This window comes from Podarcis vaucheri (genome assembly GCF_965113315.1).
Source record: "Podarcis vaucheri genome assembly, chromosome: 7".
NCBI classification, from domain to species: Eukaryota; Metazoa; Chordata; class Lepidosauria; order Squamata; family Lacertidae; genus Podarcis; species Podarcis vaucheri.
In genome coordinates this window covers 34,420,724-34,526,368 of record NC_138765.1, presented here as the reverse complement: position 1 = coordinate 34,526,368, position 105,645 = coordinate 34,420,724, and the positions used below count along the sequence as shown (strand labels likewise).

The 105,645-nt window shown below is 45.8% G+C and overlaps 1 protein-coding gene and 1 long non-coding RNA gene across 4 annotated transcripts; one reads left to right on the top strand and one right to left on the bottom strand.

Moving 5' to 3' along the window:
- Positions 1-359: 359 nt before the first annotated feature.
- On the bottom strand, positions 360-103,866 carry KCNQ4 (potassium voltage-gated channel subfamily Q member 4). Of its 3 annotated transcripts, XM_082233366.1 has the most exons (16): positions 102,986-103,866; positions 42,121-42,211; positions 37,096-37,222; positions 33,574-33,749; positions 31,521-31,646; positions 28,808-28,918; positions 28,511-28,606; positions 24,082-24,170; positions 21,112-21,267; positions 19,249-19,293; positions 18,028-18,084; positions 11,617-11,834; positions 10,900-11,002; positions 9,985-10,116; positions 4,899-5,025; positions 360-3,941 (listed from the first exon to the last, which is right to left on the bottom strand). In XM_082233366.1, exons 1-16 carry the CDS (start codon positions 103,282-103,284, stop codon positions 3,723-3,725), a joined length of 2,172 nt encoding a protein of 723 aa, XP_082089492.1. In that variant the 5' UTR covers positions 103,285-103,866; the 3' UTR covers positions 360-3,722. The 3 variants fall into 3 exon arrangements, with proteins under 3 accessions (XP_082089492.1, XP_082089493.1, XP_082089494.1); XM_082233367.1 differs by lacking the exon at positions 18,028-18,084; XM_082233368.1 differs by lacking the exons at positions 18,028-18,084; positions 19,249-19,293.
- LOC309538120 lies at positions 11,826-13,521 on the top strand. Its single transcript, XR_014222120.1, has 2 exons — positions 11,826-12,856; positions 13,146-13,521. It is a non-coding gene; the product is annotated as an uncharacterized lncRNA (long non-coding RNA).
- Positions 103,867-105,645: the final 1,779 nt, after the last annotated feature.

Sequence of the window (105,645 nt, the reverse complement as noted above, 5' to 3'; positions counted from 1 at the left end):
TGGCATTCCTCTTCCCTCCCCCTCCCTGTTTCCTTTGTGTCGTCTGTTTTTAGATGGTAAGCATAAGCTCTCTGCTACTTTGCTATTCTTACTGATTTGTAGGCCATCCTGGGAGCTAAACATCAGCGTGTAAATGCTTTGAATGAATTAATGTACAACTTTCCCTCAACAGTAGGCTTCAATAGCCTTGAAAGGCCAGGGGGTTCCTAGTGATCACCATATCTCACTTCAACTTTCACCCCACCCCATGCAGATTGACGGACAATCATTTCCAAGATGGAGCCCAAGTTAACTCTGGCCCCCATCCACACAGCCCGCAGGTTTCTCCCACAAACAGATAATTAACGAGACACACAGGCAACCGTCTACTGAAAACTTTAATGAAACAAATAAGTTAATAAGTTAATAAAGTGAGGTAACTATTCATTGTCTCAGAAACAAGGTTTATTTGGAAATCCATCGGAGGGTCCACCTCATTTACCTTGGTTGGTCAAAGCCATGCCCCTCCTCTCTTCCTCCCCCAACCGCCCAAGCCCCTTCTCCCTCCCACTTTTGGAGACGTCCGTCTTGGATGGAAGACTTGGGGTGTGTTCTCCAAAGACGCCGTGTTCAGTGCATTGAGAGGTGGGGAGAGGTGGGCTTCGGTGGGCTGAGAAGTCAGGAAGAGCTCTAGCCATTTCTTCAAGACACATGCATGAGCATGCAAAGGAGAAAGGTGCACGGGAGGCCAGAGGGGCTTTTGTGGCATGCACCCTAAGGAGGCGTGAAATGGAAGCAGGGCCCTCCCCCTAATCTGATACCTCCTGGGGCAACTGGATCACCCTGGTGATGTTGCCTGTGAGGTGAAAACAAAGGGATAACCTTCCAGTTTTAAACCCTCCTCCAACTTCATGTATGGCAATGGTGGTGGTGGCACTAAGAAAGAGAAGACAAAATCAGTGGGGAAGTTAAGACAAAAACCATGAAGAAGAGGAAGACAGAAACAATGAGGAAGAGGAAGACAGAAAAATTGAGGAAGAGGAAGACAGAAAAATTGAGGAAGAGGAAGGACTTTGATCTGATCTCCTGCTTAAAAATAATTATCCAATCAGGGTGGGAGTACACTGTGAAATCCAGGTGGCCAGGGAGAGGCCAGAGAAAGGGGAGGAAAGGCAGGAAGGAACAAGCCATTCAAGCTTGTAAATTATTGTGGGATGGCTCTGTACCAACAAGAATGTGCAATGGAAATGGAGAGTGAGGAAGTATATGGTCCCCTCAAACTACTAGATCTAAGGGCCACTGTTTACACAGCAGCAAGCTCAGGTTTGCGGCAGAGTGTCAACTCGGCAGAGCTGCAGTCAATTGTGGACCTCTGACATGCATGCTGGTATGATGCATGTGCCTTTAGACACATCTGGTTTGTACATTATTTTTGAAGATGAATTTCTAAAGCAGAGTGGGGAAATCTCAGGCCCATTGGCCTCTCTCTCTCTCTCTGGCTCTTGGGGCTTTTCACAGGCCACGACTCTTCCTAGTCCATGCCCCTTTCCCCAGGCCATGCCTTTCACAAGTGTTTTGCCTGTGTCCTTGGAACACAGGACACAAAGTTTGCCTGTATGGAGAGGGGTGTGCTGTGTGTGGGTGTAGGTAGAAACCTCTGGCTCTTGCTTAGTTGGAATGTTGCCTACTAGACAAAAGTCACCCCTGTTGCTCCACCCACTTTACCCTCTGGACCCGCCCACCAGGACATGTGGCCACTGGAAGCTTGCCCATCAGGAAATGAGGCCCTCAAGCTAAAGAAAGATTATCCACCCCTACCGAAGTGTTGTTGTCGCTGTTGTTTTTTGTAATAGCACACACCTGGAATGGTAACGTGTTGAGAAGGTCTTAGCCACTGATCTTCCCCAAGAAAGCACACTCAAGACTGAAGTCTACAGTGATGCTTATTGCAATTAAGATTAAGAAAACAGCAAAACAAGCTAACTGGGAAAGGTTTTTAGGAAGGCAAGTCTGAGAGCCAGAGAGATGTCATGGTTAGAGTTCTGGACCTTGGGGACCAAGGTTCAAAGCTCTAGTCAGCCATGAAGCCCACTGGGTGACTTTGAGCCAGTCGTAGCCTCTCAGCCTGACCTACCTCACTGCACTGGGTTGTTGTGAGGGTAAAACAGGGATGGGGAGAGCTATGTGCACCACCCTTGAGCTTCTTGGAGGAGAAAGTGGGATAGAAATATAGTAATAACATAAAAAAATAAATAAAAATACCGTATCATATCTGGAGGCACAGCCTCATAATGGGAACAGCTCCCAAAGATGCAGAGGTTGGGGCTTGAAATGATGTTGGAAACAAGCTTTTGGTGAGAATCGTAGGAAGGCAGTTTAGTGGGCTGCCTGCAGGAGACTGAGGGGTAGAAATCGTGGGTCAACCAGGGCCTGTCTGCTAGCAAAGGGGCTGGATTCGTTAGGTGGTCTGAGGGGAGGGAGGATCTAAAGCTACGCCAGAGCACCCTCCATCAAGGTAACCACCACAAAACCAGAGCCTCTAATCATGAAAGCCTAATGCTATTGGATGCAAGGGAGCCACAATCCCTTGGGACAGGCTGGCTGCTGCCCTAAAAACAGGAATCAGATGCAAACCACCCTGCAGGTCACCAGGAACTTCTCTGCTGCTGGCCAACTGGATTTGGCCTTCTTAGGTGAGCATATAAAGGCATCAGGATTGCCTCCGTGTCCTAGTCAGGGGAGGCTCAAAGTCCACTGATTGACTGTAAAGATTGATTTCAGGTTGCATATTTAAGATTGTTGCATATCGTGTTTGCTCTGCACCTGGGAAGCACTTCCCCTGCGAGGAAGGTCCCGCTGTGCTTATGATATCGGGGCCACAGAGCAATGTCCACTACCTGGTGGGGGTGAGTAGGGGAAGAGCCAAGGTGCTTAAACGCTGCCAAGAGCAGGAATAGACATTGCCAGTTATTATTCTCTTCTAGATGCAAAGGTAAGAAACCACATTCACTTGAGTCACAATGCCCCTTGCTTTTGACCGGGGAAGAAAGGGTTACCTAGCATTTGCATAGCTGTTAGTAAGCATCTCCGACCTGGTAGAAGTCCGGAGCCAGAGGCAGTCAGATACAAGCCGATAAAGTAAAGTGTCTGGAACCACTGGTGTTATTTGCTGGGCTGGGGGAGGGGGCTGTTGTTGGCTCTTCAGCCCTGGTATCTCTGTGACAAAGGAGGGTCCAGCCCCTATGAAGTTGGATGCACCTGGAGATGCTTTTGATAGCAGAGAACCTTCAAAGATGCTCATCAAAGGCTGAAGGGCAAAGGATGGAGCCCTCTGCGTCATGTTTCAGGCTAGTGTGGCTTTCTCTCCATGGAGAAGGCCACCTGCCCCATGCAGTTCAGACTGCCAGGCGCTGCTATTTAGCACTTTTTGTTTAAAAAGCCACAGACGTGCCACAATGGCTCTACAGAGGGCATGAAAACTGCATCCTTCTTAGAATGCCCAGTAATAGCGGCTTTGTTCTGCAGCTGGAAGACTTCAAGTAAAGTTGAGGTGCATTGAGAGGAGTCAGTTGGCGCCCCACCAGGATGGCGAGGGTGACGAAGGGCTCTCGCTCTCGGAGCGTTGTCTGTCAGAGCAGCCGGCAACGTTTGTCTATCCCTCCTTCTGCCCTGGAAGCGGAGAGATGCTGCCCTCCCTAATATGGCTGGTGTGTAACGACCACATGGCTAGGCTGGATGCCATCTTAGTCCATGTTGGTGCTAGCCGACCGGGAGATGTTCAAGGTCTGAGCGGAGACAGAGATGTCCTCGTGGTCCACGGGGCTGTGGTAGTCGGAGGTGATGTCAGGCTCCCCGGTGGGGATTGGCATTGCCGTCAGGCTGATGGAGTTCACGGACCCTTTCCGCAAGCATTGAGAATAGACACCCAACAGCAAATCCAACTTGTGCTCAATGGACTGCACCTGCACAAAGCAAGAGAGGTCTGTCAAAGGCCAGGAGTTGGGTTGCTTTCCATCAAGTGATGGAGGCGAGGACTCTGAACCTGAAGGGGAGGCACTGCTCCTGAAGGAGTCAGTGCCTCCCCACCAACCACCAGGCCAAGAATGTGGCATTGTCTTCCTCTCACATCTCCACTGTAAAAAGACCCAGGGAGACCTGAACCTCCCCTGTTCCACTGCTGGAGGAGATTATTAGAGAAGGCCGAGCCCTTTAAGCAGAGGAAGTTTCAGCAATTAGGCTGCATCTGTTGCTACTACTCTATCAGGGCTCTGTTTCAACTGCAGTAACTCCAGAGCACAGTCCGAGCCCTGCTTTGTCTTGTGTGTAGCTTAAATCTCACTGTATCCTACGCCTTGGTTGAGCCTTGCCACACTGCAGAGCAGGATAAGGAGAGAGGGGGAGGGAGGGAGAAAAAGGCCCTCTGGTGCCCCGGATCAGAGTGGAAAGGGAAACCCAAAGGGGAGAAACTCAACTTTCACATCTCTAGCTTCTAGATTTGATTGAGTCCTTAGCTGAAAAAGTAGCCTCAGAAAGTCTGCCACCATTGCAGCCAAGTTCTCTCTAATGAGTGTTCAGTTCAATTCTTTGATCTTATGGCCACTATGTGTTCCAGCTGGCAACGAGGCCTTAGTTTAGCTAATTAAATAAATAAATACATTATTTCATATCCCACCTTTCCTGCCAAAGGATCTCAGTGTGACAGATGTGATAAAACACTAAAAACATCTTTAAACATTTTTAAAAATTGACCACATATAAAGCTATTCCTAGCTGGGGGTTGCAAGAGGCCTCTCAAGTGTGTGCATTACAGACCCTTCCTTCCTTCCTTCCTTCCTTCCTTCCTTCCTTCCTTCCTTCCTTCCCTCCCTCCCTCCCTCCCTCCCTCCCTCCCTCCCTCCGTCCTCCACTTCCAGCCATACCTGCTTCTCCACCTTGACCACTCGGCCCAACATACTGAAGTCGTCTGCCAGCTCCACCTCCAGTGGTGTCTTCTCCCCTTTTTTCTTATCGATAGCGATAGACCCCCGGCCCACAATCTGATCCACACTGCCAGGCAAGGAAGAGAGAAGAGAAAGGCAGGAAAATGAAATCACAGATGCAACAATGCATGGAGGGCTAAGGATGCAAGGACGAGCAACTGGCATTCAGAAACACTTCTGCCTCCCTCCATAGAGGCAGAGCATGGCCATCATGTCTAATAGCCATTGATAGCCTTCTCCTCCTCCATGAATTTGTCTAATCTTCTTTTAAAGAATTAGAGAGCTGGAGCTCTTCTTGGAAGCAACAGAGCACACCGTCCCCACCATAGAGGAGACAGGGGACTCCCCTGAGAAGGAGGCTTGTTCACCAACACAGGAGCCAGATATATGGAGAAACGTGACTCAAAGAAGTAGGAGGCCCAGGGTCCACTCTGATTGTCTAGAAATACACAATCGCTTTGAGGTCCTCTCCCCTAGCATGGAAGACGAAGAGCAGACTCCATTTGAGGATCTCTCCCTCATTACAGTCGATCAGGTATATGAAGACGAGCAGCAAAGTCAGTCCTCAGGGAATGTGCAGGTGACCTTGGAACGGACAGCTCACGGAAGAACCCCGACCAAACCCAAGAGGAGGCGTGTAGTGGTGATAGGGGATTCCCTACTGAGGGGAACAGAAGCAGTGATCTGTGGGCCTGACAAGATGTCTCGGGAAGTGTGCTGTCTCCCCGGGGCTAAGATCCAAGATGTAACTGAACGACTGCAAGGAATCATAAAACCCACTGACGAATACCCCTTCCTCTTGGTTCATGTGGGAACCAATGACACTGCAAGCAATAGCCTCCAGAAGATCAAAAGAGACTACGAGGCTCTCGGCAGGAAATTGAAGCAACTAAATGCACAAATTGTCATCTCGTCTGTCCTCCCAGTTGAACGACGTGGCCCAGGGAGAGAGGGGAAAATAGTGGAAGTGAACAGCTGGCTTCGCAAATGGTGTAAACAGGAACGGTTTGGATTCTTAGATCACGGACTGCAGTTTCTTGAAGATGGACTTCTGGCAAGCGATGGGCTGCACCTCACAACGGTTGGGAGAAATGTTTTTGCCAAAAATCTCAGAAACCTCATCAGGAGGGCTTTAAACTGACTAATGTGGGGGAGGGAGACAATGCTCCTGAAGGTAGGAGTCTATCAATTAATGAAGATGATCATCCAAATGTCATAGACCAAATGGAGCAAACAGCACACGGACCTAGTGGTGGGAGGAAAAAATCCTTAAACAAGAGACACGGGGGAATGATTAATGGACTTCAATGTCTGTACACTAATGCGCAAAGCATGGGAAATAAACAAGATGAGCTTGAGCTCTTGGTACAGCAAACTAAATATGACATAATAGGCATCACTGAAACCTGGTGGGATAAGTCCCACGATTGGAATGTAATAATGGGGGGATACAATCTATTTCAGAGAAACAGACCAGACAAGAAAGGAGGAGGAGTGGCGTTATATGTCAGGGATGTGTATACCTGTGAAGAGATCCAAGATTTAGAACCTCAAAGCCAAAGTGAGAGCATTTGGGTCAAAATTAAGGGAGAGAAGAATAACAGAGACCTCATTGTGGGAGTTTACTATAGATCCCCAAGCCAAACGGAGGACATAGATGATGCCTTCCTGGAACAGATGGCCAAGCATGCAAAAGGAAGGGAGATAGTAGTAATGGGGGACTTCAATTACCCGGATATTTGTTGGACGTCAAACTCAGCCAAGAGCATAAGGTCAAACAGATTCCTCACTGGCCTTGCAGACAACTTCATTGTCCAGAAAGTGGGAGAAGCAACAAGAGGAACAGCCATTTTAGATCTGGTCCTAACCAATGTTGATGACCTGGTTAGTGGGGTAGATGTGGAAGGATCATTAGGCGCGAGTGATCATGCTCTTCTGAAGTTTACTATACAGCGGAAAGGAGCAGCCAAGCATACTAGGACTCAATTTCTTGACTTTAAGAAAGCCGACTTCATAAAACTTAGGGAAGTGCTGGGTGAGATCCCATGGACAGCAATACTTAAAGGAAAGGGAGTTCATGATGGCTGGGAGTTTGTTAAGAGGGAGATAATAAAAGCACAACGACAGGCAATACCAATGAGACGGAAACATGGAAGGTGCCTAAAGAAGCCAGGGTGGCTATCTAAAGAACTTTTAACTGAATTAAGATTTAAAAAGGATGTGTACAAAAAATGGAAAAGGGGGGAAACCACCAAAGAGGAATTCAAACAAATAGCCAGCACGTGTAGACACAAAGTCAGAAAAGCTAAAGCACAGAATGAACTCAGGCTTGCTAGAGAGGTTAAAAGCAACAAAAAAGGCTTTTATGGGTATGTTCGTAGCAAAAGGAAGAACAAAGAAACTGTGGGGTCACTCAGAGGAGAAGATGGTGAAATGCAAACAGGGGACACAGAAAGGGCTGAACTACTCAATGCCTTCTTTGCCTCAGTCTTCTCCGATAAAGAAAACAATGCCCGACCTGAAGAATTTGGAGCAAATGATTCAGCAAAGGAAACACAGCCCAGAATAACTAAGGAGATAGTACAAGAATATTTGGCTAGTTTAGATGTATTCAAGTCTCCAGGGCCAGATGAACTGCATCCAAGAGTATTAAAAGAACTGGCAGATGTGATCTCAGAACCACTGGCAGTCATCTTTGAGAATTCCTGGAGAACAGGCGAAGTCCCGGCAGACTGGAGGAGGGCAAATGTTGTCCCTATTTTCAAAAAGGGGAAAAGAGAGGACCCAAATAATTACCGCCCAGTCAGTCTGACATCAATACCAGGGAAGATTCTGGAGCAGATCATTAAGCAAACAGTCTGTGAGCACCTAGAAAGGAATGCTGTGATCACCAATAGTCAGCATGGATTTCTGAAAAATAAGTCATGTCAGACTAACCTGATCTCGTTTTTTGACAGAATTACAAGCCTGGTAGATGAAGGGAACGCAGTGGATGTAGCCTACCTTGATTTCAGCAAGGCATTTGACAAGGTGCCCCATGATATTCTTGTAAAGAAGCTGGTAAAATGCGGTCTTGACTATGCTACCACTCAGTGGATTTGTAACTGGCTGACTGACCGAACCCAAAGGGTGCTCATCAATGGTTCCTCTTCATCCTGGAGAAGAGTGACTAGTGGGGTGCCACAGGGTTCTGTCTTGGGCCCGGTCTTATTCAACATCTTTATCAACGACTTGGATGATGGACTCAAGGGCATCCTGATCAAATTTGCAGATGACACCAAACTGGGAGGGGTGGCTAACACCCCAGAGGACAGGATCACACTTCAAAACGACCTTGACAGATTAGAGAACTGGGCAAAAACAAACAAGATGAATTTTAACAGGGAGAAATGTAAAGTATTGCACTTGGGCAAAAAAAATGAGAGGCACAAATACAAGATGGGTGACACCTGGCTTGAGAGCAGTACATGTGAAAAGGATCTAGGAGTCTTGGTTGACCACAAACTTGACATGAGCCAACAGTGTGACGCGGCAGCTAAAAAAGCCAATGCAATTCTGGGCTGCATCAATAGGAGTATAGCATCTAGATCAAGGGAAGTAATAGTGCCACTGTATTCTGCTCTGGTCAGACCACACCTGGAGTACTGTGTCCAGTTCTGGGCACCACAATTCAAGAGGGACACTGACAAACTGGAACGTGTCCAGAGGAGGGCAACCAAAATGGTCAAAGGCCTGGAAACGATGCCTTATGAGGAACGGCTAAGGGAGCTGGGCATGTTTAGCCTGCAGAAGAGGAGGTTAAGGGGTGATATGATAGCCATGTTCAAATATATAAAAGGATGTCACATAGAGGAGGGAGAAAGGTTGTTTTCTGCTGCTCCAGAGAAGCGGACACGGAGCAATGGATCCAAACTACAAGAAAGAAGATTCCACCTAAACATTAGGAAGAACTTCCTGACAGTAAGAGCTGTTCGACAGTGGAATTTGCTGCCAAGGAGTGTGGTGGAGTCTCCTTCTTTAGAGGTCTTTAAGCAGAGGCTTGACAACCATATGTCAGGAGTGCTCTGATGGTGTTTCCTGCTTGGCAGGGGGTTGGACTCGATGGCCCTTGTGGTCTCTTCCAACTCTATGATTCTATGATTCTATGATTCTATAAAGCCATCCAAGTTGGTGGCAATTGCTGCCTCCTGTGGGAGTGAGCTCTGTAGTTTAACTGTTCTGTGCCTGCAGAAATACTTTATTTCATATTTCCCAAATCTTTCAACATTCAGCTTCAATAGATGCCCATGAGTTCATGGAAGACAATCTTACTCAGCTATGAGTGATCACAGAAGGAGGAGGAGGAGGAGGAGGAGGAGGAGGGGAGGAGGAGGGGGGGAGGAATGAGTTTTTTCCCCTCCCTCTATCCACTTCCTCCTTACCACTTATAACGTCATAAACTCCAACCATATCACCTCTTGCCTTCACAGAGCTATAATTCCATGCAGCCTTAAAAAAGAGTTCCCAGGATTCTTTGGGGGAAGTAATGTGCTTTAAATGAAGATACCTTGCCTGATGCCAAGAGGCAGCAAGTGCCAAAGAATGGCTACATATTTCTTATAAATGCTGAGCAAGTATTACATGGCACCTGCAACCATACCAGTGCTATAAATTGAAGCAGCCAAGTGGGCGTATATTGGGCAAAGTGATTCCGAAAGTAAACCAGACCCAGGCCATTAAAGGCTTTCTCAATTAATAATAACACCTTGAATTTGGCCTGGCAGCAAACTGGTAGCCAACGCAGACACCTGAGCACAGGTATTATATGTTGGAGGGTCTCACTCCTGTCAGCAATCATGCTGCAACATTCTGCACTGGCTGTAGGGATCAAGCACAAGGGAAGAAGCCCCATGAGCAATGATGGCAGTTGTAGTTCAACAACACTGGGAGGGAGGGAGGGAGGGAAGGAGGGAAGCGAGTTCTGGGTGAAAGTGGGTTTCCTGCAAGAGAAACTATAGTCCAAGCAGGCACTAGCAGCTCCACTTACCGGGTCTGGAGACTTTTGATCCTGCCAAGCATGTCCAGGTGACCAGCTGAGTACTGCTCAATAACATCCTTGACGTCATAAGGACGCAACGTCTCCTTGAACTTCCTCTTGGCTACCAGGAACTTGAGAATTCTGCAAAAATGTAAAAATCCAGAAGGCTTGAGGGAAAAGCAGCCTGATAATTTGATGAAAACTGCCCTACAGAGAGACAGACCACTGGCCTATCTAGCATAGTCTGCTCTGTCTAGTAGCACCTTTCTAAGGTTGCAGACAGAAGACTCGTCTATCTCTGCTAACTGGAGATACCAGGTGGTGGGACCTCATCAATGCAAAGTAGATGTTCTAACCCATTCCCATTCCCACTGGTCCATGTAGCCCAGTAAGAACTTTTGAAAAGGTGCATGGGATCAAGCCAAAGGATTAGCTAGCCAGAGCATCCTGTTCTTACCGTGGCCAACCAGGTGTGCTGAACCAAAGGCAAAGTGTCCCGGAGGTTTTGCTAACACCACCTTGGTAGTCAAGATAACCCCACAATTAATTGGTAGATGTTGTCATACATGTTTATATTGGTTTGCTTTGATATAAGCTAATTGGCTTGCTTTGATGTTATCTTTATCTGTATGCTTGTGGTACTGGGCTCTGAGCCCAGAAAGGGGAACAATCTGTAAAACTTGGGTATTTGCCACCTATGCCCTCATTTGGACAGGTGTAGCAATGGGGAGTCAACAACCTAAAGTCAATTACCCAGCCACCCCCATATCAAAGTTCAAGTTGTCTCATCAAAAGCAAGGCATCAATCCATCAGAGAGGATGGATGGAAGGAGGAAAGGGGTACCCAGAGCCACACTTGCCAAATAACACAAGACAAAGGCCCCCAGGGGCCTGAACCAAGAGCACTTGCCCCACAAGGCTCACCTCACTGCCCTGATGAGCATCTTCACAGCAGGCATGATATCCTCAAAAGTCAAGTCACACTGGTAGGCCTTCTCCTCATTGCTTTCCTCTGCAGGTCCATCAACTGTGAGCAGAAACAGGGCTTCATGGGAGGAGAATGACTTGCCGGGCATTCCTGCCTTCTTAGTCAGTTTAAGGAAGGCACAGCCCACCATTTGCACAAATTGCCCTCCACTTTCCTCTTGATTTCTCTCCACCCTTCATCAGTTCATTTGCACAATAATTGCTTCTCCCTATCATCAACACCCCCCCTCTCTCTCTGTGTGTGTATGTTTACCCCTTTTTGCTCTGATTTTGTTTATCCTGGTGTGTGCAAACACACAGGCACACAATTGCTCAATAGTATAAGCTTGCCTCCCAATAAAAGTTGTGAAGATTGAAGGGCAGGAACAGGGCAGTTGGAGGTAGCTTTTGCATACTATCAGTATCATATTTAGAACAGGAATGAAATTTCCCTAGCAGATTCAGATTGATTAATGACCCCGTGACGTCTGTATTTCTTCCTTCCTTCCTTTTGTAGTAGCATGTAGCTTGGCTCAATTCCTCAAGCTGTCTAGAACTCCTTCTTCTGCAGGCATCTTGAAGAGCAGCCCCTAAAGAGAAGCACCCTCTGCAACCTTCTCTCCCCACCCCAGAACCCCTTCACAACCCCAAACTGCAGGTGCTCCCAAGACCTACCCTCCACAGGTGTCCGGGGCTTCAGCCACAATGAGGCCCGGAATCTTGTCCTGTCATTGAAGCTCCAGCTCTTCTGCACCTTGGTGGGGCTGGTGGCCTCGTTGACATTCTCGGTGCTGGGAGAGCGGCGGAGAGGTGGGACCAGATGCTGCTTCCCCCGGCTGCCCTGCCTCTGGGAATTGTTCAGGCGGATGCGATCCTTGATGCCCATTTTATTGCTGCAAAGGATTCAGGGGAGGAATGGAGAAATTAGGGGGGAGGTGAGGGGCTCTTGAGCTGGGGAGGATGCAAGCAGCAACCTAAAGGGGGCGCTAGAGAGAAAGAGATAGAGAGATGTGGCGCATTGCACTCTGGTCCCTGGTAGACCTGCTGACTGCTTCCAAGAGGGAGCTGACTGGAGCTGACTCAATGGTTCTGACATCCTACACCAACTCTAGATGTATGTCAGAATCAGAAAGGAAATATTGGTACAAAGAATAGCCTGATCACAGCAGGCTAAAGACAGGGCATTTCCCAAGGTCTTGAACTCAGAACCTGAATAAATGGCTACTCTACCCACACTGAGACTCAAAGAGGTTCTTATTTAGCCTGTGGTATCTCCCCCCAACTCAAGTGAATTTCTGCTTGCTCACAAGCCAATTCTAGAAGTCAGGCATCAGCGAAGACCAATGACTGGTCAAAATATGCTGTGTGTCCACCAGCCCCTCATACAACACAATCCTGTAATATTTTCCTTGGAATAAGCCCCACTGAACTCAGTGTCACTCACTTCTGAGAGGTATGATAGGATTGTAATATGACTAATCCAAAACAGGACTGGATATCTTGTGGCCCTCCAGGTGTTGCCGGACTACAACTCCCATCATCCCTGACTTTGGGCTATTTTGGCTAGGGCTGGAGTTCAACATCTGGAGGGCCACAGATTTCCTACCCAATCAGGAATGGAAGCGTGACACGGTGGTTCAAAGGCATGCATGTTGTGCCCCAATTGATGCATTTTAGCCTGGATTAGTTAATCCAGAATAAGAAGGTGGTCCTAGCTAGCGTACAAATGGCAGTATAAACTGTGGTAGTGATTTTATTTTTATTTTTGTCATTTTGTTTCGCAATTAATGGGTGTCTTTTATTTTTTAACACTTTTACAAATGATTTTGACTGCTTCCCTTCCACAAGGATGGCTTTATTTTCTGCTGCTTGTGGAAGTGAAAAGAAAAGGTTAAATGACTGGTTCTTAAGTACAGTGGTGCCTCGCAAGACGAAATTAATCCGTTCCGCGAGTCTCTTCGTCTTGCAGTTTTTTCGTCTTGCGAAACACGGCTATTAGCGGCTTAGCGGCTATTAGCGGCTTAGTGGCTATTAACGGCTTAGCGGCTTTAAGAAAATGGAAACAAACTCACAAGAAATTTCGTCTTGCGAAGCAAGCCCATAGGGAAATTTGTCTTGCGAAGCGACTCAAAAAACACAAAACCCTTTCGTCTAGTGAGTTTTTCGTCTTGCGAGGCATTCGTCTTGCGGGGCACCACTGTAAGGCAGCGACAACTCTTTCAACTGCTTCAACCAGTAGTATCAAAGCTAAATCCACTCCTTAGCTCAACCTTCCCCTGGTGTCCTTCAAAGGTTTTTGGGTACAACTCTCCTCCATTGCCCCACCAGTGTCTGGGGCTGATTTTGTAGTGCAAAATCTCTGGAGGGCATCAGGGCATGGAAGGACATCCTAGCTATGCAGGAGTAGGGGGGGGAATCTACAGGAAAAGGGAGAGGGACCAGTTTCCCCTCTGTGCTTAGTAAGGACACTCTCTAGGACACAGGCATATCATAAATCAGAGCTGCAATTCCACACAACCTCCCCTAAAAATACAAAAGTGACTTAAGGATTAACACTCTCTGAGAATGTCAACTTTTTTTTTTAAGGATTCTAGTCTTTATCATTGCTAACAACAACATGACAGTGTGTGGGCAAGTTTTGTTGAATTCTGGTTAAGATTTGCAAGGATTAGGGGTGGAGTTTCAGTACCCTGAACAGCTCCTGACCCCTCCTTCCAACTAGGAGAACCAGAATAAATAATGCAAAGTAAGAGAGTTCATGCATATATATTTAACAGACATAAGATTGCAGAATCCAGCTTGTTGTAGAATTTGAGTTACCTTAGTGCAGACACACACACACACACACCAATATATATATATATTTGTGCACTATATAGTGCACCCAATCCTGACCACTGACAGTTGTTTTGTTGTTGTTAACAAAGAAATAGGTGAGGGGAGAGAAGGAAAAGGACAAAATCAAGTCATGCCACAAAATTCTATTCATGGTCCAGATGCTACTGAGGTACTTACGGTAAGGGCTGAAAAAGAAAGAAACAAAAATATAAAGCATTAAAATGACCAGCCGATAAAGAGAAATTGAAAGACACCGCCAGAAAAAGGAGGCCTGGAAAGGAGATGTTTGGATACTCCAGAGGTTTTGGGGGAGTACATGGGAGCTAGCTAAAATAAATAAGTCTTTCGGCTGATGTTCTGGCTAAATGGCCAAGAACATCTCCCTTGGTAGGAAGTTGAGGCCTCCAACCCAAGCAAAGCTGACAGTGTGAGGAAGAGGGCAGCAAATCTGTCCCAGAGCCAAATTCAAAGTGCTGGTTCTGACCTATAAAACAGCAACAACCTCAGGGGTTATAATGCTTACCCCATATTTGAGTTGAGCATTATGAACTCCTGAAGTATTTCCAAGTCCCAGAAATACAAATTTTGGTGACATCACTAGAACTGAGCCACAGGATTTTTATGAAGATCCAGCATTGAAAGAATTGCTACCACTGAGTAATCCAGAGATGGAACAAACAATGTGTCGCACAGACCACATCACATAACCCTTTCCAAGATGTCTGGAGGCTACGCAAGAGCAGCCCCACACCCAAGGTGCAAGGACCAGAAGTCACCATTTGGCATAAGATCCACACAAAGGCAAATTTAACAGTAGAGGATTTTACATTTGGGTCTTATCAACTTTCCTTAAAACAAACAAATGAACAAAAGTCAAGAGAAATGTTAAGTTTCTTGATCTCACTTGTAAGCTACTATGGAAGGCATTCTGCCACCCAGGTACAACAAAACATTGTTAGCCTTCAACATTAAAATAAGAGTGAATGGGCAAAATGTGTCTGTCAGAAGCACAGAACATAACACGAGCCCGCTGAATCGTCTAGCCCTGCGTCCTGTACTCACAGTGGCCAGCCAGATGCCTGTGGGGAACCTGCAAGCAGCACTTGAGTGCAAGAGCAACTCTCCCCTCCTGCAGTTTCCAAAAAATATATATTCAGAAGTATTGCTGCCTCTGACCATGGAGACAGAGAACAGCCATCATGGTTAGCAGCCACCCAAAGTCTTCTCCTCCCTGAATTTTTCTGGAAATTGCGGCACAAACAAAAGGGAGGATGAGCCCTGAGACTAACCATCTCTTGGCCACCTTCAAGCACCAGGGTGCCTTCTGAATTGGGGTGGGATGTGGGGAGAACGTTGCATCTGCTCTGGGAAACTTCTTCCACCAATCCTTCCATCCAGCGGTTTTCAGTCTTTTAACTGGAGACACCCCTTTCCACATTGGCTGGATTTCAGCAGAACCCACTGATGCACTGCAGGGGAGTCTACTGAAGTGCACCCTCAGTTCATGCAAAACACAGATCGCAGGCCTCCTCCTAGTCCTCAGCATCATCTGAGAGCAGCTTTCTGCAACCAGGTACCCTCTAGGCGCTTTTGGACTGCACCTCCCATCAGCTCCAGCCATCACAACCCATGCTGGCTGGGACCAATGGGAGTTGCCATCACCTAAATCTTTTGTAGCGCACCTGGCTGGCAAAGCCTGCCCTCCAAGAACTGAGAGTTCACCCTCTCTGCGCCCCCAGCATTCCATGCAGCTCTACACTGCTGGGCTGAGGGTAGGGCCATAGCCACAGGTGTCCATTTTGGGGGAGGGCATTTGCCCCCCTGAATCCTAAATGCATTTATTTGTTTTACTGTACACAGACTCATGCAAGTGTCACAGACTTCCCCCAACAAAAATTATTTCTGCACATATCCATGGCCATAGCTCAGTGGCAGAGCACATGCTGTGCATGCAGGTCCCAGGTGCAAACCCCAGCAGCATCTCTAATTAGGGCTAGGAAGGACCTGGCCTGAAACCCTAGAGAACTGCTGTCACTCACTGTAGACAATACTGACCTAGATGGACCGGTGGTCTGACTGAATATAAGGCAGCTTCCTATGATCAGTAATTGTGATCAAGCTGTTGTTCTGGAAACGCTTGTCCAGGGTTCTTGCCGAGGGATAATGCCAATTGACTTTCAAGCCAGGGTTCCTTGGCACACAATAACTGCCACCAGGGCAGAAATTATTTGTCAGCCTTGTTCCTTGGGTTGCACTGATGGGGCAGTTGTCAACCTCCTTGGCCCCCTCGACTGCTCCACCTTTCCCCCATGCATCTCAACTAAAAACACGATAGGAATAACTTCAGGGCCAGCCCTTGTGTAGCATATTCTGCCAGACTAAATTCTTCCTGTGGGTGAAAACTGATTGAGCCCATCCATGACAACCACCAACTTATAATTCCATGGATGCACACCTAGGAAAATCTCGGGGTGTGGGGGTCAGTAGGTGAGCTTTGAATGCAATCCTTTTGAGGTTTAATGCAGCAGAAGTCCTACAGGATGAGCTGTGGACTCTGAAGACTCTCTGCGTCCCTGCAGATGTGGGCGTGGCACCCAGACGCAGAAGCAAGTGCTCCTATTGGAATCCAGACGCCCATGAAAAGTGGTGACATCACCGTGCTAATGGAACCACTTCCCCTGGAATGACGTGGTGTTGTGGGTGAGAGAGAGAATCCACAAAGACACTACTGGCCCCAAGAGTTATTCCAAACCCACTTTGTCATCAAGCACCTACAGGCAAGCAGATCTCCAGCACAGCTTTCTCAGGGTTTCTATTAGAAAAAAATGGGAAAATCCTACTTTCCTCCTATTAATTTTTGGCACTGCTCAGATTATGAAATGAGGGAGGCAGGGCAGGGGGCTTAATGAAACCTACAAGCTCCACCACCAAACTGGGCTTCATATAACTGAGCTTTTTCTTCTTCTTCCCCTGCCTTCTAAAAAGAGACAATAAATGAGCTGTTGCAAAAGGGAAGGGGCAGAGATTCTTCTGCCCCAGCTGAGCACTGATGGAAGCAGAAGTCTATCTTCCTTACTGCTTTATGGGGGCCATCTGATAGCAGTGGAAGCAGGACTCCCTGCTCACAACACAATCGCCTTTGAGAACAGGAACTTCCTGACTTGAAGCCACATGGACCAACTCTGTCTAGTGGCCACATTTAGTCACTAAAGGAATCTCTAAAGTACAGCATCCATCATCTTCAGCCAACAGCCATTCTGACTGAGGCTGATTGGAGGTGCAGCCCAGAAGCATCTTGAGGGCTGCAGGCTCCCCTTCCTTGGAATGGAGAATTTGAGGAGGAGAAAGTTATTGTCCTGGCAATACAGCTTGTCCAACAGTGATGTCTCTCATGTGAGCCCATTGCATTATCTACAGGTGGGAGGGACCTTGGTGACATCAGCACTCTATAAAACTGAATTCTAGCACAGGGTTGGTGGCTCTCATGATGTGCGCTGGTCCGGGGTTTAACCCCCTCCTCACTGTCCTTGCTGCGAAGAGGAGTAAAGTATCAAGCTGTTTGGCCAGAAAGAAAGAGGGTAAGCTTGATGAGTTTAGCTTGATGAGAGGTTCTGCTATTAGCTCCAGGCCCTGTTTGAGAAGCCCCAGCCTGAGCCATCACTACCATCTTCTGCCCCAAACACACTCCATCCCCTTGGCTTCTGAGTCTCCACCCCTTGAGCCTCTGGGGGACTTGGTAGTGGTACCTTTTTGAACCATGGATGATTCCCTCTGTGACACTGTCCTGATAAATTCCACGTCACATAAACATTCGATCAATTTTTGGTCCATCAACGGCCTTCTGTTCAGACAGGTCAAATCCCAACCCAACAGGAAAGGAAGTAGAAAAGTTTAGAAGACTAGAGAAAGGAACCATTTTAAAAGGAGTTTGGGGGACATTGAATAGTTCTCTCTCCTTTTTCTATGGTTCCAGCTGAAACACATTAATGGAATCTCCTTTTAAGCTGCACTGGAGACCGACTATCTGGTTGCAGGAGAGCAAACATATCTCCCACCAAGAAAGGACTTCATAGCAAGATTCAGAGGGTTACCCCCATGCACATCTCCATTGCACATTGGAGCAGCATGCCATCCTTTTTTTTCTAAAGGAAAGGAAAAAACCAACACAGGGCGAAACAATGCAACAACAATTAAAATCCAATTCAACCCCAAAACATCTCTTGGGTAGCAGATCCAAAGCCTCGGTACCTCTGTTTCCAGCCGGTGTGAATCCGAAAGAAATTCCTTTTACTACTAAAGATCTGGCTAGAGAAATGGAAAGAAAGAAAGAAAACAACAGAAGGGGAAAGGTGGGAGGAGGAGGAGGAGGCGAAAAGTTAGTAAGGGGGGCAGCAGAAGGGAAGTTAGAAGGATGATCCCAGAGGGAAAAAGCCTTGCTGAGGCTGGCAATAATGGATGCTTGTGTGCATACAGCACCCCCTGCAGAACGAATCGTTCAATGACAAATGTGACTGAATATTTAACTCTTATCCATAAGTTTTTGGTCCTAATTCAAATGAGCAGGCATGGGGCAATTTATTGGACCCCTTCAGGAAGCAATCCATTATTATATTAAAATAAAAAAAAACCTGTTGGAAAAACTTCTGGTTTAAAAAGGATAAGCACATTTCAGAGAAAGAACTGGGGGGCAGCAAATAACCAGTTTTTGTGCAGGAAGTTTTGGTACACACATTCTCTCTCACTTTTCGCTCTCTGCCTCCATATGGCAAGGTGCATACTTGAAACTTTGCACGAAAGAAGCAACTGACAGAGGCATTCCTGGGGAAACCGGAAGATGTCTCTATGCGATCGTGATTCTGAGACATGCATTCATTGGAACACTGGAACAGGCAGCTGTGCAGTAGCATCAAAAGAATGCAATTGTGTCAGCAACCAACTTTTTGGAAGACTGCTTGGGAGAAATAAGTGAGGGCAATGGGCTGAGTCCCCATGACCCTAATGTGGCCTGCTATCAAATCCCATTTTTTTGAGGTGTTGCTTATCCATTTCTCTGTTTCTGGGTCTGGCAAATGGCTCCCCTCTTAGGCCTGGATATGATCCAGGGGTCATTGATCATTTGCAGTGCCCTCCAGATGTTGATGGATTCTCAGTTCCCATCAGCCCTAATCAGCATGGCCAAAGGTCAGTGATGGTGGTTGCTAGGAGACCAGCAGGAGGACACCACCTGCTTTGGAGCCTAAAAAGCATGCGGGCAATGTCTCTGTGGTAACAATGTACTGGCTTCTTTCCCAATACTCTCTCTCTCACACACACATTCACAAACACACACTCAAGGTTTATTTGGCTTTGATGACCTCTCCCCAAGCAGCAGCTGCAGATCGTCCATACTTCTGGAAGAAAACCTACCGTCCTGTGGTCTCTCTTTTGAGGGGGAATAAAAGCACACAGCAGCTTTGAGGGAAAGGTTACCTTAGGCGTAAACACTTGTGGGGCGGAGCTTCCTCTTCTTTCCAGCTTCCAGGAATAAATGGGGAATGGTGAAGATGGGAAGGTGGAGGAAGGATGAGGAGGAGGAGTGGAGGGAGGTAAAGGGGAGGAGGAGAGAGAAAAAGATGATGAAATGAGGTAGGGACTGCAAAGGAGACTTGAGGGGGGAAACTATCTGGCCCAGCAACACAGGCCTTCATATAGTCAAGACAATCCAGTTGGTTGTATCCAGCGACAGATCTGCCCTGCTGAGGGCTAGCAGATTTTATTTTTTTAGCCTCAAGAAATATTTGCTGCCTGTCTGTTATGAAGGAACAAACACACAATGGATTTCCAGCACCGTGAAGTCTCGGCTTCCTACCTTCCATCCCCACAAGTTGCCAAACCCTTGTCAGTGTTTATAGGTTCTATAAACAGCTTTCTGCTCCTAAAGCAGATGTCCCTTGTCCCTCCTCTTACAAATAAGGACCCAAGTGCCATATCTAACACAACACAGAAGAGCTGTCAGAGGCCAAACTAAACATGATCCGTATAACAAGTTCTGGTTCCCGTACAACAGCCATGTAAATAGAAATGATGTCAATGTCAGACGTCCAGCCACTCATGCTTGCTTTGGGAGAGGCTATGTCTCAGATAATTCAGTTATTTTGCAGTGTCTCTGCCTCATTCTCCTTCTTATATGTGCATGATGTAGGCATTAAAAACCTACAGGTTTTATTATAGCTGTTAAAAACCAATAAAATGTATGTCTTTTTTAAAGTCTCTATCTCTGATCTGGTCACCATGTGCATAGATCACCATACCTTCTGCCTTGCAGATCTTCCCCCTCTTGTCACTCTCTGCCACCCAGTGGCATAGCATGGGCAGGGCCACGGGGTGGTTGCCCTGGGCACAAAGTTCTTAGGGGTGCAAAATTTCAAAAGAAAAAGAAAGTAGTAATGAAAAATGAAAAATATTGCGTCCTCCCCCTCACACAAAAAATATCCCAATGTTCACATGGGTGGACTGGGGAGTGGATTTGGGCAGCATCTGGTTGCTAGGGTGCCCTCTGCCCAGGCTTTAGAAAGTCACCCACTCCCGACCAATGCCCGTCCCACTCTCAGCTGTGCTTGACACTCATGGGGCACTGCAGCTGCAGGTTGCCAAGCTATTGCCCCTTCATTTCAGCCTATTGGCAGGCAGTGCCGAGGATACTTTCCTTAACCTGGACACAGGTAATCCACGCTATGCCACTGCTGCCACCCCTTTGATTCAGAGCAGATTTCCTGATCATATGGATGAGAGAGAGAGGAAGTAGCTTGTGTTGCTTATTCTCTAAACCTCTTTGTAACTACTGGAGAGCAGAATAAAGAAGCCCAATCCTAACCTCCAAGTCTTCAGAAACAAATTCTTCAGTGTCCATTGTCCATTGATTCTGCCCTACAATCACAGCAGCAAGAAACATATCCTAAAACCTTTGATTGTCAGGGTTCTGAGGTGGGCGCTAAAATCTGTGATAGAAAACTAGATTCCTACTGTTAGCAAACTCTTACAATCCACACCAAAACGCCAGGATGGTGACAGCTATAATTCACAAACGCCGAAGTTCTCTGTAGAAAATGCACTTGTTAAAAATGATTAATTAGAATAGGCAAGATGTAGCGGCAGACTCCAGTCGGAAGGGGAGGCCAAAAACAAGGACTGGTGGTGCATTCAAGTCAAAGGGCCATTGCAGACTGGAAGTAAGCCAGTTCAACGTCTGTCAGATGTTAAACCAGAAGGCAGCAGCAGAAGAGTGAGAAAGAGCCAACACACCAGACAGACAGAGAGGACACACGACAGGCATGGAAGAGGCTTTGACCCTACCTTTCCCCCGAGCAAAATGGAGGATGGATGGTTTTCAGGCCAGAGGTGAAGGAGTGATATGGTGGTGGAGCTCCATCAGGGAATTTCTTCACCTCAGAGTTCCTGAGCCCCCCATTGCGAGCTCGGTGCAAGTGGTCAAACATAAGGACCAGTTCTCTAGGGGTGGGTCCAAATAAAAACATGGAGAAATTAAAATGCTTTGAAAAGGGGGAGAAAGAAAATTAATAATAATAATAATAATAATAATAATAATAATAATAATAATAATATCAATATAACATGCAGAAATTGAAGGGGAGGAATAAAGATGGGGGGTATCCCATAATTCTTTCAGTTGTTTGAGTTGGTCTTTCCAAGGTGTGAATTGGCCAAGGTGGGTTGCTGAACAGATGTTCGGCTTTGGTATTTTGCCTTTGAATGACTGGTCAAAACCTTGTAGTGGTGAGGCTTCATAGTTGGACCTGAACCTTATAAACTGCTTGGTTCTGCACACAGCTTGAAAACACATTGAAATTACTGGACACAACAAAATATGCCATCTCCAACCTTCCAATGGCAGCAGAGTGAACTGCATACAAAGCTACTGTATTGTCAAAGCAAGTTATGCCTCAGCTGCGGGGTGCTTTTGCTGCTGATGGAAGACATGCCTGTTCATCCAGGCCAAGGGTAGCAACATGGTGACCTGAGGATGCTATGGTCCAGAGCTGTGTTTCCCAACCTTGGGTCTCCAGCTGATTTTGGACTTTAACTCCCATCATCCCTAGCTAGCAAGACTAGTGGTCTAGGGTGGTGAGAACTGTACTCCAAAAACAGCTGGGGACCCAAAGTTGGGAAACAATGGTCTAGAGTTCCCATCACTCTCAGTCAGCCTGGCCAATGGGACGAGATGCTGAGAGTTATATGACAAAACAACTGACTGGCCCCAAGCTGGCTACCCCAACACTTCATATTATTAGTAGACTTTGGTGACTGTGACAATTTTACTGCTTACTAATTTTTATTGGACACTGTTATGCCTTATTATTGTGCAAACCACTGTGGTATTCTTTTTGGTAAATGAAAAGCAGTGTAGAAATCTTTTGATTGATAAATTAATAAATAATATGAACAAAATAGCAGGCAAACAAAACAGGAACTTGCAGCACCTTGCTCTTTAGAGTGCTCTACTTTCATCTTGCTACAGCAGAGATTGTCTGAGTTGTAGACACCGGCACTAATGTAATTGCTTCTTATGGTGCCCACAACAGCTCTCAGAAAATATCCCCTCAAAAATCGACAATGCATGAACGACTGACAGCTTTTCCCGGTTGGTTCCTGCTTTCACAGATTCAGGCCCTCTTACGCTGGACCTGCCCCCTTGAAACACGCCTGCAATCCACGGGACACCAGGGCAGGACATCCATCTTCCCATCTGTTCTGAGAAATGCAAAGAGCTTCTTTCTGTGAATAAACGTGGAGGCACTTGATACACATGCCACTTCTCCCACTGACTTGAGGGGGTTCTGGGAGGGGGGGCTGCTTTGTAGCCCTGTTTTTTCCCTGCTGTTGTAGATGCGGCAGCAATTTTGTGTTCTGCCACACCCCGGCAGCAGCCATTGGGAGGCAGGCACCCATGGCACTTTCTCAAAATTCCAGATGTGCTTACTGGCCCCAAAGGTTTGGCTGCCTCTGCAACAGGGTGTGCAGCACTGAAGATGTTTTCTGAAACCAGCCGTGGAATCAGCCCATATAAAGGTAAGTATGGAAGTCATTCCCTGTACTTTGCAGAATCAATCATCTTACAACTGCATTGCAGGGGTTTGGACTGGACGACCCTTTGTCTCACTTCCAACTCTTCCATTCTCTGATTCTGTGGTGCAAACTTGCTGGGCTGGGTTGTCATATGACTTCTACTATGGGTTGCTATAACTCCCTACTTGAGACCCTGAAGAGCCTGTCAAATGAGGCAGAACTTAACGAGATAGATTAACAAGTCTGGTTCAGTAAAGGCCAGCGTCGTATGTCCACACCCACCAGTGCATATTCATGTATATATGTATGTGAGGGAGTACAGTATATATATCAGCATGTAAAGACTAAGGGTCTCCTCCAACATCCACACCGCACCTCCCAGTCTCCACAGAAGTCCTTGCAAACAAAGTCCCGACACTGACTGAGATGGGAAGGTCATGTGTCAAGGGAGAGGGGGATGGAACTGTGATGGAAGTGTGATGCCTTGTGATGAGGGTGTGAGATCTGCACACAATCCCCAGCTAGCAGATGTTCTGTTTCACTCCTCCACTGGCTCCAGGGAAAACAGCAGCACGAGAGGCATAAGCCACTGCCTCACCTTTAAAAGTCATACCATCACACTCCTGAGGACACCTGTTTTTCCCCTCTCTTGTGCAACAGAAAGGCTGTCATTCACTACTATGGAAGCAAAAGAGTGTTGCACAGGGAGAGAGGGAGAGACATTGTCCTTTCAACCCGAGTGCCTGCAATGTTCAGGCCCTCTGTGCTCTCCCTTCCCATCCTAAAGACAGACATCTGACTAGCGCATAGACTGAACAAAAAAAGAACAGTGGATTATTGCTGCATGGCAACATTTCCCCAAATTAATTCGCCATATTAACTTAAGTTAACATAAGAACCCCCCTGATTTGGATCTATCAAACACCAGCTACCCAACACTGGATGAATGACAGAAAGTCAGTGACACAAATGTCCCCACCATTCTTATTTGCTGGGGAACGGATACGTCCATTATATTGAAAACTGTTACATGAAATGGCAACAATCCACAAAGAAAACAGGAAAAAATGTAACTTTAGTCCAACCACTGCCATCCTGAACCTGATGTTAATTATCAGCCCCACTGGCTTAGCCATTCCAGCCAACCCTGGCTCTCCACCTCTTGGCTTGCAGAGAGTCTGTGAATTTTAGGGGCCCACCACCAAGTAGGCTCCTCCATCAAGGCAACTTCACACCTACCTAAATGATGGAAGGATGCTGTCGTAATAGCACCAGGTGGCTGTCAGGTAGGCCCGGCTGACATCCGTTGAGTAGAGGCGCCATGCAGCCTGCACCAACCGGGACGAGGGGGATGGGGGTAGGGAAAGAGAAGGGCATGTTCTTTATGCATTGCTTGTTTTCCCCAGTGCCCATCTCATTATTGTTACTGACTGACACTCTCTCATTTTGAAATCAAGGTGGCTCACGAAGATATCACAGTATAACAAGATAAACAAGATATATATCTCCCTCCTTCCCTTTCTTTCTGTGAAATCAGCAATTAACAGCATTAATAACAAATACAACTTAACATCTAGTGAAGGATGATGACTGGACATTAAACAAGAGAGGATGCGGCTTCGGGAGGAAATGACCAGCATATGTTTGCAACAGGAGCTGGAAACCTGATTTTAAGAAATTGTATTAAATTTAAGTACCGGTAATCTGGTCTGATTTGTAACAATTTGGGGAAAACAATTTTTTTTATAGAAAAAATGAATAGCAAATACAATGAATACAACTAAAAAACACAGACTTGTGTTTGTTTGTTTGTTTGTTTTTTAAAAAAACCAAACAGTGTCCCTATATTTATAAGACAATCAGAAATGGTCTAATAAGGATGGCCATTTTCAAAAATGTGCTGTGGGTGATTTACTGGAGCCCTGAAGCTAAGTGATCATGTGAGACTCAGAAAAGAAGCCAGGAAGGGACTGTATAATGGGATATATTAGGGCTTTCCTAGTCCCTTGGGAGAAACTACAGTTAAAAAAGACATGCAAGATAGACTCCACCTCAGTATTGTTACAGGAGATAAACAAGATAAGAGTAAAACCACGAAACTGCAACAAAAACACAGCAATTTAAAACTGCAACGGGACCATCTTTTGCTGCACACACACCATACATTCAAAGCACACCCAAATCCTGGGAACTGTAGTTTGTTGAGGGTACTGGGAATTGTAGATCCCTGAAGGGTAAACTACAAATCCCAGGATTCTGGAGGGGTGTGTGTGGATGTGCTTTGAATGTATGGTCTGTACACTTCTTTTTCTAATACAGAAGACCAGGTATATTCTCACCCACCAACCCAACCTGCATTTGGCCAGACGTTGTTGGAAAAAGGATACTGGATTTTAAAGGTAAATCATGAAAAAGCTTCACAGGGAAGGAACTGCACTATTGCTTTGGCAGAAATGGAGCCAAAATCTGCTGCCTTTTACCCCACAGATGTCCCAGGCAGCAATCTTTGCAAATCAAGACAAAAGATTCCCTCTCCATTTATTCATTTATTCTTGCATACTGTAATGTAACAGAATCTCTAAGTGGTCCACACACAATGCAAGCGCCATTTTCCTCCTTTACTTTCCAGAGCAACTTGCCCCCTCCCTTCACAGTGGCAGTTGTGGTTCTATTGCAAAACTGAAATGGTACCTGTGGTTTGAAGCTATGGTTAGGAGGGAATCTGATTTCTGTAAATCACAGAGGGCATCGCTGTGCATTTAACACAAAGCCATGTTTAATGCTGGGAAATGAAGTGAGTGGTGGTGCTAGCCTGCATCCACAAAGCCGGCTTCTGATTTGCAAACCATAGCGAAAGGGGTTCTGCTGCATGGGGCAATGGGCAAAGGAGCTCCCCTTTGTGTCCCATTCCACATACAGATACGGACCGTATCTCTCCACACCTTCAGGTAGCTGGCCATGTAGAAACATTGGAAGCTGTCTTGAGATGTGTCAGATTATTGGCCCATCTAGCTCAGAACTGTCTCAGAATTGACAGCAAGCTCTCCAGGCTTTTAGGCAAGGAACTTATCCTAGCCCTACCTGGAAAAGCCGGGGATTGAACCTGGGACTTTTTGGATACCTTAGGCAGGTGTGGGGGCATGTCACACAGTGTATTCAGCTCTGTGCTCCACAACAATGGTAGGGATGGCCCAGCTGGAAAGTCACATCTCCCTGTACCATGACATTGTTGTGAACTGGCTTTAGACACTGTACTCCTCAGTCTAACACAGAGGCCCTCTGTAACGTATGCTTTGTCTCATCACATATTCCAGTATTAATTTGTTTCATTTGATCAGATGCCTTGAGTATGAGGCGCTCAACCCCATAGAGAGGATTTGGGGCAGAGGCAGGGGGACAGGGCTGGGGCCTAAACCAGAGGATGATGAGCCCATAATCTTCTCCCAGGAGTCCTCAAATTACAGCAGCTCAATATTCTGAGATGTTTCTCCCAAATCGTTTCCCATTTATTTCTGGGGGTGGGAAAATGCTCTATAAGAAATTATTGTGGGTGGGGTGGAAGAAAGTGGACGCCCATATCACCATTTTCCATCTGCTCCAGAAAGCAAGGCCTTCTGAATTGGCCGGCGTTATCAGGTGGGGAAGCACAGAGGAGCCCTTCTTGGGAGCAAAGGGGGCAGAGAGCTGTGTCCTTGCGATTGCTTTGTGTGCTGAAACAATGAGTGTGTTCCCCTTTTGTCTCGCTCACTGTCCATTTCCAGCTGTTCCTCGTCGGCCTTTCAGCGAATGAAAGGCAACTTGGAGTTGCATTTAGCAGTGGGGCAGCAGGAAAGCTGACAGGAGGAGATGGGAGGGGCAGGAGGGGTCCCCTTTGTCACAAGAGTCCTCTGAACCAGAGAGATAACGCAGGAGTCAGAAGCATCTTTCCAGCAACAATGGGAAGGGAACAATCTAGGCACAAGGCTAACACACCAGGATTTTTGTTCTTTGCCCTGATGGCAGGTTCTATATTATAAAATGCAGGGCAGATGGAGGGACAGCCAAAGAAAAACTGAATCGGAATTGGGTTGAGCATGCAACATGGGGAGGGGAAAGGGGGCTAAGAAGGAGGTCACAGATAGAACAAGGATGAACAGGCAAAGGACCAGACTGCAACACTGGGCTTCTTGGGGAGGCAGGGCAGGATATAAATTTAATAAATGAGATTATTGTGCAGGGGAACCAGCCAGGGGCACGCCAGATCTTGTTGGACTCCAACTCCCATCAACCCCCTGACCACAGGCTGTGCTGGCTGCAAGGGCTGTTGGGAGTGGGGCAGTTGCTGTCAGTCAGTGTAGACAATATTAAGCTAGATGGGCCAATAGGCTAAAGCCTCCAGTGTTTCAAGTAAAAAGCTGCTTCTTATGTGAAAAATAATAATATACGTAACCATGGGAGATAGGCCATCTACACCCAAACCTCTAGGACTTGGAGGAGGTTTCCTGGCTAGCTTTAGCAGTTTCCCCTTTGGATCCAGCTTTGATGGGGTTAACATGCTGAGCTCATAGGAAAACCAGAGTCCTGGGGAAAGCTGATGGGATTCCCACCCACCACCTTTTCCTATGACATGCTCAGCTATTGTATTTAAGCAAGAGAAGGGGGCTGGGGTTGCATTTTCCTTAAATAGGGCTTGCATTGTTCTTCCAACTGGCAGTGGCTCTCTGAGATCTCAGGAAGAGAGTCTTTCTTTCTGAGCCCTGATGAGATATTTTTATCCAGAGAGAGTGGTGACTAAACCTGGGACCTTAGGCACAATCTTGTACTGTGAACTGGGACCCCTCCCACTTGAGCATTACTCTACTAGCAATGATACTTAGGGCTTGCTCCATGCTTTCTAGGCATGGGGCGGAGTGGTTTTTCATTTGCCGTTCTGCTTTCCCCAGGGAAACCTGCTGTTTACCACTGAATCTGGCAATCTGCAAAAAACCCAATTGCTGTTTGTTCCGATCAGTGCTAAACCATGGGTTTTCCCAGTGGAAAGCAATGGGACAAGTGGAAATCTGCATGAGCCCTTGTTCCCACTGTCATCAATTTTCTAAGGCAGGCAGAGTGTCGTTTTCCCCAACTCAAGATCCATTGCCAGGGATGCTTTGCCACTAAGCTGTGCCCCCCTTTTGTGCCAAGAAAAGCTGCACACTGTGATCCATACAAATTTGATTACTTTCTCTTATTTTGCATAATGCATTGTCATATTGTTTGTCCTGGGGAGGAGCTATATTACTTTAAGAAACTGCTGCTCAGCCTTGCTTTTTCCCCCTCCCTCCTCCCCACCCATCCCTCCTTCCTTGTGTGCCATAAGCAACTGCAAGAGCCTAAAGAGCAGGGTAAAAATGTTTTGAGGGGATTTTTTATTTGAGATCCCTGCATTGCAGGGACTAGATGAATCTTGGGGATCCCTGCAACTCTACCATTCTGTGATTCTAAATAAGTAACACCTGGTTTCTTTGGGGGGATTATTCCAGCCATTCCATGAGGTGTTGTCCACACCCTTCTAAGCATACCTCCACAATTACAAGGGCAAGGATTTGGCTATCACAAATAAAGAAGTGGGGGGAAATCCCAGGATCTCAGCCCACCCACAGAGCTGGAGAAGGGCCTTGCAGCAAACTCTTCTCTCCTTTCTATCCACCTGGATCAAGTTGGCCGCCGGTGTCCGTCTCTTCTCAAAATGCTTCTGCCGATGCTGCTCTTGGACTTTGAGAGCAAACCCCGAGCCCAGGATCCCCTGTGTGGAAAAGAGAAATGGAGCAAGAAAACAGAGGTCAAGGCCTAATTTTGGAGGAGGAGCCCCATCAACTGCTTGGAAAAGCCCACCAGCCCACCTGCTTGTGCCAGACAAGGGCATTGGTGTCTCCTCACTTCCCCCTACCCACCAGTCTGCCATCCCTGTCAGCCTCTCCCCCAGGTCTCATTGGCACGTACTTACAGCAGGTAGAGCAAAGAACGATATGCCCAGGAGGGCGAAACAGGCTGCCAACACCCGGCCCAGCCACGTCTGGGGGGTCTTGTCCCCGTAGCCAATGGTGGTGAGTGTGATCTGAAAGCAGAAGAGGAGATGTCAATACAAATCCTTTGCCATCACCCTGCCGTCAACCTGGCAACTTCCAAAGGTTGTTGGACAGCAGCCCTCGCAAGCCCTGACCATTGGGCATGCTGGCTGATGAGAGATGTAGCCCAACAACATCTGAGAATAGAATAGAATAGAATAGAATAGAATAGAATAGAATAGAATAGAATAGAATAGAATAGAATAGAATTAAAGAGTTGGAAGAGACCATGAGGGTCATCTAGTCCAACCCCCTGCAATGCAGGAATCTTTTGCCCAACATGGTACTCGAACCCACAACCCTGAGATTAAGAGTCTCACTCTCTACCGACTGAGCTATCTCAGTGAGGAGGACTGGCTAGGACTAGGCTGGCATCTGCTAGATTCACGTCAACTTCTGGTTCCTTTACACGCTCAGAGGGTGAAGCTGAGAGATACACAACACTTTTCATTTCTTAAGTTCAGTTCACCACAAAACATACTGAAAATAAAACTGTTGGCACCATAATGCCGTTACAAACATCTACGGTGTCACCAAACTTGGAATCCGGTGTCCTTTCTGGTTGCCTCACCCCCAGTTGGATCTGGGCAAGGTTCAGAAAAAGGCAACCAAAATGATCATGGGGGTGGAGCAATTCCCCTATAAGGAAAGGTTACAAACATTTTGAATTTTTCGATTTAAATAAAAGGTGTGTAAGTAGGGGTGGGGAGCACAGTGTGGCAAAAGAGAAGGTCTCTCTCTCTCTCTCTCTCTCTCTCTCTCTCTCTCTCTCTAACTAGAACTCAGGAATATTCAATTACTGGTAAGATGAATGTTGGAAGATTCAGGAGTAGCAAAAAGAAACCACTTCTTCACACATTACATAGTGAAACAATGGAATATGCTCCTACAAGAGGTTGTGACGTCCACCAACTTGGATGGCTTTAAAAGGGAATTAGACAATTCCATGGAGGATAAGGCTGTCAAGTCTATTAAGCATGTCGGCAATGTTCTACATTCTGTGCTGGAGGGCACTGTGCCTCCCAATGCCAGTTGCTGGAATCTCACATGGGGAGAGTTGCGTCTGTTGCTTTCAGGCCCTCCTTGCAGGTTTCCCATTGGGGCATCTGGTTGGCCATTCTTAGAAAAAGATGCTGGACCCCTCTGGTCTTTATCAACTACAGTTGTACCTTGGAAGTCGAATGGAATCCATTCCGGAAGTCCGTTTGACTTCCAAAACGTTCAAAAACCAAAGCATGGCTTCTGATTGGCTGCAGGAAACCCCTGTAGGGGTCTTTTATGTTCTTATTTCCTCATCAGTTTGTTTTTTAGCAAAGTCCTCACTGTGTGTGTGTGTGTGTGTGTGTGTGTATGTGTGTGTGTATTCCTAATACATGCATTTTTGTATGCAACTTTGCCAAATATACAGATTTTGCCAGCCATTTCCCTTAACATGATTTTTTTAAAAAAAAATTAACAAGATGTATATACTGCTTAAAATAAAAAAGCTCTAAGCTGCTTACATAAATAGCATAAAATATTCATAATAATAAAAGTACAGCAAGGGCACCTGCCTAATATTAACAGGAAAGGAGTCTCAGAAATTAAGTACTGTCACACTATATGATGGGTTCCTTGTAAGTGTAAGGATGAACATTAAACAATACATGTAAAAGGGCAATCTCAGCATTTTGCTACATTCATGTATATTTTTATGCACACTTTCCCTTAATATATGCATTTTTGCACCCATCTCTTTGGTTGGAGAAGGACATTACAAAATTCAAAGAAGTGTGAATTTCAAAGGATAGCTGCCATTCGCTTTGTTATGGGAAGCATGAATTAAAGGTAAAGGGACCCCTGACCATTAGGTCCAGTTGTGACCGACTCTGGGGTTGCGGCACTCATCTCACTTTATTGGCCGAGGGAGCCGGCATACAGCTTCCGGGTTATGTGGTCAGCACAACTAAGCCACTTCTGGTGAACCAGAGCAGCACCATTTACCTTCCTGCTGGAGCGGTACCTATTTATCTACTTGCACTTTGACGTGCTTTCGAACTGCTAGGTTGGCAGGAGAAGGGACCGAGCAACGGGAGCTCACCCCGTCACAGGGATTCGAATCGCCGACCTTCTGTTCGGCAAGTCCTAGGCTCTGTGGTTTAACCCACAGCACCACCTGAATTAGGCAGCTTCATATTAAATAGCAAATTGAAGTCAATTTCTTCCCCCTCCACAGACTATGGAGGATATTCTCTGCACTCAGTCGTCCCCACCCCCTGCATCTTAAGAATATAAGACAGACCTTTCTGGACCAGGCCAATGGCACCTCTAATCCAGCATCCTGTTCTCACAGTGGCCAACCAGAAGCCTATGGGAAACCCACAAACAGAACCTGAGCACAACACCACTCTCCCCACTTGTGATTCCAGCAATTCCTAGCGTACAGTCTCTGACAGTGGAGGGAGCACATAGCCTGGTCCTCCACATCTCCTAAGCACCCAGTGTGCTCTCAACAGGTCAGTTGAAACATCCCCCAACAAACTTAACTTCTTCTCCCTCCCTGACCATCCCAAGACGAAAGAGCAGGCCAGATCAAAAAGATGTCTAACTTACCGTACCCCACCAAAGCGAGTCTGCATAGGTGAGAAAATCTTTGTTGGTATCTTTCTCTGCCAGGTAGACAAGGAAGGAGGCGAAGATGAGGACCAGGAAACCGATGTACCAAGCTGTGATCAGCTCCTGCCCACACACACACAAACACACACACAAACAAAAGTGAACTTCAGCAAGTAACCTGAAAAGGAACTTGGAGCAAAGCAGTCCTAGCTGAAGACATAAAAAGCCAGCTAGAAAACCAAAGGAATAGGACACAGAAACCTAAGTCATGGAACAGAGTGCAAGATTCAGGGGCTCTTCTACTGAGATATGAACATACCCAAAAGTACCAGGAAAGAAAGGCCTTCCTAAACTACAAAAGCCACAACATGACTGGTGATTCTCTGGAGTCATTCAATGTTTCATTCAATGGAGTCATTCAATGTGTGTTTGAAATCCACACAAGGAGATAGCAGCATGCTCAGGGGAACCTTGAGCGTTGCAGAAGTACAGTTTTAAGAAAAGCAGCCTCCCAAAGACACACACCCACACCCCAAACCAGCCTAATGATGACTGAGCATGCTAAGTGTCCACAGAAAGTTGAATGTCACTTAAAAATGAAAACGGAAAACTGGGCAGATGGTGAGTAGAATGCCCTGCTTGGTTTCTAATTGCTTCTAGTCTCCTGGTGGAGGGGTTGGCTGGCTGGCTTGGACACCACACATAATCATTCCCACTAGAAGATGAGAAGGCCACTCTGATATATAGTCCATGCCAGTTCTCTCTATTTAGTTCTGTTCCATTTGGAATTACAGTGGTACCTCAGGTTAAGAACTTAATTCATTCCAGAGGTCCGTTCTTAACCTGAAACTGTTCTTAAGCTGAGGTACCACTTTAGCTAATGGGCCTCCCGCTGCTGCCGCGCTATTTCTGTTCTCATCCTGAAGCAAAGTTCTTAACCCGAGGTACTATTTCTGGGTTAGCAGAGTCTGTAACCTGAAGTGTCTGTAACCTGAAGCATCTGTAGCCCGAGGTACCACTGTATCTTGCTTCGTTTTCTAATTGTAACATTTTTATCTGTTTTTATAATTGTGTACTATATTTTTGGTGATTTGCCCTGGGACCTTACAGTGAAGGGCAAGTGAGAAATATTACAAACAAACAAACAAATAGTGATCTTATTAAGAGACCACGTGGTCTCCTGGAACTTTGTATAAGCTTTGCTGCTTTGCATCATTGTTTATTCAGAGAGGAAGCAGACGTGCTGAGAGGAGGGAGGGGGAAGAAATTTAATCTCTGCAACTGACAGACCCAGTTTTCTGTCACCAAAATTTCTTTTGGAACAGCATACAACTATCACTCAGATTATGCACTTCTCCAGATTTTGCAATGCCCCAAAAATGTGCACACAAAAGATGTACTATACATTTTATTGAAAGGAGGAAAGACAAGCATATATTTTATGCATTGGAAAGCATACAAAAATGTGCATTTTAGGGGAAGAAGAATACATGTGCAATGCAGAATATGTACAATTTAAATGTAGAATTTTTTGTGCTTTCTGTTTTTTAAAATCTGCAAAACCTGAGATGGGACAGACCTTTGATTGGGCAACAGCAAAATGCCATAGAATGGAAACAGGTTTATCCATCTGCCTCTGGTTGAGAACCCCTGATTTTCCAGAAGTTGATGATTCAATTTTTTTTCAGTCTCATAGTCAACCTCAAAAAGATTTAAAACCACTTTCCGCATTGGAAGCAGTATGCCTCTGAATACCAGCTGCTGGCAACCATGTGTGGAAGAGTGCTGCTGTATTCAGGTGCTCCTTGTGGGTTTCCTGTCTACATGTGGGTGGCTACTATGGGACTATGGGAATAGGGTGATGGACTGGATAGGCCCTTGGCCTAATCTGGCAGCAAGACTCTTCTTGAAGACAAATGAGAGGCTGAAGGTCTTTAGGTCTTTGCAGTGCTGGAACTGAGCCTCTTTCTTCCCACACCTCAAACATGGCCACCCCCACCCCCACAGTGTGTTTTGTACCTTCTATTTTTGCCTCAGGCTGCCAACTCACCTTGCTGTGTGCATAAACCACTGAGCCCAGGAGCTTCCAGGTGCCGCCGCGGCGGTCCATGCGCACCATGCGCAAGATCTGTAGGAAGCGCATGCTGCGCAGTGCCGAGGTAGCAAAGATGTTCCCCTGGGTGCCAGCAGCGATGACGGCCAGAGAAGCAATGCAAACGATGAAATCTGGAACATAAGAAGAGAAGGGGAAAGCAAGCGTGATCCAGGGCCCAAGGTGTGGGCCGGTCCCCTGTGTGTTCAGCAAAAAACCTCTGCCTAAGCACAGAAGCTGGTCACCTGAAGCAGCACCAATAATAATTTATTATTTGTACCCCGCCCATCTGGCTGGGTTTCCTCTGGGCGGCTTCCAACAAAGACCAAAAATACACTAAAATGTCACACATTAAAAACTTCCCTGAACAGGGCTGCCTTCAGATCTCTTCTGAATGTCAGGTAGTTGTTTATCTCTTTGTTATCTGACGGGAGGGCGTTCCACAGGGCGAGCGCCACTACCGAGAAGGTCCTCTGCCTGGTTCCCTGTAACTTTGCATCTCGCAATGAGGGAACTGTCAGAAGGCCCTCGGTGCTGGACCTCAGCATCCGGGCAGAACGATGGGGGTGGAAATGCTCCTTCAGGTATACTGGACCAAGGCCATTTAGGGCTTTAAAGGTCAACACCAACACTTTGAATTGTGCTCAGAAACGTACTGGGAGCCAATGTAGGTCTTTCAAGATGGTCTTGGCGGCTGCTCCCAGTCACCAGTCTAGCTGCCACATTCTGGATTAGTTGTAGTTTCCGGGTCACCTTCAAAGGTAGCCCCACGTATCCCAAGAAACCAGAGGCCTTCCTTCTGGGCATTGTCGGCCAGAAGGTGTTAAAAAAGGATAGAACTTTTTTTATGTATGCTACAACTGCAGCAAGAATTCTTATCGCCAAGTATTGGAAGACCCAAGATTTGCCCACACTGGAGGACTGGCACTCGCAATTGATGAACTACATGGAACTAGCCGAGATGACTGCAAGGATCCGGGACTTGGGAGAAGAAGCAATGGAGGAGGACTGGAAAAAATTCAAAGACTATTTGCAAAAGTATTATAAGTTATATGAAACATAAGATGTCGTATGAATGGGAACTTAGCTCCAGTAACGAAACTTGAATATTTATGAAATTCGATAAGATTTATGAAAGAACCAAGATTTAAATGGGTAAAAACGATATTATGGTATATTTTTAGAGTATATGGTGATCAAGAGATTTAAATCTAAATTGCAATTGAAAATATAAAGAAATACACGAAATAAGGGTATAATTTGCTGATAAACTTATTGTTAAGAATGCATTGTGCGGGGGACGGGGGAAGTCCAATGGAAATTTGAAATAAGTCATTGAAGTGGTCGTGTTCCTTTTCTTTTTTATTTCCCTTCTTTTTATCTTCTCTTTTTATTCTTTGACTGTTCTGTTATTTCTGTAAAAAATGTAATAAAAATTATTATAAAAAAAAAAAAACAAAGGTAGCCCCACGTACAGTGCATTGCAGTAGTCCAAGCGGGAGATAACTAGAGCATGCACCACTCTGGCGAGACAGTCTGCAGGCAGGTAGGGTCTCAGCCTGCGTACCAGGTGGACCTGGTAGACAGCTGCCCTGGGCAGAAAATTGACCTGCACCAAGGATTTGCAACTGGGCCAAAAGTACACAGAGAGAGAGATTCATAGGATGTTTACGTTCTAATGGGGCGATAGGGAAGCACACATCCCTGAACTATGAAAAGTCTTTTAATTGTTTGTATAAAAATGTGTCCCAGGGGCATAGGAAGCTGCCTCATTTTGAGTCAGATCACTGGTCCATCTAGCTCCATACTGTTGACACTGACTGGCAGTGGCTCTCCAGAGGCCTCTCTCCACTCTGCCTGGAGATGTGGACGATTGAACCTGGGATCTTCTGTATGCAAATAAGATGCTCTGCCACTGAACTGCAAGAGCAATTCAAAGCACCTTGCAAAATATAAAAACAAACATAAAAATAACAATAATCCAGTATAACTGTCTAACTAAAAGCTGCATCAATAAATAAGAACCCAAACAGCCAAAAGTCAAAAGCAATTACCGGTACTTAAACTGAACCATGGAATCAAAAGCTTGTTTTAAAAACAGCATCTTCAGTTGTAGGCAGAATAGAAAGGAGGAGGATAACATAACCTCTTGGGGCAAGGCATGCTATGCAGTGACACTGCTGTGAGACTGGGGCAACGGAACTATTTTTAAAGTTCTCTTTTCAAAGGGCTACACCAGCTCTCCTGCGGCGAAGCGAGTAAGACTATGCAATGCATGCAGTGCTCAGGACTTCCAGTAGGTGGCATTCAAGGCCGTCCTTGGTTAAGAGAACTTGATAGCTCAGCAAAAATTAAGAAAAATGTGGGTCTCTAAAGGACAAAGCAGGGCTTGAGATAAAGGCCACCCAGAGCTCTTTAAGAACTACAGTAAAACAACTTGGATGTCTTTATTCAAATCATGAAGAAGGTATTAAAAACCTTCTGTGAAAGGGGAACATAAGGTCTAGATGGCTTAAGGTCACCTGTATCTAGGATCTCACTGTTTCTGGGTCCTATTAACCTTTGGAGCCCTTAGTAGCTTGAGACCAAGATCCCTGAAAAATCATATTCTCTTATATATAACTGCTGTAAGCCTTAGATCTTCAGAGGACTTGTTCCAGGTGCCCCCACAAAGGTAAGCCACAGGCTCAGGGGCTTTTCAGTGGTAGTAGCTGAGCCGTGGGACACCCTCCTAAGAAAGGACCATGTGATGCCTGCATTGCTGTCTTTCTGGAACATTTTTATTCTTTTTTAACAACCTGCATTTATTTATTTTTTACAAATATACAATTTTAGCCTTTTCAGCCCCTGTTTACGTGCTGCATGATGTACTTTTGAATTGTCTATTTTGATTCTCCTTTCTTCCAGAAAATGAATTTTATGTTGCAAGTTGGGTTTTTCAAAAAATAAAATAAAATATGAAATTGTCTTTTTAAATTGTATGTTACCATTCTATGCACACTACCCCAAGAACAATGTTGCTGGCTAGCCTTGTATCAGCGGTGGGGAATTAGATACAGGCAGAGGGCCCCATCCAGAATTGGTTCACCCTCTGTGGACCATTTTTGATGGGCAGGTTGGGGCCACCTATCTGTCAATTACCTGATGTCATATGGCACCCCCCTGGCACAAAGTTCAGGCCACAGCAGCAGGTACAGGCTTATATCTGATCTCAGCACATCACTAAGATCAGAAATGAAGCTCTGTTTGCTCTTTGAAAGGCAGCAGGCACAGAATTATCTCCTGATCTTAGTGCAGTGCATATCTGAGTGCTTAGATTAAGGATAACAGATTGCTATTCCTGATGTCTGGTGGCTAACAGGTGGGTGTGGTTTACACATTCGGTGCAAAGATGTGGTCCAGCTGTGCACGCCTTGCTATGTCTCTTCCCGTGACTCCTCCTTCTCTTCTGGCTGCTATAGAGCAAAACGAAAGGCGTACCTATGACACAGAAAGGTTTCCGGGCAAATCGAAAGCGTCCCTGCCAGCCTCTGTAGCGGCAGCAGCAGCCGGCTGACCAGACTCTGATGATGTACTCCATGCCAAAAACCACAATCATGACAAATTCCTGCAAAGGAGGAGAGAGGAACAGAAAAAATCAGATGTGGGGTTTTGGAGAGGGGTAAACCAGGCAGGAGAAAGCTACAAAACACTTCTGAAATCACTCTCCGTTAACAGTAATAGTAAGAACTTGCCCCGCCCCCTGTATGTTTGTGTGTGTGTGTGTTGAAAGTCACCCAAATAAGCAGACATGTGGCTAAGTTTAAAATCAATAAAGGAACATGCTTCTTGGCACTCATATATTGTATTTAATAAAATATTTACACCTCGCCTTTCAGGACTACTGTACCATAAGACAGGCTACACCTTCTCCCACAAAAGCATATTAAAGATAGCTATTGAACCCCTATATATAAAAAAGGAAAAATAAAACCAGAGCAAAGCAACGGTCTTTCATAAAGCACAGTTAACTTACAAAACTTGCTGCCGTAAAAATTAAGAGACAGCTGTTAATTTGAAAGACTTTAAACAAACTCATGATAATGTGTTTTATGGCTGCGGCGGCTGCATTTTATAATTCAATATTGCATTGTTGTAACCATAATTTCTCACCGTGGTCGTAACCTGGTATTATCCTTGTAATCTAATATTCTATTGTTTTAACCTGGGGCTTCACAGTAAAGGATGGCAAGGAATCGAATAAATAAATACCTCTTTGATTACTCATGACAACTAAAATGGAGCCTCCATGTTCAAGAGACAATCAGCATAATCTCTGAATGTCAGGCCCAGGGAATGAGCTGCAGGTAGAGGCTCCCGCTTAATGGCTTCCCAGAGGCATCTTAACAGGCTGGCTGAAATGGGACATTGGACCAGGTGGGGCTTGGATCAGACCAGAAGTCCAGCTATGAGATTCCTCCTTAATGCGACTACCAAATGTCAGTTCAAGCCATGCAAAATGAGACCTCTCTTTCCCCCCCTCCCTGCAGTTTCCGCCACAGCCCAGTGACCAGGCCACCTCGGCAGGCCCCCGTGGACCCCACAAGCAGAAATTAGAATCCGGAAAGGGCAGGGTGGCATAGGGACCTGCTTTCTAAATATAAATGTCCTCATTGAAAATCATTGATCCCTCTCCCAAGCAAAGGCCAGACCTCAGATAGCAAAGGATCTCTTCTGGAGAAGGTGGAGGAAGTTGGTTTACACCGATGCCGGGAATTCACTTTCGAATAGATATTTGGGGGACGTATTATGAGAGCCCCCAGAGAAGTTCAGCTGCAAAGCCACTTGTGAGCACCAGCCTGGCTGGCCTATTCGTAGGAACACATGAAGCTGCCTTACACAGAGTTGGACTATTGGACCATCTAGCTCAGTACTGTCAACACTGACTGGCAGCTGCTCTCCAGGGTTCCAGGAAAAAAAGTCTCTCCCATTCCCATCTGGTGATGCCTGCAAAGCAGAGGCTTTCACTGAGCTACAAGGGAGTCTGCTACAGGACACCCTTGTGTCAAGCCAAGGAACTACGGCAGCTGTTTCCATGTACAGTGGTACCTCAGGTTAAGTACTTACCGTAATTCACTCTTAATTTGTACTTAATTCATTCTGGAGGTCTGTTCTTAACCTGAAACTGTTCTTAACCTGAAGCACCACTTTAACTAATGGGGCCTCCTGCTGCTGCCGCGCCGCCGGAGCACAATTTCTGTTCTCATCCTGAAGCAAAGTTTTTAACCTGAAGCACTATTTCTGGGTTAGCGGAGTCTGTAACCTGAAGCATATGTAACCCAAGGTTTGTTTCACAAACAAACCCCTATTTTGCTTACTAGAGGGAAAGTCACACGGACCTTCTTAATTTAGTACAGCTGAGGTATGGAGCCATGGTTTCTCATGTAACTGAAGAAACCCAACCTTTTATCCATATAGTTAATCACTACAGTAGGGACCTAGGAATCTGCCTTCCACTTAGCTAATCTGCCTTATAGCAAGCCAGACCCTTTGTCCACCCAGCTCAGTATTGTCCACATTGACTTCCAGCAGCTCTCTCCAGGGTTTCTGATGGGGAACATTACCAGTCTTTCCTGCAGACACCAGGGACTGAACCTGGGGTCTTCTGTGCACAAAGCGGGGGCCCTGGCACTGAGCTTTGGCCCTTCCCTTTTGCTAAAGTAAGATTCCAGCCCTTGTGGTTCCAAATAAAGGGATGGTTTAAATAGGAACAAAGGAAGATCCCTTCTACTGAGTCAGACTATTGCTCCATCTAGCTCAGTACTGTCCACACTGACTGGCAGCAGTTCTCTGGGGTTTCAGCTGGGGGGGGGGATATTGCCAGCCCAGAGATGCCAGGGATTGAACCTGGGACCTTCTGCATGGAAAACAGATGCTCTGCCAATGAATTATAACCCTTCCCTCAGAGATGGCAGCTTCACAAGCCTCTCCATCTTTCCTGGTCTGAATGGAAAGCCAGAGTGGCGCTTCAGCACCCTTGCCCAGGAAGCCGTATGAGCAGCTCACTTGCATCCCTTTCTTGCACCCTTGGAGCACTAGTCAATAAGGGCAAGTTTTCCCGCCGTGTCAGCTTTGTCCTGCCTCATCGCCTCCCTTTCCTTTCTTTCCTTTTTCACAAACAAACCCCTATTTTGCTTACTAGAGGGAAAGTCACACGGACCTTCTTAATTTAGTCTCCATCTCAGTTGGGAGAATTCCAGTGTCAGCCGTTTCTGACAGTTTGGGGGAAAGTTGCTTTTTTTAAAGATTCTTCTCGCCCACCCCCTCCCCCTGGGTTTGGTCACCCTTCCCTCTTCCCCAAGTTGTCACCCGCCTTTTCCATACGGATAAAGTTCACCACCAGGACTGCCGGCTATGAGAAGAGGAATCTTGCTACCAAATCGGACCAAAAGATCCAGCTAAGCTAGCATTATGCACCCAGAGTCCTCCAGGAAGCCCACAAGCAAAGCATCTGACAGGTACTGGCCCTACCATTAGGCCAAGTGAGACAGCTGCCTCTATTAGAGGAGGTTTGGGGCGGTAGAGGCTACTCCCCGGCTGTCCTTCTAAGTCCTGTGGTCGTATCCCTCTGTTGGAGGGTAGACTTGCAAACACAGCAATGGTGGCTGGTGCTCACTGGGGTGGAAGGCAGGGAGGCCAACAGCAGGTGGCGCCAGAGGCAACTGTCTCCATCCTCCTCCTCCTCCCCGCTGCTGAGTTCTGCAAGGGCAACACTGAGACCCAGGAGAAGGAAGCTGACAGCCACTGCTGCCACCACCTGCAAAGGTTGCAAGGCAGGAGGCAGGAAAGTAGATGTAAGCTGAGGTTGGTGGGGCAGTGCTCCCCCAGTTGCCCTAAAGGACCAGTCAGTCTCCATTGCTACACAGCCTGTCCCAGCCCCCTCCTAAACTACTCTGTGGCCTCAGGGGAAGCAGAGGATGCTTTTCCAGTCATCAGTGTGAAATTATTATTATTATTATTATTATTATTATTATTATTATTATTATTATTATTATTTATACCCTGCCCATCTGGCATTAAAAGCTTCCCTAAACAGGGCTGCCTTCAGATGTCTTCTAAAAGTCTGGTAGTTGTTGTTCTCTTTGACATCTGGTGGGAGGGCGTTCCACAGGGAGCGCGCCACTACCGAGAAGGCCCTCTGCATGGTTCCCTGTAACTTGGCTTCTCATAGCGAGAGAACTGCTAGAAGGCCCTCAGCACTGGACCTCTGGGCAGAATGATGAGGGTGGAGACGCTCCTTCACGTATACTGGGCCAAGGCCATTTAGGGAATTAAGGTTCAGTTATTAGGCCAGCCAGCTGCTGTAGGTGGAATGGAGAGGGGCGGCCTCATTTATATACAGTGGTGCCCCGCAAGACGAATGCCTCGCAAGACGAAAAACTCGCTAGACGAAAGGGTTTTCCGTTTTTGCATTGCTTCGCTAGACGAATTTCCCTATGGGCTTGCTTCGCAAGATGAAAACGTCTTGCGCTTTCTTTTTAAAGCCGCTTGAAGAGGCGCAGTGGCGACGGACCGTGCTTCGCAAGACGAAAAACATTGCAAGACGAAAAGACTCGCGGAACGAATTCTTTTCGTCTTGCGAGGCACCACTGTATTCGCTTATTGCATTTGCATTCCATGCAAGGAGCGGAAGATGATGCACATGGTTCTCGCCTGCCTCAATTAATCTTCACAACAACCCTGAGAAGCAGGTTAGGCCCAAGGTCAACCAGTGAGCTTCTTGGATAAGTATGGATTTGAACCTTGGTCTCCCAGGTCATAATTAGGCACTCTAACCACTACACCACCCTGGATCTCCTTGGCACCTGCTCCTCCCCACCCTGTTCATTCCTTCCACTGCTGGTTTGCTGAGAGAGGAGGAGAAGGAGAAGCGGCAGCAGCAGAAGGAAAAGAGCCTTCTCCGGACCCCACTGAGACACGACCTTTGGAAGGTGACCAGTGATGCCAACCTCTGATTCCAGAGCCAGTGTGGTGTAGTGGTTAAGAGCGGTGGACTCGTAATCTGGTGAACTGGGTTCGCATCTCTGCTCCTCCACATGCCGCTGCTGGGTGACCTTGGGCTAGTCACACTTCTCTGAAGTCTCTCAGCCCCACTCACCTCACAGAGTGTTTGTTGTGGGGGAGGAAGGGAAAGGAGAATGTTAGCCGCTTTGAGACTCCTTCGGGTAGTGATAAAGCGGGATATCAAATCCAAACTTTTCTGCTTATTCTTCTTCCTTTCCTGGGGCAAGCAAACCGAGAATGGTGGGAGGGAGCTGCTACCACCCTCTTGGAGGGAATGGAATGGGGATCCCTAAGTCCCTTACTTACAACCTTGGAGCTGGCCCTATAGCAAAGCCACCTGAAGAGAAAAGATTGCAAGACCAAAGGCAGAGAGAAGGGATTTGCAAGAATGAAGAACAGACTTAAGATGGGCAGACAGGAGAGCAAGACAGATGAGGAGGGGGCCAGAGGAGCCCCCCTTACCAGGATGAAGAGACACTGGTTGGCGAATTTGTGATGCTCTGGGATGGTTGAAAACACAGACAGGACCAGACAGCTGAAGACCAGGAGAAATCTGGAACAACAAGAGGAAGGGGACACAGATTAGCTCGGGCTGGCAATGGCACATACCTCTGACACTGTTTTCTTCCTCTTTCATAGAATCATAGAACTGGAGAGTTGGAAGGGACCCCCCCCCCTTCAGGGTGCTCTAATCCAACCCCCTGCAATGCAGGAATCACAGCTAAAGCATCCCTGACAGATGGCCACCCAACCTCTGTTTAAGAACCTCCAAGGAAGGAGAACCCACAACCTTCCAAGGTAGGCAGTACCACCGTCAAACAGCTGCTACCGTCAGAAAGTTCAGTCTAAATCAACTCACTGAACTAGTCAGCAGACCCCACAACACATCCTGTACGTACTGTAAGAAAATAAGATACAAGATCAAATAACTCTATGGACAGGGAAAGAAATGCGGCAGTGTTTATTTGGCAAAAATTTTCTTCACTGTTTCAACATAGATTTAGAAAGTTGGTGTAATTTTAATCTGTTTTAAGTTAAGGTTGCATTTTTTTCTTGATTTTATCATCTTATCTTTTTGTAAATAGCTTTGAGGGTTTGGTTTTTTTACAATCAAGTGTATAAATCTTATGAAATAAAAAAATCAAAAAATCTCCTGGGCTGTTTTTTTTTTTAACTTCTCAAAAAACCCTCTAAATGTACTGTTTTTATTATATTTTACTGTTTTGCTCTGTTTTATCAATAATGTTTTACTGTGCTGATATGTTTTTAATCCACCACTGTAAACCACTTTGGGATTTCTAAAAGTTAAAGTGTTTTTTTAAAATAAATAAAAAAATACAACCATAATATATGAATGGAGACTGGCAAGGCTTCCTTTTTTAAAAGGTTAAGGAGAAATGAATGGCAGGGGGTTGGACTCGATGGCCCTTGTGGTCTCTTCCAACTCTATGATTCTATGATTCTATGACTGGCAAGGCTTCCTTTTTTTAAAGTGTGCATTTAGGATTACATTTATGCCCTGGCTTTCCTCCAAGGATATGAGAGTGGTGTGCCTGGCTCTCCGCCTCCCCACTTTATCCTCTTAGCAACCCTGTGAGGTAGGGCAGGCAGAGGGAGCTTCATGATGGAGAGGGTTGTTTGAAGGCTCACTTTCCCCCTCCGCAGGTTGTAGTCTAACCACTACACCACAGAGCAAGGGTGAGGTCTTCTTTGGACTGGCCTGTGGAGAGGGATCGTAGCTCAGGTTCCTTACCCAACGCCTACAATTAAAAGGGTCAGGTGGCGGAGGCACTGGCGGAGGAACAGGAATGGGGAGGGAGCGGACTGCCCCTGGCACCACTATTCTGGTAGGGTGCCATTGTGGCAGCCCCCCTGGACACACGCCGTGTACCCCTGCACACGCTGGGTGCCAAGCCCCCATGGACTGCGTGTCATGCCCCTGCAGGCAGCACATCACACCCCCAGGATGTGTGTCACACCCCCATGGGTGGCATGCCATGCCCCTGGGATGCATGTCACGCCCCTGGGGGGCACCAGCCATGCCCCTGCCTGCTCTCTGCCCCTGGTAGCAGAGGATGCAGCTTCACCACTGGGCAAAAGGAAGCAGGGAGGCCCCTTTTAGCCTATTCAATTTAGCCAATCCTTTCTTTGGAAAAGGAGGGCATGGGCTCACCAGGGAGCAGTGGAGCCCCAAAGCAGGCCATGCTCAAAGGGGGATGGACATAACTCACACTGGAGCTGCCATGTTTGAGAGTGGGAGAGTACATTTGGCGCTTGGCCATCTCTTGGTCCAGCCAGGCTTGGAGTCTGATCAAACACAGACCAGGTGGAAACTTGGAAGTGGAAGCATTCTCAGCAACCCTCTCCTCAGAAGGACTTCTCGCTGGGTCACAGCCCATGGAAGACAGCTGGAGTTTCCACCTCAGACACCAACAATTTAGAGAACCCTCAAGAACTCGCCACCAGTGCATCTGACCAAGCTGCAGGTGGGAGGCATGGCCCGTAGGTGGCAGCATGGAGCAGCTGACGGAGCCTGGGTCTCGGAAACCAGAGCTAGAGGCACAACACTTTTTTGCTGCAAAATCTGGGGGATGAGCCATTGAACCTCCTAGCCACACCCGCACCCCAAATGCCAATCTTATCTTAGTTTATTGAAGCCTCTCAGCTTCTTTTAAGAGAAATGAAGACGGAGACTTGAATTTGCAAGCTTGAAAAGTTTTCTTCTGTCAGCAGGAGGTGCCACTTTGGAGCGATCTTCCTGCAATAGTAAAATCTCCCTGCAAGTAGAAGGCAAGCACATCAGGGGGGAGACATTTTAGCCCACACCACCTTCTGGGCTAGCTTTCTAAGTGCAGGGATGTTTAACTACAGCCAGGGAAGTGTTCTAATATGCGATCCTTGCCCAGCACTCTACCAGCTTAGAACTTTATCACTTCCCCTCCCTTTATGTGCAAACCAAGTCCAAGACATGGCTATATCAGAGAAGAGAGACAAATACCTAATGACCAGCAGAAATCTCTGTTGCATCCAGAAAACAACCTCACAGATTTTTAAAGGCTTTTTTTGGAGGGGGGAGCAGTAGCTTAGTGGTAGAGCTTTGCATACAAGAAGGTTCCAGGTTTGATTTTTGGCACCTCTCAGTGGGGTTGGGAAAGAGCCCCATCTGAAACACTGGAGAGCTGCTGCCAGTCCGTGTAGATAATATTGAGCTGGCTGGACCAATAGTCTGACTCAGGCAGCTTCCTACATTCCTAAGTTTCTAACCTACAAAGATAAGTTAGAAGTCTGGGAGCAATGCATGGTAAAATCTCCAAAACTGGTGAGTGTCTCAGAAGGAATTCCAGCAGTTGTGGAGGCTGGCACCAGAGCTCATTGCTTTTTCCCATGAGTAAGAGGAGAAAGAGCAAGCGAATGAAATATTGTCAAATGCCCATAATTGAGCTCTCATTTATTAAGGTGAAATACCGGTATGCTGTAAAGTTTGCTTGCCTCTTCCTTGCTTGCAAGACTTTGCCCCTTTGAAAAATGACAAATAAATGAACGAGAGCTTCACCTATTTAACTAGAAGAAAAAGCTGTATCCTTATGAATGAACGTACTACATTATGCAGACATTTTAGCGGCATTGTAACTTCCTTGTTCAGAAGGCTAAAGCTCTAGGGTTGCTCAGGGAAAACCCACTGCCAGCAAGCTCAGGACAGACAAAAGGAAATGCTTATTCACACAACACACAATCCAGGTGGAATTCATCGTTACAGGGTGTGGAATAAGCTACCAGCATACGTGACAATAAAGAGGAGGGTCCCGAGGGCCAGCCAGTGAGGTCTTGGGGGCCACTTTTGTTTCCTGAGCCTGAGGGGCCCCTCCCCACTCAATTCAGCCACAGGGAGCCAAACCATTTCCCAGCTATCCAAGGGGAAGCAACAAAACCATTTTTACACATTGTCTTTCTTTCCCAAACAGCAACCAGGGAAAATGCTGATCTCAAACAAGCAGAACAAGAGACGCACACAGCCTGTAATATTCTGAGCACTATCAGAGTTGAGCCAGAATTTTAAATATTTAATCACTTATAAAAAGAAAAGGGGGGGGGGACTTTATAGCCATTCTCTGGGGACTGGTGAAAGGAAGCACTTTTGTGGTGACAAGGGGCTCAGAATCCCATTATTGCACTAATAACTGGCATGACCAGCAAAGTTTTTTTGGGGGAGGAGGGATCAATCATGGCCCCTGAGGTCACAGCTGTGAATAAAGCCAGCACTCCATGGAGTGTGGTAGCTATTCCCCATGCATGTCTTTCTGAATCATGCCATATTTGCTCTTGGAGAGACCTGCACTCTTTCATCTATTCAGAATTCCCCCCATTAAGCTCAAAGCCTTCTTGGTCAGTTTCTCCATCAGTTCTCTGCTGCGCTTCAACCTCAAGCTTCTAGTCCTTATGGCAAGTCGGCAGTAGACTCACAGACCAAGCTGCTCATCAGCCATGCACAAACAGTCCAGCAGAAGCATGACAAGTCTTTTCTTTTCGGCTGCCTGCCTGAGACTGGGGTGGGTGGGGAAATACAGCTGTGTCCAGCCAGGAGGCCACAATACAAACCTGATTGGTGGGTCACACGCAGAACACTCTACAAAGGAAGCTTAAGGCCCCCTGGCCAGGGGCTGCTGTGCTGAGGTGCAATTTAAACCCTGGGTCCCAGTTTCATGGCAAGTTTTGTCCATGCAGCATGCAAGGTAAACTTATGTGGAAAAGGACTCCACTCAAGAACAGCGCTTGGCATTTACTAAACTCACAAGTAAACCTTAGCTATCTAGGAATACAAGGCAAAGCCCCTGGGTCTGACAGTATGTACACACACTCCCCCTTGGCCTTGCAAGAGTGGATTCTCTCACTAGCTGAACCCAGGGTTTGGAATTCTTCACGTGGATGGTAAGTATTTCTCTTTGGCTATGCTTTTGCCCGCCAGACTGATGTCTCTTCCATACCCTCCAATATTTCTCCAATGAAAGGGACATTTTTGTTGTTGTTGTTGTTGTTGTTGTTATATTTCTACCCCACCCATCTGACTGGGTTGCCTCAGCCACTCTCAGCAGCTTCCACCATATATAAAAAAACATAATAAAACATCAAACATTTAAAAAACTTCCCTATACAGGGCTGCCTTTAGATGGCTCGGGGGTCAGATAACTCCATAACCTCCAGAAATTTCTCCAGTGAAAATAGTCCTAAGGAAAAGTGGGACATTCCAGGATCAAATCAGAAACCAGGATGGCTTCTGCAAATCTGAGACCGTCCCTGGAAAATAGGGACACTTGGAGACATGGGCGTAGCCAAAGTAGGGCAGGGAGGGGCAGCTGCCCCCCATCAAGAAAAATAAAGAAAAATACATAGCAAACTGAGGTTCTGCCCTCAACAAAAGGCCTGCCCCATAACAAAAATCCTGGCTACGCCCATGCTTGGAAGGTCTGCTCTTCTGCCCACAAGGTGCAGTTTTATTGCTGGGCAGCTCTTAGTTCTTTTAGCAGGCTGCTGTTCTTGCAGTCTCTTCTCTCTCATGGGTGGGTGGTTATTTCCTTCTTGTTTTTTTCCGCTGCTTTGGGTACTTTTTGAAGACAAAGCAGGATATAGGTTGCAAAACAAGCCAACAGCATTAAACTCCACAGAGCACCAGAGGCATCCTTTTGGTTCCAAACAAATGATCTATAAGCACAAGAGCAAGGGTAGGCAACCTAAGGCTCGTGGGCTGGATGCGGCCCAATCACCTTCTCAATCCAGCCCGCGGATGGTCCGGGAATCAGCCTGTTTTTACATGAGTAGAATGTGTGCTTTTATTTAAAATGCATCTCTGGGTTATTTGTGGGGCATAGGAATTTGGTCATTCCCCCCCCCCAAAAAAATATATAGTCCGGCCCCCCACATGGTCTGAGGGACAATAGACCAGCCCATGGCTGAAAAAGGTTGCTGACCCCTGCACAAGAGTCTCCTAAGCACTTCACAGGTAGCTTCAGATGGATCAAGTTTATTTCTATTAAAACAACAACAACAACCCAATATCATTCACACACAATTTCTGACAACTCTGCTACAGAGGACAGGTTAAGTACAATCAGCAAAGTTTGGAAGTAAAACTTTTGCAGGCTGGGGGCAGAAAAGCCAGCTGTGTATTTGAATCCTCTCCCAAGTATATATGGGGGGGCGGATAACAGAACAACAAGGAAAGCTAGGGTGAACACTTCTCCACTGCATGCTAGAGTTCTCCATGCAGGGAGATTTCTTCTTGGGATGAGGAGTCAGACTCCTGTACAGCTGCAGCCTGAGATGGCTCAGTCCACGAAACACCTTTGCTGCAGGACTCTGAAGGCTGCATGAACTCAGGAGCAGAGTTTGTGTTGTTGGAAACAAGTGAGAGATACTAAAAGAATAATGAAAACAGCGAGTCCCATCCTTTTGGCCTTTTGGAAAACTTCTCAAGTTGGGCTGAAAAACTGGAGCTTGGGTAGAAAAGGCACGCAGCAAAGGATGTGAAACTCTCGCCCCGCTGCAGTCCGAGAGCAGGCGCCTGAAATGAGAAACCCGCCGGATCTCAATACTGCCGATTCTGGCGGTTTCTAAAAACTGAATGAATGAAAAGAGAGAAGGAGCAAACAAGACCCAGTTGCCAGCCAAACATATCAATGTCTTCCAATGTTTTCTGAGGAAGGAGGGCTCTGTGGTCACAGAATCCACACTCCTGGGGTGTGTGGGGAGAAGAGATGGCTTGTGCTGAAATTTGCCTGGCTTGGCCTCGGGAGGAAGATGTGTCAGACCACAGGGTGAACCAAAGGCTCCCTCCGAGCTTTCTTTTAAAGAGTGCTGCAAGACCCACAGAACCTTTAAGGCTTGCAATGCTTGGCTCAGATCAATGGAAGGATATGTCTCCTGCCACACAGGCTTTACAAAATTCCCTTGCTCCTGCCTCGCTCTCTTCCAGCCACAAGCACCGGGCCCTAGCCCTTGCAACTGGCTGGCAGCACAAAGCCCTTGGATTGCCAGGTGACAGGGATGAATGTGGAAAACTTGGCCTCCCACTCTGGGTCAATGAACAGTAATGGCTAAAGCCCATTGGTAGGGTGGGAAGCAGGGAGCCCAACAGTAGGTGGCGCTAGAGCCATTGACAGGCAAAGCTAACTAATTCTGGTTCTGTCCCCCTCCTCCGCCCTGCTGTGTTCTGCAAGGGCAACACAGAGACTAAGGAGGAAGAGGAAGCTGGGAAGCAGGGCTACCTCTTGGATTGGTTTTAAGTAAGAATGGGGGCTGATTGAGAGTGGAATGAGGTTGGTGGAACTGAACAGACGCCACTGCTTGCTACACTTCATGCTTCTGTTATAGACTGCAGGAACCCCGGGCTGAAGAATAGCCACCTGGAGGTCAGACAGGTGGCTGTCAGGAAAAGAATAGACTTTTTGGTGGTGGCACCCAAATTATGCAACTCCCATTTTTGGGTGCTGCACCAAGTTCATCTTATTCTGACATGCATATTAATGACTTTAAATGGTACTATGGATCTTTTCAATTGCCTTTTATGCTGCCTTTTGTTTGGGCTTTTAATTGTTGGCTCTTGTTTCATCTGCCATTTATATCCGCTGTTTCTACTGCTGCTGTTTTGTCTTTGGTATATTAGCGTTTTACATTGCAAGCTGCATCAATGCCATTTGATTAACGGTGGAATGTCAGTGCTACATATTAGAAGAAAAACAAAGAAACTCCAGACGTGGACTGAGAGTATCATGAGCCACCCAAAGCCATGGGGTTGGGCTGACACAGTGGCTTGTGACAATCAATAACACTTGCACCTTTTTTGTGCTGAACGGGAGAAAATGTTACCATTTTGTCTCTGAATCATGGCCAGTTGCTACATCGCAAAGTGACTTTGATCATTACTAATTAGAGGGGTAGAAATCTCCACAGAGAAACATTATACTGTCTGAAAGAACTGTTTCTCTTACCAATGCCGCTATATCCTCCAAAAATGGGCCGATTAAGAGTGTAAGCTAAGCTATTTCAAATCTTCCTCCCTTCTTTTATCCAAGCATCCTTAAAAGAAAAAAAAAGGAGGGGAGGTGGAGTTGGCACAATTAGCAAAGAAATGAATAAAAGGGAAAACAAAGATTGCTGAAGACAAAGGAATGGGAGCTGTGCAAAAATATTTTCCCCCGATCCAGCAATTCTAAATATGGCACATGGAAAGACTGGCCCACAAGCTTGCGTAACCGCGTGCAGAGACCATCCATCTCCCAGGGCAGCGCATTGCCCCCAAGACCCACAGGCAGCAACACTAGGTACATGCATGTACGTGACAATTTGACAGCACTTGGTTTAAAGAAACGGGGGGGGGGGGGGACTCTCAGCTCCTACAAGTCAGTATGTCAGTTACCAGCTACACTTCGGAATCGTTTCGGTTAATCCGCAGCCGAGCAGCATTAGAGGACTGTCTCCCCTTGACGGCACCCAGTTGTCCTTTGCTGCTCAACAGGACACGAAAAGATGTTTATTAAATTGTGTTCAGTGCAGGGAATGTGTGCAGACAGAAGTTTTCCTCCCTCTCATATAACTCTAGAACTCAAGATCATCCGATGAAACTGAGCAGCAGCAGTGCAGCTGCAACATGGGAACTGCCTCCTATCAGATCAGACCTCTGGTCCTTGCAATGCAATATTATCTACCCCAGGGGTGGGGAAGAGATTCTGGCCTTCCAGATGCTCAAGGATGATACAAGTTCTACTCCAGCAAAATCTGGAAGGTCACAACTTCCCCAGCACTGCGCTATACTGACCAGATACCTGGTTTTCTTTTTTAGCTAGAGATGCCTAGCAGCTCCATCCTGCAAGACATGTGGTTTACCAAAGAGTTAAATTGGCAATTAAGTTCCAGGAACACAGATAGCTCTCTTATGCCAACTCAGACCATTGAGATCTATACTGTCTACACTGACTGGCAAGGGAGAGGAGAAGATATCCAAGACAGGAGAGGAATTGGAGAGGTGAGAGCAAGGAGGTGCAAATTAGGAGTAAATAGCTGTTGCATGGATCTCAGGTTTGTTTTGATTCTGGGTGAGGGCAGAGGGGTTAAGCCAGGGAGCTTCTGGGTAAGATTCAATCACAAATGAGCAAATTCAGGTTGTGCAAATTCAGATTGTGCAATGGAGCTCTTAAACAACAAATTTCAATCCTCCCTCCCCCAAAGCTGAACTGTTTCCGATAAGGAAAGTGATGGGGAAATGCCTTTGCCTGAAACGATGCTGTCTAATTTCCCCACAAACCAATCAGAATAAATACTCAGCAAACAGCACCTATTGTCAAGCCCCCTTGAAATCAAATCAGAACAAATGTTCAATAAACAGGTTGTCTGGAAGTGACCCCAGATGATTTGTCAAAGAAGGGGATTTTGAGCTGGGAGCTGGGATTTAAAAAGAGGAAGGCAGGCTGGAGAGAGACAGACAGACAGACAGACAGACAGACAGGGATCATGTATGTGCTTGGAGGATGGAGTTCCAAACATAAAGGGAGAGTAGGCAGAATTAATTTAAGACACTTTCTATAAATGTGTGTGTTCAAAACAAAATTTCTGAGTACACTCATACCTCGTGTTACGTTTGCTTCACGTTGCGGCTTTTCAGGTTACGAACGTGGCAAACCTGGAAGTGTTTACTTCCAGGTTTGCCGCACGCACAGAAGCGCGCTATCACGCTTCGTGCATGCGCAGTAGCGCACTCTACTTACGGACTTTTCGGGGTGCTGTTCGCACTCTGAAACGGATCACGTTCGTAAGTAGAGGTACCACTGTAATGCAATTGACAGTGCTTGTTAAAAGTAAAAAAGAGCAGGATGTTAAGTTCAAATGTTTTTGGATCTGCTGAATTACCGGTATGTTAGCTTGCTGATCTGCAACTGAACTCTTACAAGATCTCAACTTTCAGCAATTTAATGGAGATGACCTCTTGCTCAGCTTCAAATCTAGGAACTCATTGCACTTGGGCAAATGTGTTACACTGCCTAGAGAATCACAAACCAGATTCCCCAAGAAGGCAGGTACCATCTGCAGGCAAGGAGTCGAGACAGGTGAGGGTGGGGAGCAGAACAGAAGCTTAAAAGTTAGTGAACAGTGGTGGGGCAGTAACGTTAGCCCTCTAGGACCCTTGAGTTCTCCATGCAAATCCTTTCCTTAGTTCAGCAGAGAGATGTAGTTCCAAAACAGCTTCTCCAACAAAAGAGACCCGCCAAGATGAATCAATCAACTTGCTAAATATAGCAAAGGGTGGGGGGGAGCCATGATCACAGACACCCCTCCACCAAGAGAAAGACTGAGCCTGCCCAATACTGACATTGAGTTTCTCTTCTTTTGTTGCTGATGTGAAGGATTACAGTTGAATCAGCTGTAACAGGAGTCTTTGGGACCTGAAACTAATCCCCAGAAAGCAAGTCAGAGTGTAAAAAACCCTCAAGTGGTGGCTTCCTAGCTTTCCCGATCTCTTCTCTGCCTACTTCTGCACCACCCCATTCCAACCTCAGACAATTAATCCAACCATTGGCAGAAACCCTGATTCGCCTGCAAGAGTGCACTCCCCAGCAACTCTCAGTCGGAGTATTTCGGCACTTTAAGCCAATGGTCTGTTCTTTTTCTAACTGTGAGGTCCTTGGGCCAGGTATCTGACCATTGGGGTTATGCTGCAAAGTGCCACGTACAACAGAAAGGGCTGCATAAAGAATTAAATAATGGCAACACACGCTTTTGGTTGACGGTGCCTCGTCTCTCTTCCTCAACCACTTTGTCATTCAGCAGAGACTCCATCTAAAAGCTAAAATAGAGCGGGGTAACTAACAACTTGGGGAACCTGCATCCTTTGACCTGGATGAGAGCCCCTGCCAGTCCTTCACCCTAGAGACAGCACAGTGAAATATCTTTAAGAAGCATCTGTGTCTCTCTGCCATCGACAACCGCTCTACCAATATCCATTCTCATCTCAAACCTATTTGCATACCCAGCAACCAGCAAAAATCTGTTAAAGATGGTCATAGCTAAAACAAAAACAAAAAACCTGGAGGCAAAATATAAAACAAAACAAAACAGTTCTTCCACTTACATGTCCACCATTTGATGAGCATTGTGTTAGTAACGGAAATCTTCTCTGACCTCTTTCTACCTAACAGTGTACTGGCCTCTGTTCATTATACTGACATGCATCTGGCCATCTGTCATGGATGCTTTAGTTGAGATCCCTGCATTGCAGGGAGTTGGACTAGATGACCCTTGGGGTCACTTCCAACTTTACAATTCCATGATTCTATCTCACAATCCCCACTATTTCTTAAAAGAAGCACCTATATGAAGATTCTAAACAAATAAAGGTTTTTAAAAAGGTAAATATGTTTAATCAATTGGGCTAAACATTTCTCTAATTCAGGGGTGGGGGACCTCAGGCCCAGGGGCCAATGCGGCCCTCCAGGCCATTCTATTTGGCCCTCAGGCCACACCCCTCACCAGCCCTGCTTTCTACCCTGAGTGTTTTTGCCTGGCTGGAATGTGCCCTTTGAACTCTGATAAGGCCTTTTTGCTTGCTTGGATGGAGGGCAGAGAGGGGTGTATGAGTGTATGTAGAAACTAGCCTGCTGTACAAAGGCTAAATGTACGTTTCTTATTCCTCCGTCCTGTTTTGCCTCTGTTCCTTCTCACCACTGGAACACGGCCCTCAGGAGAAAATATGCCACTGGGCTTATGCAATTGTCTAAAATATCCCTTGATGGGGTCATGTTGCTTTTTAATGTTTTTATGCAGTTGCCTGCCTCCCTGAAGTTTTGTGAGAGGCAAGATGCAAATACTTTTATAAATAAATATGCCCCCAAGCTGAAAAAGGTTTCCCATCCTTGCTTTAATTGGTCAACAGCATGGCAATTTTGTACATGAATGTGTGTGCCCCCTCTCCCACCCCCACTGTTTTACAAGCATCAGCAACAAGACTGCTTTGATACAGGCAGACACTGTCTCATCAACTCATGGCTCCACCCTTAGGGGTTGGGACTTTCTTTTCCTTCCCTTTTCCTTCCCAGAGTATTCGATTTCATGACAAGGGATTCCAGCCCTTGACAAAGGGTAAAGAAGGGGGGTTGCATTTTCCCTCTTGTCCCCCCTCCTCCGACTTCCTTACCTCTGTAGCCAGACTTTCTCAAACTTGCGATAGGATGGAGGGAGGCAAGAGAATTGCTATGCTCGTTTTTTCCTATCCTGTCAGCAGAACATGAGAGAGACGGATTCAGGTAACAGGGTGGCATGTGTGAACAGAGGAAGGAGAGCTGGTAAAGGGAAATGGATGCAGAGTGGGAAATGGAACCTAGAAAAAAATAATTTAAAAACTATACACACACACACACACACACACACCATATAAACAGTTACAATAAAAACAGCACAGCACAAGCCCTTTCATTAAAACCAGCCAGTTCCCAAATGTCTGTTAGAACAGCACAGTAATCAGCTGCCAGCAGAGACAACAAGGAGGGAGCCAGTCTAGCTTCACTAGGGAGGGAGTTCCAATGTCTGGGAGCAGCCACCCAAAAGGCCCTGTCTATGGGCCCCTCCAGGTGTCCTTTTTACTGTGCATTCATGACTACCTGTGCTCATGATGTTATATGGGGCAGTTATATCATATGATCCCGCTTTCAATACTGTTTGCTCCTGCAAAGGTTTCAGGGCAGACACACTGCTTTGTTTACAAGCAGTACCATGCCCTGCAGTTTCCTGCTGAAATCATGTATCATGTCATACCACAAATGTTCAGATTTGGAGAGTTGTTTTGTGGCAGAATAGCACAAGAGGGCCCCTCCGGATTGCATTAATGCAATCACATTCAGGAAGCACTGCAGAACTATTGATAAAAAGGAATGACGTGTGGATGGTCCAGTTTAAACCCAATAATGCAAAATTATTGCATTAATGATGTTGCAGAATAAACCCATGCACAAAAACCCGGTCCAGAGTGCCCTTCCCCGCTGGGTAAAACAGCTTTGGAGTGTTTCTGTGTGGCTGGGTGGGTATGTGACCAGAGACTCGCTGATCCTTCGGCATTTCAAGGGGAAGGATTAAGATATCCTGCAGCTTAGGCCAAGATCTTGCAATGATGATGATGATGTACAATTACCATCTTGCCTTCTCCAGCAGCAGCAAGAGACAACTCTCTCCCCTTCTGAATTATTAACAAGCCCCCTTCCTTCTTCCCATTCAGCATTTCTGATGTTAACTCTTTCCAAACAGGAGCCCAGAGGGAGTCTGGGAGGATGAAGGATAAAAGGAATGGTGGTGAGCCCAAATAGAGCATGGGCAGTTTCAAGGAGATACAGGTAGCAGGGTGGGAAAGTGCTGGAAAGTTGAGAGTTTAATGCAAACCTATACTTCATTTGCACTTCCCGAAACAATACACGTCACAAAAAAACTCCTTTATAATTCACACTTCTTTGAACTTTGCCATGCAGTTTTCCAACCAAACAATATGCACAAAAATGATGAGAAAGTATGCATTTTAAAACTACATATATTAATGGAGACAACATATAAAAATGCATTATAGTAGTGACATTTGCTTGGAAAAAAATATCCATAGTAAGGGAAATGGTCACTGAAAATGCTGGTGGATTTTCACGATGACTTAAAAATAATAATCACAAACTGATGTGGAATGTGGCACCCTCAATTTAAGATTGGAAAAATGAGAATCTACCACGGGCTGATTTTGTTCTTTTTGTCCAGTGAAAGCAGACTTGTTGAGGTTTGGCAAAGAGATCAAGAAATCCAACATGCAGGGCAGGATAGTGGACACTAGTTTTATACTGGGGGAGGAACTGGGGGAGGAGCCTTAGAGAGCAGTGGGGAGGCAGGGACCTTCAGCCCTCGCAACTGCCTCATGGCGGGCAAGACCTAGTGGAAACTAGGTCTGGACTAGGACAGAGCTGTTTTGTTTCTTTCAACAAAGAGTTAATTTCACCAACAGCAGGTTCTTTATTGTATTCTTGCTAACCTACCCCTGACGCCAGGGACGCGGGTGGCGCTGTGGGTTAAACCACAGAGCCTAGGACTTGCCGATCAGAAGGTCGGCGGTTCGAATCCCCGCGACGGGGTGAGCTCCCGTTGCTCGGTCCCTGCTCCTGTCAACCTAGCAGTTCGAAAGCACGTCAAAGGGCAAGTAGTACCTTCCAGCGGGAAGGTAAACGGCATTTCCGTGCGCTGCTCTGGTTTGCCAGAAGCGGCTTAGTCATGCTGGCCACATGACCCGGAAGCTGTACGCCGGCTCCCTCAGCCAATAAAGCATGATGAGCGCCGCAACCCCAGAGTCGGTCACAACTGGACCTAATGGGCAAGGGTCCCTTTACCTTTACATTACCCCTGACTCCAGCACCTGACAACGGAGGGGTCTTAGAGGCCACCTGGGCTAACCCCTTGCTCAGTACAGGAAATTGGAGATCGAGAGCATCCCCTGCAGAACGCTGCCCAGCCTGTGCTTGAAGACCTCAAGGAAGGGTCTTCACACACACACCCCACAGGACCCAGTCCTGCCCTCTTCCAGCTGCAAAGCTGGAATCTGCCCTATGCCAGCTCAGACCATTGGTCAGTACTATCTACAGTGGCTGTCCAGAATTTCAGCCTTTCTGAGCCCTGCCTGGAAACAAGGAACCTTCTGCATGTGCTACAGATGTTTTGGAACGCAACTCCCATCATCTCCAGCCACAGCTGGGGCAGAAGGAATTCAAAACATCTGGACAGGCAGCTTTTTTATAGTCATAGGAGCTGAGTAGGGCTTCCATGTGCAAAGGCACTATACCCCAGGGTCAGGGGAGAATAAAGAAGAGAAGGCCATTGCTGTTATGCTTGCGAGCTTCCATAGAAGCTGGCTCCCTTCCGACGGAAACAGCCCATTTGTCTGATGCATCCTGGCTCTTCCTAACCTCATTGCTACCAAGAAAGAACATAATGCCCAGACCATTTGCCATTAGAAAAAGGGTTTCAAGAACAAGGTATGGGGCTTCCAGAAAGATTTTAGCACCACTGTCCTGTTTCTTTTGCTTGTTTCCAGAACTTAACTATTCTAGAGCGCTCTAGACATCACTCTGCACAATTCCGACAGTTTTTAAAAAATTAAATCTGCACCAGGAAAAAGCCAAGGTAAGCCTACCATTTATAGTTAAGTTTAAGAGGCAAAAATAATTTCATCTAACGGCAGCCCAGATCTTTAATCAGCTGAGCTCCACGCCTCCCATCACCGGCAGCAAAGATTATCAAAAATCAAAATGTTGCAAGCAATTTCAGAGGAGATGGGGGTGCAACAAAGCAGAAAGTAATTCAGCCGTCATTCAGCTACTAAGAATTTGGGCACTGTATGGCGATCCAAAGTCAATTGGGTAAGCATGAAACTGCAACACGCAAAGTTCCCTTGAGGTCTAGGTTGGGGGGTTGGTTTGAAACAAACACTCTGCATGCAGAAGAACCCATTTTCAATCTGTGGCATCTTGAGGTAGGGTTGGGAAGGACCCGAGTCTGTGTCACTGGAAAGCTGCTGCCAGTCAGTGTTGACAATATTGAGCTTAATGAAACTATGGTTTGGCATGATATAAGGCAGAAAATAAGGCAGAATCCTGTTTCATTTTCATGCTGGGCATGCTTGCTGTGGAAGTGTTTCTGGGGACGGGCTACTGCCAGCACATACCTTGGGTGCTTAACAGCTTCCACTAGCTGTCTGGGTGCTACTGGGTTCATGGTTCCTGCATTAATTTACAAGGCCCATAACATGAGTCTAGGATAGTTTAAGGACAACCTGGATTGCTTATATCAAGCCCCATCACTGTAGTCTTTGTGGGAGTCACTGTCATTTCAAACAGTCCCCCTCCCCCATGTTCAGGAGGTTTTAGTATTATTATTATTATTTCAGCAGAGATTTCAAGTTAAACCTTCTGATTTTATGCTTAAGTTTTAACTGTTTCATCTTTGGGCTTATCTACACTTCCCCTTGTCCCACTGCTTTACCCCATGAGGAAACTGCTCTTTAGTGCTTAATCGGAGCAAACAGCAATTTAGGCTTTTTCCGGATTGATGTTTGCTCCAATTTAGCACTAAAGAGCAGGTTTGCCTTGGGAAAGGAGTGGGGTAAGGGGGAAATCACTCAGACCCATGCCTAGAAAACTTCTTGGATCTGTGCTTGCTAGGCATGGGACAAGTGAAAGTGTGGAAGAGCCCTTTATTTTGTTTTGTAAAACCGCTTATGGAATATGGTATTAGGTTGCTCAGAAGCTGCTGAAAAAAATAATAAATCCCTCTCCATGCTCAAGACCAGCATCAAGGGATGATCTGCAGACACCTGCCGAAGGTCTCTCAGTCAAGAGCTCCCCTGGACCTGCTGCAGTGAGAGGCGGGGGGCGTGGCGTGGAGGGTACCTCACACAAGGGCCTTAAAGAAACTTTATCGGACGCTGCTAGATACCATAGCATTCTTCCTCCAGTGCACCTACACAGGTGACATCCAAAGCTGAATGATGGAAGGTTCAGGACAGGCAAAAGGTATGGCACATACCTAAACTATGGAACTTGCTCCTACAGGAGGCAATGATAGCCACCTGGGCAACTCTGAAAGAGAATCAGACAAATTAATGAATTAATGGCTACTAACTTTGATGGTTATGCTCTGCCCCTACTGCCAGAGGCAGCAATGCTTCTGAATACCAGTTGCTGGAAGCCACAGGAGGGGAGAGAGCTGTGGCACCCAGGTCCCGCTCCTGGGCTTCCTCTAGGTGTCCCACTATGAAAACAGGATGATGTACTGGCTTTTCTTATGCTCTTATGTCACATTGCTTGTGTTTATGTTGATGCATGCATGTGCATATAATTTCAAAAGGACTTTGCCAAGGACAGATAAACAAACAAACAAATAGGGGTGAGAAGCTATGAGAGTACAGTAAAAAGGTAAAGGACCTCTGACAGTTAAGTCCAGTTGCGAACAACTCTGGGGTTGCAGCGCTCATCTCGCTTTACTGGCCAAGGGAGCCGACGTTTGTCTGCAGACAGTTTTTTCCAGGTCATGTTGCTAGCATGACTAAGCCGCTTCTGGCGAACCAGAGCAGCGCACGCAAACGCCGTTTACCTTCCCACTGGAGTGGTACTTATTTATCTACTTGCACTTTGACGTGCTTTTGAACTGCTAGGTTGGCAGGAGCAGGGACCGAGCAACGGGAGCTCACCCTGTCGCACGGATTCAAACTGCCAACCTTCCGATCGGCAAGCCCTGGGCTCAGTGGTTTAGACCACGGTGCCACAGTGGTGAGAAGCTATGAGAGTATGCAGGTCCAAAAGTCCAAGTGTGAATCCAAATCAGGACCAAGTCCCTGAAAGAACAGAGTCCATAATGGAGGCATCACCAGCCCAACTCCATGCTAAAAAAAACCCCACCTGGCCTTGAGCCCAAGGTTCAGAACAAAAAGGGACTTTTTACATTGGACAAGGAGCACCTGAAGGCTGCTTGAAGGAGCTTAATTGTTTTAATATCTGCACTAAGGGAAGCATGAATTGTTTATGGTAGTGGTGACTCCTTGATACTTGGGAACTGGGAGGAGCAGAGGGAAGAAAGAGAAAGGCCTAATATTATGGGTGAGTGCCTTGTTCAAAAGACTCTCTGTCTCTCTTTCCAGTAGTGCACAGCACAGACCACCCCAACTTGATACCCCCTCTGGATCTTTTCCTTAAAACTCCCATCAATGCCAACCTGCAAAACCAGTGGTGAGGGTTGATGGGTTTTGCAGCCCCAAACCTGGAGGGAAGCAGGTTGGAGACACCTGGTGCAGGGACTGCAATGTCCATCTCCCTTTGATAACAATAAGCTGTATTGGAGGCCATGTGCAATACTTTCCTGAGTTTTGGGACCAGCTTGGTAGTGGGATGGGGGAATCAGTAGCACAGCAGAATCCATCAGAAAGACTTTGGAATTGCTACCCTAAAGATTTTCTATGCAGCAAGTAAAATTGAATTTGCCACAGAAAGCAACTGCTGCAGATCAACTGTGAAAATCCCACTGGTGTGTGTGACACCCTGGGCAATTGACATGTGGCAACTAAGCTGACAGGGAGTAGATTCAAGACATGCTGAAAAAGATGAGTGAATAATATGCATGCAATTTACAGAATTCACTTCAATATTTATACAGCACTTCATGGAAAGGAAGGGGGAGTAAATAAAAAAATACACATTTTGGTTATTATTTGCGGTTATCACAGATCCCTCGCTCCTGCTGCCACCAGCCTGGTTCACACACAACACTGAGCCAAACTAAGTATGAACAAGATAATGGCTGCTTCACTCCTCTGCCAGTCCTGATATTGCCACTCTACCAAGAGCAAAGCTATAGTTTGGCTTAGCTTGACATCTGAACCCAGGCAGACCACAGGCTGCAGCCTGGGCTTGTTTGAATGTTAATACCAAGCCAGACTACGACTTCACTCCATGCAGAAGAGCAGCATTTATCTGGGCCCCATACAAATGTTTGGCGTACACCTCCCCCCTACCCCACCCCACCATACTCCCTTGCGTGGGTTGGGGGGGGGGAGTAGAGGGATGATGGCTTTAGCTGCTTTGGTTCCCTTTGTCTAAATTCCTGACATTCCTGGCTGTCTGACTTGCATTTACTGCCAGCCGTGTATGACTTGGATGTACGTGAACTGCCCACAAGTGACAAATGCCCTTTACAGCGGCCTTCACGACCCTGGCACCCTCAAAATGGTTTGGATCCCAACTTCCAACGCTGGCTAGAGCTGATGGGTACTGTGTTGGATGTCTCTTTTTTTCCAGGGCAATTGACAGGTATGGGAGTGTGCGCCTTTGGGGATGAAGTCAAACTGTCAGAAGGTTGCAGTGCCTGCTGTGGCTGTAAAAGACCTAGAGTCTCAGTTAGATACCCAACAACCACATCTAATATATCCACCACGAATACACTATTTAGGCCCCAGGTGAAAATGTTTCTTTTCAACCAGGCCTTTGGCTTATTAACATCCAATGACCTTTTAAATGTGTTGTGGGAGGGGGTGATTATTGGTTTGGTTTGGTTTGGTTCTTATTTTTATTATGTGTTTTGTGTTTTTATGCTGTAATTTTATGTTGTGAACTTCCTTGAGATCTCTGGATGAAGGGTGGTATACCAAACAAACAAACAAATACTGCATTGACAACATATTGCACACACAACACAACCACACAACCAGTCTGGAGGGACTCATTAGCAAGTACTTATCAGCATGCAATGAAACACTGCAAAGCACTGCAAAAAGTTGGGGCTACTTGCAGCTAGTTCAATCGTACGGCACCCTTTCTCACGAGAGGAATATGTATTAGCGAAACCCCACACTCCCCGATTCTGGATGTCCGCCCTTCTTTCCACTTCTGCCTAATAATCCCTAAATGGGATTAGCATCCCACGGAAAGGGTCATGCAAAGTACAGAGTATGAGAAGAATACTTCGTAAACTGGATCACCTGCTAGGCATTAATGTCTAAAACCTTTGCTGAAAGTTTCATTTTTTCCCCTTTTTTAAAATGTGTACTTCTATGCAGACACACACTAGAAAGGGGCTTTCTTAAGCTGCTTAGTAGAGAGCGAGTCACATGTGGCTAAGGGCGACTAATGGGAAATTTGCCTTAAAATGGAAAAAAGGCTGCAGAGCTGGAAGGCTGAGGAGGTGAACTGTGCAAAGAGAAGCTGCAGATGTTGCAAATATGGATGCCAGGAGAGAAGGCAAGATTCTTCTCCTCCCCAGGGTGCAAAGGAAACAGTCAATGCTGCTGATAAGAGTCCTGAGCAGGCTGCAGGTTTCAGACCAGGACTGTCAGATCCATGAAACGAGAGAGAGAGAGAGAGAGAGAGAGAGAGAGAGAGAGAGAGAGAGAGGGGAGGGAGGGAGGGAGGAAGGAGCAGAAGCAGAAGAGAAAAGCCATGGTTCTATATACAGTGGTACCTCGGGTTAAGTACTTAATTCGTTCCAGAGGTCCGTTCTTAACCTGAAACTGTTCTTAACCTGAAGCACCATTTTAGCTAATGGAACCTCCTGCTGCCACCGTGCCACCAGAGCACGATTTCTGTTCTCATCCTGAAGCAAAGTTATTAACCCGAGGTATTTCTGGGTTAGCGAAGTCTGCAACCTGAAGCGTATGTAACCTGAAGCGTATGTAACCTGAGGTACCACTGTACAGTGTGATATGCAGTTAAACTGCAAATACTGACAGCTACAAGATGTGCAATAAAGACTCAGATCTACATTGGAAAAAACATTCTGAAACTGCCACTTCAGGACACAGCACCAATAGGGTGCAATAACAGGGGACTGCCAGCCTTCAGGGGCCCTGGTGCACATCTGCAAAGTGGGGAAACTGCCGTGGGTAACCCATACAAACTGCAACCAATCACATGCTGCAGCCTAGTCTTCTGGCTACAAGAGAATGCTTCCTTCAAGTCTACTTTGAGCAGGGGTGAGGATACTGCAGGCACCAGGGAACGCTTCTGTGGGGCTATGTGCAATTATGGATGCCACACTGGCGGTCCCTGCTTAAAAATGTTGAAAGACCCTGCAGGCATAATCTCAATATGTCTTCTGACAACCCTACAAAGTGGGCTGGTGTGTTTGCCACAGATCTTTTTCTAGTAACCATCTGTTTTCGTTGCTGGGGTCCAAACATGTGGGGTACACTTTATTTATGCAGGGTGCAAGTCCACCATAAGGAGACAGGAAGTGGCTTGGGCTGATGGCTGCCATAGTCCAGAACATCTGGAGGGCCCCAGGCTTGGGGAAGACTGGATTGTTGCATCTTTTTTCTGCCCTCCCCCTATATCAAGCTCAGGGTAATGTACAGCCACCCCAATTTTATTTGCTATTAGTAGTTGTTATTATTATTATTATTATTATTATTATTATTATTATTATTATTGATTTCACAACAACCCTATAAGGTATGGTGCTTGCCCAAGCTTACTCTGAGCTTCATGGCTGAGTGAAGAACTGAACCCAGGTCTCTCTTGCCCTGGTCTACTCTCCCCCTTGCACAATGGCTTTTGCCGCTGACAAGATCCTTGTGCTCTGGTTCACAGATGCCCACAGGTATTCCTTGAAGATGCATTTTTGTGATGCTGTTGGGTTTATCCGTGACCATTGTAGGGTGAGATTATCTCCCTCCCTCCTGCCCTTGCTAGCAAATGATCCCTGTCATGAAATTTAAGAAGGTAAGCTGCCAACTGCACAGTGGCATTCTTGGAATAATTGGCTGTGGTCAAGCAACAGACGATCAACTGACAATATCTGATTGATCAATTGTCCTGCATGCCTGCCAACCCGAATTACTAAAATAGTATCCGATGAATTTGGATATAGCAAGGCAAGGTAATGCAACAGCTGCGCAGAAGAGCAACAGTGCTCTTCCTCCTAAAAATAAATAAATCAAATGCCCCATTTCTCAGTATATTAATTTAAGAGTGGGATTCTTAAAACTCTTAAAAAGGTAACGGGACCCCTGACCATTAGGTCCAGTCGTGACTGACTCTGGGGTTGCGGTGCTCACTTATCATGCAAGGACGGAGAGCCAGCAGTCCTCCAAACAGCATTGGACCCCAACTCCCAGCAGATTCTGTAAGCATGGCAATGGCAAGGGATGAAGGGATTTGGAGTCCAACACCATCTGGAGGGCTACAGATTTCTACCCCTGCAATAAAGTAAGAGTCCACAGCAGCAAATCTGGTGGTGAGGAGAGCTCCTCCTTGCCACCAGCATACTTGCCTGGGCTCAAGTGAGAGGTGCAGGTGGGCAAGGAGGTTGCCATGGCAAAGAGGAGCAAGCGGTTCAAGAAGGCCCTTGGCAGTGGGCCCCTTGCTAGGGTTAGTGGGCCCTCACAAAATGCCCAGTTATGCCAACCCATGGAGCAAGTCCTGGGTAGTGTGTAGGAAGAAATAATCAGAAGAACTGACTCAATTGTAGGAAGAATTTTTTATTTTAGCAGAGCATCTCCTTACAGTTACTAGAATAACATTGTGTGGAGGTTGGTGGCTGGGAGAGAAATGGGAAACAACATTTCCCAGGCCAATTAAAATGGTTGATCACCATTTGGGATATCCTGTATCTCAGATATGGAAAACCTGAGGTCTGGGGGCCAAATATGGCCCTCTCGATTTGGCCCTCAAGACTCTGCCCAGGCTAGACCCTCTCTTCCCAGCTACACCTCTCACTGGTCTTACTCCACACTCTTTTTGAGTCCCTGAAGGCTGGAAAGTAGCCAATGTAACACCAATTTTCAAAAAGGGATCCAGGGGAGATCCTGGAAATTACAGGCAGTTAGCTTAACGTCTGCTCTGGGAAACTGCAGAAAAATATTCTTAAGGATAACATAATTGGGCTTACAGAAGAACAAGCCATGCTGAAGCAGAGCTAGCATGGCTTCTGTAAGGATAAGTCATGAACCTCTTAGAGGTCACTGAGAGTGCCCACAAACACACAAATAGAGGTAATCCTTAACAGAGGTTGACGTAGTATACTTGAACTTTCAAAAAGTTTTAAATAAGGTCTGTGTAATATGTAGAAACCTCCAACTTTTGCATAGCTGAGTGTACAAAAAGAGTCTCATCCACTGTGCCACCCATGTTTTGCCTGTGCCACCCCTAGTACTAGCAGGCAGCCCTCAGAAGGGTCACCCAAAATGGAATGCAGCCCTTCAGCTGATAAAAGTTCCCCACCACCTATATATATGAATGAACTCCCATGTTACATATCAGTCTATGTTAGCATTTGCCACCCTGGCACCCTCCAGCTGTTTTGGAATATGCACCATCAGCTCCTGCGAGCACAACTGATGTGAGCTGCAGTGCAAAAGAGCTTCAGAGCACCAGGATGCCAAGTCTAATGTACATTTACACCAAAACAAGCCAGCAAGGCAAGCATTGATGGAAATTTGGCATGCCTTTCATAACTTTTGAAATAGTTTGAGAAAAGACATAAACATACTTGATTGTGTGTTTTATTTATATAACTTCATAACAAAACTTGAACTATGTTCTCTTCTGCCCCTTCTGTTAATAGAAACCATAATTTAGTTTTTTAGACATCAGGCAATGCATGGACATTCGTTCTTTTTAACATGATTCCTACAGCACCTAACCATTGAGCCATTTTATTGATGTACTGTGTATTTTGGAAAGCCGTTTGTTCACTATGCAACTGGACAAATCTTAAGATACCACAACCAAATCTTCTGAGTGAGAGGCAGGGGAGGGAAGGCCTCCCAGGGTGAGAGACCGGGAGAAGAAAGGAAAGCTCCCTAGTAAGAGTTAGAAGGGTCCACCACTTTCTGCGTGAGACAAGGGTTAAGAGCTACATTTGAGAGAGGACTCCGTGTTTTCTTTTCTCTTTCTTTCTCTGGTTCTGCCTTTATCTAGATTAGTTTCTTTTATCCTACTGTATGACGAAGAAGCTTTAACAAAATCTTATCAACAACAACAACCACCAAATCCTCAAGAAGTAGGTATTTGTCTATGTTTGGACACACTTGCAAGCCACTTTGAAGCAAGATGCCAGACTGAACCTTTCACCGCTGCACCGATTATAACCACTGATTTCAAAACTGCGCTGATTCCCCCCCCCCCTTGAATTCCCAAGCAATGCCAAGGACAAGGCTGCTAGTAATATGTAAATATTCTGGTAAAGCTTATCAGTTTTGCAAAGTGGTAATGTCAAATAAAGCAATGCCATCACCTGGTTCATGCATCTAGCATGTTTGTACGGCTGCTCCAAGCACACTGGCTTGGGAGTGAGTCTCAAAGAACAGAGGAAGGCTTTGCTTGCAAACAAATGTGGCACAAGATTGGGCTGTCCATCTGCAGAGGACATCTGTACCTTTGGGGGGGCGTACAGTCACCCTAGGGTGGTAGATCACAGCTAAAGCCATTACATAGGTGAGGAAAGTTGTGTCCAAGAAAGCAATTTGCCCTAGACCAGGTATCACAAACACATAGGTGCCAGTGAACCCACCAGAACTTCCTATGGAACCTGCAAAAAAGTTTCAGTAATTATCAACCCCCCCCCCAAAAAAATAGCCTCTCCCTGCTCAGTTCAGCTCAGAAAGAACTTGAACCCAGGCCATGTTCTGCTTTAATGCATCGGCATTGCATGCCTCTCTACATATACCACTTAAACAGGAGGAGAAGGATACTTATGAACTAATGTATGTACATGGTGGGGGCAGAGGAGAGAACTCCAATAGAAGTAGAGTCTGCTATTTTTATTTGTGGGTGAGTGGGAGGAAAGATAGCTAATACTACCTCCAGCCATTGAAAAGTCCAGCTGTGTCACTTATCCACTCCACACAAAATAAAATAAGTTGTTGGGGAGACAGAAAAGCGCTGCACTTTTCAGAGACGTTCCTGCTGTGTTCTCAGCTGACAGAGCCCTTGCTCCCTTCCCTTTCCCACCCAGATTAAAGTATTTTCAAGGCTTTAATCTCACGAGTCTGGTCTCAGGTCCTCCTTGTTCACAGCTTAGCATCTGAAGCCAGAAAGTGTTGGTGGCAAGAAGGGAAGAGAGCTGGGAGACTGGGACAGGATGGACCGAGTGATCGATCTTAGCACAAATGGTCCCTGCGCAGGCAGGGGCATTCCTCTCTTACAAATAGCTCATCAGCTCAGCATACTGTGACAGCAAAGAAGGGGGAAGACCACAAAGGGAGGCCAAAGATTAAGAGGCCATCTCATAAGCCTCCTAGGGACCTGCAGCCCACCGGCAGGCAATTATATTGCTACCGCTGCCTTTATTCCTCACGTTCTGCAAGGAAATGTGTCAAAGCAATTTACAGATCCATAAAATACAAATGAGCTTGGCAACAGTTTAAAAGCCAAATTCACAGGGCAAAAAAAATACCATAGAACAATATGCCTAAAAGTGCTGCTACAACCATAAATATAAAAAGGATGCACCCTTAACGCCACACCACTAAAAAATGACAACCAGAAAACAGGCCAGAGACAATAGGATGAGCGCCCTGCTGCAGGATGACGAGGGTAGCACTGTTGTGCAGCAGGACAATGCAACCTATTTTGGGCAGTACCTACGTTTCCTTCTAGGCAACCTTTTGGGGACCACATGCTAGTGGTGGGTGAGGCGAGCAGCAAAAGTGGGTGAAACAATACCGTAAGTGCAATTTAATAATAATAATAATAATAATAATAATAATAATAATAATAATAATACTCCACCCATCTGGCTGGTTTGTCCCAGCCACTCTGGGCATCTTACAGCATATATTGAAACATAATACAGTGGTACCTCGGGTTAAGTACTTAATTCGTTCCAGAGGTCTGTTCTTAACTTGAAACTGTTCTTAACCAGAAGCACCACTTTAGCTAATGGGGCCTCCTCCTGCTGCAGGGCCTCCTCCTGCTGCAGTGCCACCGGAGCCCGATTTCTGTTCTTATCCTGAAGCAAAGTTCTTAACCTGAAGCACTATTTGAGGGTTAGCGGAGTGTGTAACCTGAAGCGTATGTAACCTGAAGCATATGTAACTCGAGGTACCACTGTATCTGGAGTTACATAGTGCATATTTAAAGTATGCAATCCAAATTAACCCTGATATTCATATTAAATCATCCAGTTTATACAGTACAGTGGTACCTCGCAAGACGGATGCCTCGCAAGACGAAAATCTCGCAAGACGAAAGAGTTTTTCGTTTTTTGAGTTGCTTCGCAGGACGAATTTCCCTATGGGCTTGCTTCGCAAGACGAAAACGTCTTGCAAGTTTGTTTCCTTTTTCTTAAAACCATTAATACCCAGGGTGCATTGCTTGAAGAGGTGTAGTTGCGACTTGACTTTGAGGAGCAACTCATAGCACGCGGTGTGGTAGCCTTTTTTGAGGTTTTTGAAGACTTTGGTGATTTTTGAAGCTTTTCCAAAACTTCTTTTGCAGCCATTTGGTAAGTTAAACTTTTAAAACTTTTTTTTTGGGGGGGTTGGATTTTGGGTTGGGGTGTTTGGAATTCAAGGACTTGGTGTTGGGGAGGGGTTTGCAAGAATCTGGAAGCTTGTGCGTTTCCCCCCCCCCCTGCATTTTTATGATTTTTTGTGACCATTGGGGCACTCTGCTGTTGTTAAAAAAAAAGATTTCCGGGTTTGGATTTCTGTGTGGTGGGTGGCTAGGTGGGTCAGGGAATTGTTGAGAAGTGGTTTGCTTTTCTGTCATGTTTAGAAACTTAAATTATTGTTCCTTCAGTTTTTGAAATGCTCTTTACAGTATGTGTGGCTTTAAAGAGCACTTACTAAACTCCTTTTGTACCAAATTTGGCTTTGTTTGGACTTTTTTTGACCATAGGAACTCATTAATTGATTTTCAATGCATTCCTATGGGAAACCATGCTTCGCAAGATGAAAAATTCGCAAGACGAAAAAACTCGCAGAACGAATTAATTTCGTCTTGCGAGGCACCACTGTAGGCTGGTTTCTGCATTCACACACCACTCTTTCTAGTCTCCATCCAGGAAAGCAAGAGGCATTATCAAGACTTCAAGGACATATTCCAGTTCAGCCAGGTAAAAGCACTCAAGAAGGGTGCAAAGCAGGACTGGAGAAGGTCATGGCCTGGGAAGAAGGGGTGTGGCTTGAGAAGGGTCCTGAAGGTCAGATAGTGAGGCTTGGGGCCACACGTGGCCCCTAGGCCTAAGGTTCCCAACTCCTGGCCTAATTGAACATAGTTTTTCCAGGTTCCTCACTGCTTAAAGGGCTGGTGGTCCTGGTGTGGGGCAGGGGGAAGGAGCAGTGTTTGGGCTGTGCTTCAGGGAGGAAAATCTCCCACACCAGCAGCTATCACCATGGATTTCACCCAACAACAGCTCAAGCAAAAGAGTGTAAGAACTGCAAAGGGTCATGAAGTGATTTCGGTAGAACTCAAGACAGATCTCAGAGGGTTTCAAACATCCCAACCCAAGAGAAAAATATTAATGCAGGCTGTTCGCCAAGCTATATTCCATGCTATCATTTGCTTCCCACCAAAACCGGATGAGCGAGTGAAGAAGAAGAAAACACACCATCTAGAAACAAGACAAGAGCCAGAAGCAGAGTCCCCATGGATGAAACAGAGAGATATAAACCCAGTAAAGGAGGGAAACACATTACTGCACCTTAGCAGTCAAACTTAATGTTTATCTCTATTGTTGTGAGTTACTTGCACACTGCTTAAAGACAATTGTAATTAAGTAACACACATTATCTCAATAAATAAGTACATAAAGAGATGTGTCTTCAGCACACAGGGGGAAAAATCTGTACAAGCAAGTTGCTAGTTGCACTACTGTGGGGAGGACGTTCTGCATTTGAGGGGCTGCGACAGAAAAAGCCCTCTCCCTTCCTGGGCCACCATCTCCCAACTTCCTGAGGGTGGCAGAACTACCAAGGAAGTGTTGTCCTTGTTGTCCCAAACAGATCTTGACATCCAGGAAGGTTGGGAGGGATGGAGATGGTTGGTGGGCAAATTGAGATGGCCACCTTAGGAGGCTGATGCTGGAGGAATACAGTCCTTGACTGTTTCTCCCAAGCCTCCCCTCCCCCAGCCATTTCCCTCTGCTGCACAGTCTGTCCTGCCCCCTTCCCCACTACAAAAACTAGCCTGCTGCCCATCACGGGTGCTGAAGTAAGATTCAGCAGGCAGCCGTTTACACGGGGTAAGAAGTGGGGGGGGGGTGGAGAGAGAAGCATCTTATTTACCTCAGGCTGCAAAATGTGTTGGGTCGGGCAGCCATGCCAAAACCCAACCCACAGCCATCATGTTAATTTCTCAAGCCAGAAAAAGGGGGGGGGGGTTCCTGCTGGCTGTCTCCAAGCCAGCACTCAGCTCCCAGGAGGACTTGAAGGGCCGCCTGCCTCTTATATAAACAGCATGTCGTATAAATCCACCCATCCCTCGTTCTGCCGACCTTTATGGAGAGTGAGAGAAGGGAGAGAAGGCATCCGATCTGCTCCGAAGGATATAAATACCCTTCTGTGGAGCAGCGTTTGTTTCTAGCCGTCACCATGGCGAGGGCCGCTGCTGTTGTTTATCTTGCTGCATGTTACACTCCAGGCCTCTCCGCCCTGCCTGCCAGGGCACCCAGGACTCCTAGACAGCAGTGAGAAAACTCGCTCCCACTGGCCGGGGCCCAGAGTAGGCCATCAAACCTTCTTCCTGTCCCACATCCCTGCTCTGTGAAGGGTCAGAAAGGGTCAATCTTAAATCTTATTCCTCTAACTTTAAACCAATTACATTCAGACCTTGTCCCGACAGGGCAGAAGTGCTAAAGGCACCTCATTTGCAGTAATTGTATTTCTCCTTGCGTCTATTGAATAGGAGCGATCATAGCTATTAATGTAAAGCTGTTGAGGATTCAGGGTGTGAAAGAGACAGCAAATTAGCAAATGGGGAAAGAAAACCCAATAGGTAAGGTAAAAGTAAAGGACCCCTGGACAGTAAAGTCCAGTCAAAGGCGACTGGGGTTGCGGCGCTCATCTTGCTTTGCAGGCTGAGGGAGCTGGCATTTGTCCACAGCCAGGTCACGTGGCCAGCATGACTAAACTGCTTCTGGCGCAATAGAACACTGTGACGGAAACCAGAGCACATGGAAACACCGTTTACCTTCCCGCTGCAGTAGTACCTATTTATCTACTTGCACAGGCATGCTTTCGAACTGCTTGGTTGGCAGGAGCTGGGACAGAGCAACGGGAGCTCACCCCGTCACAGGGATTTGAACTGCTGACCTTCTGATCCGCAAGCCCAAGAGGCTCAGTGGTTTAGACCACAGCGCCACCTGTCCCGGAAACCCACTACACCTGTCATCCATCAAAGTCATTAAATCTTTATAAAGTTAAGGTAGCACACAGCCTTTGCCCATCATACTTGGCCAGAACAATGGAAGGTGGAAGATTGCTTACCCCCAGCTTTGCAACTGAACAAAATACCACCAGCGTATCCTCAGTTATACCTCTGTAAGTAAAAGAGCAGCAGTTGCTTTTTGGAAAAACTCAGCCCAAAATCCAGAAAGGACATTGCTGACAGGGCTAGCCTCCACAGACTGTGTGCCTGCTGTTCCAACTTAAATTATCTCTATGGTCAACATTTAGCCTTATAATCCTCTGGTTTTAAAATGAAAGTTCTTCTCTAGGTTACAGATCTCAGCTGTGGTGGGTGCCCTTCCTCAGTGCCCACTTCAGGATGTAAGTGATGCTCCAAGCAGTTCTTTCCGGACTCCTGGCATTCAGAGATGGTACAAACTGGATGGAACAGCAACTACTTGACAGGGGATGGATTGATGGACCATCTGCCTCTGTGATGGATGAGGAAAGGCTTCCAGGGGAGAGTTGCAGTGAGTGATGGGCAAGGGGGCTTGGCAGGGGGGCATTTTGGACAACAGCATGTGAGCTCTTCCTTCAACCAAACAGCTCTGTTCATTTAAAATGATAGTTCCCAAACAGCCAGATTCTATTTCTTCTCAAGGCAGCAGCTAACTTTTTTTAAGGATTAGTCCCCCTTTGAGCAGCTGTGACTGAAGAGCACCACTGCTTTGTTTATTTTGCAAAAATTATATATCGCTTAATCAAAAGTATCTCTCTTAAGTGCCCTGCCAAAGAATATAAAATATTAATTTTAAAAAGTGATACAAACAAACTTTAAGAATAGTTTCTTCCAGCTCATCACCAATTCACTTATTCCATATGGCTGCACCAGAAAACAGAAGGAGCCCCACTTGTGACTGTGTGCTCCAACATTTCCCACCTTGGCTATGTAGACCTGACAAAAACCAGCTCACTATGGACCAACAGTGGCCTGGAGACAACAATTTAAGAATCAGTAATCAGGCATAGGCAAACTCAGCCCCCCAGATGTTTTGGGACTACAACTCCCATCAGCCCTGACCACTGGTCCTGTTAGCTAGGGATGATGGGAGTTGTAGTCCCAAAACATCTGGAGGGCTGAGTTTGCCTATGCCTGCATTAGGATGTGGTGCAGTGGAGGAGGCAGCTTGCGAGCTCCAGGTGTAAAAGCCAACTCAGATTTAGGAACACTTGACCAATTCTTTGTCCTCAGTGTCAGGAGAGAGGCCAGTCAGGAGGCTCCAGCATCAGCCTCTCAGGAGGTCTTCAAGAAGAAGAAGAGTTTGGATTTGATATCCCGCTTTATCACTACCCAAAGGAGTCTCAAAGCGGCTAACATTCTCCTTTCCCTTCCTGCCCCACAACAAACACTCTGTGAAGTGAGTGGGGCTGAGAGACTTCAGAGAAATGTAACTAGCCCAAGGTCACCCAGCAGCTGCATGTGGAGGAGCGGAGACACGAACCTGGTTTACCAGATTACGAGTCCACCACTCTTAACCACTACACCACACTGGCTTCAAGAGCATGTTTTGGAATCCTGGGCAGCTCCGAGATTCCCAAACACAAACCTCAAGGCTGAACCTTCAAACCAGAACTATGGGATGGGCAAACGCTTTTTACATCCCATCCAGTAGCTTGCATGCTGAGGGGGTGGCTGAGGGGAGCCAGGTCCAGAGGGGATATTTCTACAGGTGGAAACACAGCCCTGCCTTAGAATCAGTCGCAGCCCCTTGGCCGAGCATAAATACATTAATAAATTGACCTTTCTTTCAGCAGCCGAGCAGTACACACGAGCATCCTGCCCATCGATCCATCCATCATCCAGCAACACCCCACGACAGAAGCCCAGTTGGAAAAGGATGGCAAAACTCAGTCCCTGGCGCTAGAGCAACTGGATGTAAATATTTCATGTTGAGTGTTCTGTGCGACGCTTCGGCTCACCTCTACCTTATCCATCAAACAGCCAGCCCCATAAAGCAAGGGAAATTTTATCAAAGCTAAGGGCACACACATAATTTTGTTATGCTTAGCTGAAACAGCGTCTTTGAAGCATTGATGACGAGGGAGGAACAGAAATACAGGACTGAGAAGGAGCAGAAGGTCACCACCCTCTACCTGAAAGTTGGCCTTTTTGTTTGCAAAAAAAACCTCCCAGAAAACAAGCAGGTCATAGGGTCTGAAAGGGGAAGCTTCCATTCCAAGGTCACCGTTGGCAGTAGTTGAATGGAAGGAGAAAGGAGTCACTATTCCCACCCCAAGCTCCAAAAGAATTTAAGCAGGTGGATTGATTTAAAGTGTCGGGGGGGAGGAGAGATCAAGATGGATAAGACCTATTGTAGAACATTAACCTAAAAATCAAAGAAGGGAACTCGAAGAAGCCCCATCCATACAATTAGCAATTGTCTGAATGGATTTTCTAAAATTCCAGGTGCCAGGAGGACAGGGGGAGATGTTCTGGACTGGCCGCTTTAAACCTTTGCTACTTGCTGTAGCCTCAGTCCAGGTCCCCTTTTGTACCAATGGAAACTCATGCTACTGATGGGAATCCCTGACACTGCAAAATTGCATGTGTGGGGGGGACAGCAAATGGGATTGGGATCACAGCAGGGGATAAAGGCCTCCCCCATCTTTGTCCTGAAAGTAAACATTCATTCTGTTGCAGGGGAGTAGAGAGTCATGAATTTGGGAACTGAACACAGAGAGAATATAATGCAGAAGTTCAAGATCATTGAGATGGGCGCATTAGAGAATCCTGGTGAGATGCAGGATGACACATCCAGAATCGTAGCAAGCAGCCCCTGGGTCCAGAAAGAAGTGACCAAACTATATGATCTATTCCAACATCTTCCAACCTAGAGCTCTCCAGAAGTTTTAGACTAAAACTCCCATCAGCCCTGTGCTGTGCAGTTACCAGGTTGGCAAAGGCTGACCTACTGTGCCATGTTTGCAAAACTTGACCTTGAGTGTCGCATATCTCCCCTGTGCTATTCATTCTTTTACATAAAAAGAAGACGTAACCCATGTCTTCAACAGAGGACAATGGATCCAGACTAAAACAAACATGCCTGCATTGAATATTGGATTATAAAACCAGGTTATATTTTTTAAAGGAACACTATTGTTGAAACCTTTATTTTTAAAATTGTGTCTATTTTTTAAAGAAAGGTTTAAAATTAAAGAAAAACCAATTCTCCTCTCAATATTTTTTAACTCCTTGTAGGACCAGCCCATTCTTTGCATGGATCTATCTCCTTTTGCTTCCTTTGAAGCCAGCCAGTTGATTCCCACACATGCTTGTTCTTCTGGCTGCTCTCTTTGGTTGCAACTACATCCATATCTGCATGGACAGCAGCCTTCCCCAACCCAGTGTCCTCCAATTTGAACTCCTATCAGTTCCAACATCATTCAGCCATGCTGAGTAGAGCTGATGGTATTTGGCAGGGGTGGTACCAGGTTGGGGAATTCTGGCCAAGGAGATGAAAGCAGATCAGGGCAGCTTTTAAAGAGGCTGAGATTCTTGGGCAATTGCTAAGGCCCCAGAAACCTGGAAGGGCTAAATATTGACACCTCACCTGCTGCCAGGTGGTGCTCAGGCAGGTGGTGGTGGTGGTGGTGAGCAGCAAGCTCCCATCAGCATGAGAGGGCAGGTGTTTTCTCACTTGCCAGCCACAGAGCCACTGTGTAGTAAAGAGTGTCTCCAAGGTCAAATCCCCACACAGCCACAAAACTCCTTGGGTGACCTTGGGTCCAGATTCTTTCTTCTAAGAACAAAGGTGGGGCAGTGGAGAAAGAAAACCATGTGAGCCTCTTGGAGGAAAGGTGAGGCAAGACTAAAGAAAAGAAACTCTCAGAGGTAGTGGGAAGCGGTTTGGAAGAAAAAGTGCTGTCAATGAGAAAAGGGGAGGAGAACCCACTGAGAGCACCTTTGTGATGGTAGGAGCTTCCAAGCCTTGCACCATGGCTGTTTACAGCTCTGTGTAGGACAATGACCTCTGCAATCCTGACAATAGGATGCCACAGTGACTTATAGGCTATGTTCCATAAGAGCCACCAAATACAAAATTGACCACAGAATTCAACTTCCTGAGATTTTCAACTTCCATATCTTTGTTCTTTTTTGTTGTTGTTGTTTTAAAAAACACACACCAAATTTCTAGCCCTCATGGCTATGAAAGGGAACACATGCTGAAACCTCCAAAGCAAGATAAGAATTTATGGGGCTTCACTGCGCTGCCCCTCCCCATGACCACAAAGAGCAGAATAAATTGAGTAGAAGAAGGAAATTCATTTATACAGGTTGCAAAATCCAGCTTTTCACACTGGAAGCTTTTGATCCATTTTAAAGTGTAGAGTACATATCAGACCGATTTTTTTTAGCTGCAGTCCCACCCTCTGGCCCAACTGCATGTTCTATGGGCACAACCCTCCACTCTTTCACATCTTGGCTCTGCTCAAAGTAGACCCTACCAATTTCCCAAGCAGGACAAGACGAGGCAATGTTTCTTCTGCAAGATCAACCTGGATGTTATGAAGACATAAGGCTGCCTTCTACCAAGTCAAGGCCACAGGGGAACACAGCTCAGCAGCAATCCAAGGTCTCCAGCTGGAGGACTTTCTTAGTTCTGCTGCCCCAGGCGATTCTAAGTGTAGACAACCAAGGGCAGAATTGGGGACCTTCTGCAAGCCAAGCATATGCTCTACCGCTGAGCTCTGCACACCCACACATTGCCTTCACCATCCTCCTTCCCTGTCCTCACCGCCTTGTATTAAGTTACAACAATGAGACAACTGCATTGCAAGACATCTCCCCAACGTGTAGGAGAACAAGGGTTTTTATAGCTATTTCAGAAGGGATTTCAAGTGCCATTTGTCATCTTTTTGGCAGCCCTGCTGCCAGGTGGCTCTTTATAATTAAGCATTGTGCTATTATTGTAACACACACCGGCCCACTGCAACTCCGCTCGACACCTTTACGCCCTTCTCCTCAAGGCGCTCGCCGGCACGTCCCTGTAGATGTGGTGGGAAAGGTGGGGAGCTGCTCCATTTCGGAGGCAATTCTGCTGACAAAGCTGGCTTTTATTTTAGCTTCCTGGGGAACAAGTGCACGCAGATGCTCACGGGCCCCCTTCCTCCCACTGCTGCGCATTCCCTGCACGGTGTTCAAACCTGTGGCCTGCTGAAGCTATTCTGTGGCGTCTTCCTCCCTTTCCACACCCCCAAAATGTCTCACCACCACCACCCCATCCCTATGGAGCTGCTTTCCACCAGTACCAAAGCAAGATGCAAATATCAAGTCTCAAAAGATAGGAGCGGGCATTGTACAGGGCTGTCCTTTTCACTAAGAACCAGTGTGGACATTAGATTCCAGCTGCAAGATCACTGGGCAGGTGGCAACATCATGCATTGCACCACCACGGCCTTCACAAAAAAGAGTGTCAACCACTTGTTTTCTATGTCCATCAATCCACAGTCATTTTTACCACTTGATTCTAGTTATGATGTTCTAACAAACATAGTTTGCCTTGCACCAAGTCAGATGACTTGTCCATCTAGCCCAATATTGTCTGTGCCAGAGGGGTGGAAACTCATGCACAAAGGATGAATGAGGCCCCTAAGAGCTCTCTCTCCGGCCCTTGGGATTCTGCCTGGGCCATCCCCCTTCCCCACAGCCACACCTCTCACTGGCCCTGCCCCCTCCATGCCTAACAGGAATCTGTCTTTGAACTGTGATAATGCCTCTTGCACGTGTGGAAGAGAGGATAGAGGGATTGGCAGAGGAGGGCGATAAAAGCGTGTGAAGAATTCTTGACTTTTGTAGGCCTGGAATGTAGCCTACTGTACAACATCTGTTTCTGCACTCAGGGTTCGTCCACATTTCCGCTTGTGTGCTGTGCCAAGAAAGCATGAGTTCCGGCTCTTTAGCGAAAGATCACAACAAATGGCAATCTGATTTGCCTTTTGCTCTAACTCAGTGTTAAAGATTGGCTTTCCTGGGAAAAAGCAGCAGGACAAGACACAGGGTTCGAAATTAGCAGGGCGCCAGGCGCATTTTGTTCCCAAAGATCCTCCATTTGCGAGCACTTCAAAAAGTCTGGGTGCCATTTTTTGGACCTGGCTGACACTCAAGGATTAGTGAAATGCATGTGCTTTGAAGCCTTGAAGTATACGTTAAGGATAAACAATGTTAAGGAGTTTAACAATAAAGGGTAGAGTGTTTTGAAAACTGAAGTATGGTACCAATACAGTCATACCTTGGTTGCCAAACGCCTTGGTACTCGTATGTTCCGGCTCCTGAACGGTTGAAAACTGGAAGTGAGTGTTCCGGTTTTCGAACGATTTTTGGAAGCCGAACATCTGGCGCGGCTTTCACAGATTCTGATTGGCTGCAGGAGCATCCTGCAGCCAGTCAGAAGCTACGCCTTGGTTTTTGAATGGTTCCGGGAGTCAAACAGACTCCCAGAATGAATTCTGTTTGAGAACTAATGTACGACTGTATTCTTATCATAAACACCAAGTTAAACATGAATTAACAATACCTGATAAAAATGTGAAATTAACAATGTGTCTCTTCTGCAAATTACATATTAGTTTACGTTTACCAAATGAAAAAAAAAGTGTTGCTGACACACACACCTCCCCATGGTGACGAGACATTCCGTTTTGGCTCCTAGCTTTTCTATCCCAGTTTCTAACACTGCACAAGAGGAAGTGTGGATAGGCCCTTACTTTTGCCTCTGGTCCTGCCCACCTTTCTGTCTCTGGCTCCACGCAACTCTGGCGCACATGCACACATACAAATAAGCTTTGCCTAGAAGGGAACGCAGTGGGCTGAAATGTGGTTCCCCAACCCTGGTCTATACTATACTAGCCCTGCTCCTACAAGTTTTCAGAAAGACATTTTGCCAGCCGAAGCAGACAATCTGACAGGGCGCCCTCCATCTCCCACAGATTCACAGGGTGTACAAACCAAATAGGAAGTTCTACTGCTCAGGGCTTGAGAACTTCCTGCTGGATTGTGTCCATTAAACAGAAACATCTCATCTCCCACTACCAATTGTACCTAAAAGTCACTACCCGGGCAGTCACGTCTGTCCATGGGCAGCACCATTTCTCCAACACACAAATCAAAAAAAAAAAGGGGGGGAGGGGGAAATTGCTGAATTGGTTGTTTTTGCCATTCGGGGCCGAATTAATCTCTCGAGCCCCTGGGTGTGCAGGCAAAGCTTGCCAGGGTGTGCAGCTTTCATTAAGCAGCATAACAGATGTGCCAATAAAGCCAACACAATTCCCCCGTGGCCACCAATTTGCTTGCTCCCGTCTCATCATACCCTGAACTCCGAGTCCAAAAGGTGAGGTTTTTAACAAGGGGTCCTCTAAACAAGTATGCATCAAATAACTGTTAACAAGGGAGAGACGCAAACAGGCCTCCAAATTGTAGCTGGGGAGGGAGGAAAGAACAAATTCAAATTTCTAAGGAAACAGCGGCTGTGTTGTCTGGGCGGGGAGGGTGCAGGATAGGGAAAAATGTCTCTCTCTCTCTCGCCTGTAATTTGCTTCTGGTCAAATTGCTCTTTTTAATGAAATGGTCCTCCAGGAAAACGGGAAAATTCTGCTGAGCCAACTGTTCCTTTTCCCATCCTACCCCCCAGCTGATTTAGAGGCATTAAGAGCAGACTTCCGGTGGCGCGCGTCTCCGGTGCGAGAAGGGATTCGGCCAGGAGCGCGAACCCAGTCCGACAAACGGGGGGAAAAGGGGGTGCTAGAGGGCGAGAGCACCCCAGAAACACGTCCGGAGGGTGTCCGGAGGTACAGGGAGCCGGCAGAGACCAGCTCGCACCGCTGTCAGGCAACCCGTGCAAGGTGAGGAGAACAGCGGCGTTGAGCAACTGGTCCCAGGCAGCCATTTCCTCCCCCCCCCGAACAGCGGACAGCCCAGTCCTCGCTGGAGATTAGCGCTCCGCTCCCAAGATTATGAAAACCGGGAACGGACTTAAGGTGAAGGTCAAATATTTTATGAAACTTTAAACTAAAACCCCGGGGAGAGAAAAGCAAAGCTAAAGGGTCCAGCCGTTATCAGGAATCGATAGAAACGCAGAGAAATAGCAGAGCAGAGAGATGAGTATCGTGCTGCCACTAGTGCTTATTTTGTTTCTCTGAAAGTCTTTTATAAAAAACAACGGACACTCTTTAAAAAGAGGTGCTTAAACAGGGAACAGAAGACGAAGTTATTAACGCAAAACCATTTATAAAACCAAAAAGGGACGCCGGAACGCCACCCCCACTGTGCAATTTCAGTGGGCAAGCGGAAGTGAGGCATAGGCGGCGCCATTAGTGAGTGAAAACGCATACAGTTGCAAACTAACACAGACGTACCTGATCTAAAAAGGCTTGTGGATGTGCTTCTATCTGTCTCCAGAAACAACAGTGAAGAGCAGGATGTGTTTGTGTTACCTAACTCCTGGAGACTGCTCAAAGGTGTGAACGATTGGGAAATAAATCTTTACTCTGTGTTGTCGGATTACCCAGCTTACTCATGCCGTGTGCCTTCATACAAAATTTAGCAGTGATAGAGAGAGCCACCTAGCGGACAGAATACTTACTGCGACTGAAATTTTTATCAACCTCATCTTCCGCTCTCTGTTCTCCTTCACCCCTGTAGCCCTGCGTCCACTACCCCGGCCCCCCTCTCCGCCTCCCCACCTCTTCCCCCCCACCTTCTCTCATTTCTCTTCCCCACGGTTTCCTTCAGTAAGGACGGACTGAGGATTTTTGATGGGAAAACTTTTGATTCGTAATTAGCAAAACTAACCTACTTGAAAGAACTTTAAGAATTCACCGTGCCGACTGAAAATAGATCCCTTTTTGCGAATATAAATCCCTCCAGCCTTTAGTACTCCAAGACTTCAGGACTCTACGCATACCTCCATGGTTACATCAAGGCGAAAAGAATAAGCCGATTTCTCTGCAACTCAGTGACTCTAAATTGACTGCTAAATTAGCCAACCTCCGTGCAACCTAAAGACTGTTAAAAAACTGAGGGTAGGGGCCAATAAGGCAAACAGGTAACTGCTCCGGAGCGTTGTAATCATACTGTGTTTTAAGTTTAGGCTACCTTTTAAATACAAGAATGTCAAATACTGGGAAAAGACCTGAAGGTGGAACGCCGGTGGATAGGAAGGGATCAAAGCAAGAAGGGGACTTCAGGGCAGAGATATTAAGAATGTTTGCGGAGATAAAAGAGAGCGAGAAAAGTGTGGAGCGTAAATTAGAACAAGTAGAACATAGAATTGGAGATGTAGATAAAAAGCTAGACGAAACAGTTAATGAACTGAAAAGTCAAATGAAAGAGGTATTCAGGAGGACACAGACAGTAGAGGAAGGTTTAAAAAAGACAAAAGCAGAACTGAAGGAAGTAAGACGTGAGGAAGAAAGAATTAAAGCTGAGATACTGGATTTGAATAAGAGTCAGGAAGATTTGAAAGATTGGATTGCCATGAATGAACTAAGACAGAGGGAGGCTAATCTTAGGATGAGAGGAATACCTGAAACTCAGGGAGAAAATATAAAGGAGAAATTAACAATAGAATTAGCCCTCTGGTTGGAGATACCACCAGAAGAGCTAGAAAAGGCAATTCAATCGGCTTTTAGGCTGAAAGCCAAGCTCCCAAAAAATAAAAAATTCGTAGGAGACTGCCTAATTATATTCAAGGACAAGGAAATAAAAAATAAGATCCTCCACAAGAATAGAGAGAAAAGACTTAATATTGGAGGAATTAATATAATAATCTTTAAAGACATTCCTGTCAGGCTTCTCAAACGTAGAGACTCCTACAAAGAATTGGTACAGATTCTCAAAAGAAACAACATTGAGTTTAAATGGGAGTTTCCGGAAGGCGTCTCCTTCACCTATAGGAGCAAGAGACAAAAACTGACAAACCCAGGAGAAACAGATAAATTTCTAAGGAAATATAAAGAGCTTAAACCGCAAAGAGAGGGGGGCGGAGGGGGGGAGCGGGATTGGGGGGGGAGTCGGGGGGCAGGGAGCTCGGGGGGGGAGGGGGAAGAGGGAGGAGGGACGGAAGAGGAAGCATAAAAGGAAGCAACAGTTGTTTCTCCCCGTTTTGTAATTAAATCGTAATGGCGTTAAAGGTGTTTAGTTGGAATGTTAATGGGATGAATGATAAAGGAAAAAGGAACCGAATCGAGCACATTTTGAAGAAGGAAGGCTTGGATATTATCTGTCTCCAAGAGACCCACATAGCGAGGAAACATAAAAGAACTCTGATTAACCAAAGACTGGGGAATGAATTTATATCCTCAGACCAGAGCAAAAAGAGGGGAGTGGTCATTTATATAAATAAACAAATTGAAGCGAAACACTTATTCAAAGATGAAGAAGGAAGGATATCAGCGGTACAAATAAATTGGCAGGGTGAAAAGATAATAATAGTCGGAACATATGCGCCCAATGTAAATAAGTCAGAATTTTATGGGAGGCTGGAAGAAAGGTTATCCGATTTCGCCGACCAGAAAATTATATTACTAGGAGATATGAATGGCGTGGTGTCGCTAGAACTGGACAGATTGAGGGACACAAAAAGTAAAGATGGGAAACTGCCTAGAACCTTCTTCTCTTTAGTCCAAAACTGTAATTTAGTAGACATTTGGAGGTTTAAATACCCCCTAGAAAAACAGTATACCTTCCATTCAGAACCTAATGACTCATCATCAAGATTAGATCAGATATGGATTTCGAAAGAGCTAGTCCCAAGATCCGCAAAGGTGGAGATTCAGGCCAGAACAATTTCGGACCATAACCCAATAAAAATGGAACTGAAAGGGCAAGAAAGCAGATTAATTAGATGGAAATTGAAGGATTATCTGTTGGATGATCAAGAGATAGTAGAAAAGGCTCAAAACAGACTAAAAGAATACTTCGAAGATAATCTAACCAACAATATAAAGTCAAAGGTGGTATGGGATGCAGGTAAGGCGGTGATGCGGGGTTTCTTTATTCAACAGAGTGCAATTAAGAACAAAAAAAGAGAAAAAGGGAAAAAAGAAATTATACAACAAATAGCAGAGAATGAGCAGAAACTAATAAAAAACCCAAAAAATAAGGAATTAAAAGAGAACATAAAAGTCTTACAATCCCAATATACAATGCTGATAAACAGAGAGATAGAATGGAAAATTAAAAGACTGAGACAGAGGAATTTCGAATACGCAAACAAAACAGGGAAGCTTCTTGCCTGGCAGTTGAAAAAAAGAAAGGAACAAAATACGATAAATAGGATAGTGGTAGAAGGAGTAGAGATAAACAAACCAAAAGAAATAAGGAGAGCCTTTACGGACTTCTATGGAGGACTTTTTAGGAATACAGGAAAGAATCAGACGAAGGAAATAGAGAGATATCTTATATCTAAGAACATCAACAAGATTACCGCAGTAGATAAAGAGAAACTAAATGCCCCAATTGAGGCGGAGGAAATAAAAGCAATAATAAGAGATTTAAAAAATGGGAAAGCCCCAGGCCCAGATGGGTTCACTAGTAGATATTACAAAGAGATGGAATCGGTTCTGCTGAACCCACTACAAGAAGTAATGAATAACATCTTAAAGGGAAAAGAAATACCGGAGACGTGGAAGGAGGCACTGATCACACTAATCCCAAAGCAAGATACAGACTTAGAGCAAATTAAAAACTACAGGCCGATCTCCTTACTAAATATAGATTATAAGATCTTTGCGGCAATCTTGGCAAGAAGACTTAAAGTTATTCTGGTAAACAGTATCCACAGAGACCAAGCCGGCTTCTTGCCGGGGAGGCAAATGAAAGACAACTTAAGAAATATTATAAATATTATAGAATATCTAACAGAAAGATGCGATAAACAAGGTATATTGTTATTCGTGGACGCTGAGAAAGCGTTCGATAATGTAAATTGGGAATTCCTTTTGAAACAACTGGACCATATGGAAGTAGGTACTGAATTCTTCAATGGGATAAAAGCAATATACACGGAACAAAGAGCAAGATTGATAATAAATAATGTAGAGACGGAAGAATTAACAGTAACTAAAGGAACAAGACAGGGATGCCCACTATCCCCACTATTATTTATAATGATACTAGAGGTTCTTCTGAATTCCATCAGAGATAACAAAGGAATTAAAGGCATCAGGGTCGGTCAACACGAACATAAAACTAAAGCCTTTGCAGACGACTTAGTCGTAACAATGGAAGATCCAATGGATTCAACAAAAGAAGTACTTAGAGAATTCGATCAGTTCGGGGAAGTAGCAGGCTTCAAACTAAATAAAAGGAAGACAAAAATTATAGTGAAAAACATGCAGGTAGACGAAATTGAGGAATTAAAAAGAGAAACAGAAATAGAGGTAACAAAGAAGGTGAAATACCTAGGGATATGGGTAACGCCAAAAAACATAGATCTATTCAAAAACAATTATGAAACGGTTTGGAAAGGAGTTAAGAAGGATATAGAAACGTGGAGCCGGCTTAGACTGTCATTCTGGGGTAGAATAGCCACAATAAAAATGTCAGTACTACCAAGAATCCTATTTCTCTTTCAAAATATCCCAATTATTAAAGGCACAAAGATATTTAAAGCCTGGCGTAGAGAGATCTCTAGATTCATTTGGCAGGGGAAGAAGCCGAGAGTAAAGTTTAAAATATTGACGGATACGAAAGAAAGGGGAGGCTTCGCCCTACCTGATCTGAAAATATACTATGAGGCATCTTGTTTATGCTGGGTTAAGACATGGATAAAATTAGAGGATAGGGAAGTGCTAGACCTAGAGGGCCACGATAACCGATACGGGTGGCATGCCTATTTGTGGCATGGGCGAAAGAAGGGCCACAAGGGATTTGAGAACCATATATTCAGGGGCCCCCTGTTGGAGGTTTGGGAAAGATACAAAGATATGTTAGAACCCAGAACACCCCAATGGTTATCCCCATTAGAGGTTATGGCTATCAAAAAGATTAATATGGGAATCAACTGGGCAACTTATCAACAACTGTTAATGAAAGAGGAAGGCAAGTGGAAAATAAGGCCGTATGAGGAGGTAAAATCTTTAGTATATGACTGGCTGCATTACCACCAGATAAACGATATGTTTAGGAAAGATGCCAAAGATAAAGGCTACGCTGATAAAAGCTCCAGATTTCAAATTGAGATCTTGGGAAACAATACTAAAATATTATCTAAGATGTATAAGTACTTATTGGATTGGAACTTAGCCGACGAGGAGGTTAAGGCGGTAACGACACACTGGGCCAGAGATTTCGGTCGTAACATCTACCAAGAAGAGTGGGATAAACTCTGGAATCAACATATCAAATTCACGGCCTGTGTGACACTTAAAGAGAATTTAATGAAAATGTTTTACCGCTGGTACCTGACTCCGGTCAAACTAGCCAAAATGTATGGATCCTGTAACAAATGTTGGAAGTGCAAGGAGAGGGAGGGGACATTCTACCATATGTGGTGGGAATGCCGAAAGGTCTCAGAATTTTGGGAGAATGTATATAATGAACTGAAGAAAATGCTAAGATATACCTTTGTTAAAAGACCTGAAGCGTTTCTGCTAGGTTTGGTAGAAAAGGAGATAAAGAAGAAAGACTACAAATTGTTCCAATATGCAACAACGGCAGCAAGGGTCTTAATAGCTAAGAACTGGAAACAAGAGAGCTTACCGACAACGGAGGAATGGAGATCCAAACTATTAGATTATGTGGAGATGGACAGGATGACAGGTAAAATTAGATATACAAAAGATCAGAGGTTTGTTAGAAATTGGGAAAGCTTTACGAAATATCTGGAAAGCTTAAGTAATGAACAAATAACACTAGTAGGTTTCAGAGGTGCTCTGTAAGAGGTAAAGGGTAATGCCAAAAGAAAATGGATGAATGAGAACGACTTATGGCATTACAAACATAGAAACGCGGATATATTGTTTATTGTCATTATGGACGATTCGTGGAACGACTGAAGGAAGTCCTTTTTCTTTCTTTTGGTGAATGTTATGAGTTTGATATAGCTTATTTTGTGTTTTGACTTTTGTAAACTAATAAAAAATTATGCATGGAAAAAAATAGAGGCATTAAGAGCAAAGCCTGCTACATACCGTATTTTTTGCACCATAACACTCACCTTTTTCCTCCTAGAAAGTAAGGGGAAATGTCTGTGCGTGTTATGGAGCGAATGCCTGTGGGTGGCGGGGGGGGATCTGCTGCATTCATGAGCAGATGATCTATGGTTCCCCTTCCTTCCCTCCTCCATGGTTACAAAGCATGGATCCACATGGATCCTCAGGATTTTTGCATTGGGCTACTCCAAACTCACTGTCAGATCACATGTCTGTGGCCACAGCATCAACCACAAAAATCATATATCCACTATTTCGTTTAGAATATTTTTTTCTTGTTTTCCTCCTCTAAAAACTACATGCGTGTTATGGTGCGTGTTATAGAGCGAAAAATACGGTACTTTTCAAAAGAGCAAATTGGGAAATCAACAGGTGAAGAAACCCCACCCAAAAGGGGGGTGTCATGAGAAAGGGAGGGCAAACGGCAAGAGTGGGTTGCATAAATGAAGTAGTCATTAATGGCACAGGTAAGGGCAAATCTGTCAAATTTTGTTTCGCTCATTTTTGCATTTTTCTAGCCTTAAGATTTGTTCTACATTTCTGCATCAGTTTGTGATTTTGTTTTTAAGTCCTCATGAAAATTCACCAGCATTTTAGTGCAAGCTTCTAATTTGTATGTGATTTTGCCTAATATGCACATTTCTGCAAGAATTTTCCCCAATATAATGCATGTTTATAGCTTATTTTCTCTAATACACACATTTTCGCAAGCAACTTCAGCATTGTGCAGATAATGCCAAGATTGCAAGTTTAATCCCCATATGGACCCTGAGGATCATTGCGGGGGGGGGGGGGTATTTTTATTGCTTCTCTTATTTCTTATACTGCATTTTATCATATTTGAATTAAAATTCTGGTGGAAGCACATTTACTATGACAGGCAAAAACAATCAGTAATTTTCAAGTGGTCTATATGTTAAAAAAGGGTTTGGAACCAGTGGTCTATAGCAGGCATAGGCAAATTCTGGCCCTCCAGATGTTTGGGACTACAACTCCCCTAGCTAACAGGACCAGTGGTCAGGGATGATGGGAATTGTAGTCCCCAAACATCTGGAGGGCCAGAATTTGCCTATGTCTGGTCTATAGAACCACAAATTGCTCACCCCTGCCTTAAAGCATTGTTGCCAAATCCAATTTGAGCCACAATATTTTATTTTATTTATAAAATAAAATTCCACAAAAGATTAAGTACCCTGTCTGTTTGTCATTTGTGGCGCAAAAGAGTGTGGGGTGGGGAAATAACCCATTTTGTTCAAACAGCCATCGCTAGCCTGGTGCTCTCTAGATGTCTTGGACTATAATCCCCATTGGCCCAGCCTTCCTGGCCATGTTCCATCAGCCTGAACATTCCGAGGTCATGCTGGCTGGAGCTAATGGGAGCTGCACTACATAGCAGCTGGAGAGCCCCACCTGGGCAATCCCTGCTGTAGAGCATCCTAGCACCATTTGCCACAAAAGCACTCAAGTTTATGAGCCCCCTCCAGACTGGTGCTCTGTGTGTGCGTGTGCTGTGTAATGCGTCCTCGATGCAATAATAGTTCATTAGTGGTGGATATAAACTGGATCATTCCCACATCATTCCAATTTGTCAGTTGTTTTGTGATGCTCCCCCAATGTCACCACATCATTTGCATCTGGAGGAAAACTATAGCATGACAAAAGCAGAATGGTGGTAGTGGTGGTGGGGAACTCCAAACATTTGCATTACAAAAAGTTACCAGATTTCAGCAGGAAGTTACAGGGAACTGGAATCCAAGCTGTACGTGTTCACCTTTGCAGGCACAAACAGTATGGAGAATGAGACTGCCCTGATTCCATCATGAGCACAAATCATCATTAATGCTCAAGAAAAGGAGCCCTATGCCTTTGGGGTAGGTATGCTGAAACACACTCGCTTCATCCCGGTTCACATCTGCAGGTGCCCAAAAGCTTCCCTAATAACTCAGTGGAGGCATTTTCAACCCTTCTCCTTAAGTATCACTAGTAAGAAATATCATACTCTTTAATCCACATTAACTCCCATGCACAGAGGTCTACAGGGAGGGTACCCCGTTGCGTCTCCTCCAAGATCAAGGAGAACAGCAGTAACAGGAGGCGTCGGCTGGTGTTATTGATTCCCAAATGGCAATGGTATTTTTAGAAAGGTTGCCACCCTGGAAAGGAGAACAGAGCTTCTGTAGCAGGGCATGAATGCCACCTTCCTGCTTGTTAGTGACGCACTCAAAAAAAGCGGATACTACAGGTCCCCAGTGTTTAACTGCTGATCACCCAAGGAGCTGGTTAGAGAGGAACACGATCTTACCAGTGAGGAAGTCGTCAGCACCTCGAGAAAAAGTGCCGCAATTAAGGGAAGGCTGTGAGTGAGGACTGGCTGGCAACAACACTTTCCCCACTGAAAGCATTTTTGCTGGAAGGGGATTTTCAAAGCAAGTGGTCCAAATTCTGCTGCATTCATTGCAATGGTTATATGAGGCTGAGAGTCCAAGCTAAGCCAGAAAAAAACAAGCCTGGTAGGGGTGGGTGTGTAGCTCAGTGGTAGAGCATCTGCTCTGCATGCCGAAGGTGCCAGGTTCAACCCCCGACATCTCCAGTTATGACTGCAAAGGTCCAAGACCCTTTGGGAGAACAGCCCATTCTGACCTACCTTGGATCATTGTTTTAATGGTCAGGCCCCTAAGGATGGCTCTGCTGATCAGACCAAAGGTCCATCTACTAGTCCAGCAGACTGATGCCACACAGCAGCAGGCCACATGCTTTTAGGAAGCCCACAAGCACAAAGTCAGCCTTTAAAAAAAGAGGACTGGACAAATTCAGGGAAGGTATTGGGGGCTACTAACCATGATAGCTATGTGTCCCCATCTTCATTTGGGAAGGCAGAAAAACCAATGCAATGTGATATTTATACTATAAGGAATTGTTAAGGGTGGCTTTTAGGAAGTAAATTGCAATCAAGTAGGGGCAGTGCTGTTGCCCTCAGGTCCTACTTGTGGGTTCCCCATAGGCTGGCCACTGTGGGAACAGGATGCAGGACTACATGTCCTATGGTCTGATCCAGCAGCCAGAACCGTCTTATGTTCTTCAGCAGAATAAGAGGGTAATAGCTGTCTTTCCCTGCTGGAGGTAATGTACATAGCCATGATAGTCCTATTCATCATGGATTTGTCTAATCCTCATTTAAAGCCGTTTAAGTCTTCTGGTAGTGAACCCCACAGATGATGCATTGTGTGAAGAAATGCTGCCTTTTGTGTCTGTACTGAGTCTGCTGCAATGACCTAAAATTATGAGAGAGATGGCAAAGCTCTGTCTACTTTCCTACACGGTGTATGCTTCTATAAAACTCAGTCCTGACCCCCACTTACTCACCTTCCCCACCAAAATAAAAGAGCCCCAGATGTTGAAGTCATTCCTCACAAGGGAGTTGTTGTTCCAGCACCTTCATCAGAGCTGCCCATTTATTCCTCCTTTTCACTTTCTATTACGTATTTAATCAGTTACTAATCCATAAGAGAACCTGTGTTCTCACATCACTACGGCTAAGTTGATTGTGGAGATAACATCTATTAAGCAATCTGAACTTAAGAAAGCACTATTTTAAAGTGCATTTTAATATTAAATACTAAAAGATATACAGTACAATCTTCGCTGTACTAAGTGCAGCTCATTTCTGATTATGACACATATTTTACTAAAAAGCAAAATACAATTGATTTGGCCTAAAAACAGCACTGATTTGCCCCAACCTGCAACATACAATAGGTTTTACCTTATCTGCTTCATCATTTATTTATTTTATTCTTAAAAAATAACCCAGAAGCAATTTAAAGACAAGTTAAAGATGCTGATTTTGAATATATATGGTGAAGCAGTTGTGGGGTGGGGACGGATTTTACAGGATATTGTGGGAATGTTTAGGAAGGTAGGAGAGGATATATTGTTTTGATATTATCCCTCCTCACTCCTGCTAGTGAGCAAACAGCAGAGAACATTCCCTTGCAGCTTATAGTGAAGCAGTTGATGACTTGCTAGAGCAGGGGTCAGCAACCTTTTTCAGCCATGGGCCGGTCGGTCCACTGTCCCTCAGACCATGTGGTGGGTAGACCCCAAGTGGTTGAAGGATGCCCCTGGTAGTACCTACTAGACACGGAAGGCCTCGATCCTTTGTCAAGGGCGGAAGAGAAGCAGTTGAAATCAGTATTGAAAATTCCTTTAAAAAGACCTTTTTGAAGAAAAAAAAGGACCAATTCCTATGCCCCACAAATAACCCAGAGATGCATTTTAAATAAAAGCGCATATTCTACTCATGTAAAAACACCGGGCAGGCCCCACAAATAACCCAGAGATACATTTTAAATAAAAGGACACATTCTACTCATGTAAAAACATGCTGATTCCTGGACTGTCCATGGGCCAGATTGAGAAGATGATTGGGCCGCATCCAACCCATAGCCTTTGGGTTGCCCACCCCTAAGCTGGAGTCTTTTAATTAAGCAATCCAGTCTGCCTTGTCCCATCTGGATTGTTCCAGGTAAATTTCCCCTTTTATTTCCCTCTTAAAATAAGAATAACACAACACAGTCTTCTTGAAAAATAACAATAAAATTTTGCTATCATTCAGTTCACAGCTGTAATCTGAAGGCAGGCTTTATCTTGTGGTTACAAGTTACATTTGTAGAGAAAAGAAGTCAGAGCTAGGTCTCAGACTTTCTGCTTGCTGCACTGTGGTCTAAACCACTGAGCCTCTTGGGCTTGCCGATCGGAAGGTTGGCAGTTCAAATTCCAATGATGGGGTGAGCTCCTGTTGCTCTGCCCCAGCTCCTGCCAACCTAGCAGTTCAAAAGCACACCAGTGCAAGTAGATAAATAGGTACTGCTGTGGCGGGAAGGTAAATGGAGTTTCCGTGCGCTCTGGTTTCCGTCACGGTGTTCCGTTGTGCCAGAAGTGGTTTAGTCATGCTGGCCGCATGACCCGGAAAGCTGTCTGTGGACAAATGCCGGCTCCCTCAGCCTGAAAGTGAGATAAGTGCTACAACCCCACAGTCGCCTTTGACTGGACTTAACCGTACAGGGGTCCTTTACCCTTTTACCTTTTTTTTTTAACCTACTTGTTGCTTTCATCCTCTGCAAGGATGTGCCATGTGCTGGCTAAGAGCCAGGAGCAGTAGAGATCCAGAAGTGAAGATCCAAAAGAGGAAGCCCAAAGAAGAAGAAGGGAAGATGGCTGCGGGGCTAGCCCTTTTACATGGTCAGCTAGGGTCACGCCCATCCACCTGGTTACACACAAGGGGAGGAGGCTCCAGAGCAGGTATGACAGGAAGTCTTCCCTGTCTGGAGCCACATTCCCCTGTGTGTTCATTCTAGGCAACAGGAAAATGTTGGACTTGACTGCTCTAGCAAATAATACATCCCTCAGATATGACCTCTTATTGAACATGGGAACAGTTTCCATAGATTTATTTGGCGTTAATGAGCCCACAAACTCACGTTGCCAATCTTTTGCTAGCAGCTAAGATTTTAGTGCCTTCTAAAGCGAGAAATAACAAACGCATCACCCATAACTGAATGGTTAAACAAGGTATGGCATGTGGCTGAAATGGAAAGACTGACATCATACATTAAATTAAGAGAACACAGAATAAGAAAGCTTTCACTCAGTATAGGGCCCTTTTACATGATTCTGGACAGCACGGTACAATTTATCAGATTTCAATATATATTTGTTTGGAATTCTGTCAATCATTGTACCACTCCCAGTTTGCAACAAGTCATGCCTGCTCAGCCCAATGTGATGTACCTGTGGAACTCAGCACCCCCCTCCCGCATGACCCCAGCCACTTCCCAGCAACCAGGGATGGAGCCCAAAGGCCTGAGCTTCTAACTTCCACAAACTGCCAGGGTACCAGTTCAGTAGCAATGGAGACTCCTACTCCAAACAACAGATCTGGATAAGAAGACAACTCTCCGTTGAGAGCTTCTCTCCATGACATTCAAGGAGTTAAGGAAACATTCTGCACTGGGCTGAATTTTCTGCTGTGCTTTGGAAGTTCACTGCCATCCCTCCCACCCTGCTAAATCCCTTGCTGGGATTTCTCATTTTCTAGCACAATATTTGCAAACAAACAACTAAACAACTACTGAACCCTTGGAACTTACAAACAATGCAATCTCTCACATCTATCTCTTTTTGGGGGACTGAGAAAGAAAGCATTTTGTAATACGACAGCAAGGACATCATAGCGAAACAAACACAACTCTACTAAGTGGCATTTTGGGGATCTGTTTCTTAACCTTTTACTATATGTTTGCATGGTGGTAGAGCTCTTGCTGCGACCCACCTTGGATCAGGCCATGACCCACACTAGTGAGTCCCAACCCACCAGGTGAAGACCAGTGGTGTAGACAATACTGATCTAAAGGGATCAATGGACTGACAGAAGAAGCTGAGTACAGAACAGTTGCTGCTACCAACTAAGACTGATTCTTTACTTAACAGCTCCCCCATATTTCTGGCTTGGCAGCTGGCACAGGAACTCAGTTGCAGAAGCTCTGTCAGTTGTAGAGACCAGCAGGTGAGTAGGCAGGCAATAATGCACACCGAAATATATGATGAGGGCTAGAAACCTGGAAGATTACAATGAAAAGCCAAGATTGTCAAAAGCCCAAATTCTGCATCAGCACCAAGTTCCATGTGGACTTTTCTTCACTACACAGCATGCAATGGGGTCCATAGCAGCTGTAGAAACTGGTGCAGAAACTGGTTCAGGGGGCAGAGAAGAACCAAATCTACAACACACACCACGAGGGCTAGAGACCTGATGAATAGGGTTAAAATGAAAACTATGCCTCTTATGAATCTGAACATTACACCAGGCTTCAAAAGTGGGGTTTGGTGCATGGCTAATAGGAAAAGATCAGTAATAATCATCAGGCACACCACTTTTCTCCTTTTGCACATTGATATTTTTCTCTATCTATCCATCCTGTTAAAATAACCCAGTTAAGAGAGACTGGGGGGAGGGGAGGGAGCAAGATCCCCAGCACAGGGGAATCGTAACACCTGCTCTTTGATTTATAGCTTTCCTGCTTTCTCGAAACCCTGCTGCAACCCTCACGCTCAAAGAAGATGAGCTATCTAATTAGGTGGAAAAGAGGGGAAGTCATATTCGATATCACAAGGCAGCCCCACCTCTGAACCCTCCAGAATTAACGCTGTCTCTTTGCGCCCAGCACGGGAGTCGATGCAAAGTTACAAGGCCTGCCACTCCTCCTTTTGTTTTGCATAATTACCCTTTGTGCTGAACCCAAGAAACATCGCCACCCAGTGCTATTAACTCATAGATCATTAATGCTTTTGTGGGCTTTACAAAACAATTAGAGGCAAGGCGGTCCTCCGCCGCTTGCCGCTAACCCAATCACTCTTCATTCCGAGACTCCCCGGTGCACGGACTCGTGAGGCTCTCCCTTCCAAGGCCCACATTTGATGAATTGTACTGTCTTTTCTGCTGTTGCTGAGCGTGAGTTTGTTAATGAAATTAACAAATTCAGATGTGTGTTTTACGTGGCACGCGTTGGTAAAGGGAGAGAGGGCAAACCTGCTTTTAACAAATGCTTAGCTTTTATTCAGCACATTTCAAAATGCAATTCATAAGCATTACCCATGCATCATCTTAATTATCTCTACAACAATTCTGCAAAGTAGGCCAGTATTAACACACCCAGATGTCGGAGACAAAGCTATAAACAACAGCCAGCCGAAAGCTGTCTTATTTGTACCAGGAACTTCCACCTCATGCAATTAGCTCCCATTTATTTATAAAGAGGGTCACTTATGACAACTCAAGTTTCCTGATAATGCTGATTTTTAAATATATATATATATATATCATGTTTTTATAAGTCAAAGACTATAAGAGTAGCTTGCTGAATCAAACCAAAGGTACATATAGTCAAGAGCTAAGCTGAAATTTCTCAAAATACTTTTCCGAGAAAATGTCTCATATTTTTCTCACACACTCCCCTGCCTCAAAGAAGACCACATGGCAATTCCCACCTTGCAGTTCTGCACCATTTTTTTGATGATGGTTACCACTCATGCCCCCACCCCATTAGGGATTGTGGAGAATTCAAAATAGTGACCAGACTGTCAACACAAAAGCAGCGGCAAATAATATTCCTTAGAGGGGGAAATATGGCTATGTGGCTACAACTGCTAATAGGGTACCACACCGACTGGAGGCTGCTGGGAAAAATGTGACTTACAAATAGAGAATGTTGAGAGGACATTTGAGTACAACTCTAGTTAAGTCCAGCATTCTGTTCCATACGCTAGGCTAGACAACAGTACATCTCCAGGAATTCACAAGCAGGATGTGAAAATAATAGCACCCCTCCCTGCAATACTGCCTGTTCCCCAGAAACCTACATTCAGAGGTAGACTGCCCCTGAACCTGGAGGTTCCTCTTAGATCATTGTTGTTCCTAAAACCCTCCCTCTGTGAATTGTCTGCCCTGCTTTTGAAACTGTTTGGCCATTGCCACATCTTGCAGAAGCAACTTCCAGGGGTTAACCACAGCATGCATGTGCGCGCACACACACACTGTTTGTAAAACACTCTGATATATATTTTTATGAATACTGGCATAGAAATATTTTTACAAATCAAAATAAATAAACCTGCAGGTTTCAAAGCCAACCTTAAAAAGATATAAATATTCCATTTTTTCTGCTTAGGGGTGGGGTTCTTATTCTCCACGTTGTGGGGCTAGCTGATATATTTCCATCTCAATTAAAAAAGAAAAGAAAAATATTGCTAGCTACCTTGAGCTTTCAGATGTAGGGAGAGATAGGAGCCAAATACGGAAAGCAGCACCCAGGCAATTCAGAACGAGCAAGAGAATTCCAAAGAAACAAGAGCAAATACAAAGCCTTGTTCTGAAGGAAGAGAAAACATAGGGAGCTGCCATATCGTAAGTACATTGGTCCATCTAGCTCAGTGTTGTCTGCACTGACTGGCAGCAGCTCTCCAGGGTGTCAGGCAGGAACATCTCTCAGCCCTACCTGGAGGTGCCAGGGACTGACTCTGGTCCCTGGGGCCTCTTGTATGCAAGGCAGATGCTGTACCGCTGAGCTATGGCCCAAAGCAATTTACGGCAACCCGTTGCCAAATGAAAGATGGATTTATAGATATGTCTTCATCTTGCATTATGCCTGGAATCAAATTGAAGCTGCTATACAGCTGGGACAATGCAATAATAAGCATTTATAAAGCACAACCCTTTTATACATGTCTCCTCGGAAGTCCACCCCACTGAGTTTAATGGGATTGCAATCTAAATGATCAAAATGCTTTACATCCTGCTGCAAATCAGACAGATTATCTCCATACTGCAGATGGGACAACTGAAACTAAGAAAGTAGCTTGCTTAAGTGCCCCTTCTGAGTTTACAGCAGTGGTGAAATTTGAACTAGGCCTTTTTCATTCTTTTTTTATAAATAATTTTTATTTGGTTTAAGAAATTCGTTCACATTCATATTCATCCATAGTTTAAAAAAATGCACAACATTCTTTCGAATCTCAAGAATTCCTTCCTCCCCTCCATGGGTTCTTTGAGTAACTTTTTAACTGCATATTGTAAGTCCTAGAACTAGGAATTTTTCAGTGTGCACCTCAGACTCTTCCCCGTTATGCTCTTCCACCACTCTTCCACAGGCATTCACAAGCTGTAGCCCCAAATTTCTAACACCAAGGAAACCCAAAGTTTAGTGAAATGCACGACAGTCTGATGTACATATAGTCCTTTAAGTTCCAAAGGCAAGCAGATACAACAAATATGACCATCTCTCTCTCTCTCACCATGTGGACTAGGAACTTGCTTTTAAAATCATACCCTGCCATTGCCAAATCCATACTGGGAACCAGCACATCACAGTTGAATAAAACACAGGTAATGTGTGTGCTTTGACCACAGAAATGGGTCGATGAGGTGGAGCAACGTGAGTGGGACCTTCATCTGAATTTCATTCTGCTATTCCCTGCCTCCAAGGCTCTGGGATGAAACAGACAGTAAAGGACATGATCCAGGGAAGTTTTAGAACCAAGTCATCTGCATTCTCATGACTACCATTATAGAGACTACCAGAGAATCCCACTCTTGCAACATCCAGTTCTTTGGGTACAATTGCAAAACGACCATCTATATACACTGTCAAGAAGGATTTTTTTCTTTTCTTAGTTTTTGCTTTTAAATGCTTTAAAGTGTTTTGTACTGCTTTTAACAGTACAAAATTAACAGTATTGTTAATTTTTAACCATATTTATATTGATTGTGTGGATTTAGCTGTATTTGTTTTCATTTATGCTCTGGGCTGCCTTGCATCCTGACTGAGAAAAAGGCAGAAGCTAAATTAATTAAATAAATGGGGACTATGGGGTTGCGGCGCTCATCTCGCTTTCAGGCCGAGGGAGCTGGTGTTTGTCCACAGGCAGCTTTCTGAGTCATGTGGCCAGCATGACTAAACCGCTTCTGGCACAACAGGACACTGTGACGGAAATCAGAGTGCACTGAAACACCGTTTATCTTCCCACCACAGTGGTACCTATTTATCTACTTGCACTGGTGTGCTTTCAAATTGCTAGGTAGACAGGAGCTGGGACAGAGCAATGGGAGCTCTCCCCATTGCGCGGATTCAAACCGCTGACCTTCCGATTGGAAAGTCCGAGAGGCTCAGTGGTTTAGACCACAGAGCCACCCACGTCCCAGTTTAATAAATATCTGTGAGATGGCGAGATTAACCAGGAAAATTCGAACCAGCAGGACCAGACTTTCCTAAAGGAATGGAAGAAGTTTTCGATATATTTGGAAAGCAACTGTAATCAATTGACATCGCTTGTAGGGTCAAAAGAAGTTTTGTAAGGAGTAATATATAAATTATTGTGAAAAGAATAGGTATTAAGATTTGAATTTATAGCAATAACTATAACAAAATGCATAATTAGAAAAGATTTTAGAAAACCATCAGTTGAGGTTAAAGGAAGTCTTAGGTGGTGACAGCCAAAGATTTTGAAATGATGTTTAAAAGAATGATATGCTGGAAAATATGTGTAAAAACCAATAAAAATTATTATATACTTTTTATAATAAATAACTGCAAATAACAGGATCATCTTTAATATGCAATTATTATTTTGCAAAATATTCTTCTACTATTCTGGGCACCACAGCAGGAGAGCAAACAGTAGCTTCTCTCTGGCATTTATTAGCCTGAGTGTTTATCGTAAGTCTGAAAGCAGAGGGGCAATCTGTTACAGAAATATATTTCCACTTGCTTCTCAAGTTGCTGTGTAATTCAACTGAGTCCCCATTGCCCTCTAGATCCTGGCCAAAGGAACCTTTAAGGCCGCAGTCCTAAGTGTGCTTACCCCCCGGCAAGTCTCACGGAAGAGAGCTCAGACCAAACCTGCACAAAGTCAAACTGAACAACATATGCAGTCAAATGAAGTCTTCACTCAAGACAGCCTTGTCGGGCAGCAAGAAAGAGATTAAGATTTTAATCTTTGTTTCCTCCAGTGTAATTAAACTAAGCAGCCTCTCTCCAAAAGTCCATTGCCGGCTTTAACATAAATAACATTTCCTCAAGTACTAAGTAGATTTTTCACCAATTGCCTCTTTAGTTGGATGCTTACAGCCGGGGTTTTTTAAACAGTTTGTAATGCCAAGAGACTTTTACGCACAGGAAAAGAGACCCGCAAATGAATGGTTTTGGCTCTGGGTCCTTTCCAATCCTGGAAAGCCTATGAGCCTGTTAAACCAGCTTATTTAAACATTCAAACAACTTTTCAAATTCAAAGCAGGAAAGCACACCCTCTCTCCCTTGAACTTGGGAGTGGAAGGGAAGAGACTGGAAAAGCCAGTATGTATGAAATTCACAAAAAGAAAAAGAAAAAAGTTTTTCTATCTTAGATGAAAAATAATGTGTTGTTCTTGTTATATTACCCATCCTTCACCCTAAAGTTTCAGAGTGATTTACAACAATTTAAAAGACAACATTAAAAACAATTTCAAAAATTAAAAAGAGTATCAGCAGAATAGTTTGTGCTGCTAAGCAGCAGAACAAGGTAGGGGTGAGAATTAACCTTTAAAAGTGACAATAATGATTCATTTCATAGAATTAATACACCGCTTGATAGCAAAAACCTCCAATTGGTTTACAAAATGAATAAAACAACAGAATTATCAGCGAAAACAACTACTTAAAACATTGAAAGAAATGATAAACTGAAAACAGATTAAAGCACACATCAACAGGACTGACCGGTCTCACAGGGCTTTTTATGTTTATATTGTTTGAAATATTTAAATTCCACCTTTTTTGACCAAATCCCACTTTCTTTTAAAGAAAGGAGATTCTGACGAAACATCAAGAATAAATTTCTGATGGTAAGGGCTGTTCAACAGTGAAACAGTCTCCCTCAGGACGATGTGGATGCTCCTTCCTTGGAGGTTTTCAAGCAGACGTCTGTCATGGATGCGTTTGTTGACATTCCTGCATTGCAGGTCTAGATTACCCTCAGGATCCCTTGCAACTCTATGATTTTATGATTCTATGAAAGTTCTCATGCAGCTCAAAACAAGAAATTTAAAAAATAAAATTCTTTAACAATGAAAGTATAGCTACAGTATCAAAGCATGTCACAGTTCTTCTTCTTTTAATAGCCTAAAGCTAAAACCAATTTAAAATGCCTAGGCATCAGGCCATAGCTATTGTATCATGATTGTCTATACAAAACACACCTTCCCAAAGAAACAAAAAGCCTCAGCCAAAGTTTCCAGTGCAGAGAACAGGTGCTTGTGTCCTCCAGGGCACACAAAACTAACATCTTCCACCCTGCCTGACTCAGTGAAAAGAAATATAGAATAGTTACCTATCTAGTTCCCGTTTGGAGACAAAGGCAGATAAGAGGAACAGCCCAAACTGAATCCCTACTCAGACGGTAATATGATCAGTGGAGAAGCAAATAATTGTATTGTCAAAATTAAGGGGGGGAATAAAGGACTGCTCCTTTAAAAAGGTGAACAGGGAGGCAAATGCCCAGGGTGTTGGAGGGCAGGATTGCCAAGACAGTCTGATGGTCTCACACACCAATCAAGAAGAGATTCTGTTCCACTTTACAGCTATGCTAGCTTTGCTCCTTGCAGTGTTTGGGAAGGAGGTAGACACAACTGAGAAGAGATCGAGGTCTAATAGATGGAGAGATAAATAATGTCACAAGGAGCAGCCAGGTAGGGCAAGACAGAGGCCCAGAGAAAGTGCAACACCTGCCCTTGCATGTTCATTCCCCAGCATCTCTAGGTAGGACCAAGAGAAATAAAGGCTGTCTGAATATCCTGGAGAGCCACTGCCAATCAGTGCAGGCAATACTGAGCTAGATGGACAAATGGTCTGAGTCAGGATAAAGGAGCTTATCACGTCCGTAGTGGGGATCAGATTCTGCAAAAAAGGGAAGTATTTTGGGGTGAATCAGCAGAAGGGGAGCTGGGACAGGAGGCTGAAGCCCAGTTGCCTATTGTATGCCTATTGAAACCAAGATCCTTTTCGCCATGATGGAAGGAATATCCTTTGGACCTCATATTCGGCTTTCCTGTTGCAACTCTGCCTTACATCTTCCTGAAGGACCTTGCAGGAGCCAGCCTAGGGTAGGGAGATCTGGAGAAGCCTCTCTAGCAGTGGTCCTTCAGGTGTCACTGGACTCATTATTTAGAGACAGAATCATAGAGTTGGAATAGACCACAAGGGCCATCGAGTCCAACCCCCTGCCAAGCAGGAAACACCATCAGAGCACTCCTGACATATGGTTGTCAAGCCTCTGCTTAAAGACCTCCAAAGTAGGAGACTCCACCACACTCCTTGGCAGCAAATTCCACTGTCAAACAGCTCTTACTGTCAGGAAGTTCTTCCTAATGTTTAGGTGGAATCTTCTTTCTTGTAGTTTGGATCCATTGCTCCATGTCCGCTTCTCTGGAGCAGCAGAAAACAACCTTTCTCCCTCCTCTATATGACATCCTTTTATATATTTGAACCTGGCTATCATATCACCCCTTAACCTCCTCTTCTCCAGCTAAACATGCCCAGCTCCCTTAGCCGTTCCTCATAAGGCATCGTTTCCAGGCCTTTGACCATTTTGGTTGCCCTCCTCTGGACACGTTCCAGTTTGTCAGTGTCCTTCTTGAACTGTGGTGCCCAGACAACTATGTTTAACTAATATACAAATGGTTGAAATAAATAAGGTAAGAACTCCCATCAGAATCAACCAGCATGACCAATGGTCAGAGGTGAAGGGAGTTGTAGACCAGCAACAACTGGAGGGATAAAGGTTCCTCATCCTTCTTCTACAGACAGAAGTTGCCAACAGCCACTAGCCAGGTACCTTTCAGGGTTAACAAGCTGGAAGAACACAAAACGGGCCCCTTTACCTGTTAGCCCCACAACTAAATGGCACCCTAGGCAAGGAGGATCCCCTTAGCTAGTATGGCCAATATAAACTTTTCAGAGATCAAAGGCTCCGGGGCATGGAAGCATCATCATAGACATCTGTTGTTACTCATGTGCAGAGTTATCTACTGCCATCTTACAACTTCCCGTGTTCCAACCTCTTGTGGAAAAATGGGTCCTGAGGCAGAGGAAGATCGCATTTCTGAGCTCAGAAGCTGGGAGGAACATGTCCTGGGTAAGATTAAACAGGTGGTAGTGAAAAACAGGGAGACCTGCAGGAATTGCTCTGTTCAAAGAGCCTGAAATGCTGTTCTGTCACCACAGGGTTCTCTCAGCATCAATAAGGTTAACTTTCCTTTGGGAGGAGTGGACTTTCCACTGACTTTCCATACCATTCAAAAACATCACACCAATGCACCCCTGGCAGCCCAGGAACTGGTTCTGGCTGCTGGCACAATGTTGTGGCTGCACAGCCTGAGATGCACAAGAAAGGGAAAATCTAAGTGCCTTGTTGCCTCCAAAGTTTGGTGCCATCACTTAAGAGATCTGGCCCTCCCTTCCCTCAGTCGGCTCAGGCAACGGAAACCCCTGGTGCCAAGTCTTCCAGATAATGCCTCTAATTTGTCATTCCATATAAAAGAAGCAGAATTAAAGAACACTTTTAAATCCAGTACTCCTTCCAAAAAGGAAACTGCTTTTGCTCAAAATCCATTCCTTCTACCCTTGTCTCTTCCTCAGCTGCTTCCACTGCTGAAAAATTTGAACTGCAAGCTCCTGATCTGTTTTGCTGTGCTGCTCTGAAAAGTACTGGATATATGGTGCCCTCAATGTCTGAACAACAGGGGCACAGTCAAGAGTTGCACCTCAATTTTAGATTCAGCCAGTCCCAACCTCTCACCTGGAAACTGATTACTTACATGAAAGAGGGAATGGGAAGAGTACAGTGGGACCTTGGGTTAAGAACTTAATTCGTTCCGGAGCTCTGTTCTTAACCTGAAACTGTTCTTAACCCAAGATACCACTTTAGCTAATGGGGCCTCCTGCTGCTGCCGCGCCGCTGCAGCGCAATTTCTGTTCTCATCCTAAAGCAAAGTTCTTAACCAGAGGTACTATTTCTGGGTTAGTGGAGTCTGTAACCTGAAGCGTCTGTAACCCGAGATACCACTGTAATCCTATGCTATGGCTTTAGCCAGGGTTTTATCCAAAAGTAAGTGGTCATCAAATCACAGCCAATCACTCCCCTTCCAGGTGAGGTATCTGCTTGGCTTCATATCCACAATCACCAAGGCAAAAAACACAAACAAAAAAGCCTCTTTGTTCAATCTGCAGCGTGCACAGAAGGAGCAGCACTAACCCTTTTACCACTTATTAATCAGACTAGGAATACAGCTTGGGTAAATTTATGCTTAATTGCAAACAGTTACCACTAGTTACTGAATACAGGGAGCAATGCCTAGCCAAATTGGAGGCTATAGCTTCAGTGATATGAAGTAAGCGAAGACCTGCCATTTGCTTAAGCTGCCACCAGAAGTTAAGAGCAAAATAATGGCTTCATCATGAAATATATTTTTCAAACTGATTTTTAAACTGCGCCCTAAATCTTGTGGGTGGCAAGGGGGGACCTGAGGAACTGCCTGTCTATCTGCATTAGCTCAAGTTATTGATCTCTGTGTTGGCCAAAGAAAGAGAGCAGCAAAACAAGCACCACAATACTTTATCATGGCTCAAACTTCGATCAGCAAAAGAACGTGCAGGCTTCAGAGTTACACAGGGCTCTTTTATCACACCAAATTGCAAAAGAAAAGGGGGGAAAGCAGCAGAAGCAAGGTTCTGCATATGGGAATGGGCCATTGGCCATATAGGAACTCTCTCACACACCCATCCCATCCCTTCCTCCAAAGATATAGATGTGGCATGCATGAGCATAGCAGTAAGGTGGGCAAGCACTTTACAAAAAGTTTTTTAAAAACTGATAAAGGTGGCATGGGGAGAGCAGGCTAGTTTCTCAAAAACTCAATATGAGAGGAAGCGTGCCTGAACATTTTGCTTCATATCTCAGGTTCTAAAAATGCTCCAGATGTGGTCCCTTACAACTTCACTATTAATTATAAGATTCTATGCTATTTCCTCTTTTTAAAGTATGAAAGCCAGGAAACTGCAGGTTAGGATTCATTGGAGGGAAGGCTGGCTCCTTTGCACACACACACACACACAGAGAGAGAGAGAGAGAGAGAGATGCCCAAAGAGTTAGCCTAGCTTGAACACTGGGGACTGGCTCTGCCTGCACCACTTTGCAAGTTTCTTTGGCTAAACAGGAATTGAAACCCAGGTCTCTCAACTCCAAGTCTAACATTGTAACTGCGACATTGTGCAACTTTTTTCAGTTCAGCAGCCAGTCAGCAAGAGCAAGAGGGTGGTAAAGTTGGGCATTTGCCCAAGACCAACAGGGGGTCGCTGGACCAACAGTGCTGCCCTTCCCACTTTGCACAAAATATCCAAGAAGCAGCAGATAATTCCTTAGGGAAACAATAGTTTGCATGTCCTGCCTTTTCTAGCAGAGTCCCTGCCCCCACAGCAAATCCTGGAGTCTGCACTGAAGAATAGAGAAAACCAAATAGGAACCTGCAGGTACAAAGCGGTTCCCAGATAGGCTGGGACTGCATAGATGCCTAAGAAAGCTTGCTTCTAGTCAAGCAGGCAAGAAGTCAAGGAGGAAATGGATTTCTGAAGGGGAATATGGTCGTGATCTGGATTTGGTGACAGAGAAGCAGCTTTGCCCTCCTATTCCAGCAGTCCTTTGTAGGAAGGAGGGGCTGGGCCCTTAAGAAAATAGGATGCAGAGGGTAGGCTGTGTAATCAAGGACTGGTCAGGTGAAACTTGCACTTCCCAAATGTCATGTCAAAAGTTGCTTTGCCCAAGTGCCATTTAAATCTGGCTTTGCATTTTACAGACGTGCAATTTAAAGAACGCAAGACTTATGCAGACTGGGAATAGCGGCAGGCTCAGCCCTCTGTTGACTTTCAGGGCCACGTTCACAAGTGGAGCAACACTGGCCTGCTGAGCATCCCTTGCAACAGTGCCCTCAATATGTTTTGCATGAGCCTGCACACCTGCCCAGTGCTGTAAACAAGCTATTTACTAAGCAGCTCAGGGCAGCAAACCTTGGTCAGCGTGAGACAATGTTGGCCCTCTTGAACTTTCTGATCCATTCGGGCCAAGCTCTCACCTGTGTTTACTAGAAAGCAAGCTCCACCAGAACACCTCTTCTTTGGGGAATCCTCTCGCCCCTCACCCCATGTTTCCTCCCTAAGCATAAAACTGTGGGAAGTGGTAAGAATAGCTGGAATACATCTTAATACTGCAAGGGGAGGAGGAAAGACACAAACAGAAAGGAACATGGTCTTTAGTTCTGGGCCTGTTAAAAGATGGGACAGGGAGAACCAAGGTGTTAAAGAGTTTGCATGGCAAAGGAGCCAACTCCAAGGGACCATGGGGGCTTCAGCCCCCACAATAACATATTTGAGAGGGCTGGGCCCCCACAGAGTTGATGGGCATTCCCATTCAAATGATGTGTGTGCACTGAGTCGTGATCGATTATGTGGTGTGGGGCTTACCTGGGCCCCCACAATATTTTATTCAAGTTGGCACCCCTGGATGACGGAACCCCATGCAAAGAGGCACCTTTCATATGCAAAGACCCTTAGGGGAAAGTTTCAGGTTGGCCGGGAAGGGTCTGGGGGGTCCAGTACTCACATGAAGGCGTGATAGATAAACGCCCAACCTCGGGGTCTTTCCAGCACATTGTAGAGACAGTTCTGGAGTCGCCGGTAGCGCTTGTTGGAGGCGGATCGGGCTCCGGAGCCCCCCGGGGGAACCGGCAGCGGCGTCCCGAGGAGCCCCAGGCGCCTGGGGCTGCCGGCAGCAGGGACGTCGTTTTTCTCCGTCTGCACGGCTGTAAGGGCCACGAACTCCACCCGCTGGGCTTCCACGCCGCCGCCGGGGATGGTGGCCGGAGACAACATGGCACGGTCCCCGCCAGACGCCCCGGCCATAGCGCTGGCAAGATGGAGAGGACACCGTCACCGCATGGAGAGGCACCAGCCCCGAAGCCGGTCAGCCCGGCATCATGGCCCGAGGAAGGGGACCGAGAGGGGCTCTGCCGCGACACTTCGACGCCCGCGCCAGGTTAGGGAACTCCGCGCCCTCGCTCTGCTCGCTCCTCGCCCGGTCACACTTCGCCCAGCGCCGCGCCCGGGTCTCAAGGGCTGGAGGCGCCCAGGGCGCACGTGCCGGACCCTCTTCGGAAAGTGAGGTGCGCTGTTAGCCTCGGCCGCGTCGTCCCCGCAGCTTCTTCGGCCTATCCAGAAAAGAAGGGGGCGCAGAGAGAGAGAGAGAGAAGAAGTCCGGAGGAACTGGGACTCTCCCCCTTGCCTAGCTCACCCAATTACTTCTCCGCCTACGCCCAAGTTTAGAAGAGTTGCCGTTTTACATGGCGCTTCGCTTTGGAGAGCTGGACAGCGTCAAAAGCGCAGCCGGCTGGAAACAGGAGCAGCCGCCGCGGCGGGCTCTTTCTCCTCCTCTTGCCTCGGCCCCTCTCCATCCTGCTGGCTTTCCCACCTGCTTTTTGCTTCTCCGACTCACATGGCACCCTCTTCACCCGCCTCCTTCGGCCTCTCTCCGCCCCTCGGCGGCTCGCCTTTCCGACGGCGCGGCGGCGCTCAAGAAGCACGACGCCCGCCACTCAGCCCCGCCCCGCCCTGCCTCGCCAGCCCAGAGCCGGGGGCGCGTTTCCTCCGCCAGGCGGGAGGCTCAAAGGGAGACGGACGCAAAGGAGCGCGGCTTCCTGTTCGGGACTGGGGGTCCGCCGTCTTCCTTTCCCGCTAAGCCACCCGTCCCAAGCCGGAGACTGGAAAAGGCGCTGGAAGTCGCTTCCAAAACTCTCACGAATACGTAAGGTTGGCCACCGTGAGAACCGGATGCTGAAGCAGATTTGCCACTGGCCTGATCAAGCAGGCTTTTCATATGCCTTTTCTCTCGGGGATCTGTGCGACCGTCTGTCTTCCCGATCGTGTGGGAAGCCCAGAAACCCACCACGGAGGTCTCGACCTACGCGCCTCGCTTTCCAAAATACAGACAGAGAGATACCTTGTTTCCTGAAAAGGGCAAGCACAATGTTGCCAACTGACTGGAAAGAAGCTTGCTCTTAATGCCTGTGGTGCAGAAACCAGAAAGTGAGGCTCCCCACGTCCCCACGGGGGGAGGTTCATGTTGATTTGTGCTCAGGATGCTCTCAGGGTGGTGACACAGAATCTCACTTTCAATACTGTTTGTGTCGTCAAAAGTTTTTGAGCTGTCACACAGCTTCATTTCTAATCACTGCATATCCCGTAACTTCCTGCTGAAATCGCATAACATTTTATACCATTAGTAGATAGGTAGCCGTGTTGGTCTGCCATAGTCAAAATAAAAAAAAAATTCCTTCCAGTAGCACCTTAAAGACCAACTAAGTTAGTTCTTGGTATGAGCTTTCGTGTGCATGCACACTTCTTCAGATATCTGAAGAAGTGTATCTGAAGAAGTGTGCATGCACACGAAAGCTCATACCAAGAACTAACTTAGTTGGTCTTTAAGGTGCTACTGGAAGGAATTTTTTTTATTTTATACCATGAATGTGTGTGGAAGGGTGTTGTTCCACTGTAGCCCCTCTGGACAGCAACAATGTGGTGACACTGGAGAAGCACCACAGAACAAATTAAAGCAGAATAAAGCCACCACTACTGGCGCTATGATTACATCAAGAACCTGTTGCAGAGCACACCCTGAATAAAACATTGGTCCGAAGGAGGGGCCTTAATAATAATAATAATAATAATAATAATAATAATTTATTATTTCTACCCCACCCATCAGGCTGGGTTATGTGTGTTTCTCCAAAGATTGAGCTTCTTGTGTGAGGCAGAGCTACGGTGGAATGCTGTGAAGTTGGCAACCCTGCCTCCTTGTGGTTTTGCAAAAGCCCTTGGGAAAACATCCAAAGCAGAGTGCTCATTTTAATGGAATGGGCTGAGTAAATTGGTAGATTAATCGACAGCTGACTGCTTTAATCAACAAAAACAAACAAAAAAGAAGAATTTTAATCAGTTGGGCAGGGAGGCTCAATTCACCTGAAAAATTGTTACTTTTCCAGAATGCGGCAGCTAGACTAGTGACTGGAAGTGGCCGCCGAGACCATATTATAGTGGTCCTGAAAGAACTACATTGGCTCCCAGAACATTTCCGAGCACAATTCAAAGTGTTGGTGCTGACATTTAAAGCCCTAAACGACCTTGGCCCAGTATAACTGAAGGAGCGTCTCCACCCCCATCATTCTGCCTGGACACTGAGGTCCAGCTCTGAGGGCCTTCTGGCGGTTC

What these genes read in the sequence shown, in the direction of transcription:
- KCNQ4 (XM_082233366.1), bottom strand. Translation starts at nt 103,284, where the DNA reads ATGGCCGGGGCGTCTGGCGGGGACCGTGCCATGTTGTCTCCGGCCACC. An exon ending in CCATTTTGCTCGGGGGAAAG is followed by an intron (nt 19,294 to 21,111) that starts GTAGGGTCAAAG and finishes TATTCCTGGAAG; the next exon opens with CTGGAAAGAAGAGGAAGCTC. An exon ending in CACACCGGCTGGAAACAGAG is followed by an intron (nt 11,835 to 18,027) that starts GTACCGAGGCTT and finishes AATCCTTTGCAG; the next exon opens with CAATAAAATGGGCATCAAGG.